This window comes from Callorhinchus milii, unplaced genomic scaffold (assembly GCF_018977255.1).
Source record: "Callorhinchus milii isolate IMCB2004 unplaced genomic scaffold, IMCB_Cmil_1.0 Scaffold7, whole genome shotgun sequence".
Taxonomy (NCBI): Eukaryota; Metazoa; Chordata; class Chondrichthyes; order Chimaeriformes; family Callorhinchidae; genus Callorhinchus; species Callorhinchus milii.
The window spans coordinates 559,556-703,734 of record NW_024704748.1 but is presented as its reverse complement, the minus strand read 5'-3'; the positions used below and the strand labels follow the sequence as shown (position 1 = coordinate 703,734).

Genomic DNA, 144,179 nt, shown 5'->3' with positions numbered 1-144,179 from the left:
TCGAACCACTGAGGACTCCTCAGTCGCGTAAATGGCATAAACAGATGTATGTGGTTCTGCATTGATTCTCAACGGGAGAGAAAAAACTTTCTGAAGCACAGTATATCAAATATATATTTGGCAATGAATTGGAAAGCCGAAATCGGATTTGGTGTTTGAACACCAAATGTTGGAACATATGAACATAGTAGATCATTCAGCCCACCCAGTCTATTAGATTTTAGGAGATTATTTAATTCCAAACCCCTTGGCCATACCCTTCATATACTTCTACTGCCAACAAATGGACTCTCTTGTAAGCATCCCTACTAATTTCGCCTCTACATATTTCCGGGCAGAGTTTGCAAATCTTCACAACGAATCTGTTTATATATCTGCATATGTACAGAAATGCTTCCTGACCTCACATTCTGAGGGTCTTAGTGGTGACTTTAAACCTCTGCCTTTAGACAGTATATATGTGTGCTCATGGGCCCGTGTGTGTGTGTTTATAATGGATCTTTCTACCAGAGGGGAACCAATCATTCAATTCCTTTCCTATTCTAAACTCCTCAATCACATCGCCCACCCTTTGTCCAGAATATTTTTTCTCGCTCCCATTGAGAATCAATACTGTCCACCCACCCCCCCACACACACAAACAAACACACATGTGTTTATCTGTCATTTTGCCGATTTCCTTCGACTTTCTGTGCCGATTTTTAAATTTTATCCGCATTCGGTTGGAATATCTCAATAGTTTCGTCCACAAAATACACTTTACAGCATATCATTTGAAGCGCTTTGGGATATCTCAATGATGTGATAAGGCGCTATATTAAATGCAAGGATTATTTCTAATTATATAGCATACATCCCGAAGAATATATTTTTGGGCGAATTGTAATTCTCTAGTGGGATGAGAAGGGAGAATGAGAGGGGGTTGAGAGAAAATAAATAGAGAGGGAAAATATTTCTGTCGAGATCTCACAGCTCAAGCATACAACAACAACAAAGTGTTTGAGGGCACTTATCGATTTCAATTTGAAATGTAAACATCACAGATAAGGAACGCGGCGTTAATAATAATAATAATCCTTGCATTTGATATAGCGCTTTTCACGTCGGGAGGACGTCCCAAAGCGCTTCACAGAACACACTGTAAAGTGAATTGACTGTATATTTGTGGGCGAACGCGGCAGCCAATTGCGCACAGCAATGTCCCACAAACAGTCGTAGATTGAAAATGACCAATTTATTATTGTTTTTTGTTTTGGAGGGATTATTATTAGGGCTCTGTGTGGAGTAAGGAAACTTGCCCAAGGTTTCGCCCTCTGCCTGGAATTGAACTCAGGTCTCTCACTTGCAAAGCGAGTGCTCTAACCACTAAGCTACTGGTCTCCGCGTTGTGTGTTTATGTGAATGTGTGTGTGTATGTATGTGGGATATATATATGTGTGTTGTATGTATAATTATATGTGTGTGAATAACTGTGTATGTGTGTGTGAATATAAGTGCGTATCTGTGTATGGATATAAGTGTATATGTGTGTGAATATGAATGTATGTGAGTAAATATAAGTGTATACGTGTGTGTATGTCGGTGAATGAGTGTGTATGCGCGCGTGTGTGTGTGTGTGAATATAAGTGTGCATGTGGGTGTTTCAACCACATTAAGTAAGTTGAAAAGGTGCGTTTCAAATAGTCAGAGGAACAGCTGCGGGGCAGGAAGCCGATTTACACACTGCACTGGGGCTCCTGCACAGAAGGGAATGACTCTGAATCTTTTTCACTGTGTCACATTCGGTTCTCTCGTGAAATTGACAGCACAGTATTGTGCAGAGAGGGTGTTCTGGAGCGGTGTGTGTGAGGGTGGTGGGCTGGGGGGTGCAGAGAGAGAGATTTCTCACTGATTTGTAGTTGTCAGTACAGTATTGCGGTCGGAATGTACAAAATCCAAACGGTAAGTTGATTTCGTGTTAGTTCAGTAACACAAAACCAGCTATATGTGTATACCCTGCTACTGATTCGAATGCAGGGGATGTGGCACATTTCATGTGAAATTAACTAACTAAATAACCAAACAACCAGAATGGTTCTCAAAACATCATGACCAAAGCAAATTCGACTCAAGACAGAAAAAAATCATCAACTTTACTGGCGTATGTTTTGGGGGTTGTGTGTGTATGAGGGGAGGGGACGCGGGGGTGTAGAGTTCTTTATCTGTGATGTATTAATAACCCACCAAGTGAGAGCCAACGATTCGTTTCAATTAAGATTCCTGCAATAACAGGAATGGCGGTGTCGGCAGATAGGATCTGACACTATCTGGTTTGAATGGAGGATCTGAACCAAGCGCCTCCAGAACGTGCTGAAAGCAAGAGATTGGGGGAGTCTTATTGATGTGTGTGTATGTGTGTGTGTGTGTGTGTGGGGGGGGGGGGGGGGGGGGGGGGATGGGGGTGAGCTCAGTTAGAAAGGCACCTACAAACCCAATGAGATAAATCGGATGGAGATAGCACAATCGCAATTTCAGTTATATATATATCTGTATGTGTGTGTATGTGCGACCCGAAATGATGAAAGGGCGACTGGAAGTAGAAATCTGTCCACTTGTGTTTACTGTAACTGTTAAAATGGGTTTTAGGGCCCCATTGCCAGTCTATTAATCCACAAAGTGCTGAACTCTCTCTCTCTCTCTCTCTGCCCTACTCCACCGCCGGGCTGACAGTAACACATTAATACTGTATTTGGAAACTCGACTGTTCGCCATGTCTTGGCGAGAGGTCGGGGACCACGGGAGCTCCACAACCGGGTCCGGTTACTCTCCTTTTCTCCCCCCCCCCCCCCCCAATCTCTCCTCTTATTGTAGAAAGCTCACTCCGCGCCTCCTACGATAAGAGTGAATATAACAAGGGCCGATACGTGACGGAATCAAAGTACAACGCAAAGTCACTCCCAAATGTGCTTTCAAGCTCCGCATCTCACTCCCGCTCACTGTCAAACACAGAATGGGGTAAATCCCTGGAAATTACTGATTGCAAGTTGGTATTTACCAGCACCAGGTCGGTCTAAGAAATTGTCGATATGATTAACATATTTCTATATATACTATATATATACATATTTGGTCAGTCGGGTGTCTGACACACGAGGAACCCCATTAAGAGTATTCACACCAAGCTGAGAATCCTATGCATCCCACCTACACATGTGATATCTCATAGAGACACGCTACATATACCACAAGAGATGTAATGTATGCCCAGAATTATTTAATGGTGTATTTATAGATAATGGGTTTGCCCAACATATTGATAATTAGGTGATTTTATCGCTATTAAAACAATACACATAGATACAGTTAATAGACTATAGATCTATCAATTTACTATAGATGTTCAACATACATGGTCAAATAACATAGATGTATATCAATATATACACACACACATATAACTATACTTATATATAGAGAGAATTCTCTCTATATAATATCTACATATATCTACATATGCGCAGCTATATATGTATATTAAATCTCTCACACTACATATACAGTATATTATATATTAACATATAACCACAGATTATATTTGGTCAGACGGGTGCGGAAACTGTGCTTAAGTGTATCCAAACCAGACTGAGTTTCACATGATGAGAATTCCAGATCTCACTGGGTCTGGAATTTATAGATATATAAATATTTACAATAGATATGGAAAATGCACATCTAGGTACTACAGTATATAACGATATATTACTTGCAAGACACACAGTCACCAACTTCCCTTGGTAGTAATTCCCGCGAAGCGCTTTGAGACGTCCTCCTGACTGCGCTGTGTCAAATGCAAGGATTATTATTATTATTATCATTATCAATATTATTATTGTGTATATAGGTAGAGTCGAATCTATTGTTTGTAGTATTACACAGTCCGCTCACTTTACAGTATACTCTGTGAAGCACTTTGAGACGTCTCAACGACGGATACGGCAGTATGTCAAATGCAATGATTATTATTATTAATTATTATTAAAACTCTGGGCAGTGTGGAAGTCTGTATCTTTCTCTAAAAGGGCGTCAGTGGGATCCTAGCAGAAGTCAGTCTCTTTAAATAAACGCGGGGTTTGTGTGGGTTTTAATGTTTTTTTTAAAAAAACTACATCATCATGTTAAACAACATGACTGAAGATGTTTAAAATGCTGAATGTTTATTCTAGCGATAATTGAGAATCCGTGGCCTTTAAATGTCTCCCCCCCCCCCCCCCTCCCTCTCTCTCCTACTGTATACACAAGAGCTTGCCTTCCTCTCCTCGCAGGCCAGTAAATCACCAAGCGGTTTTTTTTAGCTGGGAAAGCGACTGAGAGGGAATTTTCTGACCATCTTCATTCTCACGCGATACAACCAGCTCTTTGGGCGTATCAACAGTGGGTGGTGAATTTTAATTTACTGTATTATTTTTCTAAATGCCCCCCATTGTAAACACGTTTGCACGCACACACACACACACACACACAGAGAGAAATACAAACACACAAAGAAACACACGCAGACACACACACACATATGCAGAGAAACACAGACCCAGAGACATACACACAGAAACACACAGACGCACACACACTTTCCTCCTCCCCCCACTGTAAAGCTGATTGCAAGATGCAACCAAGCGACTTTTACGCTGAATTTTCCTGTATGTATGTACGTACGTATGTATGTACATATATATGTATGTACGTACGTATGTCTGTGTCTCTTGTTGCCCAGTGGCGCTGGACTGGCGCTGAACTTTCGGTTTGGTTATCAAATATAAATTATCCCTGAGAGACTGACCAGAAGCCGCTGCAAGAGCCTCATCACATCTCTGTGGATCATTTATAACCCCGTGTGTTTACAGCCGCGTACACACGCGGAAACCTCCATGTTTATACACAATACATATTGTGCTGATGCGTAGAGGAACGGGTCATTACTTCCAACCGTTTTATTTCACCTCGAAAACAATAAAAAAATATCCTTTCACAGTATTTCTATTAAACCATTTTATTAAATCTGTTATTCAATCTGTTTTTTCCGCAAACTGTGGGACAAAATACTCCCACAAAATATACAAAATATACACTTTACATTTAATTCTGTGAAGCGCTTTAATAAGACATCTCAATGGCGTGCTAAGGCACTATATCAAATGCAAGGATTATTATCATTGTTATTAAATGATAAATCTAACCTTAATGCTGAATTTCATACTGTCCTGGAATATGGAGGTTTGGGGAATTTGGATACAATTATTGCTAATTCCTGATTGCCCTAAGAAAGGTTAATCTATGTAAGTATGTATGTTATGCATGTTATGCATGTTATTTATATTATGTATGTATGTATGTACCTACATACCTATCTATCTATCTATCTATCTATCTATCTATCTATCTATCTATCTATCTATCTATCTATCTATCTATCTATGTGTGTATGTTATGTATGTATGTGTGTATGTGTGTAGTATGCATGTGTGTGTGTGTATGTATGTATGTATATATGTATGTATGTATGTGTGTGTGTGTGTGTGTGTTGGATCTATGTATGCATCCATGTATGTATCTATCTGGAGGTTATATTTGTGCTCAATCCATTGCCCACGTGATTACCGGGTAAACAATCCAAAGAATATCAGAGAGAGAATAAATATTGCAAAAAAAATGTACCGTTAATGGGTCTTTTGTTTGCTTTTCCACCGCTGGCGGTTGTTGCAGATCATCTCTTAGACTTAGAGCAATACGGTGGAGGTTTCACCCTGGTCTGGTGATATGGCGGCTTCCCTGCCTACGGCATTTGCATGTGTGCCTCCTGTACCCACTCTGTCCCTTAATAGAGGTAAAGAAAAACAAAGAGCCATTACACCTGTCGCAGAAAAAGGCGCCACTGCCAAACGCTTGGGTGCTATTGAGAGCCTAACAGAAGACAAGACAACTCGACTAATCCCCCCATCCGCTCGCCATCAACAATATCTTGTTTACATTAAAGAACACATCTCCTCCCCAATCCAACTGTTAGCACAGGCATCGCTTTCTGACTCGAATTCAGACACAAGCTGCCCATCTCCATGATGCAATGTCTCTCCCAGGCCGACCCCAACTTAATGCATCTTAACATAAACTAAAGGGAAAAGGACTTACTGACCCCCGCTCCCCCACCCTCCCCCCCACCAACCACCACCATAACAGTAACAGCGTTACAACTAAACTGGTCATAAGAATTCACACGGCGAAATAGTTTACCCAAAATGCAGGTAAGCAAAGGACAAAAAAAAAACCTCCAATAAAAAAATTGGGATATTTAAGGGAAATATTAATCTGAGATAGAAGTGGGGGGAGGGGTGGATGGTGGGGTGGGGGGGGGGGGGCGGTGGCAGACGTGGAATTTTGTTCCCATTACTTGCCCTAACTTACGCAAGCAAGGGACACCCAAAAGGTCTCATTCAAAAGTCGATAAAAGCGTTGTGACATTACAGCATTATAGTAAATTGCATTATTAGTTGATTATATTATTATTAATAATTCTTGCTATCTCGTAGCTTCCTATTATCAGGCCCCCATTATGCTCCTCGCTGCTCTCATTATATTCAGCAGAATTCTTAACGTTACAAAATGTCATTAATATTTTATTTNAAAAAACTACTTAAGAGAATTAAAATAGGTTAAAATCAAATTACAACACGATTGAGTAAAAGTATGCAAAGAGGGTATACTTTAAATAGGCCGCATAAATAAATAGATTATTGAATTTTTAAAAAATAATAATTTAAATTTTAGGGCAATTGGTGTTATGTTTGACTCGATATCTCTATGACATTTATCTAATATTGATTCTAGGCACATTGAACACATTTTTTTTGATAATACTTTAATAATAAATAGTCACATATTTAATTCTTTACATGTATCTAATATTGACCCTGGACACACTGAACACATTAATTTTAATTTAAATAGTCACATATTTAATTCTTTAGATTTGACCCAACTCTTCTTGAGTCTTTCCAGAAAAAATCGATTCTTTCAAGAGCAAATGAGATAGGTTTATGTTAACAAATAATATCTTGGGATACAGGATATGGTTTGGGTCATGACATGTCATGCGACTGCCAGGATGGTGGAAGACGAGCTGGATTGACCTGTGTCTTCTTTTGCCGAGCAGATTCTTATGTTTTTAACGCTCATTGCTGAGAGAACTGATCCGTTACAGTACTTGTTCTTCGGAACAGAGAGAGAGCGAGAGAGGAAAAATAGCACCGAACGCACCAGTTAGCACGAGCAATGTTAACACGCTCAAAAGTGCAACTCAGACCCCTTGTCGTGGTTTGGAATATGTCTAATTTATCTAAATAAATTGTATTAATCTTTCATTAAAATCCTACAGAATAATATTATTAATAATAATAATACTTTTTGCATTTGATATAGCACCTTATCACGTCTCTTGAGGCGTCTGAAAGCTCTTCACAGAATATACTGTAAAGTGATCTGACCATACTTGCGTGCCAAACCTGGCAGTTAATTGCGCACAGTCGCGTTCCACAAACTCTAGTGGATTGAGTGAGCAAATTATTATTTTTTAAAAATATATTTTTGTTTTGATCGGATTATTACCCCCGGAAAAGCAATCCACCAATCGACTAACAACCAGGTCCCTACTTACTGGTGGTAAAAGAGGTGTGAGGAGTAAGGAAACTTGCGCAAGGTTTCGCCTCTCCCGGGAATAGGGTCTCTCCCTTGCGAGACGGGCGCTCTGACCACTACACTGTGGGACTCCACCACAGACACTTTTTTTTCTGCGTATTTGGGTTTTTTTCTATTCATCTCTTTTTGTGTGTGTGATTGCGCTTTCGCGTTATCTAGTGTTAGATTAAGATCAGCAAACTTCATTCCTTTACAAAAGCCTAGAGGAGGGTGTGAATTGATTTTTTTCTTCACAAAATAAAATGATTTGCAAAATAACCTCGGGATTGTTTCATGCACAACTCGCCTGCTATTAAATTGCAACCCCTCCCCCCAACCCCCCACCACCCCCGCACACACACACATATATATATATTAAAAAAGCGATAATAAGCAACTCAACCAACTTTCGTTATTTATTTATGTCAAATCCTCGAGAAAGGGGTGACAAATTGCGCTAATTCGCCACTCTCCGAATTGTAAAGCGCACTATTTCACAAATCTATAGCTTTTCCCTGTTCCACAAAACGTATGTATTTTTTTTGAAAACTCATGGATTTTACTGTGTGACAATATGTTTTTTTTAAAAAACGTAAAGATGAGAATATTCATAATTTTCCGAGATGAGAATTAATTAGATTTCGGTTCAATCTTAATGGGTTAGACTCAAATCGTCATGTTAACAATTAATACGCCAATAAAACACACAGTCACTACACTATACCGTAAATCCCTTGAAGTGCACTGAGATGTAAAAGGCGCTGTGTCAAAATGCAAGGATTTATATAGATATTATTTATAATTTTAATGCCAATACATTTCTATGGCTCAAGCGGCATAAATCATATGAGAGACTCTCTCAAATTATTCGACGGGGTGAGGGAGGAGTATTTGTCGGCAGATAACAAATTTTATCAGAAATTCACTTAAAATGAATCAATTTAGGGTGCAATCCATTGTACAGGACATGACAGGAGAAAATAGATGCAACTTATTCGGTTGATAATATTTATTAATAATACAATAGCGTTAGGTTAACCCAGGGATCGAATTATAGGATGGATTTAGACTGAAATTGCTTATCCATGGTCAATATTTGGTAAATGTCACACAGTTAAAAATAGCAGCCAATTCCCTCGCGTTTACTAAGATAATCCCAGTTTCTTACCTTTGAAGAATCTGTCACCTTCTCCCTCAACAAAATCATTTTACATGGAAATTTGTGTGTACCATGATATATCTTTTCCCCAAACAAAATGTTTTAATTGCATTACACAAGGCCTATTATTGTCCCATTATAACGCATTATAGTCACAATAGTCTCAGCCAGAACAAGGGTAATGCAGAGAGAGGGATACACTGACAGAGGGAATCACTGCACAGACAGGGAGGACTGAACTGGGCTGTTTTTTTCGACCACGACAGAACTATTCTCTCATCTTGAAATTCTCATTTCATCTCATCTATCTCGTGTTTCCTCCCTTGCCTTATGTACTGTATTTTTTTTTTAAAAATCTCTCGGCTGCAAACATTTAGCATTATTCCAGCGTCCCTCAACATTGTGAATATTGTCCTGTGGCGGTTTCTGTTTCTCTCTCCCTCTCCCCCTCTCTCCTCAACAAAATCAGTAAATTTAACTAAGCTGTAACCACTCTCTCAACAAGAATATACATCATTTCGCTCACTGGGGCAGATAGGTCTGGATGACAATAACTACATATAGGTTTACAGCCCATTTAGTCCTTGTTGGCTCCTTTGAAAGGGCCCGAATGCACCTTTGCCCGAGTGAAAACAATCAGATTAAAATTGAGCCAGAGTAGATTCATTTCATTTAGTGAAATGCTTTGATGTAAGACAGATACTAAGCTATATATCTATCACACATTATTGCATTAAATCATATCCCCACTGTATTTAAAATATAAACTGCCTTCAAATTACTCCAGCTGAATAATTCAACACTGCTGAAATTCTAAGTGATGAAGAAATCTGAGAGGGAGGGTGATGAAAGTGATACGAGGCCCACTTGTATGGGTAATAAAACTATATTTCACCCACAAAATTAATATTTAATTAATTATGAATTATTATTACCTAACGTTAATAATTTGCATCTATTTTTCTCCTGTCATGTGTGCATCTCACCTTGTTAACTCAGCTCCCACATTGCCTTCAGCCTCTCTGATAATAATAATAACAATAATACTTGCATTTGATATAGGCGCCTTATCAGGTCGTCGAGATGTCTCAAAGCGCTTCACAGAATATCTTGCAAGGAGAAATTGACTATGTATTTTGTGAGCAAAACCATTTCTGTAAGCTGATATCATTAATGTTTATTGAAAAAAATAACAAAATATGAGTAAAGGGAATACAGAACTAATATATTTTAAAAGAGAGGTTTAGGTGGTGACAAGTATCTTTTAAACATAGGTTATGCATTTATATATTTGGATATTAATTATTGAGATATATATTATTCGATCGCCAGTACTGTGGAACTGCTTTGAAAAGAGTTTTTGGATCCTGTGTGTGTATTTTTCTCTTTTAAGTGAAATTATGAAGAGTTTCACTTCTTTCAATTTAATTTTTTTAAGAAACTATCCACAACTTCACGACAAAGTGCTGGTGAGTTAGATAAATATGGAAAAAATGAATAATAATACCAATGGTAAGGAACCTTTTCCCAAAATTTGAAGGATTCCTAAAGTAAAGAATACTTTGAAGTACACTCCATAATTTTTTTTAAACAGTTAACTCACTGGGTTTTGTTGAATTCATCTGAATTCACCCACAATATATCTCACTTGAAATATATTGAAATTTCATAGTAAGTGGTACCGAAGGACAGCATCATTCAAAATTCAGTCACTTAAATATAGGAAGCATTGGACATTTCTGATAGACTGGACTGAATCAATTCACTGGCCACAAATCCTCCCTTGTTAAGAGACTTGGTAAAGTGAAATGGGTGTGTTCCCATACAGTTCCATCCTTCTGTCTGAAACTTTGAACATTTACAGCACAGAGGAAGTCTTGTCTTCACGGGCTCCTTTGAAAGAGTGCCCAAATAATACAAATTTTCCAAAGTGAAAATGATCAGATTGAAGTTAAGCCAGAAAAGGTAAATCCCATTGAACTAAATGCTGTAATGTGTGGTGAGACACAGAGAGCTGTGTAAAACTCCCCACTGTGTTTAAAATATTAACTACAGATACATTGAGCACTACTTAAAACACTGAGTGATGAAGAAAGTCAAAAGTCCAAAAACTATCCACCTAGAATATCTCCTAAAATATTTAAAATCAGTAATTGCAAATATATTTTAGGCGACAAATGATTGTAAAACACCCGGCAGTTTATGGGATTAATAGATGTCTCAACACATTTTCAAATTCAATTATAGAATTGAATTATATACATACACACACACAGAAACGCACACACGCATACAAATCCACACATACAGATATATGTAAGCACACACATACACACGCACATGCACACACGCAGGCATTGTATTCACAGTTATAAGCCAATGGATTACAAATAGCGGTTTCATGCATGAATATAAATGTTGCAGTAAACTAATTGTGTAATATGTGCATACGTCATATGCAGCCAATGTTGCCAGGACAATAACAATTTATGCTTATACAGCATCTTTCATAGGGAGAACATCTGACGGTGCTTTACAAAATACATATGGCACCTTAGCAGGATAAAGCGAGATTCTTAGGGAAAGCTATTTCCTTGAGAATTTTAGCAATTTGCATAGAATTGCATAGCTTACAGCAGAGAAATTTGGTCTAACTAGTCCAAGCCAGTGTTTGTACAGTATATAAGCCCACATCCCTCCCAATCCTTTTTTTTAAAACCCCACTACTCCCTACCCAACAGAAGAAGCCCATTAGGTCCATCATACCTATGGCTCTCAACGAGCTCTCTGTTTAGTCCCATTCTCCTGCTCCCCACCAACACCCTTTTATAATAATAATCCTTGCATTTAATGTAGCGCCTTATCACGTTGTTGAGAAATCTCAAAGCACTTCACTAAACATACTGTAAAGTGAATTGACTATATGTTGTGGACGAAACTTATGGGTTAGGGCTGGGGTTAGGGCTTGAGATATTTATCTGACTCCTATTTAAAGCTAAAAGCTTTATTTTCCCTTTCTTGGAAGGGAGAGAATGGTTACCTTAAACCCGAGATTATATGGCAACCGAGCCATGTGGCTCCTGCCTTTTATTGAGTTTCTCTAGACAGCCTCTAGCTGCTAACTCGGGAGTCGGAGCCATCTCTATAAATCTCTTGTAAGAGGTTACAATTCAGTGGAATCCAAACGAATCGGGTTTCAGAGTAACACGATAGTAACGGGGAGGCGAATGCCACAGTGTAGACAGGACAGGAACAGTGAGACAGGAAAGAGCATCAAGCACTTAAAAAAAGGGTTGGAATAGAGAGATCTCTACTAATGTAGCGGACAGGAACTACACAGAAGAATCTTGGCGCCCACACAAACACACCTAAGTGAGATTAATGCAAGCCGGGGTGTCTTGGAAATATTTTAAAGTGTTACTGAAAGGGTGCAGTTTCAGTTACTCGCCTTTGTTTGGTATGACTTAACAGTCTCAACAATAAACAGTTTGTCTCAGGAATCTGGGTCTGGGACAACATACACCTTGAGATGAGCATTACAGGTGATACACTGGTATCTATGGCAAGGAATGGTTATTGTTGGAAAACCAATAGGCTGTAGCGTCCCCGCTAAACAGAACCAATTGAAGACTTGTCCATTTTTAGGCAAGTTTCCTTACTCAATATACTTCTGTTTACTTAGCAGCAAGTAGGAACCCAGTTTTTAGTTGATTGACAGATCGCTTTCGAGGGTGATAACAATACAATTGTTGGAGGAATTTATTATTATTGAGTGTTCAACAAAAAAAATTGTTGGTCACTCAATCCATGGCTGTTTGTGGGACACTGATGTGTGCAATTGGCTGATACGTTTCCCCCACAAAATACACAGTCAATCAACTTTACGGTATATTCTATAAGATGTCTCAAAATCATGATAAGGCACTGCATCAAATTCAAGGATTATTATTAATTATAGTTATTATTATGTTACCCACTTGGCAGTGCTAACCCGAACTCAATGCTTGAGGGTTGAACAGAGCCTAGCATTCCCCCGCTCCACTCTCGGACTCAGTAACCATCCCTATTCCCATTTCCATTCTCTCTGCCTAGCACACACCCCAACCTCGGGGAACAAGGTAGACATCTGGAAGTCACCAAGTGAGATACTTTGGCTGTGAAGGAGTATGCATATCCATTCCTGTTCCATCATACTTCAGCAAAGAAAACATTAAAAAAAACACCCTAAGAGAGATTTGACTTTTTCAGAATAATTAAAAGTACTTTTTGCATTAAACTGCAGTCTGGGTTGGGCTGGATCATGTCAGTGGCAACAGTTTGTACAGTTTCCTTATAAATGATTAAAAATAGAAACATGTATGATAATTATTGCTGTCTAACTCCTTGAAAGCTGACATTGGAGTTGCAAATGATAAGGGCAGACTCTAACATGATTTTTTTTCTCTTTCTGCTATTTACCAAGCAGTAGCAGGAACCCAGTTGTTGGTTGACTGGCAGATCGCTTTAATAATCCCTCCCAGCAAAAATGTGCTCACTCAATCCATGACTGTTTGTGGAACGCTGCTGTGTGCAATTATCTGCCGCGTCTTTACCTCTGAATGTGGCACGAAAATATATTTTACACAAGGTGTATGAATTCACAGCTAAAATCACATTGGATCACAGTAAACTGTAAAATGGGCTATAAATCTCTCACTGCCACACAGAGCAGTCCTTAGCAAACACATCAACTGCAACCGAATGAGGAAATGGATGTGTGGTAGATTTCTTCCATGTGTAGTTCATATGAAGAACGAAGCCCATTAAATGATGATCATTGATGACAATTCCAGTGTCTAAACCTAAAGAAAATAACCCTGCTCAGTGAACTGATAGAATTTTGTTTATAAATAAGAATAATCCTTCCATTTGATATAGATCCTTATTATGTCTTTGAGATGTCTCAAAGCATTTCATGGAATATACTATAAAGATAATTGACTGTACATTTTGTGGGCGAAACATGGCAGCCAATTGCGCACAGCAGTGTCCCACAAACAGTTGTGGATTGAGTGACCAAATTATTATTTTTTTGAAGGGATTATTACCACCAAAAAGCAACCACCAAATTGGCTAACAACTGGGTTCCCACTTACTGCTTGGTAAACAGAGGTAACTTGTCCAACAATTCACCCTGCCCAAGATGCGAATTATATATGCATATATAAAATTTTAAACTTCTTTTAAATCCTTTGATTCCTCAGGAGGATATCTCAAAGTACTTCACAGAATTTGTGTCAGCCTGGTTCAGTTGCTAGCATTCTCGCTTCTGAGTCACAAGGCTGTGGGTTCAAGCCCTAAGTGTTGGGTCTTTAAACTAACCTAATCTAGACTGGCAGTCCAATGGAGGGTTGGGAAGTTTGTTCTAGGTGCCATTCTTCAGAAGAGGTCCTGTCTGCCTGTTCAGTTGGATGTTAAATATCCCATGGCACTATTTAAAGAGAGAAGGGAGTTTCTTTCTCCCTGGTCCACAATCTACTGGATAAAATCGATTATTCACCTCATGGCTGTTTGTGGAACAGATATATGTCAATATATCAACGGATATTATGTCAATATCCACTTGACATATTATTAATATGGCCACTAAAGTGCTCCGAGATGCTGTGCAGCATGAAGGGTGCTATATACCCTAACCCTTAACAAGTTGTTGTTGTATCTCAGCCTTGACAGTAACAGGCATGTCTGCTTGGTGATCTCAAGGTGGGGCCCTTCTAATTTTCACCACTGGGCTCAAATATAGCGCTCCCAAGTGTTGCAAAATCCAAATTAGGCATCTCCCCTCAATTGGGCTCATATCTCTGATGCAGCAGTGAGGCCCAGGGCAGGAAGATGTGATTCTTCAGATAAACGCAACAAGTGAAAGAAGAAGGGGAGGGAGGAGGGAGAGAGCGAGGACAATTGTGTATAGACTTTGTTTGATGGAGAATAGGGCTTTAGCGTTGTAAATCACTGGTGAGATAGCGCATCAATTTCCTACATATCACATTACAAGGTGCAGACAGGGGTTTTCAAGCCTTGCAGCCCCCTGTTATCAGGCTAGTGTAGTGGAGAGATGTACTTGTTGGGATTTAAGGAGGGAGGGAGGAGAGCTGCAGAGATCTTGGGTATTTAAACTTGCAATGATGCTGACTGAACACAAGAGAGTCAACACGATAGGAAATGTTGGTGGGGAATTGGGAGCCCATAGTGTACTGGTTACCGTGCTCACCTCGCAAGCGAGAGGATCCAGGTTCGATTCCGGGGCAGGGAGAAACCTTAGGCAAGTTTCCTTATTCCACACGCCTCTGTTTGCTTAGCAGTAAGTTGGAACCCAGTTGCTAGTTCATTGGGGGATTGCTTTCCGGGGGTAATACTCCCATATAAAAAAAGGGGTCATTCACTCCATGACTGTTTGTGGGCACAATTGCCTGCTGCATTTTGCCCACAGAGTGCTGTAATACTATAATTTGGTCACTCAACCCACCTGAGATGCTGCTGTGCGCCATTTGTTCCTTGTTTGCCCACAAAATATATAGTCAATTCACTTTACAATATATTCTGTGGAGCGCTTTGAGACGTCTCGAAGACATGATAAGGCGCTATATCAAATGCAAGGATTATTATAACTAATTCTACAGCATAAATATACATTGATAAGCAATTCCTTCAGCGCTGAGGAATAACCCCATGGTATAGCTCAACAACAACAAAAACAATTTGTATTTTGAAGCGCCCTTCACGTGGGGCAGAGTCTCAGAGAGCTTTGTTCTTATTACTCTCTCCAAACCCCTTAGTACACCCAGTCCCCATGGGAAAATGACGTGCTTACATTTGTTTGGAAGGACCTTTTAAACGATTGCTTTGGTGACTGACATTTGTTTGACACAACCCTTGAACGGTGCACTGTATTCCCCGTTCAGACCCACTGTGTGCACAAAGTAAAAGTAAACACGAAAAATGCTTTATTTCAATCCACAAAGGCACGCTCTCTGCTTCACTTAGAATCATCATAGAATCATAGAATTATACAGCACAGAAGGAGGGCATTTGGCCCATTGTGCTGGCTTTTTGAAAAGAGCTTCCAATTCAATCCCACTCCCCCGCGCTCTCCCCATAGCCCTGCAAACTTGTCCTCCTGAAATAATTATCTAGTACAATGTGTACAGGTTTGCAGGCCAGTTCTGCAGCCAATATGTACACAGCAACATCCCACAAACAGAGATGAAGTGAACAACTGATTTTATTTCCAGTGGATTGTGGGCCAGGATATCTTTTCTGGATAATTAAATTACCTGATAAGCTACCCCAATTTATTTTGTGTATGTTTTTTTAAAAATACTCCCTCCACCCTCAGCTCAGGCTCCCAGTGACGCCCTCCTGATCTGAAAGGTGCTATTATAAATGTGAAAACACTGTCGTAAATCCAATCTAAATTCGGAATGATGATAATATAATAATCTTTGAATTTGGATTAACACATCAGAAGGACGTCAAAGTGCTTGAAGTGAAGTGCGTATTTTGTGGCAAATACGGCAGCACAATTGGCATAGCAATGTTCCACAATCAGCTATGAATGAATCTTTATTTTAGAGTTTGTTGGCCAGGACACTGGGAGAAACCACCGTCTCTTAGATTAGTATCATAGGATCTTTAGCATCCACCTGAAGAGGCAGATGGGATCTCGGTTTAACGTGTCATCGGAAGGACAGCACTTCCGATAATGGAACGCCCCCACCCAGCGTCACTGCTTTGAAGAGTCATCTTAGACTATGTGATTCAAAGTACTGACATGGCATTTGAACCCACATCCTTCTGACTCAGAGGCGAGTGATTTCCTCCTCTGTCCTGGCCAATGAGCCTCCCAATAAAATTAGTCTTGAAAATATGATAAAGTGATATCAAATGCAAGGATTATTATTAATATTATTTTTATTATAATTATTCACTTGATGGCTATTTGTAAAATCTTACCATGTGCACATTAGCTGAAGCATTAGTCTATGAATACAGTCACAACACTTGCCAGTAATTATCTGTGAAATTCTTTGAGATGTTTCAATGTTATCAAAAGCAAGTATTATTCTTACTATAATTTCCCAGTATTGCTTACCTCAGAATTCAGTATCCAATTCCCCACTACTATTCTTTAGCATTTAAACCAGGGAGAAAAATGGAGCGGGGCGAGTTTATTACACAAACTTAAATTGCAGGCGAACAAAGGACATTGTACTTTACTTGACTTGCAATTGATATGAAATGTAAGGAGCTCAATTCTTACCCTCCTCACACTTACAAACATACAAGAGGAAAACAAAGAGACATTCTAACAGTACATTTAAATGAAGCTAGCTTTTCAAACAACTCGAAAGACACCAACAGTGTAACAATTGGTTGTTTGACTAATAACACAGTTTATTCAGATTTAGTATTGCTCACATTACAAAGCACCGTTATGGAGTGCTCAGTGGTTAGCATACTTGCCTCGCACGCAAGAGGACCTGGGTTTGATTCCCAGGTGGGGTGAAACCTTAGGCAGGTTTCTTTACCCCACACGCCTCTCTTTACCTAGCAGTAGGAACCTGGTTGTTTGTCAATTGGTGGATTCCTTTTGGGGATAATAATCCCTCAAATAAAATGTGCTCACTCAATCAATGACACTGCTGTGTGTAACTGACTGCGTGCTTCGCTCACAAAATTAGATGTCTCAACGACATGATGAGGTGCTATATCAAATGCAAGCATTATTATTATTGTTATAAAATCTATAAGTTTAAGCTTGGGTTCGCTTCAAACACCCATTCTAGTCTTGCGCTCTCTCTCTCTCATTCCCTCCTCTCCCACCACTTCTCTAATGTGGAACATAAAACGTGCTCCTAATGCATCTTCTTTTTGTCCTCTTGGCCTTTAGCTTGTCCAAGGGTTTGTATTGTTGTTGATGGCTGAAATCAGTGAGTAGGTGGGAAATAGATCCATTAGTCCCCGGGGGGGGGGGGGGGGGGGATGATGCAACTCAGAGCAAACAGTGGCCCCTGCAAATTACGCGTGGTAATTACGGTAAACAAACAGACAAGATCAAAGATCTCTAAGTAAGTGAACCCAGGGCGACCGAACGGTTTGTCCTTCTCTAAACACACGAGTCCAGAAACAGGTTATTGTGGATTCTGTCCTGACTGTTAACTTGGTGAGTCTTTACACTTGATTTTATACCATTTTAGGAACCTGCAACTTGGGGGAAAAATATCTACATTGTTTTCCATGTCATCAGATTGTTATGTTACAATAATCACAAACATTAATTACCTGTTTAGTAGACAAATGATTAACAAGGAGAGGGGAAGGTGGTGGGTCACTGAACCAGAAGGATTTTATCATAAGGTTGAAATTTCAATGAATGGTACTTTAATGTCATAAAGTTCCTCCATCCAGGCTTAGCGTTGACCTGAAATCTAACATTAAGAACTTCAACTGCTTTGCGCAATTGGCTGCCGTGTTTCGCCCACAAAATAAACAGTCAATTCACTTTACAGTATATTCTGTGAGGCTCCATATCAAATGCAAGAATTATTATGATTATTATTAAATGCAGATTTGATATTCATTTTCAAAATTCTCCCCCTCACTCATAACGCCTGCAAAAGATTGTATATTGTATATTTCAAATAAATATATTGGTTAAATGTATAAGTACATAAGAATTTCCTGGCGAAAGAAGACAAAGGTCCATCAAATTCATCTTCCACCATCCTGGCAGTCGCTTGACATGTCATGTATATACTGTATCCCCAGATATTATTTTCTAGCAGAAACAAACAACATTTTCTGCTTCCAACGTCTCCCTCGGGAGCCTGTTCTATAAGTTTACTACTCGCTCACTGAAGTAGTGTTCCCGCAATTTGTTCTGAATCCACCCCCTTCAATCGCAGGCCTTGTCCTCTGGTTCTACTGTTCAGTACAAGATAAAACAGCTTATTTTGGTCGACATGATCTATTCCCTTCAGAATCTTAAAGACTGTAATCATATCAACCCTCAACCTTCTCGTCTCCAGCGTGAATATGCCCAGTTTATCTAATCGCCCCTCATAGTCAATCCCTCCATCCCCTCAATCATGTTAGTTGCCCTCCTCTGTATCCTCTTTATTTGCCGCAATATTCTTTTTATATTGACCAGAACTGCCCACAGTATTCCAAGTGCGGTCACACAAGTGATTTATAAACTTATAAAATTTCAATATTGCCCTTTTAATACAGCCTAGCATTTGGTTTGCTTCACACACTGCTACCGAATACTGTTGTGATAGGTTAAATTTATTATCAATCCTTTTCCTTTTCCGCAGATTATTTTCTTACCATTTAAATAATAATCCCTTCCTGGATTTTTTGTCCCCACGTGAAGCACTTTGCATTTCTTTAAAATTTAAAATTTCATCTGCCATCGATCTGCCCAATTCCAAAGAATGTTCAAGTCCCCCTGTAACCTTACATTTGTATATTGCGAGTATACAAATGCAACGATTATTATTATTATTGTTATTATTATTATGCCCACAAAATATACAGAAATATCCTGTGAAGCGCTTTGAGGCATCTCAATGACATGATAAGGCACTATATCAAATGCAAAGATTATTATTATTTTTCAATTAAATAACAAAATGAATCCAAGTAAATCTCACTGCTTTGTATTTTCACTTCTTAGAATTGAAACTCGTTTTTTTTTACATCCCGACTTTCCAGAATTCTGATTGTTAACAATTATTCTGATTATAAATAAATCTATTATAATAATTGCTCTTGAATCATATTATTCAGGGTTAGAGCTAGGGTTAATAATAATAATGCGAGGATTATTATTATTATTTAATGTCTCAATGTTTATCACAGGTATCTACTGTGAAGTCAGAGATTAGTAGTTTAGTTAGAGTTAAAAAGTATTAAAGGAGAGATATTTTTCCATGCTTTTAATTAGTAAGTGGCTAATCTATTGTGGTCTTGGAGCACTAGAGAAGAGAATGTAACCTCTGCCACGTTAACTTCTCAGCCCTGGTAAATATTTTACTCTGGTTTAATCCTGGTTCTGGTAAAAACAAATCTTACACTGGTTAATTTCTTGTCCTAGTTAATTTCTCATCCTGCTTTATTGCTCAGTTTCTGGTTAACTTCGATACTAGCGACCACTTGTTGAAAATGCCCTGATGTTAAGACATGTGTAATTTACAATGATCACTGAATGGGACTGTACAAAACAACCTGAACGCTTCCAGCAAACTTCGGTTTAAAAAAGAATCACTCCAGTGGGAAAAAAAGTGTGTNAAAAAATGAACATAGTCTGTACTTTGCATTCGGATTCAGGTGAGGAAAATCGAAAATAGAATAAATCCGAAATAAAAACCTTCGGATTGTAACAGTATCTACAGTGATGCAATCGTCTTTTTTTAAAAAATTGCTTTATTTGTTCGCAGATCCGTCAACGAAAAAGCCAAAGATACTGTAATTTCGCACAGGCAGTGTTTGCAAATACTGATTATTGAAGGGATTTGAAGATTTGTATTGCACCCTATACTTAGAAAGACAACTGAGACTAACTAACTAACTAACTAACTGATTGACTGACTAACTGAACAAATAAACAAATAACTAACTAACCAGCCAGTGAGTACAGGTGACTATTGTTCACAGGTGTTCTCTGGCACCTTATTACCATTGCTATCTGCTGAGCCCGAGACTGTCTGCGCCTATTTTAATCCAATTGTAACTAACAATGTTGTGTAATGTGTTGCTCAGTGTATTTATATGTGTATTTAACACAGTATCCCGGAGATTGGGGAAAGCAATAAATACGTCTTCATTTTACCAACAAATCCAATAAAGGTGCGCTATTGTCCGTTATCGCTAAGATAATTTGATCAATTTATATTTTTAAAATAAAACAAATCAATACGGATATTATTGTGTAGAAACTGCACCTTTAGAGAGGCTGCACAGCGAGGTTACACTTTAAATCCGAGGGTAAAAAACATCTTTGTCATTTTATTGGATTACAAAATGTAAAAATAAAATGTATCTGTCTACAATTTGGCACAGAAAGAATTTCCTACAGATAAATTCTTGCATCCAATTTTATGTAGGAAACCAATTTTTTTATATATGATACTGACAATTACAGAGGGAAATGGAAAAATATTTATTATTTCACCTTTATATATTTTTAAAAAATGTATTTTTAAAAAAATTGCTTTATTTGTTCACAGTATAAAAAAACTCAGAAGCGTGAACAAGAATGAATTGCTTGTCCTCTTATTTCATTTGCATTTTATTTTTTCCCAATTCAATCCCATTTTAAGCCGAATGCAGTCGGAATTCATTTTAACATTATTTGAAACGTCTTTTTTTAACACCTGAATGATGCGAACTGTGTGTACTTACATAGGGACCGCTATAATAATTATTGTCATTATTATTATAACAGATTATATCTGCAAGAAATGCCATGCAGATACCATACCTCAAAATCACGCAATTTTAAACACGTTTATTATTATTAGAGACGTATTATTACTACTAAAATAAAAATTTGAAGCATCTAATACTAATATTACAAAGATGTATTTATTATTAAATGATCATTTTCAATGATTTAGTAGTAATAATAAAATATGATAGCTAAATTATTAATGTATTGATTATTTGGCAATAGTAATAGTGATAATTATTATTATTTGGTAGTAATAATAATAATACGTCTCAAAAGAGCTTCACGGTATTTTACCAGAAAGTGAAAATCTATAAATATTGCACTTACAATAGCCAATATTCAGAATTATACCAATGTAGATATCTTAATATCACACCATATAAAGTAAACATGGTTTCTGGGGACAGGAAACACGCCAAACAGTTTGTTAATTAGATTAGAACAATAATCTGCGATCCCCAGAGAAACTGAGAGGGGAATAAAAACATTAACAATTATTTATTTTTTGTGATCTCAAGATAAGGGGAGAAAAAAAGTTTTTCAAAGTTATTTGGTTTAAATGTTTATAATTAGATTTGATACCAATGCAAGGTTTATCCGCGTTACTTATTGATCGCCGACTAAGAGATTATTATAGCGGGGCTGGTCAGTCAGATACAGAACATTTCTACCATTACTTTGCCATAAACATGCTTGCCATTAATATCAATAATAATAATTAATACACCATATTTCCTTTTTTAGAAAAACTATATCAATACATTTTAATTTTATTTCAATTCACCCTAGAAGTTTTAGTGTCACAGGAAATATAGGAGGAAATGAAATCAAATTAAAATGTATTAATATTTTTTTTTAAAAAGAAGATATACATTAATTATCATTATTAGTGGCACAAAGAATTCTTGTTTGTATATGTGTGACTATTGTACTTTGCCTCAGAAATAGCAGAACTGATTAATATAAAAATAAATTATAATGATACAGCAGTTTTGTACAATAATATTGCACTGCACACTTTAAATAAAATATCCCAAAGTAAACACAAGTCTTGTCATTTTATTGGTAAAATAATTGAATGAGCGGTTGAAATATTTATTGAACCGACAACTGAATATGTGTGTGTGTGTGTGTGGTGGGGGTTATAAAGATTAATTTAACACACAAATTCCACTCCTATTAGTGATTTTACTACAGATTACAGTGTGTCCTATTTGCCCATATGTTTGTGAAATGAAGCCATTACAGCCAAGGAGACAACAGCCAGTGATGGATCTCTCTCTATCTCTCCGCACATACCCCCTTTCCATTTAATATAACACAACACAACACAAGAATCTGACTCTCAAAGTCTCTGATAGATAAATGGGTTTCCTATTCCCCCCCACCCCAACCCACCCCACAACCCCTTCACAATCAGATGGATTTCTTTGTGAAGAGCAATGAGTTCAATTCCAGGCAAAGGGCGAAACCTTGGGCAAGTTTCCTTACTCCACACAGAGCCTAATAATAATCCCTCCAAAACCAAAAACAATAATAAATTGGTCATTTTCAATCCACGACTGTGGGACATTGCTGTGCGCAATTGGCTGCCGCGTTCGCCCACAAATATACAGTCAATTCACTTTACAGTATGTTCTGTGAAGCACTTTGGGACGTCCTCCCGACATGAAAAGCGCTATATCAAATGCAAGGATTATTATTATTATTAATGCCATCTGACTGAGGCACACACATAAAGCTTTTCCGTTTATGTTATTCCCAAATAAAGGGCATTTTCCTCCCTACACACACACTCACACACACTACCGGTACAGTAAGAGTTTATCAGCCCTCACGGTATAAACAAACCCTCCTTTTCCTGGTGAATGGATGGCACAGGGTTTGGGGGGTGGAGGTTGCTTACGAGTTTCAGATCATTAATAACCTTTATGTCGCCCTTAAGTCCCGGTGTTTTTGACACCACAGGAAGTTGCTGGGAGCAATATATTTCACACGCAGTTTTCTTTGCTTGTGCCCTTGCACACAAATCCCAGGATAGTATTAAAGGGGCAGTGCACCAGCCATCATCCCCTGGGATGTGCTTAATGATTGGGTTGAACCCTGGAGCTTTGTGGCTAGAGCGCTCGCCTCGCAAGCGAGCGGATCTGGGTCTGATTCCCGGGCGGGGCGAAACCTTAGGCAAGTTCCTTTCATTACCCCACACGCCTCTGGTCACCCAGTAGTAAGTCGGAACCTGGTTGTTAGTTGATTGGCGGATTGCATTTCCAGGGGTAATAATCCTTTCAAAATAAATAAATAAAAATAACTTGGTCACTCGACCTGTTTGTGGGACGCTGCTGTGCACAATTGACTGCTGCGTTTCACTCGCAAAATACACAGCCAATTCACTTTGCAGTATATTCTGTAAAGCATTTTGAGACATCTTAAGATGTGATACGGTGCTGTATCAAATGGTAGGATTAGCTCTACACTCTCCTTAGGATAGCCTGGCTCGGCGGTTATGCTCTCGTAGAAGGTTGTGGATTCAAGCCCCCATGTCGGGACTTGAAATCACATAGTCTAAAGTCGCTGCGATACATTGACTGGGGTGCGTTACATTGTCGGAGGTGTTCCAAGATGCCGCCTAGCATGAAGGGCGCTATATAAAGTTGTTGTTATTGTCCTTCAGATGAGACGTTAAACCAAGGCCCTGTCTGCCTGTTCAGGTGAATGTTAAAGATCCTGTGGCGCTATTTGAAAGAGAAGAGAGTTTCTCTCTCTCTCTCCTGGTGTCCTGGCAAACAATCCCACAAATAAAATTAGTCACTCACTCCATGGCTGTTGTGGGACATCGCTGTGACAATTGGCTGCTAGTTTCACCCACAAAACGCACAGTATCCTGTCTCGATGGTTCAGGTGAATGTTAAAAATCTCAGAAAAAAAGAGGGGAGTTTTGCCCAGTGTCTTGGCCAACAGCACCCACAGGTAAAAACAGCCATTGACTTTGTGGCTGTTTGCAAGATGTTACTGTGTGTAAATTGACTGCCACGATTGCCTACAAAATCCACAGTCATTGCACTTTACAGTAAATCCCGAGACGTCTCAATGACATGATGCTATATCAAATGCGAGGATTATTTTTATATTCAGATTCTACTGCCACGATTCTCTCAATCTTTCTCTCCTTTGACAGGTGTTTGATATCAAATACAAGGATTAGTTTTATTGATCAAACGAGCAATGTGTTGTAGAAAAATCCTGGGCGAACAGGCAAGAGGGGTCTGCCTAGCGTTAAGCTGACACTAAAGAGACACATAAAGGCAATGTATCCCTGGGGCAGTGTTAATGGTTGACCAGCCTGTCCGGCTCATCACTGAGACTTGGAGTAGACTTGTCCTCAACCCCAGACATAATAAGGTAAACAGGGTTATAGTTTTTCCACTGGACAGTGAGACAGTGACTGGAGGGCATCAATTCATTTGCGAAAATCACACAGAAAGGTTAGGAGAATTTTGGTTACAACATATGCACACATACACACACACATACATACACACACACACACATACATACACACATACATACACACACACACATACATACACACACACATAAACGCACAGGATTATTGATAAATGAAATTGTGGTTGAAGCAGAATCCATAATTACTGTATTTAAGAAAAACACAAATATTTGAAAAACAGAACATAGAATGTGTGCATAGATGTGTGTGTGTTGCAGGGGGGGGGGGAGAGAAGAACAAGGGAATGGGGTTAAAGAGTAGGAGAGTGTAACTGATTGAAGTGCTTTTTCAGAGAGACAGAAAAGATATGAAGGGCCGAATGGTATTTTTCTGTGCTGTAAACCCAACGCTCTCTCCACATTAGCATGATTTGAGATTTTGCCATTATAACCAGTTTCTCTTCTGAGCTCTAGAATCTTTCTAGTTGACCAGCCACCACAATCCACTTTGGAAATTAGGAGCAGCCTTTTTTTGTGCGTCGCAAGTTTTTATTTGCCAAAGGGTTTTTGAACAGACACAACCTCAAACCCATTAGAGTTTTTGTGAACTGCCATGTGGATATCCTTAGTTTCTTTAATATTGCATATTTTATGTGGAGGTATGCGGAGAGAGTACGCTGTATTATCGGAAGCGTTGTCTTCGGAATGAGACATTGAACCAACGTTCAAGTGGATGTTAAAGATTTACACAGCATTTTGGGGAAAGAAAAGGGAGTTTCTCATGGAGTTTCTCATTCCCAAGAACAAATTGTCCATTTACTCGGTTGCTTATGGCATCGTGTGTAAAATGGTTGCAACATTTGGTAGTACACGGGTACACAGCCACTGAAACTGACAGCGATTACTATAAAGTGCTTTGAGGTTTCCCTGTGATGTAGAGTCCTGTAGCATTGTGGTTAGCATGCTCGCCTCACAAGCGAGAGGACCCGGGTTCAATATCTGTGTGCGGCAAAACCTTAGGCAAGTTTCCTTACTCCACACACCGGTTTACCTGGCAGTAAGTAGGAAGCGGATTGTTAGTCAATTGGCAGTTTACTTTTTGTGGGTATTAATCCCTTCAAGAAAAAGATTGATCACTTCAGTCCTCGACTGTTTGTGGGACATTTCTGTGCGCAATTGGCTGCCACGTTTCGCCCACAAAATATACAGTCAATTTGCTATGCGTATATTCTGTGAAACACTTTGAGACATCTCAACGTGATAAGGTGCTATAATTAAATGTAAGGATTATTATTGTTGTATAAAATGTCTCTGTTTTTTGTTCTAAATGAACAATACCGGAATCCCCCAAAAATAGGAAGTCATTTTCACAAGATTCTTCTTTATGTGAAAATAGAGTTCTCTATTTAAGCGATAAGACCCAGAGCTTCAATGAAACCATTTTGTTTAATCAGTTGACTGGGTTTCCTCCTCTTGTCCCTTCCGGCAGATAAGTGCATGGCCTCTGTTTCCAAATGTTCTGACCCTAGACTCCTGCTGTTAAAAAATAATCTTTGCATTGATTATGGCTCCTTTCTCGGTGGGAGGTTGTCTCATGGTGCTCCAGAGCAATAAGAATAATCCATGCATTTGATATAGCGCCTTATCTCGTCATTGAGATGTCTCAAAGCGCTTCACAGAATGTACTGTAAAGTGTAGTGACTGTATTTTGTGGGCGCACAGCAGTGTCCCACAAACAGTCGGGATTGAGTGACCAAATAATTATTTTTTTGGGAAGAGATTATTACCCCCGGAAAAGTGATTCGCCAATCAACTACCAACTTATTTGGTTCCTACTTACCGCTAGATAAACAGAGGAGTGTGGAGTATGGAAACTTGCCTAAGGTTTCACACTGCCCTGGAATCAAATCCAGAGCTTCCCTACCACCAGCTAGGGACTGCAATGTGCAATGTAGGCTACATTTATCATAGAATCATAGAATCTTACAGCACAGAAGGAGGCCATTCAGCCCAACGTGCCTGTGCCAGCTTTTGAGCTAACTAGCCCATCCCACTTACCCACTCTTTCCCTATAGCCCTGCAATTGTTTTCCTTTTCACGTAAATATCTAATTCCCTTTTGAAAGCTACTATTGAATCTGTTCCCACCGCCCGTTCAGGTAGTGCAGACTATTCCAGATCATAACAACTAATCGTAACAACATTTTTTACTGTGTAAAAAAAATTCTCCTCATCTCTCCTCTGGTTCTTTTGTCAATTATCTTCCTCTGTGTCTTCTGGTTACCGACCTACCCACACAGAGGAAAAAGTTTCTCCCTGTTTACTGAAACTCTTCATAATTTTGAACAATATTGAATCTCCTTTTAACCTTCTCTGCTCTAATCCCATTTGGGGGTTTGATTACTGCCCATTGTCACATTGTGTCAGTACGAGATGACAGCACCTCTTAAACCGTTAACCTCTCTCCGTGACAAGGACCTATATTTAGTGTTCTCACAGGCCATGTGTTCCAAGGTGCCCGCTGCAGAACTCAAGGTTACACGTGTAGCAAACGTCAGTGTCAGTCCTAGTCAGCTCATTGCTAGTTTTTTAAGAATAAGGTAACAAGGCGGCACTTTCTCAAAACAAAACCCCCAAAACCGTCCACTGTTATTTTAAGATTTAGGTTAAGAAAACACAAATCTATTGGCCCAGTCTATTGACATGCTACTTCTCACTCTTGTGGCTAGAGAGATCCCTTATCTGGTGGTTGCAGCACAGAAAGGGCTTTGTGAGGCAGGTCTCAGTGGGAATCCAATCAGCGCTCCCTTGATCGACGGTGACAACACAAGCCCTATTCCCAACCCTTTTACTGAGCGATTAGGTCTGACGTGCAGCCCAATAAGACACAGTCTGAATTCCCCCCCGTCATTCCCCACCCCCGCCCCCCACTCTCACACATACATAGGAAAAAAAATTATATTCCTGGGCCCAAAGAAATGTCTCAAAATGTAAAATATTCTTAAATTTACGTTTGATTTGGAATCGCTGACTATACATTTATTTTGCGTACAGCAATGTCCCACAAGCAGCCACTGACTGATTTTTTATGGAGTCATAGAATTATACAGCACAGAAGGAGGCCATTCGACCCATCGTGCCCGTGCTGGCACTTTGAAGAAGCTATCCAAATTAATCCCACTCCCCCGTTCTCTCCCCAAAGCCTTGTTAATTTGTCCTCCCCAAGTATTTATCCACTTCTCTCTTGAAAGGTGTTATTGAATCTGCTTCCACCACCTTTTCAGTTAATGCATCCATGCATTTGAAAAAATTGTCTGGAGGATTGTGGCTCAGTTGGCTAGCACTCTCGCCTCTGAGTTAGAATCATAGAATCATAGAATCATAGACCATTACGGCACAGAAGGAGGCCATTCGGCCCAACGAGTCTGTGCGGCTCTTTGACAGAGCAACTGACTTTTATTAACCCCACTCACCAGCTTTCTCCCCATAACCCTGCAAACCCGTCTTCTCCAGATACCTATCCAGTTCTCTCTTAAAAGCTGTTATCGAATCGGACTTCACTGTCCTTTCGGGCGGATCATTCCAAATTTCAACAACTCGCTGAGTGAAAAAATTTCTTCTAACCTCCCCTCTGCTTCTTTTGGTAGATATCTTAAGACTGTGACCGCGGGTCACAGACACACCTACCAGCGGAAACCGCTTTCCCCTATCTCGCCTGTCGAAAACTTTCATGATCTTGAAGACCTCTATCAGGTCCCCGCGTAACCTTCTCTGCTCTAATGGGAAAAGTCCTAACTTCTCCAGCCTGTCCTCATAGCTAAGGTTCCCCATTCCTGGTATCATTCTCGTGAATCTCCTCTGCACCCTTTCCAGTGCCTTAATATCCTTCCTGAGGTAAGGTGCCCAGAACTGGACGCAGTACTCCAGCTGAGGCCTAACCAGTGTTTTGTACAGATTAAGCATAACTTCCCTACTCTTATACTCTATGCCCTACTAATGAAGCTCAGTACACCAAATGCCCTTTTTACTGCCCTATCTACCTGCTCTGCCACCTTCAATGAATCGCTTACTTGAACACCCAGATCTCTCTGTAAGTTCACCCCTTTAAGATTGAGCTCCCAAGCCTATATTGCCTCCTATCATTTTTCCTACCTAAATGTATCACCTCACACTTATCTACATTGAAATCCATCTGCCACATGTCAGCCCATTCCACCATTCTGTGTATGTCTGCCTGCAGTCCGTCACAATCTTCGTCACTATTTATTACGCTAAGTAATTTGGTATCATCTGCAAACTTGGAAATAGTGCTCCCTATGCCCAAGTCCAGATCATTAATATATATTAGAAAGAGCAGTGGTCCCAATACCGATCCCTGGGGGACACCGCTGCACACCTCCTTCCATTGCGAGAAACACCCATTAACCCCACCCTCTGCATTCTGTCACTCAGTCAGTTCCTAATCCAAACGGCTACTGTCCCCTTAATACCGTGGGCCTCCAGTTTTTTTATTAACCTCTTATGCGGTACTGTGTCAAAAGCCTTTTTAAAATCCATGTAAATAATGTCCACCGCATTTCCCTCATCAACCCTCGCAGTCACCTCTTCAAAAAATTCTATTAGATTTGTTAGGCAAGATTTGCCTTTAACAAATCCATGTTGGGGGTCTCTAATTACCTCGTGTTCCTCTAAGTAGAGATTTATTTTGTCCCGGATTACGGTCTCCAGTAGCTTTCCTATTACCGAAGTTAGGCTGACTGGCCTGTAATTTCCGGGCGTCTTTCTGACCCTTTCTGTAGAGAGGGGTAACATTAGCCACTCTCCAGTTTCTTGGCACCACTCCTGAGTCCAATGACGATTGAAATATAATGGCCAAAGCCTCCGCTATTTGAACCCGTATCTCCCACAGCAACCTTGGGTGAAACCCATCTGGTCCTGGGGACTTATCAATTTTGAGCCCAGTCAATCTTTTCAGAACTTCCTCTCTGTCTATAGTAATCTGATCTATGTCCTCTACCCTCTCATCCAATACTGTGGCATTTGGGGCATCCGTTTCCGTTGTGAAGACAGATGCAAAGTACTCGTTCAGTACATCAGCCATCCCTCTGCCTCCACAACAAGATTGCCGTCATTGTCTTTGATTGGCCCCACCCTACCTTTAACTAACCTTTTTTCCTTTATGTGCTTATAAAATATTTTAGGATTCCCCTTTATGTTACCCGCTAACCTCTTCTCATGCAATCTTTTAGCCTGTCTTATCGTTCTTTTAAGATCACTCCTGCATTCTCTATAATGCGCTTTGCTATCCTCAGTGTCGCATCCGCCAATTGTCGTACGCCATCTTCTTCTTTTTCATCCTAGATAGAATATCCCTGGTCATCCAAACAGGCTTGGTTCTCGCACATTTCCCTTTTGTGGGAATATATTTATTTAGACCCTGAGCTATCGTATCTTTGAAGATTTCCCATTGCTCATGAGTCGTTTTATCTGCCATTCTTACTTGCCAATCCACCAACTCCAGGTCCCTCTTTAGCCCATCAAAATTAGCTCTTTTCCAGTCACCCTTGACTGTACTTTGTCCTTGTTCATGAGTAATCTAAATTTAATAATTTAATAATATTATGCTCACTGTTACCTAGATGCTCCCCTACCGAAACTTGTTCAATCTGACCTACTTCATTCCCTAGGGTTCCTGTGGGTTCAAGCCACACGTCAAGTTTGTTTGTTGCTGAACTCACTAGTCTCAGCTAACACTCCAATTTAGTGTGCGTGTTTGTGTGTGTGTCTGTGGAGCATTGTCGGAGGTGATGTCTCCAGTGGTCTCCTGTGGTAATGTACCACAATCACAGCGGCTGAGTCAGGAAGGGGTTAAAGGGGCTCCCGGCGAGGCGAGATGGACAGCGACTGAGCGAGAGAAACCAGGCCTGGTCTGAGCATCTCCAGAAACCCGCCAGAGAGCTGCAGAGAAACCCATTAACCCTTTCAGGAATGGTGCGGACAGAAAGATATTTCTGTTTTCGCATCCACCCCCTACCTCACAGCATCCTTCCCCACCCAATCCCCCAACCCCACCCAATACCACTAGAATCTGGGACAGAACTACCCTGCCTTCTAGCTCATTGTTTTCAGATGCATTAACGCTCACCCCCAGTTCGGCCACAAAATATACACAGTCACTCTACTTTACAGTATATTCTGTGAAGCACTTTGAAACGTTTCATCAATGTGATAAAGCGCTGCATCAAATGCAAGGATTATTATTATATTTCCCCTCTTTGTGGTGGTTTTGCAGATCGCAAGGGGAAACCAGGCTATTTATGGGTCACAAATCAGGGATCTGCAGTATCTTAATGAGGATGGAAACTGTTAACTCAAGTCTTTGGGAATCATCTTGATAAAACACATCAAAAAATCCTTTTGTGGCTCGAATAACCAAGGCAGTGGGTAACTTCTAAAACTCAGGTCAAAGCACAAAATGGAATTTAGTGTAGAATTTGGTACAAACAAATTCTATCTTGTTTTTTATGAGGGGAGGGGAGGGGAGGGGTGAGTTGAGATATGAAATGCTATTTTATTTTATTTTATTTTTCAGGCCAGAGACAAACAGCAGAGAAATCAGGGGGAAAAATACGAATTAAGCATAAATAAAATATAAGATGAAATCCATGCATTCAGCAAAGCATAATAAAAGCATTATTTTAACAAATGAGTTGGGTTTTTACCTCTCTGACACCAAATTAAAATTCACTCCCTAATTCGGCCATTGTGTCATTTTTTTCATAAATGTAATAGATTGGCTTTCTCACACATACACATTCCCTCTTCCCCTCCAATGCCCTATTTCCACTTACCACTAGTTGGGATATTCAGGGTCTCTGGCCAAACAAGGGCCATCCTTCTCTTTCTCTTTCTCTCTCTCCCTCTCTCTCCCTCCTTTTCCCCTTGACATTGTGTCAGGCAAGGCTGTGCATTAGAATGCGAGGCAGGATAAGGTGTCAAGGCTTGATGAATGGGGAGGAGAAACTAGTCATAAACTGTGGGGTTTTGTTGGTCGTTGACCGGCTGTTCTGTTTACAAGAAGGAAGGAGCTGTTTCCGGAAGCTAACGAAAGCCAGGCATGGGGGGATATAGATCACACTTGTGTGGGAGCTGAACGCAGAGACTTGGGTCAAGGTACATTTTTCCCAAAGTCCATTTGTATTGTGTCCACTGGCGTGACACTGAGAGGGTGCCCTGCCATTATTTTAAACCGGAAAGTTTACAAAGAGAAGATATCCTTCTCAACCTTTTGCTATCACTCCAGATCTACAGTGAGATTGCAAGTCCCCTTTTTCTGTTAAAAGAATCGTCACGTGATGTGATTTAAATGGATTTCATTTTTACACGCAAGCTACTAAAATAAAATCAGTAGACGAAACCTTATGCAAGTTTCCTTGCTCCACACATCCCTCTGTTTACCCAGCAGTAAATAGGAACCCGGTTGTTAGTTGATTGGTGGATCACTTTGAAGGGATAATAATCCCTTCAAAATTTTTTTTAAATTTTCCACGAATGTTTGTGGGACACTGTTGTGCGTAATTGGCTGCCAAGTTTCGCCCACAATATACACTGTCAATTCACTGTACACTGTACATATTCTGTGAGGTGCTTTGAGACGTCTCAACTATGTGAGAAGGGGCTTTATCCACACTCCCATCCACATCACTCCCACCCTCGCTCGCCTCCACTGGCTCCCCATCCCCCAGAGGATCGAATTCAAGATCCTCATCCTCACCTACAAGGCCATTCACGGCCTCGCTCCCTCCTACCTCTCTGACCTACTATCCCCCTACCTACCTGCCCGTACCCTCCGTTCCTCTGGCTCCGGTCTGCTCCACATCCCCCGCCCCAACCGCCCTACCATCGATGGCCGGGCCTTCAGCCTCTCAGCCCCGAGGCTCTGGAACTCTATCCCCCAGTGCCTTCGCTTTGCCTCCTCCCTCTCCTCCTTTCAAGGCCGGTCTCAAGACCTTTCTCTTTGACTGTGCCTTCAGCTCCCCTCTCGACTCTCTACCCCCTCCTTGCTCCCTCCCATCCCTCCCCTCACCCTGACCATTTCTCCCCTGCTCGGGTCCTGACCCAACTGTACAGCGCCTTGGGACGTCCTCCCGACGTGAAAGGCGCTCAATAAATGGAATCTTGTTGTTGTTATTGTTGTTTATCAAATGTAAGGATTATTATAATTATAATAATTTTCTTTCTTTCTCTTTCTGCACCTTCTCCCTCCACATTTTCCTCCATCTCTCTCACAGGCACATTGGTGTATTCCTGTCCTGAGGTTCCAACTTGCTCTCTGCCCAAGTGGCTGTTATCCACATGTTGAGCGTGGGCTGACTGGGAGTGAGCAGCATTGTTGGAGGTGTATGAGATGGTAAAACATGTCCCTGTCTGTGCCTGTTCAGGTGAACGTTAAACATCCCGCAGCGCTGCTCAAAGAGAGAAGGGAATTTCTCTCTCCTGGTGTCCTAGTCGACAATCCCCCAGATAAAATTGATCATTCACTTCAAGGCTGTTTGTGGCTTGTTGCTGCATACAAATCAGCTACTGTGTTTACTTTCAAATACACAGTCACTAAAGTTCACAATAAAACATATGAAGCACTTTGAGTAGTCTTGACAAAATGATAAGGTGCTGTAAATATGCAAAGATTATTATCAGACATTTTATATATAACAGCTGCTTGGGTAAGGTATCAGATGAAGCCAGTGGTACTCTACCTGAGTACATTTGGTATCACATCTATGATGTGAAAATGTCTTAAAAGCACTTCAAATAGTTGTTACGTGTAGCCAAATACAGCAGACAATTTGTCAGGAGACAGGAGTCTTAGCAGGAATTAAGTGGACAAGTCATGAATTCAGGGAGTTGAATGAGACGATGGAAAGAACTTCTATGGGATTGAGGACGTATCCTGATATCCTGAAGAATGATTGACTGTGATGGAGCAGAGTTGACTGGGGGTAAATCATAAAGAATTGGATATATGAACATGCAGAGAGAGGAAAAGCATTAGAGGGTATGGGGGAAGAACAGGGAATTGGGAGTTGCATAGACAGGTTCTTGAAGGAGCAAATAATGGGTCAAACGGCCTTCCATTGTATCGTACATTCCTGTGGTTCTAAAATCCCCAACACACACTGAACACGTCAACAACAACAGAATAATCTGGAGGACTGTCAGCCAGGAAACCAGGGAGAAGCTCATGTTTCTTGTCCGTTAATTACACCGGATCTTTACCGGCAGCCTGAATGGGCACAGAAGGGGATCTGGATTTAACATTATTATAATAATATTAATAATCCTTGCATTTGATATAGCGCCTTATCACGACTTTGAGACTTCTCAAAGCGCTTCACAGAATATAGTGTAAAGTGAATTGACTGTATATTTTGTGGGTGAAACCCATCAGCCAATTGCACACAGCAGTGTCTGTCCCACAAACCGTCGTGGATTGAAGTGACCAATTTATTATTGTTTTTTGGGTAGGAATTATTACCCGTGGAAAAGGGATCCGCTAATTAACTAACAACCAGGTTCCTACTTACTGCTTGGTAAACAGGCGTGTGGAGTAAGGAAAGTTGCCCAACATTTCCTCCTGCTGGGATTGAACCCAGGTCTCTCGCTTGCGAGGCGAGTGCTCTAACCACTGAGCTCCATTTGAATATTGGTTCAAAAAACAGCACTTGTGACAATGCAATGCTTCCCCCACCACCCTCCATTCCCATTACTGCTCTGAACTATGAGCACGAGTCCTGACATGGGGCTTGAACCTACAACTCTCTGAATTTAACAGCATTTAACAACCAAGCTGAGCTGATATCAATGAAAACCTTTAGGAGAGGAGGAGGAGATAGAAGCCCTGGAGAAAACTTGGCGAAAAAAAGCAACAAATTGCATTTGTGTAGCACTGTTCACCATGGGAGGATGATCCAAGGCGCTGGACAGTAGGGATTTGGACCCAAGCTTGGGGTTGAGATCAGTAGGGGTGGAGGGCAAGGAGGGTAGGGATAAGAGGGTGACTGAAGTCATCCCTCGAAGAGGCGAGTCTTCAGACGTGCCTTGAAGGAGGCAAGGGAGAGGGTGTGGCGAAGGAACTGTGGAATAGTGTTCCAAAGGGTGGGGCAGAGAGGTTCAAGGCTCTCTATTGCTATCTGCTCAGTGCCCCATGTCCCGTGCCATTTCTGATATCTGGGGCTCAGTCACTTGCCCTCTCGCCTCGGGGTCAGGAGATTTGGGTTCAAGCGTCTCGGGCTGACTTGAGCAGCATTGTCAGAGGTGTCGGTTAAGAGATTAAACCGAGGTTCCAACTGCGCCTGTTCAGGCAGACGTTAAAGATCCTGTAAGGCTGTTGGATAAGAGAAGTGTCCTGGTCAACAATCCCCCAGATAAACCATTAACTATAGAAATATATAGCACAGAAAAAGGCCACTGTGACCATTGTGTCTGTCCTGGCTCCTTTAAAGACCAATTTTTTCAATCCCATTTACCTGCCCTTTCCCCCATACTCCTGTAGCTGTCTCCTTTTAAGGTATTTCTCAGTATTTTAACATTATGTCCATTCTGACCCTCTTGTCCAGCGCCTTAGGACATCCTCCCAATGTAAAAGGCGTTATATGAATGCAATCTGTTGCCATTGTTGTTGTTATGATCGTATGTAGTGCTTTGCTGTAAGCGAAATAGCTGTTGGCATTTACATACCAACCTGTCCGCTCCCTCCGCTCAGTATACTCTGCTCCATATCCCCCGCTCTGCCCGCCTCACTATCGCTGGTCAGACCTTCAGCTTCGCTGCCCCCATCTTCTGGAACTCCATCCCTCAGTCTTTCCACCTCACTTCTGCCTGTGTCTCCTTCAAGACCTGTCCCAAGACCCTCCTGTTCGACCGCGCCTTCCACCCATACCCTCCGCCCCCTCCACCCTTCCGGATCCCAACCCTCAGTGCATTGGGGACACCATCCCGACGTGAAAGGCACTGTGTAAATGTAATGTGTTGTTAAAATGCATCCCCCCCGTATGGTGACTATCAACAAAAATGATAACAACTTGCATTCAAATAATTCCCCTCATGTAAGGGATTGACTCAGAGCGCTTAACTCACCAGCTTTGACCCTGAAGACAAATCCCCAAAGTTATCGCCATGAACACCTTGAGACGATGTAACTGTGAGAGCGCTGGCTGCAGAGCTGCCGCTCACACTCACTACAGAGACACGAGGAACATTCCCAGGCAGGAGACCTTGGGAATGCCACACAGCAGAGTGTGATGAATGAGCCCAGAGCACAGACTGAAGCCTGCCCAAGGACGTCCTGAAGGCACACCAGTTGTTCAATGTGCTCGCTCGCACTGGAACATCCCGAGCTCCAGATTTACACCCGATAACAGTGGAGGTCTCGCTTCCTGTGTGCCAAGAGCCTCTGTCAATGTACGGAAACCCGGACCCCCCCAGATACCGCTACAACGGCAGCAACACATCCTTTTTTTCTTAAAAATTAAAAAAAAACTTTTTGATATTTGCAAAGCTCAGTGAAGGGCACGTGATGACGGCAGAGGCTGCACTGCTCTCTGCTTCATCTCACAGCTGGTTTGTCTTTAGAGCCAAAGCTGGTGACACCAGATAATGGATGCCTGAATACTGTAGGACACTGGCTGACCTTTTCTCTTGCAAGCTATTTGTGGGTTTCTCTTTCCAAACAAACGAGGAGTCCTGTAGCTCAGTGGTTAGAGCACTCGCTTTGCAAGTGAGAGACCTGAGTTCAATCCCAGGCAGAGGGCGAAACCTTGGGCAAGTTTCCTTACTCCACACGCCTAATAATAATCCCTCCAAAAAAAAAACCAAAAACAATAATTAAATTGGTCATTTTCAATCTACGACTGTTTGTGGGACATTGCTGTGCGCAATTGGCTGCCGCGTTCGCCCACAAATATACAGTCAATTCACTTTACAGTGTGTTCTGTGAAGCGCTTTGGGACGTCCTCCTGACGTGAAAAGCGCTATATCAAATGCAAGGATTATTATTATTATTAAAGGGGAATATCGCCCGCAATTTCCCAACAATGCTGTGTTGACCAGGGCATTTACAATATCGCTGTAATAATAATCCTTGCGTTTGATACAGCGCCTTTCACGTCAGGAGGACGTCTCAAAGGGATTTATAGAATATGCTGTAGGGTGACTGACTGTATTTTGTAGGCAAATGTGGCAGCCAATTTGCGTACAGTGTCATCCCGCAAACAGTCACAAAGTTAATGAATGAGTTTATCTGGGGATTGTTGGCTGGAACACCAGGGGACAGAAACTCCATTCTCTTTTCCATTGCCTTGTGAGATCTTTAACGTCCACCTACAGCCACAGATAATGGGAGTTTGTTTATTGGAAAATTCTCCAAATTCTGTGAGATGTTAAATTTTAAGAAAACTGACCTCACCCTTACGACCACTGTCTTCAAATGACGAGGGGATGAGTTTCAGACCCGAGCCATTTCTGGTGTGAATTTTAGATTGCTCTCTCCCCAGCCTTATCTACTTCCTCTGCTTCAAACATCTAACCACTTGCTTGACCATTATCTTATCTCACTCCACAGCCTTTCTGTTCCGCCGCTATCCTGCTTCTTGATTTAGCCAAGCCATGTTGACTCATTGCGTCTTCTTTTCAACCCCACACAATGTCCTCCAACCTGCTTTCCGCACGCCCAGCACTCCAGTCCTCACCAAGCTCTCTCCATTAGCTCCCTGACAAGCCCCACATCCGTACCTGGAACTCATATAGTACAAACTTATAGTCCAACGTACTGCTGGGGGTGTGCTGAATTTTAGGATGAAACGTTAAATCAAGGTCCTGTCTGCCTGTTCAGGCAGATGTTAAAGATCTTATGGCACTATTCAAAAAAGAAGGGGGAAGGCAGAAGGTTTGAGTGAGAGAGTTCCATAGTTGTGAGGCATAGTGGCTGAAAGCCGATGTGGAGCGGAGGGGATGAGTGACATGCAGGAGGTTGGAGCCAGCCAAGCATAGGTGGTGGGCGGTGGAGTGGGGAGTAAGCAGGTCGGAGAGATTGGGAGGTGCCAGGAATTTACAAACCAACTAACTCCACAAACGGTGTGTCGGAGCTGGCTGGCTGGTCTGAAAGGGCTTTTTGCGGTTACTATTAACACCTTAAAGGAAAATATCATAAAATTTGACAGATGATACTCATTAATGTTTTTAATTTGAAGTTTTTTTCACCTGAAGCCAAATAGCAGGTTAACCATCTTAAAAAAAAGACTTTGTTTTTTTTGGCAAGGAAAGGGAGCTTTTGCTCCAGGCAAGCGTTTTATGGAGGAGGGAGGGGTAATATCCACAGTGTTTGTCAGGTTGTACGAATTCCTTACAGCTCTCATGAGAAATCAAACCCTTTTTACACCTTACTAATGCTCATCTTGTTAACTCTTAAAGTGAAAGTCCCTGCACTCATCAGTGCAAGTCTCTTTGTTCAGACACGTGAGGAGTAAATTTGAACCCTGCTCTCGCTTGTAATGGCTGTATTACAAGTTCAATGATGGCTTGACTGCAAATCAAGACGGGACATTTTCAAAACTACATCACTGCAACAGTGACAGCGGAGATACTTAGGAGAGCTCGGTCATTTACATTTAGACAGTGCCTTTCACATCAGGAGGTTGTCTCAAAGTGCTTCCTGACGATTGGGAGATGAGCTGAAGGTGGGAGTGGATGGGGGGGAGTAAGGTACTGACTGACTGTATTTGGAGGCGAACGTAATAGCCAATTTGCGCACAGCAATGTTCCACAAACAGCCAATGAAGCAAGTGACCAATTTTTTTGTCTCGGGACATTGTCGGCCTGGGCGGGACACCGCAAGAGAAACTCCCTTCTTGTTTTGATTCTTTCACGTTCACCTGAACGGGCACTGACGAGACCTCGGTTTAACATCTCGACCAAAGGACGACAGCTCACAGAATGCAATCCTCCCCCAGCGTGGTCTTGGGTCCTGGACTACACTAATAATATTCTGTGAAGCGCTTTGAGACGTCTCGAAGATGTGATAAGACACTATATCAAATGCAAGGATTATTATTATTATTAATATTATTATTAATGTCCGAACCCACACTCCTCTAACTAAAAGACAAATTTGAACCCCCTCCTCCTTTCAGCTAACTTTACAGTGGCTCTGCATTGTCATAACAACAACAACAACTTATACCTCGTCCTTCACTTGGGGCAGAGTCTTGAATCACTTGACAGTGATGGAGCCTGATGCCAAGCTGGGTAAGCACGGTCACACAGAGTGGTATTAGGACAGAGGATTTGAAGAGACGAGCCTTGTGAGAGGCGCAGAGCTGCATCTCTCCCCAGTTTCCCTCCAAGTGTGATCCAGTTTGGAGACTGGGAGACTTGGACAATGTCCTACAAGCCTTGCAAATCTGCCATCTAGTGGAGGCACAATGAACAAGCAAAGGAAAGCAAAAGATGTCTGTCTGAAGCTTACTTACTTACCAGTCGCTGAGGTTAGTGCAGGATAAACCCATCCACAGCCTGGAACAATCTGTGCGATTAACACGTTTCTAGCTCTTTAACTTGAAGAGTGAAATAAACAAATCTTTTTTTTTACCTCTTTCATTCAAAGAAGGAAGAAACTTCATGTATCTCTTTCTCGTTCTGTGTGACTAACTAACAAGCTGTGAGTAGCTTAGTCAGAGCTCAGTCAGTCAGGCTCAATGGGCTGAATGGCCTCCTATTTCTATGACTCAAGATATGTGTAGTCAAGATGTTTCAAGGAACCAACAACATTACCCCCTTGTGGCCAAGTCACAGCAGTGCCTCTCCTGTGATAAGTCTCAAGCTGGGCATCCATCCTAGTGCGCTGAAATTCCACCTCGTCCCAGTCTGCGAGACCATTTTGTCTTAATATTTAAGATTGTGTAGTATTGTAGAAAATGTTCCAATGTTGTCTGAATTTGGAAGCCAAATACTTTTTAGGAAATCTGGCTTCTGAATTAAAACCTGTAACTCAGTGGTTGGAGCACTCGCCTCGCAAGCGAGAGAGGATCCAGATTCGATTCCTGGGCAGGGTGAAACCTTAGGAAAGTTTACTTAATCCACATGCCTCTGTTTACCCATCAGTAACTAGGAACCTATTTGTTAGTCGAATGGCGGATTGCTTTCTGGGGGTAATAATTCCTTCAAAAAAAAAAAATTTGGTCTCTCGATTCATGACTGTTTGTGGGACGCTGCTGTGCGCAATTGACTGCCGCATTTCACCAACAAAATACACAGTTAATTCACTTTACAATATATTCTATGAAGCGCTTTGAGACATCTCAACGAAGTGATGAGATGCTATATCAAATGCAAGGATTGTTATTATAAAAACTAGACTTAAGAATTTAAGTTCAATTAGAATATTGTGTATATTTCATTCAGTATAGAGGCCAATGCATATCCCCCCTCCCCGTGAAATGTTTCATGGGGTAGAATTTCAGGCCAGGTTCGAGACGAGTGTTTGATTTGTGGATTTAATCCCCCTGTACCTCTCTCTGTTGTCAGGTAGCTGAAAGGTAAGTGAATGCTCGGGGGGGCTAAATAATTGCTACACAGCTGTGAATTCCCCACCGTTGACCTCACTGCTCACGTTGAGTTGAGTTCTACGGCTGATGTAAAGTGGGGTGAGCTTTGTAATCGATGGATTATACTTTTAATCTTGTTTTGGAAAAGAAAACTCCAGTGCCAATTCTCACAATGCTCCGAAATTTGCAATGATTATGACAACCCAAAGGTCATTTCATGCAAAACCAAATGAAACAAGACAGAAATCCTTTCACCGCCCGTCAAACTTACAGCTGCCGCTGAACTATTTATAACAACCCCCAGCTAGGGCCTCCAGTTGGCTCCTTGAATCGTTTTGAGATGTCATTCCAATCTGAAAAGCTCTAAGGATGGATGAGATCAAATGGGTCAAAGGATCTTCTTCATCCAAACTAATCTTTTGACATAAAAATAAAATTATTGTATTCCTAATAATCTGAAAAATCCTTGCATTTGATGCAGGGCTTTATCACACTGTCAAAACATCTCAAAACACCTCACAGAATTTTACGTGTGGTGACTGTGTATTTTGTGAGCAGCTGATCTGCGCACAGCCATGACGTGAGAGACCTGTTCCATGACCGTTTGTGGGACGCTGCTGTGCACATCTGGCTGCCGCATCTCACCACAAAATCCACAGTCAATCCATTTTATAGTATATCCTGTGAAACATTTTGAGATAAATAATAATACTAATAATAACCCTTGCATTTGATATCGCTTATCATGTCTTCTAGAGGTCTCAAAGCGCTTCACAGAATATACTGTAAAGTGAATTGAATATACTGTAAAATAAAGAGTATATTTTGTGGGCAAAACACGATAGCCAATTGCCAAATTATTTTTATTTATTTTGAAGGAATTATTATCCCAGGAAAAGCGATCCGCCAATCAACTAACAATCAGATTTCCACGTACTGCTCGGTAAACAGAAGTGTGTGCAGTAAGGAAACTTGCCCAGCGTTTCAAACGCCCTGCCGGGAATCGAACCCAGACCCTCTCGTTTGTGAGGTGAGCATGCTAACCACTGAGCTACAGGACTCTCCGTCTGAATGATTAACAAGTCATTGTATCAAATGGGAAGATTATTATTATTTACTACTATTTCTCTCAAAAGGTGGTTAATGCATGTTTTGCCCAGGAAGATAGTAGTTCCTAATTTTCAATAGGGAGCTTGAACTTACCTATTCTCGGCTGCTGCTCTTGTGCAGAGCTGGGGGAGTGTTGCATTGTCAGGGGTGTCATCCTTCAGATGAAACATTAAACCAAGTTTTTACATTTGTCAAAGATCAATGCCGGTTCAGGTGGATATTGAATATCCCGTGGCATTATTCAAAAAGAGAAGGGAGTTTCTCTCACTCTCCCAGTCCCCTGGTCAGCAATCCCCCAAATGAAATGAATCATTCACTTCATGGCTGTTTGTGGTACGTTGCTGTGCGCAAATTGGCTGCCGCATTCGTCTGCAAAATACACAGTCACTACATTTTAGAGTAACATCCCGTGATGCTTGTTTTAGGGGCATGATAAGGCACTGTATCAAATGCTAGGATTATTATTATTATATTGCATCTCTCAGATGGGTTTGAATACTGTTAAACATGGTGATGGGTTTCCTCATGTGCCAGACACTCGGCTGGCCAAAAAAGAATGTTTGCAGCTTTGACCTCCCCATCCTTGAACCATGAGAAAAGTCGGCTGTACAACTCATGAGCGATGAAGTATTTTTTGATAAATTTTCCGTATTTTTCCTGCGAAATCACAGACGTGACATGCAGAAAATAACATTGCGACGTATCTCCAAGACAGGGAACATCTGTTGAATAGAACAGAAACTAGTTAAGAACTCGGTGACCCAGAACTGTGTCCTTCTTGACTGGCGAAGAGTTGGAAGAAGAAGGTAAAATATAATACAAAATTACATTTGTCTGGCGCCCTTCACATCGGGAGGACCTCCAGTGAGGTATTAAACTGCAGTCAGATGAAAAGATAAGTGAAGATCTTCCCTGTGAACAGCCAGCCAGACTCACAAGACAAGAGTCCAGCTGTCACATTTGGAAAGAATATAACTGGAGTCCCTGGGAAAAGGGGAGGGTTTGGATCTACCCTGACTATAGGCAGCACAGAGTGGAGCAATGAAGTTCAGTTATAAAGGGCAATTTCAAGGCAGGCACCAGGAAGTATTTCTTTACAAAGTGGGTAATTTCAATAATAAATAATAATAATAATCCTTGTGTTATCACAAAGTTGAAACATCTCAAAGTCCTTCACAGAATATATTGTAAAGTGTGTATTTTGTGGGTGAAATGTGGCAGCGAATTGCGCACAGCAGAGTCCCAGAAACGCTGTGGATTGAGTGACCAATTTTTTTTGGGGGGGAAGGATTATTACTCCGAGAAAGCGATCTGCCAATCAAATAACAACCAGGTTTCTACTTACGGCTAGGTAAACAGAGAAGTATGGAGTAAGGAAATTGGCCTAAGATTTTGCCCTAGCTGGTAATCAAACCCAAGTCCTCTCGCTTGCGAGTACTCTTAACCAATACTCTACAGTGCTAATTTGCCCACAAAACACATGGTCACTCCGCTTTACACTATGGAGCACTTTGGGACATCCTCCTGATGTGAAAGGACTGATATCAAATATAAGGATTAATATCATTATTTTTACTGTTATTATGATTATTAATGCTGAACTATAAGAACAGGCGTTGCCAGGAATGTTGGTCGAGGCCAGAAAGCTGAGATTGATTCAGAAAAGAGCTGGATGCTGTACTAGGAGGACAGTGAGGAGATGGGAGGGGAGGCGGTGGGGGGGTTGCTGATGGGCAAGGTGTTCCTTACATTTGATGAGATCAAATAGATTGACAATCTTTCATCTGAACCTCCTTTGTGATCTTTATCTGAACCTCTTTTGTGAAATAAAAAGAACATAAATGAAGCCCCCATGGCTATGTTCCTCCTTGCCCACCCCACCCCTCCCCAATGCTTCTGACAACAGCAACAACTGACACTATACAGCACCCTTCATGTAGGCTAACATCTTGGAGTGCTTTACAAAGATGGGGTTAGATACTGAGCAAGGGAGAGGGGAAGAGGGGGATGGCCATAGGTGTGGCCAAAGTGGTAAAGGCTTTTAAGGCAGGATAGAGATGATGGGGTAGAGAGAAGGTTTCAGAACAACAAGAAAATTACATTTGTATAGCGCCTTTCACATTGGGAGGATGTCCCAAGATACTGGATATTCAGTGATTCAGGCCCAAGCTGGGGTCGGGAGGGTGGAGGGCAGGGGTGATGGAGGGTGACAGTTGAAGAGGAGGATCTTGAAATGGGTCTTAAAGGAGGCAAGGGAGGGGTTGAGGTGGAAGGACTGTGGGAAGCAGTTCCAGAGGGTGGGGGCAGAGTTGCAGAAGGCTTGCCCGCCAATGGTGGGACAGGCAAAGCAGGGTACATGAAGCAGGCCGGAGCCCGCTGAGCAGAGGGAGCGAGCAGGATGGTAGGGGGTTAGGAGGTCGCAGAGGTAGGGGGGAGAGAGGCCATGGAGGGTTTGAAGGTGAGGACCAAGATCTTGAACTGTATCCTCTGTGTGATGGGAAGCCAGTTAAATCGGGCGAGGACGGGGCTGATAGGGTCAAGGAGCCTGGTGCAGGAGAGGACACGGGCTGCAGAGTTAGTTCTGGATGATCTGCAGCCTGTGGAGGGTGGGGGGGGGGGGTGCGACAAGCAGGGAGTGTCCATAGTCGAGCCTCAATGTAATGAGAGCGTGTGTGGGGGTTTCGGTGGCCTGTCGTGTGAGACAGTGGCGGAACCGGGCGATGTTGCGGAGGTGGGGAAGGCAGAGCGGGTCATGGCGCAGATGTGGGTAGTTGAGGGTCAAACATAAATAATATCAAGATTCTGGAAGTTTAGGAGTGTAGTATTTGAAGGTTCGGACCTCGAATGGTGAGGCGAAGAGGGCGGGGGATGCACAGCAAATCCCTCTGCCCCTCGGATGAAGACGTTGAAATCCTGTTGACAATCCCATTCCCACACGGTTTTGGAAAAGGAGAGGGGAGTTTCTCCCGGTGTCCTGCTCATCAACATCAAACCTCCAGAGAAATCAACCATCTCCTCAGGGCTCTGAGTGCACAGTTTGCTTCGAAAAACAGACAGTACATTTGTTAGTACTGTCATTAATGTAAAGTGCAGTGAGATGCTGCTCCGAGATAAGATGCTATAAAGATGCAAATTCTCTCTTCTTCCTCCTCAAACGTGTCTGACTTCTTCCTCAAACACAGATTTATTGAGCAAAAATGTACATGGAGTCTGGCTGGCTTGTAGCTGTCACCTTCTTTTCAATCTCCCAGCTCCCAGCTCAGCAGCGTCAATCATTGTTATGATAATAATATTAAAATTCCTGGGTGAGGCAAACCTTAGCCAAGTTTCCTTATTCCACACGCCTCTGTTACCTAGCAGTAAGTAGGAAACCGTTTTTTGATCGATTGGCAGATCGCTTTCTGGGATAATAATCCCTCTAAAAAAAATAAAAATGTAGTCACTTAATCCATGACTGGGACACTGCGGTGCGCAATTGGCTGCCATGTGTTGCCCAGTCAATCCACTTCATAGTATATTCTGTATAGTGCTTTGAGACATCTCGATAATGTAATAAGGCGCTGTATCAAATGCAAGGATTATTAATAATAATATTAATTGCCTTTGTGTTTGGTGTTTGTTGGCTTTTTCAGCACTCTGCCCTGTACCTTGCTGAGACCAACCAGGATCTTCCAGTTCTGACAGAGCTGACAAGTTGAGTGATACCAGTGAACAGAAGCCAGTGTGAGGTACAGACGACAAGCCATTCAGTCCACATGGCTAGCCTTCAGCTCGCTCTGTGGCTTCTTTGACCTTTATATATAGAATATTCTCAGCAATTTCAGGAGAAATATAGAGATCAAAGCAATATCGCTGAGCCCTGGTGGTGTGGTCACTAGTATCAAAGACACTTTGAATGTTGGAGAGTTCGGGTGGGAGACACAGCATTAATTACAAAGGAAAGAATTAATGTCAGCCTGGCTCAGTCAGTACCTCTCAGTGGTAGAGGTAATTGGGGGTGGGGGCTGTGTGTGTGTATGTGTGTGACCATACTATCCCCTGTCTCGCTACAACCACAACAACAACTTGCATTTATATAGTGACCTACAGGCAGAGTAGCGTCCGGAACGCTTGACAGTGGCGGAGCCTGACCCCGAGCCAGGGGGAGAGGGAGAGGGAGGTGATCGTAAGCGCGAAAAAAAAGGAAGGTCTTTAGGTGGGAGGCAACCTCGTGAGAGGCAGTGTGGAGAGCAACAGGAAGGCAATGCCATTAATGCCTTCCCTCACCTCCGTAACAACGCCTGATTCTGCCACTACCTCACCCCTCAGGCTGCTGAAACTCTTGTTCATGCCTTCATCACCTCCAGGCTCGACTATAACGCCCTGCGGGTCGGCCTTCCCAACTCCTCCCTCCACAGGCTGCAGATAATCCAGAACTCTGCAGACCGTGTCGTCTCCTGCACCAAACTCCGTGACCCCATCTCCCCCACTCTCACCTGACTCCACTGGCTCCCTATCCTTCAAAGGATCCAGTTCAAGATCCTGGTCCTCACATACAAAGCCTCGCCCCACCCTACCTCTGCGACTTCCTAACCCCCTACCAACCCGTCCGCTCCCTCCGCTCAGCCGGCTCTGACCTTCTCCACATCCCCCAACCCATCCACCCCACCATTGGCAGGAGAGCCTCAACCTCTGGATTCCATATCCCAATCAGTCCGCCTCTCCCCCTCATTAGCCTTCTTCAAGTCCTGCCTCAAGACCCTCCTCTTCGTCCATGCCATCGGCCACCCCCTTTCCTTCCCTTCCCCCTCCTTGACCCCAGCTTGGGTCTGAAATGCTGTCACTATCCAGCGCCTTGGGACGTCCTCCCGATGTGAAAGGCGCTGTACACATGTAATCTTGTTGTTGTTGTTGTAATGATCAATTCTGGAAGAGTGCTGCGCTGTCAGTAGTGCCATGTGTTTCAATACAAAATTACATTTGTATGGCGCCTTTCACGCCGAGTGGACATTTCAGATGAGGCATTAAATTGAAGTGTCACCCCACTCCCGCACCCACCCCCCCCCGGGCCTGATCAGGTTGTTGTTAAACGACATTAATAGAAATAATGGGTTATTAATACTGACTGCACCATTAATGTCACTGAATGTCACACAGTTACCACTCAGTAGACTCTGCTGCCACCTTGTGCTGAAGAGGTGTATTGTTCTGCTAAAGTGACTGTTTTCTTCATCACCAGGTGTAACTCGCAATTGCAGAGATAACTGGGGATCGGTCATGTACAACGTTTTTTTTTGGTCTTGTGTATTGCTCTGTTCCCATCAGGTATGGGAGCGCATGAGTTGGTTTTGTTGGAGGTGCCGTTCTTCGGTTGAGGCGTTAAACTGAGGTCGTGTCTGCCTGTACACGTGGATGTTAAAGATCCCGCCACACTATTCGTAAAGGGAAGAAAGTTTCCCCCGGTGTCCTGGCCAACAATAAGAACAACAACAAATTACATTTGTGTACCGCCTTTCATGTCAGGAGGACGTCCCAAGAGCTGGACAGTCAGGGGTTTGGATCTGAGCTGGGGGTTGGGATCAGGAGAGATGGAGGGCAGGGGTAGTTGGCCTGAGATGTCTTTCCAACGTGAAGGATTCTATACAAGCATAATTTGTTGTTGTAGGAAAGTGACTGAAGGCCCGGTCCAAATCCTCCAAGTAAAATCAATCACTCGCTCCATTGCTGTTAGTGGGACATTACTGTGCACAAATTGGCTGCTGTGTATATCAAATTAAATACACAACATGCAAATGGCTCCTTGCGCTATATCAAATGCAAGGATTATTATTTATATTCATTCAGGGAGTTGGCAGTCTGCTCTGTGTGGTGAACTCAATAATAATAATCCTTGCATTTGATTTTCAAGTCTTCGAGAATCTCGAAGTGCTTCACAGAATCAAGTGAACTGACTGTGGGCGAAACTGGGCAGCGTACCGCTCTGACCCACAAACAGCCGTGGATCGAAGTGACCAATTTTATTGTTTTTTTTTGAGGGATTATTATCAGGGCCGAGCGTGGAGTAATTTGCTGAAGGTTTCGCCCTGACCTGCCGGGGAATCGAACCCAGGTCTCTCGCTTGTGAGGCGAGCGCTCTAGCCACTGAGCTACAGGACTCCTTACAGGACATCACCAGGATGTCACCGGATGATTTTTGTCCAACTCTCTCTCTCTCTCTCTCGCATTACCACCAGTTTGTTCCCATTGCTGCTGAGCGCACAGATGGAACAGTGTGTAACAGGGGATGATGTGTATGACATGTGTACGTATCACATCCTTTTTGGCAGATCCAGAAGAATAATATAATCATTATACTCATAATACAACTAAACTTCAGGAATAGATTTCAGTTGTTTTCTTATTGGTTTTCATTTAAATGAATGAATGAATGAATGAGTGAGTGAGTGAATGAATGAATGAATGAATGAACGGGATGTCGGCAACGCGGCGACCAGGACAGCGTGGGGGCGGGGCCTACGGTTACCGTGGCGACCGTCCGCCCCTCCCCCCTTTCCTGGCCTCCAATTGGAAGACACGAGGGGCGGGAGGGGGCGGGGCAAGGAGTGGGGGGAGAAAACGCAACCGCACTGCGTTGCCTCGCGAGATCCCGACCTCCTCGGGCTCAGGCGCCCAATCGCGCGAGAGGAGGATTGCGTGATCGGGCGGTGAGTGGTGGAGACGGGTGTCAGTCAGCTGTACGTCACAATGCGGCGGGCGTCGCTGGCGTCACGTTAGGCTGCGCGCGAAGTGAAGGTCACTGTCACTGGAGCTCGAGCGCACACCGAGAGACAGAGAGCGGCGCCTCATCGCACCTCACCGTCTGCCGCCGTCCGCGCGACCCCCCGCGATCCCCCGCCATGGCTTCGCTCTTCGCCGACGTCCCGATGGCTGCCCCCGTGGTCGTGTTCAAACTGTCGGCCGACTTCCGTGAGGACCCGCACCCTGACAAGGTCAACCTGGGCATCGGAGGTAAGAGCCCCCGCCAGGCCCCCGCCCGGCCCCCGCCCGGCCCCCCGGCCCCCGCCAGGCCCCCGGCCCCCGCCAGGCCCCCCGGCCCCCGCCCGGCCCCCCGGCCCCCGCCAGGCCCCCCGGCCCCCGCCAGGCCCCCCCGGCCCCCGCCAGGCCCCCCGGCCCCCGCCAGGCCCCCCGGCCCCCGCCAGGCCCCCGCCAGGCCCCCCGGCCCCCGCCAGGCCCCCGCCAGGCCCCCCGCCAGGCCCCCGCCAGGCCCCCGCCAGGCCCCCCGGCCCCCGCCAGGCCCCCCCGCCAGGCCCCCCGGCCCCCGCCAGGCCCCCCGCCAGGCCCCCCCCGCCAGGCCCCCCGCCAGGCCCCCGCCAGGCCCCCCGGCCCCCGCCCGGCCCCCCGGCCCCCGCCCGGCCCCCGCCAGGCCCCCCGCCAGGCCCCCCGGCCCCCGCCAGGCCCCCCGCCCGGCCCCCCGGCCCCCGCCAGGCCCCCCGCCCGGCCCCCGCCAGGCCCCCCGCCCAGGCCCCCGGCCCCCGCCAGGCCCCCGCCCCCGGCCCCCGCCAGGCCCCCCGCCAGGCCCCCCGGCCCCCGCCAGGCCCCCCGGCCCCCGCCAGGTTACCAGCCCGGGTCTGTGTTGGGGGCTATTGACTGACTGTATTGCTGACAGTTATTGATTGACAACTGTATTGATATGGATCATTATTGATTTTATTATTATTTTTATTTATTTGTTACTATTGCTCTATTATTTATTGCTATTGTCTCTTGTTAAAAATTATTAAAAAGCCTGAAAATAATTCCTCAAAACAATAATAAATTGGTCACTTCAATCCACGACGGTTTGTGGGACAGACACTGCTGTGTGCAATTGGCTGATGGGTTTCACCCACAAAATGTACAGTCAATTCACTTTACACTATATTCTGTGAAGCGCTTTGAGAAGTCTCAAAGTCGTGATAAGGCGCTATATCAAATGCAAGGATTATTAATATTATTATAATAATGTTAAATCCAGATCCCCTTCTGTGCCCATTCAGGCTGCCGGTAAAGATCCGGTGTAATTAACGGACAAGAAACATGAGCTTCTCCCTGGTTTCCTGGCTGACAGTCCTCCAGATTATTCTGTTGTTGTTGACATGTTCAGTGTGTGTTGGGGATTTTAGAACCACAGGAATGTACGACACAATGGAAGGCCGTTTGACCCATTATTTGCTCCTTCAAGAACCTGTCTATGCAACTCCCAATTCCCTGCTCTTCCCCCATACCCTCTAATGCTCTTCCTCTCTCTGCATTTCAGGCAGGTTTCCTTATTCCACACGCCGCTGTTTTCCTCGCAGTAAGCTTTTCTGGGGGTATTAATCCCTTTAAAAAATAATAATAATTTGGTCACTCAATTCATGACTGTTTATGGGACACTGCTGTGTGCAATTGGCTGGCGCGTTTTGCCCACAAAGTATACAGTCAATCCATTTTACAGTAACAAAATACCAAATACTGCAGATGCTGGAATCTGAAACAAAAAGAGAGAGCTGGGAAGACTCAGCAGGTCAGGCAGCATCTATGGAGAAAGGAAAGTGAGTCAACGCTACGGGTCCACGACCCTTCGTTAGAACTCAGAACTGAGCCTGCAAAACTCAGCGTGTGCCGCTGCCCTGAGGGCAAGGAATACGTTCTTGGAGTGTTCTGTCTATACTATCTCATTGATAATCTGTAGCTAAACCTTGTTATGTTCAGCTATTGAAATCATTTGTTCTTGGAGTGCACATCTATTACTATCTCATTGATAATCTGTAGCTAAACCTTGTTATGTTCAACTATTGATGATCATGTGATCTTGGATTGCACTGTCTATATCCCCTTGATGTGTTGCTGAATGAGTTGAGCTTGACATGGGGGTTTAATCTGTAGCTAAACCTTGTTATGTTCAGCTATTGAAGATCATTTGTTCTTGGAGTACACATCTATACTATCTCATTGATAATCTGTAGCTAAACCTTGTTATGCTCAGCTATCGATGAGCAACAGCTGTTCTTGATCATGTTATCCCTCAGCTATGTGAGATTGCGATCGGAGTAAACGATTAACGGTGCCGTGTATATAAGTATACACTTATTCAGCGTTTTTCATGTGATTTATTTCAGAATGTAGAGCACCTCCAGCTCTTAACCTACAGTACAAGGAATCACAATGGAAACCCACCACTGTGCTTAAGAGTATGCAAACCAGATAGAGTTCCACGTTAAACACTTAACATTGAAATTTCCCCGTGGGTCTCTCTCTCTCTCCATAGGGACACACCCAATGCCACCAATTCTGGAGACAATTAGGCGCAAGGTTTGTGGATCCCATAGTGTGGGTTGGAGTTTAACCAGCTAAAAATGCAGCCGAAAGAAACCCTGTCACCTCTCCAACTCCACTATTTAAAAGATCAGCTCATTTAGAACTCTGCCGCTCACATCCTGACCCCAACCAAACTCCGTTCCCACATCTCACCAGTTCTGGCCCAGGCTCCACTGGCTCCCCATCACCGAACAGATTGACTTCAAGCTCCTCACTCCTGTGTTCAAATCCCTTCACTCTCTGGCACCTCCCGACCGCTCCAACCTCCTCACTTCCCAATCCACCACTAGGCGCCTCCACTCAACTGGCACTGGCCTCCTGCTCGTCCTTTGCAGCCTCTGCCACACCATTGAAAGTCGCGCTTTCCTCTATTGCGCCCCAAAGCTCTGGAAGACTCTCCCTCTCTACCCCTTTTCAAGTCCTGCCTGAAAGCCTTCTTCTTCGCCCGTGCTTCTGGCTACCTCTCCCCCCTCAGCCTTGGAGTCAGGCTCCGCCACTGTTAAGCGCTCTGAGAAGCTACCCTGCGTGGAGGGCGCTATATAAGTGCACGTTGTTGTTGTTAAAAGCGCAGAGCTTGCCATTGACAGCACTGTCTGGGCGTGACCAGGTAGCCTGCAATAGTGTCATGTGGTTAATTTGATTTGTGCTTATGGCTGCCAGTCTTTGTTAAATCAACTCTGATCATGAGGTGTGTGCCATTATATAATCAAGCACGATGCCATCTTGTCTACTCAAAGCTCTAATTTTTTCAGCAGAAATATCAATGTGCTTTTTACTCCCCAATTGTTAAAGCTAAGTGGCTTGGGATCTCTCTCTGTTTCAGTGCTGACCCATCTTAAATGTGAGACTGGCTGTTTGTGGGACTTTGCTGAGCGCGAACTGGCCTCGTACAAAAAGAGTCACCGCACCTTTATAGAAAACTTGTTAAGATGTTCTCAGCATTACTTGGATTATAATAAATTCAAGGATTACTGTTAGTACAGTACAGCAGAAGCTTGGGTTTTACAAGCCACTTTACATTCTGCTGTTAACATTGTATAACACGCCAGGTTATAACGGGCATGTCTGCACCAAACTTGCTCCAGATAGCAGTAATGCTGGTTTTCTCTGTTCTATAAATGGATGATTTAGGATCTTTGTATTAGTGCTAATGTTTGCTAATTTGCTAATAGTGCTAGTTTGCTAATTATACCTTGATACAAATTAAGGTGTGGATGCACGATTCTGAACATTAATCCCCTCGTGACCTATCATATATAAAGGACACCGATCAGTGAGAAGAACCAACACAGCTGTCTAAGGTTGCAGCGTAACCCGTAACATTTAAGATTTACTCTTGATTGATGATCCTTTGGTTCCACAGTAAGTGTAAGATCCAAATTTAGTGCGAGACAAATTGAATGATCAGCCTTGACTTACTCCTGATATTCCAAATCGTGTTTAAGACACAATGCTGCTCTTTCGATTAAGATTTATTCTCATGTTAGTGCAGAAACCTGACCCTTTTTTTGAACCGCTTATTCTGAAGGAGCAGTTGGGCACTGAGCCTAACCTCAGAAACTTATTGCCTGATCCTGTGGAGTCCTATAGCTCAGTGGTTAGAGCACTCGTCTCGCAAACGAGAGGACCCTGGGTTTGATTCCCGGGTAGGGGGAAAGCTTAGGAAAGTTTCCTTACTCCATAGTTCTCCATTTACCTTGCAGTCAGTAGGAACCCTGTCATTAGTCAATTGGCGGATCGCTTTCCAGGGGTAATAATCCCCTGGAAAAAGCTTGGTCACTCAATCCACAACATTTTTGGGACACTGCTGCCACATTTCACCTACAAAATACACAGTATATCCTGTAAAGCGCATTGAGACTTCTGAATGACGTGATAAGACCTTATATCAAAATGCAAGGATTTTTATTATCCTGTGGTTTTTATCCTGTGGTGCTGCCCTCTAGTGGTCATCCCAGGCAAATGCAGGTTCTCTAAAATGTAGTTCATCGTCCAGTCCCTGCCCTGAGAGCTTTGGCAAGTTCCTTTCTACCTCACGTCTCCGATCAGAAGCTCAACACCTTGTTCTGCAAAACAGATGCTTTAATGCTGAAATGTCAGGCAGGGTTCCTAACTCCACATGCCTCTATATCAAATGCAAAGATTATTATTTATTATTACTATGATAACGGTGCACTAAAATACCCCAAATTTCACTTTGATTTAATCGTTCTGCCTTGTTTTAACACCCCCTTTCTTTCTTTTTCCCCTCCCCCAGTAAAGTTTGGTCAGATTTTGATCTGATGTTTTTGCAGTTGCTTTCCACTTGTTAATCTGAAACCCACACGAGCTTTGACCCTTTAAATGCCAAAGACCTCCAAACATGCAGAATTTTCTTTGATGTGCTGCATGACTTATACCCTATTTTGTAAGTGCGTACTGTGCTGGCCAGACCTGCTCCAACTGGATTGGAACCTCAGATATTGCTCAAGGTTAGTTTATTGCAAAAGGTCCCTCCCACTTAACTTATTTGCAGTCCAGTATTGGAGCGAGACATACAGTGATATCAATGTGGTTTTAGCTGGTTAAACTCAAGCAATACTCTCAACGCATACTCTGGGGTCTCAAGCCTTGCCTCTTGCCAACTTGTACTTAACACTCTCCGAAATTGGGTATTAGGGTGTGTCCTTCTCGGCCCGAGGGGGCGTGTGGGTGAAGAGGGCGCGCATTCCATTTGCTCTAGCTGTTTCTATATGTATATACATGAAACTCTGGTTTGCATACTATTCAAACAGGGTGTCTGCAAGTGTCAGACACTCAGCTGATAGAAAAAAAAACAGCTGAGTGCACAGCATTGTGAAGTGCAGAATGTCTACTCAATGTCACGGTGGTTACATAATGCTGAGTACACTCCTGTGCAATCCGATCTGTTTCAATCCTAAAATATCATAACTGGTTTTGACTTTGATTCTGAAATGGCAAATCAATAATAATTACAACAAAGTGTTTAATTTTTTTTCAAGTAATGAATTGTATGAAAATATATTTTTCTTTTAATTAAAAGTTAGTGTCTCATTAGTTTTCTATGAGGTTGTTGCGTGTTGGCCTCTGGTAGCCCCACCTAAGGTTCCATTAATATTTTAACAACAATAATCATTTATCTCTGAATTTGATATAGTGCCTTATCAAGTCGTCCATATCAATGCGCTTCTCGGGATATACTGTAAAGTATGTTGACTGTGTATTTTGTGGGTGAACCATGGCAGCCAATCTTTGCACACACAGTGTCCCCCAAACAGCCACAAAGTAAGTGACCAGTGATATTTGGGGGGATTGTCGGTCATAACACTAAGGAGCGAGAAACTCCCTTCTCTTTTTGATTAGCTCCACGGGGTCTTTAATGTCCACCCGGATAGGCAGGCGGGACCTCGGGTTAACGTCTCATCCGGAGAACGGCACCTCCAACAATGCAGCAAACTCCAGCACTGCATTGAAGCATCAGCTTAGGTTCCAATTCCCAATATGCAGCTTGCCCACAACCTGCTGATTCAGAGGACATATAACAGATGGCATATAGTTTGACCTTTGTTCTGTTCCTCTAATGAATTTCTGATCTCTTGCCTTGTCCTCGCTCCTTCCACCCTCCTCCCTATTTACAGCTTATCGCACTGATGAAGGTCAGCCCTGGGTCTTGCCGGTTGTGAGGAAGGTGGAAGCGCAGATTTCCAATGACCTCACCCTGAATCACGAGTACCTGCCAATCCTTGGACTCCCAGACTTCACTCAGGCTGCCTCTGCCATCGTGCTGAGTAAGGACAGTGCTGCTATAGCAGACAACAGGGTAAGTGTCCAGGAACAACCCTCTGTGACGGTTTCCAGTTTGGTTTCTGATCCAGGTGGGTCTGCAGTATTCTAGGGCAGCCCAGCCTGGCTCATCAGCAGCACTTAGAAGGACAGATCAATCACTGAAGGCTCAGCTCTTGTTAAGCCAAAGCCCTAACAGGTGAGGTGGTCCTAGCTGGACAAGCAGCAGGAAAGCTTGCCAGACAGTGCTCGCAATGGCAAGTTATGTGGTTTTAGCTGGTTAGACTCCAGCATTTACTCCAACGCACACTGTGGGGACCCCAAGCCTTGGTTCTTGCTAACCTGCACCTAATACTCTCCGTAATTAGTTAAGCAGGATCTGCCCCTCCAGGCAGAGAGAGCATTCCATTCCAACAATCTATCTCTGGGATTTCCATGTGGAGATGGGATGTATCGAAAATCTAAGCACAGTGATGGGCTTCCACATGAGTCAGACACCCGGCTGATCAGGGTCGGGGGATGGTTGGGGGGGAGCATGAAACCTATCTCTCAACTGTTGCTCCAAGTTTGCCACGTGCAGACTTGTTCTTTGGACAAAGCAACAGTTTCAAGCCCAGACAGACACGCATTCAATGTGTTTTTTTGTTGGAGTGGTAGAGATTAACTGTAGTTTTGCTAGAGATATGCATGTTTTGATTTGCTTGCACGCTGCAGCTGTGGGAGTGAGTGATAGTCTCTGTGTCTCACTGTGACAGGTGGGCGGTGTGCAGTGTTTGGGAGGCACGGGGGCCCTTCGCATCGGTGCTGAGTTCCTGCGACGATGGTACAACGGCAACAACAACAAGGCCACGCCAGTCTATGTCTCTTCACCAACCTGGGGTACGTCTGCATCTGTCAACTTATGACCAGTTGCAGATGAACTTGAGGGACTATTTAACTATAAACTCTTGTGTGCGTAGCTTCATCCGTGTGGGTGGCTTTTATTAGTTTGTACGTACAACCACTTCAGCACACTGAACCATTAACATTTGAACACCAGTATTTTAATTTTTTTTAAATCATTAAAAAAAATCAATTGTGTTTGACAGGGAACCACAATGGGGTGTTTGGTGGTGCAGGCTTCACTGATATCCGCTCGTACAAATACTGGGACAAGTGCACTCGTGGGCTGCATATGAAAGGAATGCTGAAGGATATGGAGGTTTCCTTTGTTCTTCTATAATAATAATAATAATCCTTGCATTTGATATAGCCCGTTATCATGTCTTTGAGATGTTTCAAAGCGCTTCACAAAATATATTGTAAAGTGAGTGACTGTAATTTGCGGGCGAAACTCGGCGGCCAATTGTGCACAAGAGTATCCCCTAAACAGCCGCAGATTGAGGGATTATTACCCCTGGAAAGTGATCTCCCCATCGAATACCTACCGTTTTCCTACTTACTAACTTAGGAGTAGAGGCATGTGCGTGGAGTAAGCAAACTTGCCTAAGATTTCGCCCTGCCGGGAATTGAACTCGGGTCCTCTTGCTTGCGAGGCGAGTGTGCTAACCACGACGGGAGCTACCTACATCTCATGGATTGTCTTGGGTCGGAAACTCACTGGATCTAACTATTGTTTCTCCCCCAGGATGCCCCAGAGTTCTCGATCTTTGTGTTGCACGCCTGTGCCCATAACCCCACTGGGACAGACCCGACACACGAGCAGTGGATGGAAATTGCTAAGGTCATGAAGGTAACAATAATCCTTGCATTTGATGCAGTGCCTTATCATATCTTTGAAGTGTCTCAAAGCGCTTCACAGAATATACTGTAAAGTGAATTAACTGTATTTTGTGGGTGATATGTGCTGTAAGAACCGAATTTTAAAGTAAAAAATGCGATGGAAATAAAACTCACTGAAATAAGGATAGATTTCATGTCCCTTTATTAAAGGGAGGTGCGTGTACAGAGGAAATTACAAGTGTCCTATTTTGTAATTAATCAATTATTAACAAATCCTTTTGGCTGACCTTTTGGAAGTCAGGTTCTTGAACTTCAGTTTGTTGAAACCAGCTTTAAAATTGGGTTGGAATTTTACACTGCAGCAAAACTACCACAATCCTCACTTTGTTTCCAATCGATTTCACTTTGTGTGGTGTTTCGGGATGGCTAGTGTACAGGAAAAGCACTGTGAAAGTTATTTTCCAGGATGGATTTTAGTAAGTGAAATGTTTCTGACAATCGATAGGAACATAGGAATAGAAATAAGCTATTCAGCCCCTCGAGTCTATTCCGTCATTCTATTGGATCATGGCTGATCTGTAACTCAACTCCAATTGCTCTCCTTTGCCCCATATCCCTTGATACCCTGACCTAACAAAATGACCTTGGGAATTTGAGTCCCACACTTTGTTTCCAGTCTGTTATGTCAGTCACAGCTCAAACTACAGTCTGCTTAAAACTCGAGGCAGTGCCTCACGAGCGGCATCAAAGACCTGCTTACTCACTATCTTTTGTGCCCTGATAAACACATCACGTGGAGTGTGGTGTCGTTGGGTGATACCATTGGAGCTAAAACTATTTCTCGCTGTGTTAATCACATTTTTTTTAAAAAAATACTAAAATTTTCAACTAACCTCCTTCTCCATCTTGCAGAAAAGGCACCTCTTCCCCTTTTTTGATATAGCCTACCAGGGGTTTGCCTCAGGCGACCTGGACAAGGATGCATGGGCTGTCCGCTATTTTGTGGACCAAGGTTTTGAGTTCTTCTGTGCCCAGTCATTTTCCAAGAACTTCGGCCTTTACAGTGAGTCAAAGCGTCCGTCTTGCCTATCAACCCATGGAGCGCTCGCTGAAGTTGAAGGTGTTGCCGAGGGAGTAGTCATAATAATAATAATGTTTGCATTTTGATAGTCGTTGGGACGTCTTGAAGCGCTTCCCAGAATGTTTTGTAAAATGAATTGACTATATATTTAGTAGGGGAAATGCAGTAGCCAATTGCGCGCAGCAGTGCTATTACAAGGGGTTGAAAAAGTAAACCAAGAACGTTGCTTTCAGACCCAGAGGCGAGAGTGCTTCTGACACACTAACATAGTTCAGCACAGTCAGGCTTCACTGCAGATCAACTCCCCTCAAATAATTTGAGGATTTTGTACCCCCAGAAAGCGATCCCTCGATCGACTAACAACTGAGTTGCTATTTACTGCCAGGTAAACAGAGACGTATGGAGTAAAGAAACTCGTCTAAGGTTTCGCCCTGCCCGGGAATCGAACTCAGGATCTCTCACTTTCCGAAGTGAGTGCTCTAACCATTGAGCTACAGAACTCCACAAAAAAAGGAGGAAAGGAATATTCAAGGGTTTGGGAGCAAGCAGTGGAGTGGGATTAGAGCAATGCGGAGAAGTCACAAACTTGTTTTGTTGCTTCTATGAACCTGAAGCCCTTTCCTGCGAGCTAGTTTATACATCACAGTGCTGGGAAGTGTTAACGTGAGCATCAATAGCCTGCAGCGTAGAGCAACAACCTGCTTTGCTGCAACAACGACCTGTTGCGGTTTAGAACCAAAACTGTTCCAATTGTACTGGTGAGGCAACTGTTCCCTCATGTCTTAAGGCCTTGTGCTTTTGATTAGGCTGATGTTTCACTGGAATGACTTAATTTATTTTCTCTCTCTCTCTCTCTCTCTCTCTCTCTATCTCTCTCCCCCTCCCACCCCCTGCCCCATCTTCCAGATGAAAGAGTGGGGAACCTGACAATTGTGAGCAAGGACCACGACAACGTCATGAAGGTCCGCTCCCAAATGGAGGTCATCATCCGCACAATCTGGTCAAACCCCCCGACTCAGGGGGCTCGGATCGTGGCCAAGACTCTCAATGACCCCCAGCTCTTTGCTGAATGGTAAGTGAGACTGTTCAGTCCCTCTGTGCTACCCATAGCCATCTCCGTTTGCCCAGCAGTGAGTAAAACTGGTTGTTAGTCGATTGACGGATTGCTTTTCCGGGGGCAATAATCCATTCAAAAAATACTAATAAATTGGTCATTTCAATCCAAGATTGTATGTGGGACACTGCTGTGCGCAATTGACTGCTACGTTTTGTCCACAAATCCAGTCAATTCCCTTTACAGTATATTCTGTGAAGCGCTTTGAGACGTCTCAACAATGTGATGAGCTATATCAAATAGGATTATTGTTATTATAATAAATGTTCAAACCACAGGAAGGAGAACGTGAAGACTATGGCTGACCGAGTGCTGCTGATGAGAGACGAGCTGAGGAAGAGACTGGAGAAGCTGGGGACACCAGGGACCTGGAATCACATCACCGAGCAGATTGGCATGTTCAGCTTCACAGGACTTAATGGTATGTACACCGACCAACCAACTGTGTGTACTGACCTCACCTCACTTCACCGTCAGAGGGAAGACCTTCAGAAGGTACACACCACTAGTTAGCTGTTTCCGCCGTTAGGGAGGCCATAACCAGGGGACTGAATGCAAGCGACGAGGGGATCAAAAAGAGAAATTAGGAGGAGCTACTTGATGCAGAGCGTAGTGAGATTGTGGAACCCGCTGCCTGAAGCGGTGGTTAAATCAGATAGAATAGATGCATTCAAGAGGAAGCTACACCTTCACGTGAGGGAGAGGGGAATAGAAGGGTGTGGGAGTGAGTAAGGAACGGGTGATGGCTTGTGTGATCCCGTGCTGTACAGTCGGTAGAAGCCCATCTTTGTTGAGTGTTGGATGAAAAGGCTCCAGTCTAAAGCTATAACTCCTGGTTAGAGCTCATTTGCAGTGAATCTTCAGTACTATGGAGGAGGGAGAATTGAGTTGAGTGGCCTTCCCTGTTTGTGTTGAGGTTGGAGTTCTGGGGTGGGTAGTTCCTATTACCTGCCCTGTGGCCACTGGTGATCAGGTTCCAATGTGAGCAGGTGGCCTTGACAGCAACAACAACTTCTATAGCACCCTTCACGTGGGGTAGCGTCCCGGAACGCTTCACAATGGCGGAGTCTCACCCTGAGCCCGGGGGAGAAAGAAGTGGGAGGTGACTCTAAGCACGATCAGAAAGGAAGATTTTTTTTAGGCAGGATTTGAAAGTGGGAGGGATTGCAATAATCATCCAGCTCAATAGTATTATTATTATTAATAATGGGCGAGTGAGTATTAGGGTAATTTTCACAAATATGCTTGAATTTGTGGAGTTTCCTTGCGAGCACTTGTATCTCGGTCGAGCGAAACCTCAGGCAAATTATCCTTACTCCATATGCCTGTTTTCCCGAGCTGTAATTAGGATTTTGGTTATTAGTTGATTGGCAAATCGCTTTCCAGAGGTAATAATCCCTTCAAAAAAAAGTTGGTCACTCCATCATGACTGTTTGTGGGACACTGCTGTGCGCAATTGACTGCCGTGCTTCCTCCACAAAATATACAGTCAATTCAATTTACAGTGAAGCGTCTCAACAACGTGAAAAGGCACTATATCAAATACAACAATTATTACTATTAATTCAGCCCCTGGACATCTGGTGGACGTTAAAGATCCTGCTTGCCACACTGTTGGGAACAGGAGAGGGAGTTTCGCCTGGTGTCCTGGCCGACAATCCTCCAAATAGTCTGTTTACTCTGCTGGCTATGGGACGTTATCATGGAAAAGAGGCAGAGTGTGGTTACAAAACAGTCACTATTCTCGCTGGTAATTACCTGTGAAGCTCTTGGAGATGTTGCAGAGCTCTGCTCCCTGATTGAAATGCAAGGATTCTTGTAGCATTATAAAGTGAGGATGATTCGGGATAGCAAATCAGTTGCTTCTCTCTGTGTTTCTCTCTCTCCACACACCTGGCAAATGGCTTTGAAATGCTGCAGCGTTTATTGCCAGCAGCTGGGCTGTTTGCACAGACCATCACGAAAAGCGCCCGAGGTCAGCTCTGTTTATTGTCAGTTTAATTCTGCTGAAAGCACTGGGCAGCCATTGAAGAGTTCCTATAAAGACCCTCAGTAACATTTGCTGCCAAAGCATCTGTCTCGCAGGAGTCTTTGTATGATTGAGCGATGCCAAAGATATTTGTGCATAAGTATCATCCAACCATTGTTGTTATGAGGGGCTTTGGAGTCCCCAAGCCTTGGCTCTTGCCAACCTGCGCCTAATACTTTCTGGAATTAGGTAAACAGGATGCATCCCTCCAGGGAGAGAGAGAGAGAGAGCGCATTCCATTCCAACAATCTATCTCTGGGATTTCCATGTGCAGGAGGGATGCATGAAAATCTCAGCTTGGTTTGGAGACTCTGGTGATGGGTTTCTGCATGTGTCAGACACCTGCTGTCCAAGTAAAAACAGTGCACTTTACACTGGAAAACGCTTAACATAGCACAGTTTGACACTGAACTGGGAAGAAAGGTGAGGTGATCATAGGAACAGTCACAGAGGAAAGTCTTTAGGTGTGTTCTGCAGATGGGGAAGGAGGTGCAAGACGGAGGGATCGAGGCAGAGAGGTACAGGGGTTTGGGACATAGCGGTTGAAAGCATTCCTGTGCTACTGTTTCTTCCTATTCCTCTCTTGCCAAGTATCTGTTTTGTGTTTAAACACCCCCAAATGGCTGTTCTGTGTCCATGGCTTTGTGGGGCAATGTTTAATCATTCGTTTGGAATGACTGACCCATTCCTTTTTTTATTCTTACACAAGGGGAGGTGGGGGGTCTCTTCAGAGCTGAACTGGTTCCAACAAATGACGTGTTTAGCTTTTTTATATGTATATTGTGGTCAAACAGCTCTTTGCTCCATCAATAGATGTTAATCAATAAAGCAGCTGTGTTTTTGTCTCTGGCTTTGTTTATCATCCACATAGCTCAAGTCACTGCACTTTACAGTATATCCTGTGCGTGCTATACCAAATGATGTAAGGATTATCATGGAATTTAACCAGTTTTTGGAAAATCTTCGCCTTAGCCTCTTCTTAGTCTCGCCCGCCCCCCCCCCCCCCCCCCCACCAGACCATTGTGTCCTAAGGCTGATAATGGCCCACAATGCAGACTGATAATAATAATGGTTGCATTTGATATAGCGCCTCATCATCGAGACATCTCAAAGCGTTTCACAGGTTATACTGTAAAATGAATTGACAAATTGATTTTGTGGATGAAATGTGACAGCCTGTTACGACAGCAGTGTCTCACAAAGATTCAAAACCAATCTCATCAGCTCCACTATTTCACTCAATAATCCAGTCCAACTGGTTGCTTTACTCTTTGATTGCAATGAAGGGCACAGGAGCGCATGGCAGGAGTGCAGTAACACAGTGGAGGACCGCAGCACAGGAATGCAGCACAGGAGCACAGCAAGAGCGCAGTGCAGGAATGCAGCGTGAGAAAAGCACAGGACAGGAGCGCAGTGCATGAGAAAATTGCAGGAGCACAGCATAGGAACGCAGCGCAGCAGTGCATGGAATGAATGAGGCGCAGAAGGGCAGCGCAGGGGCGATTTGCCATCAATAAACTCGGCTTGATGCATTTTCATAGTTTATATATTGTATGGAATGTGATTCAAAAGTCAGGTGTATTCCACGTGGCAGGTTGGCTGCTGTGTCTCCGCGATTGACCTCATCCGCAAGTTGCATGGGGTTTATTGCAGTGTTTGTTAATTCGCTTTTTGCTTAGTTGAAGCCTTTAATGCAAACCAACTGCCCTAATTCAGCTCTTTGTTCTGAACATCTTTGGGCCCGGCAGTATTTAACTGGTAATGTTAGCCAGCTGTCCCGCCAGTCTGCTTGTTTTGAATTGAGCAGAAAAGCAAAGCCTTAAGAACTTTCTTTTTAAAATAAAAATTTGGTTTGAGTTGGGGGAGGTGGGGAGAGAGACTTAAGCAATGTACCTTTTTGTTCAAATGGGAACCAGACGGTTTGGCTAAGCGCCAAATCAGTGTCTTACGCAATCCCACGGTTTGTGTTGTGCTTGACTGGTGTCTGTTTCTCTCTATCCAAAAATAGTCTTTGCATTCGATATTTCGCCAGCGTAGAACGCTGCTGCGCACAATTGGCTGCCGCGTTTCAGCCACAAAATACAGTCAATTCACTTTACAGTGTGTTCTGTGAAGCGCTTTGGGACGTCCTCCCGACGTAAAAAGCGCTATATCAAATGCAAGGATTATTATTATTCTGTGAAGCGCTTTGAGACGTCTCGAACACATGATAAGGCGCAATATCAAATGCAAGGATTCTTATCATTCTCTCAAAGAGGGTCACAGCATTTAGTAGGCAAAATATATTTGTATGTTTGTACTTACACACACTTTCTGTGTATATCTTTCTCAGAAGTATCTGAACATACATTGAAAGTTCATTTGAGGTCGTTCACCTGCTCGCAGTATTGTACAGTGTAACCCGGATCAAACATTATATTCAAAGGCAAAAATGTTTTAACAAAAACTAATTAATGTGAAATCTAGAGAGATCAAACGTGCCCTTCCCTTCTGGGGAATCTCACTACGAGCCCAAGCTTCCCACCAACTTGGAATTCTGTAGCTCAGTGATTAGAGCACTTACCTCACAAGCAAGAGACCTGGGTTTGATTCCCGGCAGGGCGAAACGTTGGGCAAGTTTCCATGCTCCACACACCTCTGCTTACCTAGCAGTAAGTAGGAACCCGGTCATTGGTCGATTGGTGGAGCATTTTTCCCAGCATAATAATTTGTTTAACAACCCAAAAAATTATAAATTAGGTCACTTAATCCAGTGTTTCAGGGACACTGCTGAGTACAATTGGCTGCCCCACAAAATATACAGTCAATTCACTTTACAGTATCTTCTGTGAAGTGCTTTGAGACATCTTGAAGACGTAATAAGGCGCTGTATCAAAAGCAAGGATTATTGTTTATTACTATAGCACCCAGTTACTGTTGTCCTCTCCAATCCATTGTTGCTGGTCCCTTCAGCTGTGTTCAAGGTGCTTTTCACCAGGAGATGGTGCTGTTGACAAGGGTTTTATAATACTAACCCTTGCATTTCATATCACACTTAATCACATTAAACTTTACAATTAAATAATTAAATAATTGCTGTCAAGTTTAGTAACTTTTTTGTAGTTAAACGGGGCCATCAATTTGCACTCAACAAGGTCCCCTGTAAAGATCGGTTGGTATCATTATTATATTGAGGCCCCACTTCAGGACTTTGATCACAGAGTCAAAGGCTGACACTCCAATATAGCATTAGGGAGAAAGAACTGCATTGTCAAAGGTCTAACTTTTTCTGGGGGGAAGATGGAAGATTTCCCCCCTCTCTTTTTTCCCCCCACAAAAAACTTGCCTAAGTTTGAAAAGCAGTGGCCAATATTGTCACAGTATGGCTTGGCAACGCTTTGAGTAATAATAATTTGATACATGCCTTATCATCATTAAGATGTCTCAAAGTGCTTCACAGAATATATTTGTAACGTGTATTTTGTGGGAAGCACTTGGCAACCAATTGTGCACATCAATGTCTTACAAAGAGTCGTGGTTTGAGTGACCACATTTTTTTTGGAGGAATTATTACACTTGCCAATTCACTAACCATCCAGACATTCATCAAATCTAGGCTCAACTACGCCTATTCACTGCTTTTCAACCTTCTCAACTCTTCCCTCTGAAAGCTGCAGATCATCCAGAACTTTGCAGTCCATGTCCTCTCCCACACCAGGCTCCTTGACCCCATCACTCCCACCCTCGTCCGGCTCCACTGGCTCCCCATCCCCCAGAGGATAGAATTCAGAATCCTCATCCTCAACTTCAAGGTCATCCACGGCCTTACCCCTCCTACCTCTGTGACCTGCTGACCCCATATCAACCTGTCCACTCCCTCCGCTCAGCAGGCTAAGCCTGCTCTACGTCCCCGCCCGGCCCACCCCACCATAGGCAGCCGGGCCTTCAGCCTCTCTGCCCCCATCCTTTGGAACTCCATCTCACATTCCCTTTGACTCGGCCCCCCCTTTGCCTCCGTCACTGCAAGATCCTCCTTTTTGACCGTGACTTCAGCCTCCTACCCTCCCTGATCCCAACCCCCTCCAGCTTGGGTCCAAATCCCTGTCCATCAGCACCTCCTGACGTGAAAGGCGCAATGTAAATATAATTTTCAATTGTAACAACTGGGTTCCTATTTATTGCTATGTAAACAGAGGAATAAGGAAACTTGCCTAAGGTTTTGGCCTGCCCGGGAATGGAACCCAGGTCCTCTCGCTTGCGAGGTGAGCGCGCTGACCACTACACCAGCGGACTCCACAAGGAGTCACAAAGTCAGGCAATCTGACCCTCTCTCTGTCTTGCCTTCACAGAGGCGCAGGTGGAATACATGATCAAGACGAAGCACATCTACCTCATGGCCAACGGCCGCATCAACATGTGTGGCCTGACCACCAAGACCCTGGACTACGTGGCAACATCAATCCACGAGGCCGTCACCTCCATCAAGTGAGACATGCGGGAGACTCGCTCGCTGGGAGCACTCGCTGTCTGTGCATCGTTTTTTGTGTGATTCGTGTTCCCTTTGTCTTTACCCCACCACCTCCCCAGCAAACTTTCCTCACGTGACCAGTTCAGTTGGTCACCCCTCCCACAAAATCTAATGGGAATTTAGCACACGTCAGTAGGACTGTCCAATTCCTTAATCTCTAGACTTATTTTAACCACCTTTTAATATCTCTCTCTCTATTTCTCTCTCTCGCTCCTTCAATTTACAGAGCACTTTAATAACAGAGTACAGTTCTTAATATAAGCAAAATTGGGCTAATTAATTAATTACATTTCCTCAAGAAATAGGGTTGACTGCTGCACCCCCGTATAATTGGCCTGGGGGAAGGGAAGACACTTACACTGCAGAAATAGGCACATTAAAAGAAAATATATATCTGTATATAACTCTTTAACGTGTTGCTGGGATTTGCAAGAAAGTCGCATTGTCAAGAGTTCAGTTCAAAATGTAACGTTACTGTCTGCCCCGCAGAGCGCACTGTAAATACCTCACTACAGACCCTCAGGGTACAGATTGACAGATGGCTACACTGTTAGTAAGTGGTTAACACTATGCGTCTTGTTTCCAATCTCTAATAATTTGAGGCTGGTCAAGCGACCGAGGGGATTGTGGTTCAGCTGCTCGCTTCAGAATGATCCGAAAGTGCACATCATTACGTGCAAGCCATGGCAGTGACACTATCCTGACAGCAGGTCCTCCTCGCTCAGCTCCCTCAATGTGTGTTTTATCACAGCGTGTTGCATGTGGGGAGGGGTATTCACATTCAGAGAGGGGATGTGTGTATGTGTGTGAGGTGTGGGCGAGGAGGGGAGTTAGCGTACTGATGGGGGATGTATTTGTGTGTAGGGGAGGGTTGCTTGCAAATGGGGGAGGTTTGTGGAGGAGGGTTGGCATTTGCATAGGGCTGTGTGTGTGTGTGTGTGTGTGTGGTGGGGAGCTGTGGGGTGTGGAGGAGCGGTTTAGCATGGAGATGGGGGAATGTTGTGCAGATTTCGGTCCCAACTCTGCCACATAAGGTTTCACAGACAAACCCACGTGAAGAGAGACGTGAATTTTGGCAGCCTGTCTCTGCCCGGCGTACAGGGAGCATCTGCCTGGGTGAACAACATCACGAGCTGGCACTGCAAATTAAATGGTTGAAATTTTTATCCCTGAAATTGGCCCGTTCACCTGGCACGCGTTGGCTGAGGAATGCAGACCATATGTTGCCTCACTGCCAGGAAAGCTTTCTGGTATTTCATCATTTTTATCTAATAATAAATGTAATGTGCAGTATAAAACTAAATGCATTGTGAAGACTTCTAAAGTATGATTAATACGCTCTTTAAGTGAAGCGACCTGTTAACTTCTGAGGTGCCAGGTCGCAGTGTGTGTTTCCCATCAGAGATTCTCTCTCTCACACCTGCTTTCACAGATATCTGTGAATACTTGTCCCAGTCAGAGGGAGTGTACAGTGTATAGTATACAGGAATATACTCTTGTCCTGACAGTCTTACCCGGATGGGTGGTGGGGTGATGTGGGATGGGGGGAAGGAAAAGAATCCAGCTTCAATCAAAAGCACACGACGCATCACTGTCTCAGAGAGAATAGCAAAAAAAATTAATAGCTGAAGCTTGAAACTAAAATAATTATTTTAAGTTTAGAACTTGGGGTTGTGGGGAGCCACCTCTGTCTGTCTGTCTGTCTGTCCTAAGCTGAGTTTTTAAAAAAAATTGTTATAAAATATTGTAACGCCGCAGTATTGCACTGTTTAGTTTGACTCCCCGTTGACTGGCTGAGAGAATCCTTTCACCTACTTGAGTCTCTCTAAGATTTTAATTTTTAATCTTAGTTTTAATCTTGTTCATAATTGAGTTTTGGTTAGAGCGGTGATGGTGTCTCGGAGAGAGTGGGGGTGGGGTGAGGGATGTGTTTGGGGTGGCAGGAAAGGAAGGAGAGAGGAAGGTGCGTTTGTGTTATTACCATTGTGGTCCTCAGTCAGAATAGAGTTGTTTCTGTTAGGCCAGTGGTGCTTGTGGTTTATCAGTCAGACTGTGTGTGTGTATGTGTGTGGTGTGGGGAGGCAGGAAAGGAAGGAGAGGTGTGTGAGTTTGTGCGCATTAATGAGCTGCTTTCACCTCCTCTACCTTACATTGTGCCCAGTGCTGATGTCCCATCTTGGTGAGAGAAGGGAGCAGCAGTTTTCCTTCTGCCTCGGAACTTAAACTGAGTGCGTTTGTATCTAATAATAAATGGAACGTGCAGTAAAAAAATAAATGCATTGTGAAGATTTCTGAAGTCTGATTAATACGCTCTTTAAGTGAGGCGATTTACTTAACTGAGACTCTTACCCAAAGTATCTCTGAGTTAGCCATTAAACTGACTACGGGTCCTTTGGAATCGACATCTCTCTCTTTCTCTCGCTTTACCCTACCTGTCCCCCCCCTCTTCACACGCGCACACAGCATTGCAGTTCAAATTAAGATGCTGGAGGTGGGATAAGCTTGAACTCGTTCCTCTTCGCTCCCCCAGCAACCCCAACCCCCCACTTCTGCTTCCTGTCTCTTCCCCTGCGCTCCCTATGTGAGCTGCTGTACTGTATGGTTGTAAGGCTCCAACACATCCCCAAAAGTGTTTGTGATTCCCTTTAAACATTGTTTCTCCACCTCCCCCCTCCTACTGTATTTAATGGTGGAGAGGAAGGTGTGTGGGGGGGGCGGTCGCTTCTGTCTCAGTAATCTGCGACTCTCTTGTAACTTCCAATGTCCAGGATATTTGACTCAGTTGCAGCAGTTGATGCCCAGGTGTCTGACTACCAAATCTCTCTTCGAATGTACCTTGTGTAGTAAAATAGTACTGTATCGTGATTCTGTATTAGTGCTTACATATGCTCTCACTCAGAGCTGAAATATATTCTAAAGAATCAGAGAATCATTAATATGGGGAGGGGATGTGCGAGTATGGATGACTGGCTTATTCATCCAGTTTAAAAATATATATATACAATTATAACTGCCAAACATTCTGTCCAAATATTATAATACATCAAAATAAAGATTTTAAAGAGTGTGTGCTTCCATTTGTATAAGTTGTATAAAGACTGCGTTGCTCTAACTAATAATATAATAATAATCCTTGCATTTGATATAGCACTTTTCACGTCGGGAGGACATGCGCTTCACAGACCACACTGTAAAGTGAATTGACTGTATATTTGCGGGCAAACGCGGCAGCCAATTGCGCACAACAGTGTCCCTGCCTGGAATTGAACTCAGGTTTCTCGCTTGCAAAGCGAGTGCTCTAACCACTGAGCTACAGGACTCCACTGTCCTCGTCTCTGGCCCCATCCTTTGGAACTCTACCCCACAATCCTTTGCCTTGCTCCCTCTCTTGCCTCTTTCAAGGGACAACTTGAAGATCCTCCTTTTCAACCGTGCCTTCAGCCGCCCTCCTAACCCCTCTGCCCAACCTCATCCCAACCCTGCCCCCACCTCATGATCCCTGACTGTTCAGTCCCCTGGGACGTCCTCCCGACGTGTTGTTGTCCTGTTTGCCTACAAATGCACAGTCACTGCACTACTGAAAACTCAAACACTAGGAGACATTTTGAAGTTATAGGTATTGTGCCAAATACAGGGGTGATCAGCTTTCCTGCACTGGCAGACAGGACCTCGACTTATCCTCCAGAAATCAGTTTGATGAGGAACAAAACCGACAAGTGATTGTTCCCATGAACTATTACAACAACAACATTACATTTATCTTGTGCCTTTCATGTCAGAAGGAAGTTCCAAGGAGCTGGACAGTTAAGGGTCTGCACCCGAGCTGGGGATTGGAATCAAGGGAGTTGGAGGATGGGGTGGGGGGTGGGGGGGGGGGTTGAAAGCACATTTGAAGAGGAAAGTGTTGACAGGCCAGATTGGAGGAAAATTTTAAATTGGGAACTACAACAACAACAAGATTACATTTGTATAGCGACTTTCACGTCGGGAGGAGGATTGCAGTTTGGTGCCTGACTGAGGACTTGGGGAAGTTAAGGGTTGGGTTGGGTGTTTTGGTCACTTCTTCTTTAGTGAGAAGCCAATTTTCAATCCAGCTCCTAAAATTTCCTCTTTGATTTAAACAAAAACTTCACATCCATGAGGTTCCTACCAGTTTGCTTTCTCAACCTCTCCCAGTAAATTGGTGATAAATATTCCTTCCTTATATTCTATCCTCTCATTCTATAAAAATTGTGCACAATAAAACAACCAAGATTTTCTTTCCATCAATGTCCAGACACAATCACAATTCCACGATCCTAATCATTTAATTTAGATTTTAATCATAGCGGTGTACAGTCCATATTGATACCATTCCTCAGCACAAAGCTTGCTCACTTCTAATAATAATAATCCTTGCATTTAGTATAGTACCTTATCACATCATTAAGACATCTCAAAACACTTAACACAATACTATATATTGTAAAGTCGATTGTGTTTTGTGGGAAAAACGTGGCAGCTAATTGCACACAGCAGAATCCCACAAACAGTCGTGGATTGAGTGACCGCATTTTTTGGGGGAGGGATTATTACCCCCGGAAATCTATCCGCCAATCGACTGACAGCCGGGTTCCTACTTACTGCTGGGTAAACAGGTGTTTTCGTGAGCTCCTGGTGAGTGTGTCCTGACGTTGAGTTGCGCTACAGAGCAATCCTCGATTTTTCACAGTGTCTCCAAATTCCTGATTTGGATCTGCAATGTTTCTAGATTTCATTGGCCAACACGAACCTGACAAACGTGCTTACACACTGCGCTCAGGGGCTCAGGGTGGTGTTCCCCCTTCTCGTTTCTCAAGCCATCTGGACAGAAGTTCAATTCCAGGCAGAGGGCGAAACCTTGGGCAAGTTTCCTTACTCCACACAGAGCCTAATAATAATCCCTCCAAAACCAAAAACAATAATAAAAATTGGTCATTTCAATCTACGACTGTTTGTGGGACATTGCTGTGCGCAATTGGCTGCCGCGTTCGCCCACAAATATACAGTCAATTCACTTTACAGTGTGTTCTATGAAGCGCTTTGGAACGTCCTCCCGACGTGAAAAGCGTTATATCAAATGCAAGGATTATTATTATTATAACATGTCTTGTAGGCTTTTGCCGAGTCCACTCTCTGTTGTACTGTGGTCTGGTTCTGGTGCACATGTGGTATCCTGTGTTTAGCACATCTGCAACAATTCCTCTCAACCCATCACTCAAAAGACCCATTTGATCTTTTAGCACACCATCTATTTTTTTCACGGCTTACTTGGCTCAGTCAGTAGCAATCTCGCCTCTCGATCAGATGGTCGACAAATGATTTGCCAGTGCAGCCTGATGCTCCGCCGTACTGGGGGAAGCAGTATATTATCGGAGGTGCCATCTTTCCAATGAGACCTTAATAATAATAATAATTCTTGCATTTGATACAGCGCCTTAATTGTGTTATTGAGATGTCTCAAAGCGCTTCACAGGATACACTGTAGAGTGGAGTGACTGGGTATTTTGTGGGCGAAATGTGTCAGCACAATGTCGCGACAGCACATACGCCAGTGTCCCACAAACAGCCATGGAGGAGCGCCATTCACGTCGGGAGGACGTGCCAAAGCACTGAAAAATGTGGTGAGGTGTTCCCAGGTGTTCAGCCGCTATAAGAAATGCAGGTTTCTTCACCAGTCTCGTTTTCAACAACAATTTCACATTTGTACAGTGCCTTTCAAGTCAGGAGGATGTCTCAAATCATTTCGAAGAGCCGGTTAGGAGCCAGTGGTTGGGGGGGGGAATGTCACCAAAGATGGGGAGTCAGGGGGTGAGGCAGAGGGACTCTAGGATGGAGTTCCAGACAGCAGGGGCAGAAAGGCTTGAAAGCTCCCACACCAATAATAATAATAATCATTGCCAATGGTGGGTGGGCACATGTCACAGCTTAGCCCCATTATCCTTTTCAAGATTTATTTCAATTCTTTATTTCACCAGCTCTCTCTCACACCTTCTGTTTTATTTCTCCACCATTCCCTCTGCTCCTACGGGTGTGACAGATACGCTCAGGTAGGGTTTAATGGGCAGTATTTCTGCATCTCATTGTTCTGTGCACGTTTGTCCATACACACAGCGCTACATTGGCGGATTACCCAGATTTATCCTTTTTCCCTGAATTGCAATAATTCATTGCTAAATGGGTTGAAAACATTGCAGAATGTCTGTCTGCTTTCAAGGCCAGCTGTTTTTTTTCATATCTTTGGTTTCTCAGTTCACGCCTCATTTAAACAGAGACTGGTATTAAAACGAGTGAATGTAGAACTATGGAAATTTACAACAGGGATGAAAGCCATTCGGCTCAACCTCTCTCTGCTGGCTCTCCTTTCAGGCCCATTTACTTGGCCTTTTCCCTCTCCATAATCCTGTAGTTTTAGCTGGTTAGACTCCAGCAGTTAACCTAACACACACTCTGGGGTCCCCAAGCTTTGGCTCCTGCCAACCTGCGTCTAATACTTTCCGGAATTAGGTAAACAGGATAGGACGTATCCCTCCATAGAGAGAGAGAGAGAGAGCACATTCCATTCCAACGATCTATCTCCTGGATTTCCATGTGAGGTGGGATGAATGGAAATCTCATCTTGGTTTGGAGGCTCTTAAGCAACGGTGATGGGTTTCTGCTTGTGCTAGACACCCGGCTGGGCAAAAAAAAAGAGAATACGAATTTATAAGCTCTTTCCTCACCTGGTTTCTTTGCCTCTCTGAAGCAACTTACAAATGATTAGTCTATTAAAGCAAGGGCATTTGGTGTAACCAATTTCACAGCCCAACAAAGCTGAGAAGGTTGGGACACCTGTTAGGGCTTTGGCTTTCAGGGTTAATATCAACTGAGTGGGAAGAGTGCTTGTCCCTCAGTGACCACGTCTCTCTGAGTCCTGCTGATGAGCCAGGCTGGGCTGTGCTGTCATCAACAGGGAGTGCCCTGTAATACTACGGATCTGCCTGGCTCAGAAACCGGGCTAGAGACCATCACAGAGGGTTGATTCGATTCCGACATTCCATCACCAAACTTGTCAACCAGCTCAGCTCCCAGGAGACCCCACCTCCCTCCCCACTCCACGAGGAGCATCATTAATTGGTCATATGATCAAGCAAGTTTCGAGCTAGCAATCTCCAGCCGTGTGCAGGTCATCTGTCCCATGTCTATTCCCACAACAACAAAAGGTGCATTTATATAGCACCCTTCATGCAGGGCAGCGTCTCAGCACTTAAACATAGGCTGAGCTGGGAGCAGGGAGGGAGGAGGAAATTGTAAGCATGGTCGAAGAGGAAGATCTTCGGTTGTGATTTGAAAGATGGGAAGGAAGGGGCAAGGCGGAGGGATAGGGGGAGAGAGTTCCAAAGCTTTGGGGCATTGTGGCTGAAAGTGTGGCCGCCAATTGTGGAGCAGAGGGGATGAAGGACAAGCAGGAAACCATTCCTATGGAGGAAAGAGCCTGAAAGGTTGGATGAGATGAACCAATTCCTAAGTCTTGATTGGCATGTCCAGCGCCCAACTGAGCCTTTGGTCTCAGCATGGAATCTGCAGTGAACGTTCCCCAAGCAGCATTCCTGTCAGCTTGTGCTCAATATCAATCTGCAGTTGTGATCACGGCAGCTCTTCCCCAGTTTGGGGTCTTGCCTCCCCTGACTTCGCTGTCGAGCTCCCCCCTTTTTTCGTCTACCTCAACACCATCCTGAATTCCTGCGTAAAACGGTCCCAGAAAGTCCACTGTTTCCAATTATGGGAGGAAATGACTACCAACACAGTGAGCAATTATTTCAGACAGGATTGCACCCTTGGTCAATCCACCCAACACATCCAATTTCCCTCAAGGTTCCTTCATTGATTTCTCAATCTAATTTCTAACCCTGAATATTTTTCACTAATCAAACCTGTGCTTCGTACTAAACAAATAATAATTATTAATAATAAAGTTTGCATTTGATACAGCACTTTTCACATCATGAGGACCTCTCAAAGCTCGTTACAGGATTCACTGTAGAGTCTAGCGGCTGTGTATTTTGTAGGCAGCCAATTTGCACATAGTAACGACCCGCAAACACCGTGAAGTGATTGACCATTTTATTTGTGGGATTGTCAGCCAGGACACCAGGAGAGAGAAACTCCCTTCCCTTTTTGAAAAGTGCCATAGGATCATTAACATCCACCTGAACAATCAGATTGGTTTAATGTCTCATATGAAGAACAGCACTTCCGACAACGAAACTCCAAATGTTACTCCCCTGTACAAAAAAGGGGCAGAAGGATAAACCCGGGAACCACAGGCCAGTCAGCATAACGTCAATAGTGGGGAAACTCTGGAGACTCTAATCCGGGACAAAATAAATTTTCACTTAGAAAAATATGGGTTAATAAAGGAAAGCCAACACGGGTTTGTAAGCAAAATAGAAGCCCACAGTGTTAGAGGGTCAGTGGCAGCAGATACAGAACTGTCTGGGGACAGAGAGAGTGATGGTGAACGGTTGTTTTTCTGACTGGAGGGAAGTTGCAGTGGTGTCCCCCAGGGATCGGTATTGGGACCACTGCTGTTTGTGATCTATATAAATGTCCTGGACTTGGGTACAGGGAGGACAATCTCCAAGTTTGCAGATGATACTAAACTGGGAAAACTAGCAAACAGTGAGGAGGATAGTAGCAGATCTCAAGGGGACATAGACAGACCGGTAACACGGGCAGACACGGGGCAGATGAAGTTTAATGTGGAGAAATACGAAGTGATGCATTTTGGAAGGAAGAATGAGGAGAGGCAATAAAAGCTGATGGTACAATCTTAAAGGGGGTGAAGGGACAGAGAGACCTGGGGGTCAGATAGTAAATCTTTGAAGGTGGCCGGACAGGCAGATACAGCTGTTAAAAAAGCCTACGGGATACTATTTTTTATAAATAAGGGCATAGAGTACAACAGTCAGGAAGTTCTGATGAACCTTTATATAAAACACTGGTTAGGCCTCAGCGAGAGACTGTGTTCAGTTCTGGGCCCCACACTTTAGGAAGGATGTTAAGGCATTGAAGTGGGTGCAAAGGAGATTGACCAGAATGGTACCAGGAATGAGGGGCTTCAGTTATCAGGAGAGGCTCGAGAAGCTCGGATATTCTCCTTGGAGCAGAGAAGGTTAAGAGGAGACTTAATAGAAGTTTTCAAAATGATGAGGGGATTCAATAGGGTGAACAGGAGAAACTATTCCCACTGGCGGGAGGGTCGGTAACCCGAGGACACCAAGTTAAAATACTTGTTAAAAGAAACGGAGGGAAGGTGAGGAGAAATGTTTTCACACAGGGAGTTGTTGGGATCTGGAATGCATTGCCTGAAAGGCTGGGGGAAGCCGATTCCATAACAACTTTTAAGAGAGAAGTAGATAATTATTTGGGGAGGACAAGTTTGCAGAGGTATGGGGAGAGAGCGCGGGAGTGGGGTTGATCAGGGCTATGGGGAGAGCGCGGGGGAGTGGGGTTGATCAGGGCTATGGGGAGAGCGCGGGGGAGTGGGGTTAATCAGGGCTATGGGGAGAGCGCGGGGGAATGGGGTTGATTTGGAAGCTCTTTTCAAAGAGCCGGCACAGACACCATGGGCCGAATGGCCTCTTTCTATGCTCTATAATTCTATGAACTCACCCCCAGTGCTGCATTGGCTATTAAGTGAGTGTCCTGTGACTCAAGCTAAAACAATGCACCATTACCAAGCCAAATAAAAGACTCATTTAGCCATACTTTGAGTTTTGGTGCAATCTTATTTTATTTAATAGTATTAAATGTTGGCTGAATAACGAAAACACAGATTTGACCCACATAGACGTGTTTCCTATTCTCCACTTGTGCATATCACGTCTTCAAGTCTTCATCTTAAAAGCAGGAAACACATCATCTGCAATTGTGCAATACGTTCAAAGGATAAAACAGGCTGTGAAATCTTTCTCTCTCTCTGTATATATATATATTTCTTTCTTTAAAAACACCATTCAAAATTGTCAAGTCTATTACAGTACAAATATAATGCCTTTTTCTGCATTTGTTAGTGATTTGTCTCTAGAGCAGAGGGAATAATAGCCATTAATCAGTGTAAATGGCTTCTTACGACATGTAAAACCAGCAATGGCTCAATCAGCTAGAATATAGGTGGAATGAATTTTGTGACGTGATGTGCTAATTAACACATTGCATTGCACGCAAGGCATGAGAATGTTGGTTGACAGGTTGCTGGAGGGACCTTGCTTTAACATCTCATCTGAAAGGCACTGTCACCTCTGATAATGCAGCCCTGCATTACAGCATCAGCCTGGACTGTGAGCTCAAAGTCTCAACATGGGGCTTGAACCCACAGCCTTCTGACTCACAGGCGAGAGTGCTACCGACTGAACCAGGTTGACACACTTTGAATAAGGGAAATATTTGATGCGTTGGGCAAGGGGGACTGAATGGATTACTCTTTCAGACCCAGAATAGGCCCGATGGGCTGAATGGCCACATTCTGTGCTGTAAAGGTGTCGGTTGGGGGGACAAGTCCGCCTCTGCCTCTAGCACCTGGGAAAGGCGGTTTATTAATTATCAGTGTTGATTAGCACAAAGTGTGTTAAATTAGCACATCGCACGACCGGACTCCACACCAGGTAATGGGTCCACATCAGAACATGGCCAAATAAGGGGCATCCACTGTCTCCCTCTGCTGGCTGAGCATAGACCTGCACCCCAAAACTGCAGCCACAGTTTAACCTTCAGACTACGGCCTTAAAACTTATGATTGTCACCCAGTTTTGAAAATTCCCGATTCAGGGTTAATTGGCAAAAAGTTTTAATAAAGAACCGGCTTCAAAACAAAGATTAAGCTAAAGAGTTTTTAAAAATGTATATCATTATCTCCTCGGAGAGTTGTCTGAAATAATAATAACCCTGGTATTTGATCTACCACCAGATTGCATCATTGAGACATCTTAAAGCGCTTCACAGAATATATTGTGAAGTGGATTGACTGTATTTTGTGGGCGAAACGCAGCAGCCAATTGCACACAGCAGCGTCCCACAAACAGTCATGGATTGGGTGACCACATTTTGTTTTAGTGTGGGGAGGGATTATTACCCCCTGAAAGTAATCTGCCAATCGAGTAACAACCGGGTTCCTACTTACTGCTGGGTAAACAGTGGTGTGTGGAGTAAGGAAATTTGGCTAAGGTTTTGCCCCGCCCGGGAATTGAACCTGGGCTCTCTGGTTTGTAAGTCGGTGCTCACTCTAAGTCGAGTGAGCTACAGGACTTCTCGAAGGACTTCAGGCCTTCATTGGAGCAGCAAACACCAAGATTTATACAATGGGTCAAATGGCCTCCTTTGGGTTCTAAATTTCTATGGTCCTAAAATCGTAAAGAGACAGAGACGCTGAGGCAAAAGCTTTGGGGTGTCTGATGGGCAGCCGAAGGCTGTTGTTTTACATTTCGTTTCTTCACATTTGTTCATTTAACGCGCGAATACAAGGGAACGAGGAGGGGCAAACACACGTGGACTTTTACAGCAACAACAGCGACATCTCACATTAAACACAAATCAGAGGACAACTAGCGCTGGTGTAAAAAAGGAACTGAACTCCAGCGTTCTTCATTATGGCTATGAGTTGCCCTGTCTCTCTCTCTCTCTCTTCATTCACTCACTCACTCACTTATTGCTATCAATATGTCCCTTGCAATAACTCAGATCCACTCAGCTATAACAAGCAACGCTTTGGGAATCTCCAGGAGAGATCTAAGGGCAGAGCTATGCCATGTGGCGCTATCTTCTTCTCAGTTTACATCGATTTTGACAAGGAGACCAGCCTTGGAGGGCATCGATTCACAAGATCAACACGTGGAAATGAATGGAGTTTATCTGTGACAAGAGGCTGGGCAGATTTTGGGGTTACATCCCTCAGAGGTGAGGAAGTTAAGGGTTGATGTGATTCATGTCTTTAAACTAATGAAGGGGATGGAATGGATGAGTTAGACTCTTCCCTCTGGAAGGGTCACAACAAAAGACGTGATGATAAACAGAGTTTACAACAACAGCAGCAAATTACAGTTGTGTAGCGCCTTTCACGTTAGGAGGACGTCCCTTAAATGGAAAGGGGAGGTGAGGGCAGGGGGGCGCGAAACTTCACAATAAAGGCTCAACCATGCTGTTACTGTTCCTGATCTTCTCTCCCTCCCTCCACCACCAACAAGGGCTTGACAGCGGAGCCTGACACAGAGCCAAGGAGGAGGAAGGAGGTGACTGTGAGCATGGTCAAAGAGGAAGGTCTTCTGATCTGCTTTAGTCTTCAAGCTGCTTGTCATCGAAGGGGATTGTCTCTCACACAAACACACCTACACCCCCACAGACACACGATACACCCCCCCACCACAGACACCTACCACTCACAGACACACCTACCCCCCACACAGACACCTACCCCCACACAGACAAACCTACCCCCCACAGTCACACCTATCCCCCCACAGTCACACCTATCCCCCCACAGACACACCTACCCCCCACACAGACACCTACACCCCCGCACAGACAAACCTACCCCCCAGTCACACCTATCCCTCCACACAGACACACCTACCCCCCACACAGACACCTACCCCCCCACACAGACAAACCTACCCCCCACAGTCACACCTACCCCCCACAGACACACCTACCCCCCAGTCACACCTATCCCCCACAGTCACACCTATCCCCCACAGACACACCTACCCCACACAGACACCTACCCCCCCACACAGACACACCTACCCCCCAGTACACCTATCCCCCACAGTCACACCTATCCCCCAGACACACCTACCCCCCCACAGACACACCTATCCCCCACAGACGCACCTACCCCCCCACAGACACACCTACCCCCCCCCACAGACACACCTACACCCCCATAGACACCTACCCACCCCACACACTTACTCCACCCTCTCACACACACACCTACCCCCCAACCCTCCACACACACACACCTATCCCCCCAACACCCACACACCGATTTCATTTGCTTCGGGTCAAATCTGAAAGTCTTCAAAAAATAGAATTCTTTTCGGGGACGACAGAAACGTCGACAGAAACGCCAGCCCCGCGCCCTCACCCCTCAGGGGCTGGTGGGGGTTTTATGTGGGGTTGGGGGGGTGGTGGTCTGGGGTGGGGTGGGAGGAGAAGAGAAGAACCTGAGATAATGACACACAATAGACGGAGGTTGGAAAGGAGGTAAAAGAACGTGACAATCAAGTACAAATCTATTCTCTAACAGTTAATATTTCAGGTGAATTATTACAAGCTCTTTGGATCATATGTCCTCATGCTGCCCAGCACAGCGCTGCTAAACTATGCGGGGGAGGGATGAGGGGGGGGAGGGGGTCAAAGTCACTCAGGTACAGGGAACAGGCACATCCTCAACATGCTCACATTAATATTAATCCTTGCATTTGATACAGCAGCTTATCACATCTTTGAGACTTCTCAAAGAGCTTCACAGGATATACTGTAAAGTGAACTGACTGTGTACGTTGTGGGCGAAAAGCGGCAGCCAATCATTCACAGCCGCGACTCTCAAACAGCTGTGGATTGAATGACCAAATTATTATTTAAAAATATATATTTTTTGGAGGGATTTAATACTCTCAGAAAGCGATCTGTCAATCTACTAACAACCAGATTCCTACTTACTGCGAGGTAAACAGTGGCGTGTGGAGTAAGGAAACTTACTAACATTTCGCTCTGCCGGGAATCGAACCCAAGTCTCTCGCTTGCGAGGCGAGCGCTCTAACCACTGAGCTACAGGACTCCACAATCCAAAGTCAAATGATGTTTCTCTATTGAAGCTGCGAACATCTCGTGTGGTCATGACGTGGGATGTGACACTTCAGGGAAGATCACACCCCTTGGTCTTTATTTTATTTACAAGGTCTTTCTTATGGGAGTGGGGGAGAGTGTGGGGATGGCGGGGGGGGGGGGGGAGAGTGTGGGGGGCAGGGAAACTGTGGGGGGGCGAGTGTTGAGGGAATGTGGAGGGGGAGGTTATTTGTTCCCTAAGTGGGAGTTTGAGTGTTGCCATGTCTAACCTGATGGTTTCAAATCGAAACCCGTACAACATCATCTGTATTAAACCCCAGCTACAGCCTTGCTTTTCTTTGTCTTGATTACAAAGTAGCTCGATCACAGCAATGCTTTCCACGTTGATGGGGTTTGCTTGTTTTGACCAGTTGGGCACCCGGTACATGTGGAAATCCATCGCCGTGTTTAGGAGCATCCAAAGCGGGCTGAGAGAGCTCCACGGAGGCAGGCCTGCAGGTGACAGTGTTATCCAGAGTGATGGTCTTTTTTTGCCTGAAACCTCACGCCGTTCATCTGTATTTTAAGCGTCTTTTCTGTTGATGACGGCTTTGGGGTTGAACTTTACGTAGACCCTGTATGTATCAAAAAGCAACAGCTTTCCACTGGAAAAGGTCCTTTGGATAAAGACACTAAATTCCTGTTCTTATAGTTCAGAGTGAAACTTAAGGATTTGCTGGCGAAAGGAGACCAAGGTCCATCCAGTTCACCTTCCACCATCCTGGCAGTCGCTTGATGTGTCCTGTCCCAGTCAAAATAATTCCCACGGCACAATCTCAGAATGGAGCAGGGAGTTTCTCCTGGTGTCCTGGCCAGTGTAGCGCTCTCCCTCACCATCTCCCCCGTTGGTTGCTGACCTGACGTTTTGCTGGTACAGATTGGCTGCTCTGTCACCTCTGCCCACACATCAGAGGTCATCAATACAACCCAAAGACCCGCTGGTGCCTTTGGGTCTTGTGGCCCACCCTGCAACCATCTTCTTGGATTGAAACGGGCACCAGGTCTCTGCCATGTCTCTTCCTCCCAAATCAAACCCGACCCAACAACATCGCTTGGGGAAATAAACTGAAAGCAGCTTCGGAAAACCCTATAAAATTGCTATAAATGAATCTGCTTCTAATGGAAGTGGCTGAGGTGGTGGTGATCATAATAAATATTTCTTGCTTTTGATATAGCCTTATCACATTGTTGCAATATCTGAAAACGCTTCTCAGAATATATTGTAAAGTGGAGTGACTGTGTATTTTGTGGGCGAAACACAACAGCTAATTACGCACAGCAGCGTCCCACAAACTTATGGTTGAGTGACCTATATTTTTTTGAGATTATTACCCCAGGAAAGAGATCCACCAATCGACTAACACGCAGGTTCCTACTTACTGCTGGGTAAACAGAGGCATGTGGAGTAAAGAAACTTGCCTAAGGTTTCTTCCCGGCCGGGAATCGAACCCAGGTCCTCTCGCTTGCGAGGCGAGTGCTCTAACCACTGAGCTATGGGACTCCTAAATTGTAAGTTGGCACTGTCTTGTGGAAAATTCTTAAATTCAATTAATTTGGAAGATATTTTTCTGTAGTTCCCATCAGGAAAAAAATCAGACCAAACTAAAGAATCTGTCTAAACAGTGGGGGTGATGGGACTAACGGAGAAAAATAATTTTTTCTATGAGAAAAATTTATTATAATAAACTGAATTTTAGTTTGTTAAACATCCACGTCTTACTGAGATGTTGCCAATTCCAAAAATCACACTCAATTTCACCCCCTTAATAAAATGGAAATCTTAAAACTGTTACTAGAAGAAAACTCCCCATTTTCTTAAAGTATTTTGTGATTGGGTGGGAGGGGGAGCTGCTTTCACTTTATTTCATGTGTGTGTGTCTCAAGGTCTCTACGCGTGTGTACATCTGTGTGCGTGTGCATGTATGTGCACATACACCTCTGCGTTTGTGTGTATATGTATATGTGTGCGAGTCTACATGTATCTGTGTCCGTGTGTCTGTCTGTAGCCATGTGTGCGTGTGTGCATCTATGTTCCTGTATCTGTATGTATTTACCTATATTTGTGTATGTGTGTGTACGTACCTGTACCTGTGCATATGTGTATGTATATGTTCCTGTCCTTGTGTGCATATGTACCTGTATCTATGTGCGTGTGTGCGTGTATGGGCCTTTACCTGTGTGTACATGTATATGAGCCTGTATTTGCCTGTGTGTATATGTGTTGTGTGTGTATGAGCTGGTATCTGCTTGTGTGTGTATGTATACGAGCTTATATTTGCCTGTGTGTGGGTGTATGTGCGTGTATGAGTTGGAATCTGCGTGTTACCTGTGTGTGTGTCGGTATCTGCTTGTGTGTGTTGTGTCGGTATCTGTCTTTGTGTGTGTTGTATCGGTGTATGTGTGTGAGCCAGTATCTGCCTCTGTGTGTGTGTGTGTATATGAGCCGGTATTTGCTTGTGTGTATGTTATGTGTATATGAGCTGGAATCTGGCTGTGTGTGTGTGTGTGTGTAGATGAGCCTGTATCTTCCTGATGTGTGTGTGTGTGTGTATATATGAGCCAGCACTTGCCTGTGTATTTATGTGTGTATATATGAACCTGTATTTGCCTGTGTGTGTGTGTGTGTAAATGAACCTGTATTTGCCTGTGTGTATTTGCCCAGCGCCTTGGGACGTCCTCCCGACGTGAAAGGCGCTCTATAAATGGAATCTTGTTGTTGTTGTTGTGTGTGTGTATATATGAGCCGGCACTTGCCTGTGTATTTGTGTGTGTATGTATGAACTTGTATTTGCCTGTGTGTGTGTGTGTGTGTGTGTAAATGAACCTGTATTTGCCTGTGTGTGTGTGTGTAAATGAACCTGTATTTGCCTGTGTGTGTGTGTGTGAGAAGCACATTCTATGCTCTGTCATGCGTAGGAAGAAGTTGGGGTTAGTTGTCGCTGGGGGAGAGTGAACCTGTTGCTCGTTCCGTGTCTCAGAGCTTCAGTTGTGAGAAAGCAAAGTTCTCCTCCGGGCTCTTCTCACTGTCCCTGGACAATGTCCTTCTCTTACCACCTGAAACAGATCAAGAAAAACAGCTGACAAAATAATAATAATGCTTGCATTTGATACAGCGCCTTATCACCCCTGAGAAATTGCAAAGCGCTTCACAGAATATACTGTGTAGTGTAGTGTAGTGACTGTATATTTTGTGGTCAAAACCCGGCAGCCAATTGCGCACAGCAGTGTCCACAAACAGTCATGAATTGAGTGAGATCATTTCTTTTGAAGGGATCAGGCGATCTATTTGGGAATAGTCTCCCCTCCCCCAATCTAGTCCCTCCCACTCCCCAATGTAGCCCCTTCCCCTCCCCAGTCTTCCCTCCAACCCTATCCACACCTCTGTGCCTTGGCACAGGCACCAGCCTCACCTCTGCCAGGAGCTGTGGCCGGTGAAAAGACCACACGGTGTAGTTTAAACCGTGACTTCCTTCCCTTCTCCCCTCACTCCCGCAACCTCCCCTCCTCCCCACCCCCCAATGCATACACTGACTCTCAAGACCCGTGGCTTGGGGGTGGATCTTGAATTGGAATTTTCAGGGGAAGGGGTGGGAGAGAGTGGGCCAGAGAACTGTTGTGTCACAGACGATTCCCACCCACTGCCCCCCCCACCCCATCCCACCCCGAGTGTGACTCCCTTCCCTTTGTGTAACGCCCCTCCCACCACCACCCAGAGACACTGACTGATTTTGCGCAGCAGTTTTCTGCCCAGGGTGTCCTCGGAGCTGCTGCTGAGAGTCCTGCTGGTCCTCCAGCCTGGGCTGTTTGGATCGTGGTCGATACTTAAGCTGCCGTTTTCACCGTCTAAAATAAAGAGAAGCTCAAATAAACAGGAGGATTGAGATTCAGGGACAGGAACTGCCTCCGGACATTATTTTACACAGATAGATTGTTGGAATGGACTGTGCTCTCTCTCTCTCTTCTTGGAGGGACGCATCCTGTTTACCTAATTCCAGAAAGTATTGGCGCAGTTGGCAAGAGCCAAGGCTTGGGGGGAGCCCAGAGTGTGTGTTGGGGTAACTGCTGGAGTCTAACCAGCTAAACCCACACAGCTTTCCATTGATATCACTGTCTGTTAAGCTTTCCCGCTGCTTGTCCAGCTAGGACCACCCTACCCGTTAGTTAGGGCTTTGGCTTGCAACAACAACTTGCACTTAAACAGCACCCTTCAAGTCAGGCCCCACGCAGGGTAGCGTCTCAGAGCGCTTAATAGTGGGTGGAGCCTGACTTCAAGCCGGTGGGAGGAGGGAGGCAGCCGTAAAGGACAAGGTGAACAGGAATGTTTCCAGGTGGGACCTCAAAGAGGGGAGCGAGGGGCAAGGCGGAGGGATTGAAGGAGAGTGTTCCAGAGTTTTGGGGCGTAGTGGCTGAAAGCACAACCTCCGATGGTGGGGGGAGGATTGCAACTGCGCCTCCAAGTACACAAATTGATGGATGATGGGCACTCAACAGCGCTCAGTGCAGAGGGCCACTCAACAGAGACAGGAGACCGCCAGCAAAGGGCAAAAATGTGACGACCTGTGTAAAGCTGGAATGTGGAGTCCTGTAGCTCAGTGGTTAGAGCACTCGGTTTGCAAGTGAGAGACCCGAGTTCAATTCCAGGCAGAGGGCGAAACCTTGGGCAAGTTTCCTTACTCCACACAGAGCCTAATAATAATCCCTCCAAAACCAAAAACAATAATAAATTGGTCATTTTCAATCTACGACTGTTTGTGGCACATTGCTGTGCGCAATTGGCTGCCGCGTTCGCCCACAAATATACAGTCAATTCACTTTACAGTATATTCTGTGAAGCGCTTTGGGACGTCCTCCCGACATGAAAAGCGCTATATCAAATGCAAGGATCATCAGTAAGTAGGAAGCCAGTCAATTGGTGGATCACTTTTCCGGGGATAATATTCCCTCAAAAAAAAACAATAATGTGGTCACTCCATCCACGGCTGCTTGTGGGACATTGCTGTGCACAATTGGCTGCCGCGTTTCACCCACAAATATACAGTCAATTCACTTTACAGTATATTCTGTGAAGCGCTTTGAGATGTCTTGAAGATGTGATAAGGCGCCATATCAAATGCAAGGATTATTATTATTATTGTCTGGAGGATGTCTGGAATGTGTAATTCTCTACCACACAAACCACAGCTGAAGCAGAGGCACAAACAGAGCTTAACTCAGTTGGCAGCACTCTTGACTCAGAGTCAGAAGGTCGTACGTTTAAACTCCAGGTCAGGACTTGGAACCCATTTAGTCTAAGCTGATAGTCCAAGGCAGTGCTGGGTGTGGGACGTATGGTCGGAGGCGCCATCCTTCCCGTCTGCCTGTGGAGGTGGATGTTAAAGATCCCATGGCTTGAAAAGAGAAGGGAGTTTCTCTCTCCTGGTGATCTGACCAACAACCCTCCAAATAAAATTGGTCACTCACTGCATGGCTGTTTGTGGGACATCAATGTGCACAGATTGGCTACCATGTTTCCCCCACAAAATACAGTCATATCACTTTATAGTATATCCTGCACTTTGAGACAGTGTGACGACATGATACAGTACCATATGAAATGTAAGGATTATTATTAATGAATTGTTGCCAGTGTACATACTCCACATGAGCCTCCCCTCCGCTCCTCTCTCATGTACATTCCAGTGTGGTGCTGGGGTTGTGCTGCAATGCTGCAAAGGAGTCGTCAATTGGATGAACTCTTAAATTGAGGACCAGGTGGATGTTAAAGATCTTGCGGCGTTATTCAAAAAGGGAAGGGAGTTTCTCTCTCCCTCCTGGTGTCCTGGCCAACATTCCCCCAAATCAAATTGGTCACTCACATCACTGTTGTTTATGGGGACATTTCTGTGAGAATATTGGCTGCCATGTTCACCTGTAAAACGCACTTTACAGTGGATTCAGTGAAGCAATGTGATGTTGCTTAACTTTATTCTGTGCTGCAATATTCATTGTGTGAACCTGACTTCCGAGATAGGAAAGGGTTCCAATTATCAGCGTCGACATGCATTTAAACGTTTAAATACAAGTAAAATTCACTTACTTGTTTTTTTTCCACATTCGGCCGCCTCTGTACAATTCATTTCCACTGTTCCCAGAAATACGGAATCGGTGGGGCTTTTCAGTCCATCTGACCTGCTGCCTGCAAGTGAGACAGAAAGCTGCGCAGCTCAAAAACAGACAATTATTATTTTGCTCTTTAGAACGCCCGCCAGCCTGGCTCAATCGCTAGCAATCTCGCTTCCAAGTCAGAAAGTTCTAATAATAATCCTTGCGTTTGATATCGCGCCTTATCACGTCATTGAGACATCTCAAAGCGCTTCCAGAATATATTGTAAAGACTGTGCATTTTGTGGGCAAAACACTACCAATCGCACACAGCAGTGTCCCTCAAACAGTCATGCATTTTTCCTGGGAGGGATTATTACCCCTGGAAAGCAATCAGCCAATCAATTAACAACCGGCTTCCTACTTACTGGTAGGTAAACAGGGACTTAATGCTCATCCTGGAATCGAACCTTGCGAGGCTAACCACTATGCTACAGGACTCCACAGGTTGTGCATTGAAGCCCCACTCTGAGCCTTTGAATTGACAATCTAGACTGACCACCGTTGCAGTGCTGGGGGACTCTGGATTTGGGATGTACTGTCTTTTTGATGAGACGTGAAGCTGAGATCTCAGCTGCCCTTTCAGGCGGAAGTTAAAGAGACCAGGGCACTATTTGAAAGGATAAGGCTGTTTCTCCTGGTATCCTGGCTGACAAAGCCCCAAATAAAATTGGTCATTCGCTTCATGGCTGTTAATGGGACACTGCTGTGTGCAAATTGGCTGCTGCGTTTGCTTAGAAAATATAATGCAGGGACAATGTCCTCTGCCTCAGTCTAAAATCATGAGTTCAAAGATCCTGAACTGGGGCTTAAATTCACAATCTACAACCTTCTAACCCAGATGCAAAAGAGCTACCCAACTGAGCCAGGTTGACATATGTACGTCAGATCTTACCTGTATGTTACCTTGTGAAACTAAGTTGAAATTCTGCACACACAGAACAAGCCCCTGTATTTAATGGCCACAGTAAGGGTATGAATGTGTCTTGTGCCTCAAGTTTGTTTCAAGACATACTTACAGTACAGTATGTGTGAGGTGATGTTCTCATTTCTAGATCCCTCCAGCAGAGGGAAGAATCGTTCACTCCTGTCAGCTTTATATTGAAAATTCTCGAAGATGAATATTTGCATGGTCATTACGGTTATAAACGCACGACAAAAAATGCTTTACATTTATATAGCGCCTTTCATGTTGGGAGGACACCTCAAAGTGCTTCACACGATCGACTGAGAGTCTGACCTGGGGTTGAGAAACTATGAAGGGGAGAGGGAGAAGGTGGCTGGAAGTACGGTCGGAGAGGGAGATTTTAAAACAAGCTTTAAAGGTGGGGAGGGAGTGGGCGAGGCAGAGAGACTCTGGAATGGAGTAACAGAGAGCTGGGATAGAGTGGCTGAAAGCTCGCTGTGGGATGGAGTGGGTGGGGATGTGAAGCGGGGTATATAGGGTCACAGTTGGTCAGAGTAAAGGTGGGTTGAAACGTTCAGTTTATATAAAAAAAAGGATTGGTTTTATGCTTTCTCCCTCTCTAGATCCTTACTGCTTTGACCGTACCTTCGGTCACTCTCTACGATGTGCACCCTCCCTCCCCTCCACCCTCCTAATCCCAACACCCAGCTTGGGGGAAAGCCCTTGACCTTCCAGCGCTTTGGGATGACCTCCCGACATGAAAGACTCTGTGTCGATGTAATTTGTTCTTATTTTTGTTGCTGCTTCAGGCATATTTCTTTTAATAAGTGCTCAGTGCGTTGAGTCTTTCGCTGGTTACATGCCACCCAGGAGTGATAGTGGTACTGGAAGCTGTTACCACAAAGTCCGGCCAGCATGCAGAGGTCTGGCTTGGAGGAGAGCGTGCAGAAAAGGCTTCTGGCTTCTACACGGCAACAGCGCTTGGTGATTCCTCCTCCAGAGAGCTGGCCAAATGTCAAGTTGCAAAACTACATCTAAACACACGCTTGCTATTTTCAAATGCTGTTGATTGAGTATGGAAATAGAAAATGTGTCATCTTGCATTGCAATGGGAAATCAATCTGGGCCTATTCACACACTACTCCACTCCTATGGCCACCCTCTCCCCTCAACTGGCACAAGCCTGCTGTGTCATTGCCCCCAAATCCTCTGCACCATCAATCGATCTCCATCCCATGCTCCTAATCGCTCGAGCTCCCTGCCTCAATCCCTCTGCCTCGCCCCTCTTTCTATCCATCTTTAACAACAACTTATATTTATATCATGCTGGAAGGACGTCCCAAGACATATGGGGTGAAGGGTTGGGGGTTGGCCAAAGGCATGGTCAAAGAGAAAGTTCTTGAGACGTGATCCCATCTCCCCCATTCTCGCCCAACTCCATTGGCTCCCTCTCCTTCAGAGGTTCCAGTTCAAGATCCCGGTCCTCACCTACAAAGCCCTCCATGGCCTCGCCCAACCCTACCTCTGTGACCTCCAAATTCCCTACCAACCCGCTCGCTCCCTCCGCTCAGCCGGCTCTGGCCTGTCCCCACGTCCCCTGCTCCACCTGCCCCACCATTGGCGGGAGAGCCTTCAGCCACTCTGCCCCCAATCTCTGGAACTCCATCCCCCAATCACTCCGCCTCGACCCTCCTTAGCCTCCTTCAAGTCCCACCTCAAGACCCTCCTCTTCCACCATGCCATCGGCTACCCCCCTTTCCCTCCCCTCCCTTCTCCTACTCGGGTTTGAAATGCTGTACTCTGTCCAGCACCTTGGGACGGAGGCGAGGGGACAATTAACATAGAATCATACAATTATACAGCATAGAAAGCTATTCGGTCCATCGTCTCTTTGAAAAGAGCTTCCAAATCAATGCCACTCCCCCGCTCTCTCCCCATAGCCCGGCAAACTTCTCCACCCCAATAATGATCTACTTCTCTTAAAAGTTGTTATCGAATTGGCTTCCACCAGACTTTCATGTATTCCAGATCCCAACAGAAGTGTCAAACCTTGAACAGACTTACAACAAAGTGCATTTCAATTCACATTATTTTGCTGACAACTGAAATTCGAATAATTCAATTCTCACTCACGGTTAAATAAGTTTTAATCAAAAAGGCATTCAACAAAAAAACTTATTCAGCACTCAGCTGGTTTAAGAAGCTCACAATGTCAGAGACAGAAGATACGGAGTCTTCGATTTGAATATCGCCTCATTGCAGGACTTGTCAAATGGATTTTCAGTACAGACAGAGAACACTATCTGTCAATCGTCTAACAACCAGGTTCCTACTTACTGTCAGGTAAACAGAGGCGTGTGGAGTAAGGAAACTTGCCTAAGGTTTTGCCCTGCCCAGGAATCGAACCCTGGTCCTCTCGCTTATGAAGTGAGCGCGCTAACTACTATTCTCATTGGTAGTATAATAATTGTCCTTGCATTTGATATAGTGCCTTATCATGCCTTCGAGGCGTCTTAAAGCGCTTCACAGAATATACTGTAAAGTGAATTGACTGTATATTTTGTGGGCGAAAAGCGGCAGCCAATTGCGCACAGCAGCGTCCCACAGTTGTGGATTGAGTGACCAATTTTTTTTAAGGAATTATTAGCCATAAAAAAGCGATCCGCCAACCAACTAACAACCAGGTTCCAATGTTTCGCCCTGAAAGGAATAATCCAAGTCTCTCGCGTACGAGGCAAGCGTGATAATCACACTACAGGACTCGCATCAGCAGTGAGAGCATCAGGCACTGGTCAACATTCCAAAACATTCCTGCCACACCATTGAACAGAGTTAATAGACTCAGAAGTAGGGGGCTGTCTTTGTTAGAAACGGGAAGTTTTGCAGAGCATTAGCGAGAGATTATTCCCACTGCTTGGTAAATTGAGAACAGGGAGGAGGAAGAGGAGAGGTGAGAACTCACTCCTGGATTTTCATTGGAAAAGTTAGGAGGTTTGTTTTGTTGCACAGAACCTGGAATGCTTGGTCAGAAGCGCTGAACAGAGTCCAACATCAGAATGTTTAACAGGTATAAAAAAACACAGTAGAGGGATAGCAAGGAATTGAAATCAGAGTGAATTGCTCCAATGGGAACTGGCACCAGAATGGCCTCCATCTGTGCTGTACCTCCTACAATTCTAGAATGTCTCTTAGACAGGAGTTTAAAATGGCCGGAAGGTACACTGGGGATGGAATAGGATTGCAGTTGTAGAGGGTTTGTAGTGCACACTAAAAAGGTCATTAAAATAAAGTCAGTGCAACAAAAAACACACAGGAATTGCTGTTGAAATATTGGCAGTGGGCGCCAGAGCGAACAGAATCACATACAGGAGATGTGCGCCAAGGTAGACAACTCGTGATGATGGCTCTTGTAAAGTGCAAATCATGCAATTAATTAAGTATTCAATCCGAACCACAACAAGTTAACAAACATCCCAAAACAAAACTGTGGAACGACAGGAATCTTGACAAATGGCTTCACTCAGTCACACTGTGTGAGCAGCAAGTGAGCAGTTGAAGGCTTAGGAATCGCTCTGTTTTACACAGAATACAATTCCTGTAGTGCAGATAAATAGTATCACACGGTCTACTTTAAATATTGAATAGCAGAGATGACATTAGACGAGGTTTCAAGACCTTCCTCTTTGATCATGCCTTCGGCCACCCTCCCACCCACCCCCGTCTCCATCCTGCTTCATTCTAAACCCTGGCTCAGGTGCAAACCCTTCACTGTGAGGTGCATTGGTCAGTGTAAAAGGTACTATATAAATGTAATTTTGTTGTTGTTGACCTTACCCAGAACATAACTAATTATGGCAAGGAATTTGCTGTTGAAACCTCTGGAACACTCTCCCTCAATCCCTCCACTTTGCACCCCTTTCTTTCATCTACAAAATATATAGTCGATTCACTTGACAGTGTATCCTGCGAAGCACTTTGAGAATCTCAACGACATGATAAGGCGCTGTATCAAATGCGAAGATTATTATTATTATCGTCAGATCGCAAATGAAGACCTTCCCCTTTGACTGTGCTTACTGTCACCCCCCCACCCCCCCGGCTGGGTGTCGTGCTCTGCCACTGTCAAGTGCTCTGGGAGGCTACTTTGCATGAGGGGTGCTATATAAATGCAGGTTGTTGTTTTGTCTGCTTGAGTTGGCGGGGTCTGCTTGCCTGAAATCTATGGTATGACTGAACAGAGTAACTCAGTGTGTTTCAAAAAGGCTGGGTGACATTCACTGTGCTTTGAACAAAACACAAAGTGCAGAATTTTAGACAACTTCCAACATTTACAGAATCGGTCCCTTTTGTTCCCCTACAGCTGCACTCACTCCAATTAAACAAATACTTTTTTTTTAAAAAAAGAAAGAACTTTCACATTCTTTATAAAGTTCAGTGCTGATGCAGAAATCTGCATTCCTGTTCTTATTATTATTTTATGTACTTTGTCTGCCTCCCTCCCTCCTTCGAGCACTTGATTTGGCTGTAAACAGTGCTGAATAAATATGACAAACACAAATGAGCAAATAAAAAATAAAAACAACGCTTGCACACATTGGATCTAAATTGACAAAATTAAATAGAATTTTACAAAATAACGGTACAAAATAACACAACACACAAGCAATGGTTCTCTGCAACACAGCATTCCGAGGTCGTCAGTCTTCGGGGTTTAAGAGCTGTTTGAGACTGTTGTAAACGTATGCAACTGGAGTCAGTGCAGGGCTCGAGATACATACAGCAAAATGGTGGAACGAAAGATGAAATAACCAAGGTTCTGATTGTGCTCATGGCCGTGAGGTTTAATGGCGAGGAGGAAATGCAGCAGCAGCCATTAACCGACAAAGCATGGAAACGATGATAGCTTTGGTCCAGTAATTCAGGACGGTTAGATGATCCCAATTTGACTTTTTTTTCAAAAACCCCAATAAAAGCTGGAACGTTTGTGCTGGCGGGAGTCTGAAGATGCTGTTACACCCGAGCTTGGCTGTGGGTGTCCCCTCCAGCTATACCTTGCCCTGGGCAGAGTGATTACTGAGTGACTTACGAATCACAGGGAGTTTTTCGATCAGCAGGCTGGTGGATTCTGTTGGCATGTTGCTCAGGTCTCTGCTGCTTGATGAGGGTATCTGATTGTCAGGGTCGGGAGTCTGGGGAGAGTTGTCCATCCGCGAGGCTGACAAGGCGTTTGTGTACTGTGCCCTGGTGATCTGAGCAAAGACAGAGAGAGGCGGAGTTTTACAACAAACTACATCAATCTAATAAGCGATCCCATATCGTGCCCATAACACGGATTCAGGTTAAAGATTTAAATGTAGTGACTGTATTTTGTAGGCAGCCAATTTGCACATGGCAATTCCCACAAACAGTCATGAAGTGAGTGAACAATTTTATCTGAACGATTGTCGGGCAGGACACTGGGAGAAATTTCCTCAGCTTCGCTTATGGAGGCTGTAGTGTCGTGGCTAGAGCACTCGGCTCAAAAGCGAGACAACCCAGGTTTGATTCCCAGGAAAGGCGAACCCTTAGGCAACTTTCCTTACTTCACAAGCTTCTAGGTACCTAGCAGTAAGTAGGAACCCAGTTGTTAGTCGATTGACAGATCAGTTTCCTGGGGTAATAATCCTTCCACCACCCCACCCCGCACAAAAAAAATTGGTCACTCAATCCACGTCTGTTTGTGCGCAATTGGCTGCAGGGTTTCGTCGAATAAATATACAGTCAATTCAATTTACAATATATTCCGTGAAGCTCTTTGGGACACATCAACGATATATAAAGCGCTATATCAAATGCAAGGATTATTATTATTGTTTTCCAACAGTGACACGGGATCTTCAACATCACTTGAGCAGACAAATAGGACCCAACATGTCTCCCGAAGAAATGGCACCTCTGACAATGCAGAGCTCCTGCTGTACTGGAGTGTAAGTGTGGACTAGAGCACTGAGCTACGCTGTGACTAAGTATGCTACCAACTGAGCCAAGCTGTCACGTTTCACTTGCTGATATCCCTTTAGGGCACTGAAACCTTTGATAAAATCTTCCCTGAATTTTTCCAGGCATCTGTGAATTGGTATCACCAATAACTTTAACTTATGCTATCAAAAAAGGATATTTTGTTATTCACATGAAATTGCCATTGGTTTTGGTTATCAACAACGTTTACAATTTGTTGATAAATCGGAGGGGAAGAAAACATTAACCAAGTTAAAATACTTTGTCAACAAGTCTTGAGTTGATTCAAGAATAAACCTGAAATTAGAAAACATAACTAACGTCTGCCCAAAATAAAATGTCTCTGGGATTTGAAGACAAAATATAAACACAAGACCAAGGTTTGTTGAGACAGATTTAATGAGCAGTTTACAAAAGGCTAAATCACGACCAAACCACAATTTCCTACATTTAATTCAGTACATAACCTGCGATTGAGTTCCACGGCTTTTGCTATGGAAAGGGAATTAGACAAATGTCTGGAAAAGAACAAGTAATAAAAGAGTAAAATGGGAAGAGTGGGGCTAAACAAAAAGCTTTTAGTCAGCCCTCCTATAGAAAATCATAGAATCCTACAGCACAGAAGGAGGTCATTTGGCCCATCGTGCCTGTGACAGCTCTTGAAAAGAGCTTCTAATTCATCTCACTCCCCGCTCTTACTCCATAGCCTTGCAATTTTTTTCCTTTTCAAGTACCTATCCAATTCTCTTTTGAAAGCTACTATCGAATCTGCTTCCACCAGACTTTCAGGCCGTGCATTCCAGACTGTAACAACTTGCTGCATAAAAAAATTCTCATCTCTCCTCTGGTTCCTTTGACGGTTATCTCGAATCTGTGCTGAAACATTCCATGGTTCTAAGTCAATGACTTTGTTTTTTTGGGGCTAGTGAACAAGTCACGGCAAATAGCAGCTTACAATAATATGAACAGCAGTTACTGAACCACAAACTGGCAAACTCTGCCATTGCTATTTATTTATAACTGAAGAACAGTGTAGCTTTTTGTCAAGATACCTGATGTTCCAATGGGCGACCTCAACTGAGAATTGGCATGCGTTTGGCTGTGTGTGGGGGGGGTGGGGGGAGGCACGACAGATATGAAGGGACACTATTTGTAAATGAGATCGACTAGAAAGATGAAATGGAGGGGTTCTGATCATAAACCTGCTTTGCTTTGTTCCCAAAAGAACTTCCACAAGTTTAGTGTGGAAACTCAAGGCTGCCAGTTGTACAGATAAAGTGACTGAGAAAATATTTGCAACTTGAACGATCGCCGCAGCACTCTGTACAGACCCAAAGCAAAATGTTGGCAAGGCTGTAGCCTTAATAATGTAGAGGCATCAAGCACACAACACTTTTTTTTGTTTTTAACAGTCTACACGAACTGTCTTTAAGTCAGTTAAGTCAGTTAAGGCTTAAAGTCTTTAATGAATAGACCGACCGCTATGTACTGTAGGAGAAAGGGATTGTACCTTTACAAACTGGAGATCGGTTAATAACCGCACAGAGTAGTCTGGAAGGTAGATGTAATTGATGTTTAGCTGGTTAGAGCTGCCGCCATAGTCTGTTCGATATAGCGAGTCTGACCGCTGTATTCCACTGCTGTGAGACGGTGATCTGTTCACTAAGAAACGCACAAAAATAGAATAGAATTAAGGAAAACCGATGTTGGTCTGTCTTATTGTTCTACGTTATATTATGTCCAGGCCACAACAGCAAAAAGAAAGTGATTTTTATTTAATAGCTTGTTGCTATAATGAACCGCCTCAAAGCACTTCACAAGCAATTACTGTCAAGGGCATCCATGGCAGCCATTGCCTAACAGGACAAACCCACAGGCAGCCATGAGGTGAATGGTTAATTTATCTGGAGGATTGTTGCTCAGGACACTGGAAGAGAGAAGCTCCCTTCACTTTTCAAATAGCGGTGTGGAATCTTTATTGTCCACCTGAAATGTCAGACAGGATCTGTTTGATCACAACCCCGCTTCCCCAGGACTGTTCTACGGTACAGAATTTTTTGGCATTTGGTTTATAACATGGCCTCTGAGATAATGGGCCCAGGTTATCATATTATAATGGCCATGTGTGCATTAACAACAACAATTAGTGCCCCTCACGCTGGGCAGCTCTTTATACAGCCTATGTAACATTTACTTAAAGGTCAAATTCATTTTATTCTGGGAAGCGCATCAAGATATTAGTTTATGGGAAAGGTGCCATATCAATGTAAGTTGTCACATTATAATAATAATAATCCTTGCATTTGACATAGCGCTTTTCACGTCTTCTAGACGTCTCAAAGAGCTTTACAGAATATACTGTAAAGTGAATTGACTGTACATTTTGTGGGCAAAACACGGCAGCCAATTGCATACAGCAGCGTCCCACAAACAGTCATGGGTTGATTAACCAAATTATTGTTTTTTTTCTTGAAGGATTATTATCAGGCGTGTGGAGTAAGGAAACTTGCCCAATGTTTCGCACTGCCAGAAATCGAACCCAGGTCTCTCACTTGTGAGGCGAGCGCTCTAACCACTGAGCTACAGGCTGCTTACAGGACATTAGCAGGATGTCAGCGGATGATTTTTGTCCAACTCTCTCTCTCTCTCGCATTAACACCAGTTTGTTCCCATTGCTGCTGAGCGCACAGATGGAACAGTGTGTTACAGCGCCCTCTATTGATCAGTGACACCGACAGTTACAATCACCACAAACGTCAAAGCCACGCAATGGGTCTCCAGAAAAAGTGAATTTTCTTGCAATAAATCTTGATTAAAAGAACTGGCTTTGACATGTTAAGAAGACTGCTTCGCTCATATCCAGCCTAACTGTGACCAAGTGTTCAGTCAATTCTCAGTACGTGTAACTTTCCCAAAACTAATTCTCTGAAAGCCAAGATCAATTCAATGAATTGTTTTGCAACCACAATAACCTTCAAACCACCCAGGAGACTGAGTGTTTCCTTTGATTTTAATCCAGAACGTTCACTTGTGGGGACAGTGATCATATCCATAGAACCATAGAAATGTTTAAAATAATAATTAATAAAATAATAATTGTTGCTATCACGTTGTTGAGACATCTCAAAGCGCTTTACAGGGTATAATGTAAAGTGAAGTGAATATATACTTTGTGGGGGAAACACAATTGCGCACGGCGGCATCCCACAAACAGTTGTGGATTAAGTGACCAAATTATTTTTTTTTCACTTACAGCACAGAAGGCAGCCATTCAGACCATCATGTGCTCGTCATCTTTTCAAGATGAACAATCTTTTCAATCCAATTTACCTGCCCTTTTTCCATCCCACTGAAGTTCACATCCCAGACTGATGGCTCTTCTCTAGGACAGTTTTGGTGATCACTAAGATTTTGAGTTTTGGAGCTTTCTCAATACAGTCTTGGTGAGTAAAGGGTGAGGAGGACTAGGTGGTCAGTGACAGACTACTAGTGCTGAAAGTTTGGGAATTAAGATTCATTGCTTATAATAATAATAATCCTTGGATTTGATATAGTGTCTCACAATGACTTTGAGATGTCCCAAAGCGCTTCATAGGATTTACTATAAAGTGGATTTTGTGGGCGAAAAGCGGTAGCCAATTGCGCAGGGCAGCATCCCATAAACAGTCATGAACTGAGTGACCAAATAATTTATTTTATTAATTTTTTGAAGGGATTATTAACCCAGTAAGCGATCTACCCATCAACTAACAACTGGGGTCCTATTTGCTGCTAGGTAAATACGTGTGGAGTAAAGTAACTTGCCTAAGATTTTTCCCTTCCCGGGAATCGAACCCAAGTCCTCTCACTTACGAGACGAGTACTCTATTCAATAACCTAAGGACTCTACAAGACAATTGAGAGCTCAGTGGCTAAAATCCTTAGCATTGGAACAACCGAAGCATCTCTCTTTTGTAGCTGTTTCTTATAAGCTTGCTCATCTGTGTCTCTCTTTTTTTCCCCCCTCGTTTTAAAATATCTATATTTATTTACATAATATATTTATATATTCACACACACAAACACACACAACTTTACAAAGACTCGTACCGCACTCTCTTTGGTAGGCAAAATTTTGCAGAGTGGCTTTTCTGGGGCAAGTTTAGAATGAGGTTTATCCTGACTCATCCATCTCTCGACTTGCCTCATCTTGTTCGCCAACTCACCAATTGTATTTCTGAGCTGAGAGAATTATAAAGTATTTTGAACCAATCTTGAACAAAGTCACCAACCGCTCTAGTGCTGGCTACATTCAGAAGCAAACCCTGTGAACAGTAAAAAATCTCTTTTGTGCCCATACGACAAAAACAAAAAGGGATGTGCAGTAACCCTTGGTGGGCAATCTTCACCAATATGCGCTCCTGAATTACTGTAGCTCTAATTAAGTTATCTTGCCACCTACCACAAATTACATTTGTATAGCGTCTTTTACATCAGGAGGCAAAATACAGCCTCTACATACAGATGTCCACATGCAGACAAATGCCCACTCGAAATTGTAAGTAAGCCAAACCTTCTGTGAGTAGTTGGTAACTGTAATCTTAATGCACAAGGATGTGAATCAGTGCAAAGAAAGTATATACAACTTCACTGAGGCTTGCACTCTGACTAAAGAAAGAGATGGGACAGGGCGAAGGGCAGATGGCAAACATTGCTCAGTGTTGTTAGATTATGGCTTATATATATTGTTATATAGATTTGTAATCTTGTTTGTTGTTATATATATAACACCAGGCCTTTCACGTTGGGAGGACTTCCCAAAGCGCTGGACAATTAGGGATTAGGACTTGAGCTGGGAGTTAGGATCAGGAGATCAGGAGGGCTGAGAGGGGAGACTGAAGAGGAAGGTCTTTGGACTGGATTTGAAGGACATAACTGGGCCGGGGGGGGGGGGGGGGGGGAAGAGGTAAGGGACTGTGAGATGGAATTGCAAAGGGTGGGGGCAGAAAGGCTGAAGGCCTGACCGTCAATGATATACTTTAAAAAATCAAGAAAGTTTTACCTGAAGGAAGTACAGCTGTAAGTGCCGGGACTCCATAGTATGTGAATGCTCCATTTTCAAATTTCAAGGCTTCTTTACTGATTTCCACTTCTACTTTTCCCTGCACAAAGGAAAACCAAATGATTTATTTACAAAAACTTGATCAAGATCCAGGACAAACACATCAACTCTCCCATTTGTTTCTCCGACTCCCACCCTCAAACTGTGTTCGTGCCTGGCAACCTGCAACCAGGACTCTCCTGAAATTACTCCAATTGCGAGGAGATGGGATAATAGGATTGACTTGCCTTAAGATTTCTATTTGGTCTCTTATGGGATGCACTTTTACTTTGATTGACATCTCCCATAATAGCTCAGCCTAGTGTGCAAGTACGAGGGTTTGTGCGCGTGTATGTGTGGGGTGTGGGGGGAGAGGGTGCACAGACGGAATGACTCAGTGGCGGATCGCTTTCTGGGTGTAATAATGCTCTCCCCATCCCCCCAAAAATTAGTCACTCAATCCACGACTGTGGGACACTGCTGTGCTTAATTGGCTGCAGTGTTTCACCCACAGTCAATCCGTTTATGGTATACTCTGTGAAGCACTTTGAGACTTCTCCAAGGCATAATATCAAATTCAAGGATCATTATTATTATCTGCATTCAAATATTCCACACATCTCAAACGTATACCAGGAGGAGAGGGAAGGCATTCAGCTCAGGACAACATATACCTGTAAGATAAGCACAAAGTAGTCAATAGGCTTGTTCCATTGGTACAGATACTGGCTGTTGGACGTCTTATTTTTCTCATCATACTTTAACTCCTGGATGACACTGGGGTGTTTCAGTAGTCTCAGCAGTATCTTTTCTGATATGTAGGTGCTTTTAAAGGGCTCCACCTCTAAACAAAGGGGAAGAAAGCAGTTCAGCTCCTTTGTGCAGACTAATCCATACAGAGTTATATACTATCAGCATCTCCATTATCGTAGCATGCGACTATGGAGTATGAACTATGGACCATGGTTTTCGGCCATCAATGTTTGTAACTGGTCTGCAGCATGTCTTTCACATGTGACAATAGCATGCGGAGACACAGGCCTCAGTAGTTTCCTTCCCCTCCTCCATTCATGTAGAAGTGTACATTTGCAGCATTTCCAAACTGAATTTTTTGTATTAACTGTAACTTCACCTTTGGGACATTTGTGGTTAGTGAAATGTGAATGGGCAGATTTTGAACCAGTGAGTGATATAAAGTGAGTCAGTCCTTGGTTAATGAGACACCCGAAGGACGGCACCTCCGACAATGCAGTGCTCCCCGACACTCTACTGGGATTGGCAACCTAGACTAGGAGCTCAGAATCTCAACGCAGATATTAAACCCATCAGCTTCTATCCTAGGAGTTAAGTGCATTGCCAACAGAGCCAAACCTACACATGGAGAACACATCACACCACACACTGTACCTGTTGCTAAAAAGCGGTGAGTTGCTAGTAACAGTTGAGGTGAAACTTTGATCTTCAGTTCACTATCTGAGAGTTTGAACAACGAGAAGTCTTGCGGCTTTCGATCTCTGTGAGCTATCTTCTTTGTCCTGTTGTCTGCTGCAATCATAATTATTGGATTTGAATCAATAAAATGGATTCTCAACATAACCACAAGCCACTCCAGCCTATCATTCCTTTTGCGTGGGTTTGGCTATTGAGGCTCGTTCGTTGCATGAGAAGTTGCTTCAATGGTGCAGAGAGGATCATGTTGTTACCCAGCAAGTGGTCTACATCAGGGGGGCTCCAACTTTTTGGCAGCTGAGGGACATCTGCGGGCCACACAGGTAATACTTTATCCTGATTGGCATAGCCTGACCCCCCCCATGACCGTCTCCTGCGTGGCTTGGAGCCTGCGTGTCACCTGTATTTGCTCGGTGGACAATGAAGTAGGGAATGGTACATGATCCTGATGAAATCATCCCCGGGTAGGATGCGGCCCACGGGCCACCAGTTGGACCACCCTGGCCTAATTCACAATTGGCAATCTCCCCAATCAGGCCCGTGATCTGGCAACCACCTAGTTCAGAGTACAATGGTGCCCCAATAGAATCACTGCCACTAAAACTGAAGGCATAATTACAGGAGTAATGAACTTTCTCAAGTGGAAGAACAAGGGATCTCATCAGCTTGTTAGCAAATCCAGTCCGCTCTTCCTCCGCTGCCTTCCTCTCTTATTGTGACTCTCCCTCCCACTTTGCTGGTTGATCTAGATGCAAGGTGCAACCTTTCGGCTGCCAGATGTCCTACTTGAGAAACGTTCGCGGGCCACAATATTTTTGTGTTTCCCTTCCAGAAACATGACATAACATTTCCGGGTTATGGAGGGAACGGGTGGGCCAGATGTAATTGGTGGGGTGGGGAGCAGATGAAATCGGCCAGTTGGATGACCCTGGTAAAGTTGATTAACCATAAGTGTATTCAGTTCCACCTTTTGGAACTGATTTTCTTGTATTTAAATTAAGAGTTTTGTTTTCAGTGAATTATCGGCTAAGGAAGTGGATTTGAAAAAGAAGTTCTGTTACCAAAGGTTGAGTTCATTTTAGAATGAGCTTTCATTCTTAATCACAGGAAAATAAGCAAAGGGCCAGATCAAACGTGAAGGAACATTAGAGTGCAGAAACAAGTTTTCTCTATACAAACACAGAAACATCAATCACAGCAGATACAAAACTCTACAGCCCAGAAAGAGGATAGTGGTAGGGATTTTTGTGGGGTGGGAAGAGGGCCTTACTTGAGGTTTATAGTACAGATAAGATAGGGTGGAAATTTTACTTGAAATAAAATTTTCATTCAAAAATAACAAGAAAGTGTTTGCAACTGAACAATATTGCAACTTTTTAAGGTCAATTCAGCAGAAAGGATGTCCATTCGCGGAGGTAGAGAAGGAAATGGTTTAGGGAGAGATTCCTGATCATTCACTGATGGTTTTCAGTCAATGACTGGAAATAACAGACTGCATCTTGAGGGCATCTGACTAAACTATAACAACTTGCAATTTTACAGTGCTCATCACATAGGAGAACATCTCCCAGTGCTGAGAAGGGAGAAGTAAAGCTGTTGACTAAAGGCACGGTCCAAGAGATAGGTTTTTAGACGACTTTGAAGACAGGGAAGGAGAAAAAAAGGCTAAGAGATTTTGGAAGAGAGTTCCAGAGAGCAGGGGCATGGCAGGAGAATGTGAATGGAGTTAAGGTAACACAGCAGCTGAGGATCAGCTTCAATGCACTGAATGCTCTTTCCTCACCGTCATGTTCTTATATTGTATACAAAGGAGTGTGTGAGCAGTCTGCAGGACGACGGACAGAGGAGTCACAGCCATCTGCTTCCACGGGAGAAAATCTTCCTTAGGACTTGATTGTAAGTCACTCCGGAGAAGAGGAGGTGGGCCACAAGGAATGAAGAGGGACCTGAAGAGGGTACGGAAGTGGAAGATGATAGATTACAAAAGATCTCTTGGTTTGATTTAATGTATTCTGACATGTCCCACCAGAGAAACATCTGAGCTCCTGAAAATAAAATCAATTCTACACCAGGATTGTCTAGGAATCAGTAGGAAAGCAGAGAAAGTTGCAGACCCAAAGATGATATACAGCATTATCTAGGTAAGTTGTTCGGTCAGGTCAAACACACAGTTCTAATCATCTGGTCTGCAATAAATCAGGTTAGCGTGGATTACATAAACAATAAGGTAGATGGTTTATTTACAAGTTGAGCTGACGCCCTGCAAGGCAATCAATCTCCCCAATTGTATAATACCCAAGAGCTCTCTTGATGTGCTTCCAAACATCTCTTTCTTGGTCAGCCGGATGTTTGACACATGCAGAAACCCATCATAATGCTAAAGGGTATTCAAACCGGAGGTCCAGGAATGCCAGCTATACATGGAAATTCCCGTGTCTGGAATCTCTCTATGGGGGCGGGCGTGGACACATACTTTGGCAAGAGTCAAGGCTTAGGGATCCTAGTGTGTGTGTGTGTGTGTGTTAGGTACTGCTGGAGTTGAATCAGCTAAAACCACATAATGGACACCAGTTCAACTCCAAGGAGAGCCCCCCCACCCGAATCATTGGAGGTTTGCCCCCTTTGGAATTGGTAGAATCTTTACAAGTGGCTACAGAAAGGTTTAATTACACTGATAGAAACTTCAATCACAAAGGCTAACTTCATGGCATTATAACAAGCGAATACAATATAAACACAAGGAAGTTCTGCTACAGTTGTGCAGAGCACTGGTCAGAATTTGTTTGAAAAATTCTGTTTAGATTTGGACCAACGACATTAGGAAATCTTCTCTGTCTATCTTTAAATCCAGTCTTAAAACCTACTTCTTCGACCGTGCCTACGGTCATAATCCCTCTGCCTGGCAATCCAGTCATTGTTAAGCACTCGGAGAAGTTATCATACACAAAGGGCACTATATAAATGCAAGTTGTTGTTAGAAGAGGTTGCACTGGCGTTAACAGGATTACTAGCTGGGGTGAAAGGGGTTTTGCTGTGGTGAAAGGTTGTGTAAATTTAGGTTTTAAACTCCTAGAACAGAGGAAAGGTGCAAAATACTTTGTGCTTTGATACGTTGAAAACCAAACACATTCAACCTATTCAGGAACTTGGTCAAATGAGTGGACTCACATATTGTGGATTATATTTCAAACTCCCTTCTCGGACTTCTCTTCTGAATAGGATCAAATGCAAAACAAAGAGGCTTTTCTGGCTTAACCCAAGTGAGGAATAAGCTGAACTATACTTTGCACGTCATTAATACTCACTTCCATTTCGTTTGCACGATCACACACGATTTGCTCGTGAAAGGTGGGAGGAGAAAATTTACATCTGGTGGTAAAAGCGTGGTGCTCCCTATCGAAGGATTCCCATGAGGATACATGACTGGACAGAAGAGGAGAGGGGGGAGGAGGGAGGGGAGAGGGGGGAGTGAGGGAGGGAGAGGGGAGGAAGGGAGCGAGAGGGGAGAAGGGAGCGAGGGGGGGGGAGAGGGAGCGAGGGGGGGGAGAGGGAGTGAAAGGGGGGGAAGGAAGCGAAGGGTGGGAGGGAGCGAGAGGAGGGGGGAGGAAGTGAGAGGAGGGGGGAGGGAGCGAGAGGAGGGGGAAGAGCAAGGGGAGATCAATGGAATCCTAAGCACATTCAGGCAGGCAGAAACATTCATCATAAAATAAACAAAAGCAGCTCACAAGGTGCACGACACAGGCTGCAGCAAGAATTTAACTGCAAATTACTGAACAGTTTGAAAAACTCAGGCATCTCATAAGGTTACTGTCTAACAGTCCCACTGAAGGTGGAATGCTTATCTATTATTAATTAAAATCATGCCATTAACACATCCATCCTTGGCAGTTATCCACAAGGCCAATTTATTACAGTGAAAACTCAGGAGCCCTCGAGTCTCTTGGCTGTTTAATTATGCAATACATACTGTAAAAGTCTGTTTCATCCAGGATCTCAGATTTTATAATTTCTTCAATTATATCTTCCAGGGTGATGATCCCCAATACCTCATAGAAGGGATCACCCTCGCCCTCATTGTTGACTCTCTGTACTATTGCCAGGTGAGATTTACCTGCACAGAAACAAGCACAAGACATCAGGCTCCATCACTATGTGGATAAAACATATTGGGGGGGGGGGGGGGAAGAGAGGAAACAATCCATTTGCAGTTTGCCTGTGGTGGGCTGAAACACCGGCTTTCGCCAACAAGAAATGAGGAATTATTCCTTCCCCAACATCCCCCCCATCGGCAAAGACAAATAACTTATTTGACAGTTCTCTGGTTGTATTTCTTCCAGAAAGGTAGTATTGCAGGCAATACAGGGCTCCCCCAGTCCTGAATCCAAGTGCTAACCTAGACTATAAGATCCACGTGGAGCTTCAATTCATAACCTATTGACCTGAGGTGATAGAGCGACAGACTGACACCTGAATTTGCTAAGTAATTAGTAAAAGAAGGCATCATCAAATGAGACAAATGGGTCTTAAACAGATGTGGTGTCATTTCCTGTCTGTAATGCTTATGTTTAGCAATTTCCTTTCCTCCGTCTTTTCAATGCCACGCGCCTTCTCCTTGAAATCACTTCACAACATTTAAATGAGAGCTGATGGTTCTCAGACCAACTTCCTTTCATGGGGATCCCGCTGTCAAGCAGTGCTTTATTTAACCACAAAGTCAAAGGTTTCACGGTTGATGAAGTTTCTTAACTGCAGTTTCTCTGGGCATTGCCACTTCCCCAAGAATGACGTGATTGCTGTACTTTGCTGTTCTCTGTCGGCATCATCAGGCTCTTTGGAACAAATGGAACTGACTGTTTTGTAAGCAAACGCCAGTGCGTTTGTTAACCAGAATGACTTCATCTTCATGATTCATGTGTGTGTATTTGTATGTGTGTGGGTGGGTGCATGCGTATGTAGACCCTCCACCACTGTTAAGCGCTCTGAGATGCTATCCGTGTGAGGAGTGCGATACAAGTATAAATTACGTGAACACATGGGGTGGGGGGGTGGGAAGAGAGGGGAACAAAGAGGGAGGAGAAAAGGGGAAAGAATCTACAATTCAAATTATTTCTCTCCTTCCAAATGGGTTGGATCGGTATTCTGGAAGGATGGGATCAAAACAAAGGATGGGCCTTCTTTATCCATGCTTCTCTCTTGTGATCTTGTGCCAGTATATTTGAATTATTATGAGCGCTAAAACTACAGTGATTTAATGGGCATATCTTCCCTAACCAAGACCATTGCAAACTGAAAATTGCATTCAGTTATTTTGGCTTAAGAAATAAGTAGGTTCTAGCTTCTGAATTGCCAATAATGTTTGGCCTGGACTATCATCTGTCTTCTCAATTCCAAGGGGATATGATGAACACTTTACTGCACCACCACAATATATTTGCAGTCTCAAGGGGAACTGCAAGATACCACTCAATGCGAACAGTAGTGAAAAGCGAAAAAAAAATTCTCTTTGCACAGAAAGTGGTTGGAATGTGGAATTCTCTGCCACTAAGTTGAAGCAGAGTCAAATCTTCTATTAATGAGGAATTAGATGGATGATTGAAGGGAAGCAATATTAAAGGGTATGCGAGTAGGAGTACAAGATTAGATAACGGTAATAATACTTGCATTTGATATGGCTCCTTTTCACATTGTTGATAAAGCACTTCACAAGATATGATAATAATCCTTGTATTTGATACAGCGCCTTATCATGTCTTTGAGACTTCTCAAAGCGTTTCACAGAATATACTGTAAATTGTATTGACTGTATATTTTGTGGGCAAAACGCGGCAGTCAATTAGGCACAGCGGTGACCCACAAACAGTCGTGGACTGAATGACCAAACTACTATTATTATTTTTTTGATGGGATTACTACCTCGGAAAAGTGATCTGTTAATCAACTAACGACCGGATTCCTAATTACTGCTAGGTTTCCAGAGCCGTGTGGAGTAAGGAAACTTGCCTAAGGTTCACCCTGCCAGGAATCGAACCCAGATCCTCTCGCTTGCGAGGCGATTGCTCTAACAGGACTCCACAATTATTATTATTGACTGTGTGGATGGGGGAGGGCAGGTATTGGAGAGTGAGATGATTACAAACCAAGGCGTCTTTTCTTGTAACTGGGATAAACTTGGCCACCATGTACCCCTGAGCAGCCTGTGCATGGTCCTGCCTGCACTGAGCTAAGGCAGGGGTCCTTTATGTACAGGCTGCCGGGGAGGAACATGTGCGGAAACACTGCTTCAGTTAGCGAGCAGTAAAGGCATCGAACAGTCCCTACGGAGATTGACTGTGTATTTTGTGGGAGAAACACGGCAGCCAATTATGCACAGCAGTGTTCCTCAAACAGTCAGAGATTCAGTGACCCAATTTTTTTTTTGCGGGGCACAATATTACCCCTGGATTTTCTGCCAATTCACTAATAACCAGGTTCCTATTTACTGCTAGGCAAACAGAGGCAGGAAACTAGCCCAAGGTTTTGCCCGGCCACGAATCGAAACCGAGTCTTCTCGCTTGCGAGTCGAGCGCTCTAACCATAATGCTACGGGACTTGGCAACTCATTTGGAAAAAAAAACATCAGTGCAGATGCGATGGGCTGAATGGTTTGTTACTGTGCTGTAATGTTCTATGACTATGAGTGAAGTACAGCAATCTGGCTGGATAAGGTCAGTTGGAAAGTTCGTAGAAGAAAAGGACCCCTCCACCCACATTATTCATCTGATTTGAGACAGATACATCAATCATGGACCTTTTACATTTCCTTTGAGGCTGGTGTCAAACCAATAACATTTTCCCACCACATCTTCCAAAAGGAAGGGTGGAATCCAATAAGTTTCAATATCAACAACTGGAAAACATCCGACAAGAAAATAAAAGGGAAAAACATTATGGTGAGCACAAGCGAAGTGTTTAAAGTGTTATTTGTGTTTCACGGATTAGGGTTCATATTAAAGTAAGAACAGGAAGCCGATATCCAAGTACAGTCAACTCCTGATAACTCGACACCCTGGTTTAACTTGTCACTTAACTAATCATAGAGCTGTCAATATCCTGGCTGCATTTAGTTATGTATTAATGCATATGGGTAACTCACTACTCTGGGTATCTCATCACTGATCCCTTTTCCCTTGGAGTGATGAGTTTACTGGACACAGATTACTGCAATTAGTATTGTTTTTACAGAGCGACTTGAAATTGTGCAGAACGGGTTGGGTTTAAAGGCCACATGACGCATAGAATATATGCAGAGTCTATCTGACCCGTGGAGGAGACTGAAATACTGTTATTACTCATTCTCTGCCGTGGACCTACTCCAGATGCAAAAACCCTGGATCAGAGCATAATACTCAACAGACCCTTGTAAGCTGTGCGAGGTGCATTGTGAGAAGTTGAAGCACCAATACTATGTCGACCTCAAACAGAATTTGGATCGTAAACAAACATCTGGAGGTTCAACACGCACTGTGCTTGACCTAGTATTAAATACGGAGTATTCAAGCACGCAGGAAAGAGACAGACATTCACCAGATGTTCTGTTAATACCAAGACAATTAGCCGATGATTAAAATCACAGTTTAAGATGGATTACATCACACAATCTTCAAAATCCTACATTTTCACACCCTAATATCTGGTATATCAGCACCATATCTTTGCATTGTAATTTGATTGTGTCAGATGCTTTGCAGTAATCTAAACTCAATCCATTCTGTATACCAGATTAATGGCTCATCCACATATTAGTGGATCTATATAAATTGATTGTCTTTTCTCCATATCCTTTAATAATACTTCCTAAATATCTTGCTCCCAGTATCTATCCATCCATCCACCTATTTCCAATTTAAACACCCCATACCTGAGGTGAGGCAGGGAAATGAAATAAACAGACTCTATGAATCAGTGTAACTACTATATCAGTTCAGCAGCCCCCTCTCTGAATACATCAGATTGGGAACTGAGTGGGGTTGGGGACTAGAAATCCTTGCACTTGACCTACAAGTGAGAAGAAACAGCACACCCAGGCTTGAAAACAACAACTTCGGCAAGACAGGAGGGATAACCTACAATTTACTTTATTCAAGAGAGGATTGTAAGCATTTATACGTGGTAGGTTTCTTGCGGTGTAAGTGCTGGAAACAATTTCATCACCAATACGAAATTACTGAATACACTTCCTTTAAAAATAAGATACATTTGCTCCTTATTTCCATCTTTACAGTCAGCAATGGATCTGAAACATTATTTTGAACAATGCGTGGAGGTATAGCTTCACTGTAAATCAAACAATTTAATCAATTGCTCTCATGTGTTGCAGGTATTTCTATAGAAAAATAATTGTTATTCAGTCAAAACATAATATCTTCGCAGGAAAATAAAGCATGCTTCCATTCTCTCAAAAATGCAAAACTAAATGGGACAGAAAATTTTGTGATGCAATTCATCAAAAAACTACAACTGCTCAACATCTTTGATTGATTTAAATGAACGACATCGAACTTTCAAATCTAACATTGTATTATTCATCACTTGCAATCCCTCACTTTCGCAATGGACCAAATGGATTGTGTTGTAAGCATCCTACAGTCACAGCGGTAAGCCTTTAACACAGCACATCTGCACTGTATTATTAACACTGCAAACTTTAGATGGAAATATTTTTTGGATTTTTCTTCTCTCATAAGGGACAGGGCAAATGTACAATGATTTGGTAGAGTCCTGAGGCGTAATATCTTCCTTTTTAAACTCAATCTTATAATTGGCAAAGAGAGATTAATAATGAAAAGTTATTTTAGGGCAGGTGTCGGAATCACTTCCACTAAAGAATCAGCAGGCTACCCAGATGAATCCCAGCTTTCCCGCTGGGCCAGCCTTCGAGCTGTAATCACATCTGCTTGGAAAAAATGTGAAGAACTTTTTTTTAAAAAAAGTGAAGGGAGAAGGAAAGATTTTGCATTTTTACATTTACTACCATGAAACACAGCGACTTCTTTTGTGTTCACTTATTTTGTAAACTCGGCAACCATTTTGCAAGGTCCCGTAAACAGCAATGAGGTGAACGACTAATTTATACATAGTGTAACTGGCCCGAAGAAAGAAAATCCCTTCTCTTTTCGAATAGAGCCATGGGGCTTTAATAGAGCTGTAACAGGCACAAACAGCACAACAGTTTAAGGTCACATCCAAGGTCGGTACCTCTAACAATGGAGCACTGCTTCAATAAATAAAATGACAGTAACCGTAGCTGATACCAGTCAAAGTTCTGCACACATATTGAGCTTTCCTCAACTTCAGCTGAGAGTTATTCAGAGGGGGAATCCTACTTAAACTGCTTTATTATGTAGTGTAAAAGAGAATTGGTGTTAATTCATAGAATCATAGGATGGTACAGCACAGAAGGAGGCCATTTGGCCTATCATGTCTGTGCCGGCTCTTTGAAAGAGCTATTCAAATCAATCCCACTCCCCCGCTCTCTTCCCATAGCCCTGCAAACTTGTCCTCCCCAAATGTCTATCTACTTCTCTCTTGAAAGTTGTTATCGAATCGGCTTCCATCACCCTTTCAGGCAATGCATTCCAGATCCAAACAAATTGGCCGGTACTTCCAATAAAATCTTAGTGATGGTACAAGCCGTTTGTCTGAAACTCAATACAACAGCTTGCATTTACATAGCGCACTTCACACGGGGTAGCGTCTTGAAGTGTTTATAAATAGAAAACTTCTGAAGCAAAAGTAAATGTAAATAACGTATGAAATGAAAGCTTAGAATACCTGACCAACCTCAAGACATTTTTTCCCTGGCATTCCAAATTACTGTACAATACATAGTCTTGCACATGTGTTACAGGCATGAAGCCAGTGGAAGGGTGCAGATGAGATCAAACAGCAAAAGGAACCCACCTTTAATTCACTTTGAGGTTTTAATTACCACTTTCAAATCTTTAGCTGACTTTGATTTTAAAATAGTTTTTCTTGCCATTGTAGGTATCATGTTTTTCAAATCTGATTGAAGACGAAAATACACAAGGCACGGTAGCGGTGAAAGGTATTGTCCACTTACGATGCAGGATTTGCAGATATATTGCCTTACTATTACACGGCAGCTTATTGCACTAAATTGTATAGGAAAACTTGCTATCTTGTATATATTATGTCAAGATTAATGGATACCTGGAAGTGATTACAAGAATCTAATCTAACCGCTGAATTCACATCACAATTATGAGCCCTTAAGATTTCTCTTTGTACATTTTGATGTTATCTAAACCTCTCAATTATATTACAAGCTTAAAAAATCCCTATATGGTAGTTTTTGTCTGTCATAATATACTAGATTTTACAAGGAACCTATTTATTCTGGAATCCTCCTGCATGGATATTCAGCAAAACTGTGAATTGATGGCAGCAATTAATTTTTTTTTCGAAAAGCACCATTCACCTTATCACAACAAAACAACTCAAAACACTTTACAAGTAATTACTGTCAGGTGTAGTGAGGTTGAAGGCAAACTACATTTACACTCACAGGTTTAAGAAGTGGAACATCATTAGCGAGATCTCTCAAGGGACGACTTGTGACTGAAGGGCAAGAAACCACATGCTCAGTTCATGTTAAAGCCAAGCAATTAATGCAGGTGCATTTTACTATACTGTCTACATGTTACATCCCTGTCCAAATCTTATCCCCATCTAGGATCTGATGCAATGTACAGTATTTCAAAATACAAAGGTTTCAATTTTGACAGAATTTCTGCTTAGGTCAGGCAGAGTGTAAGAGGAGAAAAAAAAGTATTTTTATAATGCCTAGAGCAATTAAATATCTGGAAAATGTCAGTGTTAAAAGGCGAACTAGCTTACCGATACATTTTACTAGTATGGACAGTCATACCATTTTGTATTCACTATTAAACCTCCAGAGATGATGAACGTTTGCACAATGAGAGTAGCTTTTCAGAACAAACTTACACATGGTTGTCAGTTGCTCCGCACTGCGAGACCAAAGTTATTCTGAAGCTTTACGTACACAGACGTTAATAATATGTCTGGAATAATGTCCATAAGCAGGGTTTAAGCATGGTTGTCCTGCTCACTGGCATAAACAATTTTAAGGAATGACAAATGCACAATCTTCAGTGCATTCTGTCACACACTGCAGCTATCAGTGGAGACCCTGATCGTAATAATCGTACGTTTTAAGCTCTCGATCTCCACTAGATGAACACAAGCCTGCCATGCCTTCCCAGTCACTATGCTTTTATCCTCTGACAACAACAAGATTACATTTGTATAGCGCCTTTCACTTCGGGAGGACGTTCAGCACCTTGGGACGTTCCCTCAACGTGAAAGGTGCTATACAAATGTAATTTGTTGTTATTGTCTCACCCTCTATCACCTCTCTCTATTTTAAAATCCCTCTTCAAATCTAACCATGTAAGAGTCTGTAACTCAGTGGTTAGAGCACTTGCCTCGCAAGCGAGAGACCTGGGTTTGATTCCTGGCAGGGCAAAACCTTGGACAAGTTTCCTTACTCAACACACCCAATAATAATCCCTCAAGAAAAAAACCCAATAAATAATTTGGTCACTCAATCCATGATTGTTTGTAGGACACTGCTGTGCGCAATTGATTGCCGCATTTCGCCCACAAAATATAGTCAATTCACTTTGCAGTATATTCTGTAAAGTGCTTTGAGAAGTGCTAGAAGACATGAAAAGCACTATATCAAATGCAATGGTTATTATTATTATGCCTTTACAGCCACCTCCTTCCAATCTCAGTTTTCCACACCATTTCTGCAACACTCCAAGATCGTATTCTACATAGACAGTGCTATATAAATGCAAGCTGTTGTTGTTGATGCAGCTGAGAAATGAGTCTATCTTGGGAACTTATACATTTTTTTCTAAGAAAAAGCCAGCGCACTTTGTTGAAATAAATCCATTGCATTGTCAGTGTCAGACAAAGCAGCTGGAAAATGTTTGGAGTCTTAAACGATCCGATAGAGCCATATGTGCTAAATCAATCCATATTTTGTGTTGTGTGGAATCAATTCATGGAAAGTGACCAGTAATTGGGTCCCCCTCGAGGCTTGCTATCGGCTACAGATAGGAATGTTCTTGTACCTTTATAACTGATACACCTGCTCAAAAGATGGTAGGTCCCACTGGACTCCTTATAACATTCACATGTGGAGAGAATGGGAAGGGCAGTGGTTAGGGAAGCAGTGCGTTTAATCAGGTTAAGAGGTTCCGGCTGGGGTTTAAACATGTATTGTTTGCAATCATTATTTTTGTGGGCAATACTTTATGCAGACAATTTTGCATTAAGAGTTTGGCTGCAGAGGGGATGCCAGAATGAGATGAGATATCCCAGTTTGAATCTAATAGAATGGGGAGGGGAAGGGAAGAGACGAGACTATAAGCACCTGGGGTGAGTGAGAAGAGGACCAGCTGCACATTACAATCCTTGCATTTAATGCACCTAAAATGTCAGTGCTTTGCTAAATGTTACTGTCAGGTGTAGTGACTGGGCTTCAGAGAACGCAGCAGCCATTTTGTGCACTACGAGCTCCCACAAAAAGACAACCTTCCATGTTGCCCAACAACAACAAATTATATTTGTATAGCACCTTTCATTTCGGAGGATGTTCCAAGATGCTGGACAGTCAGTGATTTGGACCCGAGCTGGGGGTTGGAATGAGGAGAGGTGGAGGGCAGGGAGGGTAAGGGGTAGTGGGTGACCGAAGGCGTGATCGAAGAGAAGGCACATTAATGTGGACTCACCCTTCTTGAACTCTTCCAACATGGCGTCCAACTTAGTGTCGTTGAAGACGCAGTGCAGAGGGTGATTGTAAAATGTCGTTACTGTTTTCAAATGCATGTCATCATCCGGGTCCACAAAGGCCAGATCTTTCACAAATAGTATGTCCACGATGTTGGACTGCTCGTTCTTGTAAACAGGGATCCTGGTGTAGCCACTTTGCATGATCATGGACATGGTGTTGAAGTCCAGAATTGCATCGGCGCTCAACATAAAGCAATCTTTCAGAGGCGTCATCACGTCTTCCACCGTCTTGGTCCTGAGCTCGAGAGCTCCCTCGATCATATTGAGCTCCTCTTTGACCAGGTCGTTGTAAGGGTCAGTCACTCTCAGCATCTCCAGCAGCTTCTCCCTGGTGTAGAAGGTGCTGATCTCCTGTTGCAAGACCATATCTAGGACTTTGCTGATGGGGTAGGAAGCTGGGAAGGTGACAGCCATGAAAAACTTGGTTAACCAGATGGTCTTGGCGGCTATGGCCAGCCCGTGCCTGGAGCATACAGCTTGGGGAACGATTTCCCCAATGAACAAGACACACAAGGTACAGACCACAATAGTCAACCAAGTGCTGTAGAAGATCTTGCAGAGCCAGACGGCCAAGGAAGAGTTGAGGAGGACATTGCCTAGCAAGAGAGTGCACAGCAGGTAGTTCCCGTGCTCTCTGACCCCCTGGATACGAAGGGAATACTTCTTCTCCAACTGAGTTCCGCTGTTCTGGATGACCCTGAGCTCCACTGGATCCAAAGCCAGAAGGCTGAGATTCAGGCCTCGGACCACGGCTGACATGCAGAGGAAGAGGATGATGACCAGGATGTGAAGCCAGAGCGGGCTAACCTTTTGCTGCTCCACCACCACCAGGAGGAAGTCCTCAGTCTTAAAATGGACCCAACCCTTGGCAGCACCCGGGCCTCCCACCTTGGCGCACAACGAGTAATACTTGATCCTAGAATAACAGAATGTTAAGCTCAGAAACGTTTGGCGCATCAAGTCTGCGCTGGTGTTTCATTGACCTGCCTGCTCCCTCCGCTCAGCAGGCTATGGCCGCTCCACATCCCACCATTGGCGGTCGGGCTTTAAGCACCCAACCTTTGAAATTCCAACCCAGAGTCCCTTTGCCTCGCCCCTTCTCTTGCCTCCTTCATGTTTCAAAACCCTCCTCTTTTGACTATTCCTTCGGTCATTCTGCTACCCCCACTTTTCCTGCCCTCCCCTCCATCCTTCCTGATCACAACCCCCAACTTGAGTCCAAACCTGTGACTGTCCAGCGCCTCGGGACGTCTTCCTAACGTGAAAGGCGCTTTGTCAGTGTAATTTGTTATTTTGTTCTCTTCCGCTCTCCTGCCTTCCCTGTGTCGCCCTCCCACCCACTGCACTGGGGGGGGGGGGGGGGGGTGAGGAGGGTGTGGAAGCGGGAGAAGCACAAATTTGCAGTCTTCCGACCAGGAGACCTTGAGCAACAGACTACATAGGCATCAGTCCCCTTTTGATCCCAATTCTCAGCTCGGGTGCAACTCAACTGTCCAGCACCTTGGGGACATGCTGCTAACGTGAAAGGTGCAATTTGTTTGATTGTTTGTTTATTCCCCTAACGCTCAATGTTACCAGATTGGTTGGGTTTACGCTAATCTCAATCCAGCATAATTTGTGCGGCGGAGTTCCCTGGCATAGTGTGCTCGCCTCACAAGCGAGAGTATCTGCAGTGTGAAAAATTTCCTTACAAATTTCCTTACTCCAGACTGTTTGTGGGACGCTGCTGTGCGCAACCGGCTGCCACGTTTTGCCCACCCGATACACAGTCAATTCACCTTACAGTATATCCTGCGAAGCGCTTTGAGACGTCTCAACGAGGTGATAAGGCGCTGTATCAAATGCGAGGATTATTATTATTATCTGTGACCATCAGAGTTTGTGATATCATTACAGCGCTTCTCTGTGTGACATCACAACGTGCAACTCTTAACAGCTCTGCGGAGGCCAGTGACACCCGAACACCCAGTCACTCCGCTTTACAGGGGGTCCTGCGGAGCTCTTTGAGACGTCTCAAAGATGCGTTAAGGCTCCGTATCGAACGCAAGGATTATTATTATAATTATTACTACTACTACTGAGCAGTCAGCAGGAACCTGGTTGTTAGTGGATTGGCGGATCGCTTTTCCGGGGTTAACAATCCCTTCAAAAACAAAATAACGATAATTTGGTCACTTGAACCCAGGACTGTTGGTGGGGACGCTGCCGAGCGCGATTGGCTGCTGCGTTTTGCTCACAAAACACGCAGTCACTACACTTCACAGTGTGTCCCGTGAAGCGCTTTGAGACGTCTCGAGGACGGGATCAGGCGCCGGGTCCGGGATTACTGTTCTTGTTATTGTTATTGTTATTGCAATTAGCGACACCTCTCGTTCTTCCTCAGGGCCTTGGCCTCCAGCTCCACCACGGCCGAGCGGTGGCCCCTGTCCGGGAAGGAGTAGCCCAACACGTTGATGTCGGGGCTGCGGGTGGTCTGGTGCAGACAGGCCTGGTGCTGGTGCTGGGGCTGCCCGGGGCCTCGCACCTCAGTGAAGGCCAACCAGGGGGCCCCGTGAGCCTCGCCCCCCGGCCCGCGGCCCCCCGCCCCGGGCAGGCCGGTCCCGTACACCCGCAGCTTGAAGCGCGAGCCCTCGGCCACCTTCAGCAGCCCGTCCTCCACCGACAGCCCGCCCAGCGCCGTGCTCTCGGGCCGGATCGCGGCCACCGTCAGCGCCCCCGCCGCCCGCAGCTGCCCCGAGGCGCTGAGCAGGAGGAGAGGCAGGAGAGGCAGAGGCCAGGGCCAGGCCTGGGGGGAGGGTAGGGCCGCCCCCGAGCTGAGGAGCGGTCGGGGCCGACAGCAGGTAACGCGTCTCAGCCCCGCCGCCGCCGCCGCCATGTTGCCGCCCGGCCGCTGCCTCACGTGATCTGGGCCGGATTGGGCGGGTTTCCCCGCCCAATTGGGCGGTTTGATGTACAATCTGACCAATTTCACGAGCAATTGGGCGGTTTCATGCCAATGGGGCGGGTTTAACCCCCAATTGGGCGGTTTTATGCCAATGGGGCGGGTTTAACCCCCAATTGGGCGGTTTTATGCCAATGGGGCGGGTTTAACCCCCAATTGGGATGGATTCAAACCCAATTCGGCGGCTTTTGCTGTTTTACATGTGAAAACACTGCTTCCAGCGGGTGTCCTAATTGTTTCAACAAAAAAATTATTAGTTAAATCTGCAAAACATTAACCCCCCCCACCCCACCCCCCCCTTTGAAGAAGACGTTTTCTTAATAATAATTTTAAACCCTAAAGTCTCACGACATCTAAACAATAATAATAATCTTCTCGCTTCCGCTCGGTTGCCTGTGGGGCAGATACCCCAAGGATCCATCATTGGCCCTTTCTTTTCCTTATCTGTATGCTCCCTTTCGTTGATGTCATCCGCAGAGACGGGGTTAACCCCCACATGTACGCGGATGACACTCAGTTCTACTTTTCCATTTCCAGCTGTGACCCCAGTCCTGTGTTGTTCTGTCAGCTTGTCTGTCGGACATCAAGAACTTGTGAGCGCAAATTTCCTGCAGTTAAATGTCAACAAGACGGAAGCCGTCTCTTTACTCTTTACTCCCGATTACTCCAATCCTGGCCAAACTCCACTGGCTCCTGTCACAGAGCGGATCCACTTCAGGATCCTCACTCTAGTGTTTAAATCCTTCCATTCCTTGCCCCCCCCCTCACCATCTCTCTGACCTCCTCTCTCCCCACAGCAATACCCGCTGCGTCCGCTCTACTGGGTGCGGCCTCCTCGTGTCTCCTGAATCCTCCGCTCCACCAACAGCGGCCGTGGCTTCAGCCCCTACACCCCGAAACTTTGGAACTCTCTCCCTCAACCCCTTCATCTCGCCCCCTCCTTCACTATCCTCAGCACCTGAAGACCTTCTTCGACCGCACCTACGGTCACCTCCCCCTCCCCCTGGCTCGGCCTCAGGCTCCCCCATTGTTAAGCGCTCTGAGACGCCACCCAGCATGGAGGGCGCTACAAAAACGCAAGTTGTTGTTGTCTGAAGGGGTTTCACAGAATATACTGTAAAGTGGAGTAACTGTGTGTTTTGTGGGCAAAATACGGCAGCCATTTGTGCCCAGGAGTGACCCTCCCACTGGTGGTAGAAACCAAGATCAGTGGCTGTGTTGGGGGCACGATGGGGAGGTATTCTGGGGGGATGCGATTGGATCGGTCAAAGGGCCTTTTTCATCCAGACTGATCGTGTAATTTCGACGCTAAATGCAGTGACAAGCGTAGTTTTTATTTTTAGCTTGTAACTAGCTGCTCCAGCAAAACTTGAATGAAAATAGCCTGTCACACCATGTCGACAACGCACAATATAAAAAGAAAGGAAATACACTTCATATAAAGAAACATTGACATTTTGGCCACAATCCACCAGGTGTCGGTTTCGTGTTGCAACAAAGCAAAGGTGAAAGGAAGTGCTGAAATCTTTTTGTCATGCCAATATTATATAATTATAATAATAATCCTTGCATTTGATATAGTGCTTTTCATGTCTTCTCGACGTCTCAAAGCGCTTCACAGAATATACTGTAAAGTGAATTGACTGTATATTTGTGGGCGAAATATGGCAGCCAATTGCGCATAGCAGCGTCCCACAAACGGTCGTGGATTGAAATTACCAATTTATTATTGTTTTTTTTCTTGAGGGATTATTATCAGGCATGTGGAGTAAGGAAACTTGCCCAAGGTTTTGCCCTACCAGAAATCAAACCCAGGTCTCTTGCTTCCAAGCCCAGTGCTCAAACTATTGAGCTACAGGACTCCACAATAATACAGGACACCATAATTATAATAATAATATAATAATAATCCTTGCATTTGATATAGCACCTTGTCATATCTTCACGACGTCTCAAAGCACTTGAAGAATATACTACAAAGTGAATTCACTATATATTTTATGGGCGAAACACGGCAGCCAATTGTGCACAACAGTGTCCTACAAACAGTTGTGGATTGAATGACCATTTTTTTTTGAGGGATTATTATCCCTTGGAAAGTTATCCGCCAATCGACTAACAACCGGGTTCTTACTTACTGGTGAACAGAAGTTTAAGGTTTCATCCCGCCTGGGAATCAAACCCGTGTCTTCTCACTTGTCAGGTGAGCTAACCACCACCCTAAAGAACTCTGACATAATATGGTGCTAAAACTTAAAGGAATGTGCCCTGTTGGGCTCCTATCACCATTACCAGCAACAAAAATAAAAAGACAATAGGGACAAGAGGGCACAGGTTCAATTTGAAGGGAACTAGACAAATACCTACAATGGAGATATCCACAGAGGTGTGGAGGGAAGGGCAGGTAAATGGGACTGAAAGATTACTCTTGAGATAGTCAGCACAGACATGATAAGCCGAATGGCCTTCTTCTGTGCTGTAAATTTCTATGATTCCAAATAGATCACTGGAGAGGTTTGGATGAATAAGACCATTTTGCCTATTTGATCTCATGCTTCCAGAACCCCAGGCTGCTGTCTTCTCATTACAATAATAAAAAAAGTGGTCACTGAATCCATGACTGTTTGTGGGACGCTGCTGTGCACAATTGGCTTCCGCGTTTCGCCCACAAAATATACAATCAATGCACTTTACAGTATATTCTGTGAAGTACTTTGAGATGTCGCAGTGACATGATGAGGCGCTGTATCAAATTCAAGGATTATTATTATTATGGGAAAGGGTAGTGACTGTGATGTTTTGTAGGCAAACAGGATTGTGAGTTCACAGTCCAAACTGTCGGGCTCGACTGAGCTGAAATGTCAGCGCGAGGCTTGTACCCCAACCTTTTGACCCAGAGATGGGAGTGTCACCTGGATCTGGCGTCAATCAAGGCAGTGGCAATCAATCACAAGTCAGAGACGATACAGACGAGTCGGTGAAAGCGGAGGGCAACATTGCCATCATGCCCTCAAGTCGATTCTGTGATTAATTAAAACAAAAATCCATTTTCCTGAATTCCGCACAAGTGATTTCCATTAATCCAGGGGAGAGCAGATGGCTGTCAGTAACTGCAGAAATTTTCAAAGCTAGCCATTATTTTCAAAGGTAGCAACTATTTTCAAGGGTACATTTATTAAGCATCTCCTCGGAACTGGAGGAGACAAGTTTAAGTATAGCGTCTTTTGAGCTTCTGACAACTGCTACCATTAATAACAGAAGGTATTTGTGAACGCTGACTGTACAGAAAACGGGGAGGGGGGAAACGAAAGGGAGGGTTTCGGAGCATTCAAGCAAACAGTTCAATTTGTATTTCATAATAATCATTAGGCTTTTTTCCCCAATTAATGTAATTGAGACGCACAACCAAGGTTTTGGCTAGGAGCACCTAATGAGAGGGAGAGAGAGAGATAACCTGGGTTTAGACATAAAGTTTTAGCATCTCAAAGGGTTCAGGATTTGGCAAATTCTTAAATATATTCTTGAAATGAAGCTGTTACCAAATTCCGCCCCTGTTGAATTGCAAAGGCAATAGCGGTAAATCCAGACCCACGTGGGATTTCCCTCCTCCCTTCCCCCCCACCCCATCTCCTTACCGCCCAAATCGGTTTGACTATAGAATATTGTTTCAGTGATAGCTGAATAAATAATCCTTGCATTCATTAAAGTGCCTCATCACCTTGTTGAGACATCTTGAAACGCTACATAGTATTTTACTGTAAAGTGTTATGTCTGCGCAGTTATGGACGAATGTGGCAGATAATAATAATAATCCTTGCATTTGATAAAGCACCTTACCACGTCGTTGAAACATCTCAAAGCACTTCACAGAATATGTAAAGGGAATTACCATATATTTTGTGGGCAAAACATGGCAGCCAGTTGCACACAGCAGTATCTCACAAACAGTCGTGAACTGAGTGACCAAATTATTATTATTATTATTATATTTAAGGGATTATTACCCCAGGAAAGCGATCCATCAATTGACTAACATCTAAGTTCCTATTTATTGCTAGGTAAACAGAGGCATGTGGAGTAAAGAAACTTGCCTAAGTTTCACCCCACCCGAGAATCAAACCCAGGTCCTCTCATTGTGAGGCGAATGCTCTAACCAATTTCGCTACAGGACTCCATACAGCCATGGAGTTAGTAACCAGATGTTAAGTGTCTAAATTGACTGCCGTGTTATGCCCATAAAATAACAGTCAATTCAAGCGCTTTGAGATGTCTCGAAGACCTAATGCAAGGATTATTATTATTAATAATATGAGTCACGTCCTCAGAGACGGGCCAAGTAAAAAACACAACAACTTGTACTTATAGAGCAGGATAACTTCTCGGAGCTTGTAACTACAAGAGACGTAATTCCAATGGGGAAATTAATGGAAAGCTCTGGCTTTCCCTTGCACTGTTTTGATCCTCAATCACATAGAGTGTTTGCCCATGTGCACACACACAGAGAGGACTGCACCACTCAATGCGTGAAGTGTAGGACAGCACAGTACAGAGCACATCAATGGACATCCACCTCCTTAACTTAACCTTTTCATCTCCTTAACCTTTTCATCTCCTTAACAAGAGTCCTATAGTATAATTGGTTAGAGCACTCACCTCGCAAGCGAGAGGAGCTGAGTTTGATTCGCGTCAGGGCAAAACCTTAGTCAAGTTTCCTTACAACACACGCTTCTGCTTACCTAGCCGTAATTAGGAACCTGGTGTGTTAGTCAATTGGTAGATCACTTTCCAGGGGTAATAATCTCTCCACTTAATAAATAAATCAAAATAATTTGATCATTCAACCCTCGACTGTTTGTGGGATACTGCTGTGCGCAATTGCCTGCCACATTTCACCTACAAAATATGAGGTCAATTCACTTTACTGTATATTCTGTGAATATACTCGACATGCTGAGACGTTATATCAAATGCAAGAATTATTATTATTTATTAACTTTCCTTTCAATGACCGTCCCCATCACACAGCATGGCCCAATCATCAGATATATATATATAGAGAGAGAGAGAGACTGCAATCTCATCAATTCAGAGTTAGATTTAACCCCACAGCTCAGATGTGAGATCACTAACTCACTGAGGTACTTAGGTAAAGGCGAACATCTTTTGCTGAGAATGAACCCATGTGGGATAGGGGAAGGTGGGTGGAAAAATAGGACTAATTGGCTGATTATTATGGCAACACATCTAGTATGCACCTTGTGTAATAAGGTGTCACTGGCTCATTCGGTAGCACTCTTGCTTCTATGTCAGAAGGCTGCGGGTTCAAGCCCCACGTCAGGACTTTAAACCCAAGTTCTAGGCTGAGGTGTTGAGGCTGTGCTATGTTGTCGGAGGTGCCGTCCTTTGGATGAGACATTAAACGAAGGTCCAGTCTGTGCCTTTTCAGGTAAACGTTAAAGATATCATGACGCTATTTGAAAAGAAAAGGGAGTCTCTTCTGATGTCCTGGCCGACAATCCCAGATAATTTGCTCAGTCATCTCCTTGCTGATTTTGGGACTTGTTGTACGCAAATTGGCTGCTGTGTTCGTCTGCACTTTACACATTGAGATGTTTTGATGTGATGAGGCACTATATAATACACAAGGACATTATTAAGATAAAACTGTACTATATGCCAAGATTAAATGAAATTTCAGCTTTCTGAGGAACAGTGAGTGAAAGTGAAGCTAAACCACCGGGCGGCGCTGTGGAAATCTTTTCAACTGGAGGTGATCGATAATACAGAATTTCCGTAGAAATCTCAGCTTGGTTTGGATACACTTAAACACGGTGATGGGTTTCCACATGGGTCAGACACCCCCGCCTAGGCAAAAAAAAGGATAGCAAAGTCAACATACACAGTCAACCCAATAACACAGCACTCACCCAAATAATAATAATAATAATTCTCTTTCAATTTAATATAGCCTGATTGTGAAATCACTGAGACGTCTCAAACAAGCTGTAAAGCACAGAAGGGAGTTTCTCCTGGTGTCCTGGCTGAAAATCCTCCAGATAATTTGCTGATTCTCCTCCTGGCTGATTGTTGGAATATGCTGTATGCAAATTAGATGCCTAGTTTACTGTAAAGTGTAGTGACTGTGTATTTGTAGTCAAAATAGCAGCATAGACCTCAAAACACAGGACTGGAGTCAACCCAATAGCCCAGGACAACAACAACAATTTGCATTTATATCATGCCCCTCGCGAAGGCTGGGGTCGCAGAACGCTTGAAAGCTACACATTACACAGGACAGTCCCAGATAACACAGCACAGACACAAAAACACAAGACAGGCTCAAACCTACAGGCCAAGACTAAACGACAGACCTAAATAAACAAATAAATTGACCTGGCAAAGCAGCATTTCCCCCTTTCAAATTCAGCCTTCCAAAACATTCGAACTTTCCAGTCAATTTCAAAGCAAGCACTTCCTGTTTATTTCACACTGTATTGCCCGAGATCTTGGAAAGAGCACAAATGTTTCAACCACAAATATCAAGTCAATTCAGTTAACAGTTTACAGTATATTCTGTGATACGCTTTGAGATGTCTCACACACGTGATAAGCCGCCCTATCAAAAGCAAGCATTATTATTAAAGCTGCCTTGGTTGTTTGTTCATGCAGGGATTCAATTAAATAGCCAATTTCTATTTAAAAACAACACTATGCACTGAAACTCCCTCCTTCAATCCCTCTGCCTCGCCCCCTTTTTCAAGACCCACCTGAAACCTTCCTCTTCTACCGTGCTTACGGCCACCTTCCCCACTCACCCCACCCCAGCTCGGAGTCAGGCTCCACCATTGTTAAGCGCTCTGAGATGCTACCCTGCGTGGAAGGCGCTATATAAGTGCATGTTGTTGTTGTTGTTAAACTAGAATTTCACATTGGAGAAAGAGGGCAATCAGCCTGGGGGATCACTGCATTGTTTGAAGGTTGCGCTTTAGATGAGATGTTAAACCGACTTCCTGTCTGCCAGCTGGACATTAAAGATCCCACTTCACTTTTCAAAAGAAAGAGAAGGGAGTTTTATCCCGGTGTCCTGGCCAACATTGCCCCATCCCACCCCCCCCACCTCAAAAGAAATTGGGCATTCATTTAATGCCTATTTGTGCACAAATTGTCTGCCACATTTGCCCCTACAAAATACACAGTCACCATATTTTACAATAAATCCTGTGAAGCTCTTTCCTCTAGATGTAAGGATTATATTGTCTTATTCCCTTTTAAAAGCTGTCATTTCTTCTCCTTTCACCATTCAACCACAACAACAACTTGCATTTGTAGAGCGCCCTTTACACAGGGCAGTGTCTTGGAGTGTTTAACAGTGGTCTGAAAAGCATTCTTGCCTATTCAAGTCGACATTAACAATCCCATGACATTATTCTAAAACCGTGTCCTGATAACCTGACCAACAATCCCCCTAGGGAAAATTAGTCACGCAATGCAATACAAATTTACATTTATTGAGTGCCGTTCATCTTCAGGAGGATAGCCCGAGGCACTTATTCCCTTCAAGGAACATTACTGTGTGCAAAGTAGCTGTTACATTTGCCTAAAAAATGCACACTCTCTTCAATACTGTGAAGCTCTTTGAGACATTTCTATCAAATACAACGATTATTTTTCTTGCTTCAAAATTTAAGGTGGCACAGAAAATGGAAAATTTTTCAAGATTGGAAGCTGGGTTATTTTTAAGAACAGGAAAAAATGACTTCCAAAATGAAATTTAACCGAATTAAATGCTTAAATTTTAAGACAAAAATTTCCAGTCTTTTGGTCTTTCCAATTGCTTGAACGAATGGGCAGAGTGTAAAAAAAATTAAAATAAAATAATAATTTGATCACTTAATCCACAACTGTTTGTGGGACACCGCTGTACGCAATTGGCTTCCGCATTTTGTTTATAAAATACAGTCAATTCGCTTCACAGTGGAGTCCTGTAGCTCGGTGGTTAGAGCACTCGCCTTGCAAGCGTGGATTCCCAGCAGGGTGAGTTGGGCAAGTTTCCTTACTCCACACGCCTCTGTTTTCCTAGCAGTAAGTAGGAACCTGGTTATTAGTTGATTGGTAGATTGCTTTCGGGGGTAATAATTCCTTCAAAAAAAAATAATAAATTGGGTCACTCAATCTAAGGCTGTTTGTGGGACGCTGCTGTGTGCAATTGGCTGCCTCATTTTGCCCAACAAAATTTACTTTACAGTATGTTCTGTGAAGTGCTTTGAGACCTCTCAAAGTTGTGATAAGGCGTTATATCAAATGCAAGGGTTGTTATATTGTCATTATATATTATTATATATTATTTCTGTGTACAAGTGGAACATGTACACATTAGCGTGGGGTTTGGATGTGTAGTTATTGCACAGTTTAGTTGTTCTGGTTAATTAGCAGAAGAATATCAATGCTCTGGTTAAGGGTAAAGTGGCGAGTCAGGCGGATTGCGGTGACAGTCTCATCTGGAGGTGGGCACGTTGCCTTTAAATAGCAATCTCGGTTTTGCCGACAAAAAGTGCCATTCCCTCGAGGTGATTTCAGACTAAAATAGAAGCGGCGTCTGAGGGCAGAGGTTTATCTTAAGAGAGAAAGGGAGAGAGGGAGGGAGGGGGGAGGGAGGCGTGTGGGAACCCTTGCCCCTGGCGTGGGTTACTGGAAAGGCTGGAATATAAAAAAGGGGCGTGAATGGGAATTTGCAAACACAGCATCAAAACATTGTAAACCACACACACACACACACAGAGAGAGAGGGAGAGAGAGAGAAATAAACTGACTGGACTCTCAAGCTGCAGTGTGAGCCGTGGATTAATCCCCTCCCCTCCCCTCTCCTGCAGTGTCCAGGCCATCACTGCCCCGGGATGTTGCTGATTGCCTTCAGTCTCACCGCCCGCACCAGTCTGGTCCTCAGGATCTCAGCCGCCTATTTGCTGGCCATGTCCCTGTCGGCTGCTGCTTCTCACGCCGGGGGTCGCCAGTCCGGGTCTGTGGGCTCCAGTCAGGGAAGGAGCCAAGTCAAGGAGCCAAGGACCCTCATCCTCCTGGATGTCAACACCAAACACTCCTTCAAGACGGTCAACGAGAACTTTCTGTCCATCCAACTGGACCCTGCGGTCATACACGATGGCTGGATCGATTTCCTAAGGTGAGAGAGAAAACATACCCCCCCTCCCCCTCCCCCACCCCCTCAACATCTTAATACTTTCGGATTAGAGTAAGTGTCTGTGTGTTGATGTGTGAATAACGTTTGACGGTGAAGTTGAAGTGTGTGTTTCTCTTTCTCTCTTTGTCGATTTCAAAGCGAAATCGACTCTGAAATGAGATTTGACCCTCAATTCCTTCTTTGTAAAGACTTTATAAGGAGACGCGTTAAAGCTTTACACACACACACACACATATATATATTATTTATATATGGCAATGGGGTTTTGATTCTTTTTCTTTTTTTTGTTAACGAAAACAAATGCTATTTTGTGGTTATTCGCTGGAAAATACACGGCTTTTACCATTATAAAGGGACCCCCTCCTCTCTCCCCCCCAAATCTTCCTCTATTTATGATTTTTTCCCCTCAATTCGTTTGGTCTTCATAATCCAACACTTTCGCAAACGTAAACGGCAGCACAATTCAATAATACGTTATTATAAATAATCGTCATTAAATAATATTATTATTAATAATAATCTCGCAAAACCAGTTTGTCGAGAGTTTCAGAGGGGTTATATTTTGTTAAAGGAAAAATTATACCTTGGAAATATAAGACTGTCTGAAGGAGAGTGTTTATAAAAATTATAATTATAAAAAAAGTTTATGAGACAAGTTAATTTTATTCCAAAACTTTGTCTCAACTTTGTCTCAATCTGTTTTCAGATTGCAATAGTTTCTTTCTTTTTTGTTGCTTAAAAGCATTGTCCCCCAAACTCAAGCGATGGCTGTAAAACCTGTAATGGTATATTTAAGACTGTAAACATATCCTCCCTTCGTATTTTTTGGGTGGGGGTGGGGGCGATTGTGTAAACATATGGAGTCCGAAACAACAGTGTTAAAATTTCTAGCGATCAAATACTTTTGCGAGTTCCAAGCACTTGAGACGTGTGTAAACTGTTAAAGATATATATATGTAATGAAATGAACAAAGGCAGTTCTTAAAATGCTCCAAAGTGTCGCTAGAATTCTTTATACAAGTCCGGCTTATTTTTTTTTAGCGACTTTCCGAGTTAATATCGAGTCGTCGTCCCCCACTCCGTCTCCTACTCTCTCTCTCTCTCTCTCCTTTTCTCTCCCTCTGTGGTCGATTGAGTATTTCCCCCCTATTTGAATCGCACCTCGACTTGTTGTGCTCTATTACCTTTGACCATCAGAAAAGTTCAGGGCTGGGACCGCGGTTTAATTAAGATACTCAGTCACTCGTGTCTTTTTCACCCTCTCTCTCTCTCCGTTACATCCCATAAATCACTTAGTCCCTCTCTGAAAAGCGAAGGCTGTTTAAATTGCGGAATATCGGTCCGCAATGCTATTTTTTCTCTCTCCCACTTTACTAACGACACTTTAAAAAATAAATCGCAAGTTGCCACTCTATCGTCCGGGTTTTTATATATATATGTTGTATTATATATTATATTGACGTACAGATGTAATTTTGTATTGTATTAAATATATAGAAATCAACAAACGCACCAAAAATGTGTTCAATTTGTTTTGTTTTTTGTGTGGGGAGAGTTAATTGAATTATTTTTAATTGATAAAAAAATTCCCCTCTCATATGAAATATAGAAATATTTTACATTTTGTCAGATTCATTATTATTCTTATTATTATCATTATTGTATTTTCTCTCCTGGCAGTGAGGCGGGTTTTAAACAAACTGCTAAACATTATTTAAATCAGTTTCAGTTTACTCTGTGTGTGTATGTGTTTGTGTTTGTGTATATGTATGTGTCTGTGTATGTATGTGTCTGTGGGTGTATGTATGTGTCTGTGTGTGTATGTCTGTGCGTGTATATGTCTGTGTGTGTCTGTGTGTATGTATGTGCGTGTCTGTGTATGTATGTGTGTGTCTGTGTGTATGTATGTGCGTGTCTGTGTGTATGTATGTGTGTGTCTGTGTGTGTGTATGTGTGTGTGTGTGTGTCTGTATGTATGTATGTATGTATGTGTGTGTGTGTGTGTCTATGTGCATGTGTGTGTCGGTGTGTATGTGGTGTGTATGTATGTGTGTCTGTGTGTGTGTGTACATGTGTGTGCATGTGTTTCCTTCCTTCCCCCATTTCAGCTCCAAGCGGCTTGTAACCCTCGCCAGAGGGCTTTCTCCGGCTTTCCTGCGTTTCGGTGGAAAAAGGACAGATTTCCTCCAATTCCAGAACCATCGACATTCCCAGAAAAAACGGGGCCGACCCGGACCGGACTATTACCTCAAAAACTACGAAGATGGTACATGAGGCGCCTGTGTCAGTCTGAGCCCCGCGCCCCCCCCCCCCCCCCCCCCCTCTGCACAAGGCTTTAGTTACCCCCCGCGGGTGGTTTACACCGTGTAACTTACACACAGAATAGTGGGAACGATGTGCATATTATACCCTCAATTCTGCTATGTCTCCACCCGATTGTATCTCTATCAAACATGTCCACACCGTCCGAATGGCTTCAATCCTTTTCTATCTATGTATCTATGATTATATAGATAGATAGATATTTAACTCATTCAGACATACAAGTAAAGTTAGCTCTATATACCGCATAATCTAAACTGTATACATAATTACCATTTATATGTGGCTGTCAATATCTGAGCGTTGTATTCATAGAAAGTGCGTGAAACCAACACTTTTTACATATAAACAATGTGTGAAACTAATAATATTTAGCGTGAAACTGATATAATCATAATATTAATAATAATACTTCCAATTGATATAGTTCCTTATCGCGTCTTCACAATATATTTGTTATACATTGCGGGGAAAAAAATAATAAATAATTATATTAGGTATGAAACTGAAACATGTTTACGTATGTACAATGTGTGCAAAACTGACACTTAATTGTATACACAGTGGTGTGAAACTAACACCCTTACATTTATGTGAGTAACAATTATATATAGTGTGACTCTAACCCATACTTACATATAGATTGTGTGGAACTAACTAATCATTATATTAGTGTGAAACTGACACGTGTTTACACACTCAATATATCAACACACAAATGTATCTAATGTGAAACCAATAGATATTTACAGATATCCCTAACCCTAAGTGTGACACTAACAAATAATTGTTTAAATGTGAAACTCGCCCATATGTAAATCGTTGAAATACATACATTTAATAATAATTTAGTGTATGTGTCAAACTAACCGACACTCACACACACAGACACACACGTGCCCTGTTGAGCGCCCACATAATTGATTAGATGTTGAGTCTGTGTGAGTGTGTATGTGGGTGTGAGAGGGATCTGGAAATCATCCACATAAAGGTCGGACGTGAGATTCTGCATTATTCAACCTTTTTGTTGTTCGTTAGCCTCGCAATTAAGTGCAAAGTTTAGAAAAATCGCAACCCAGACATTGATACTTGTAATGTGTTGTGGTGGGGGGGGGGGGGGGATGCTATTTTAAAACCCCTTGCATGTTCATACACTCTTATCTATGTGTCTATCCTTCCTCTGTACTCGTCCCCACCTCCCCTCCACTCGAGCAAGGACTGTATTATGTTTATATTTGCTGTATATAAAATAGCTCAATCTGATTTTATGGCAATCCGCACACAGATATTGTGAGGAGCGCCATTGCCCTGGACAAGCAGAAAGGTTGCAAAATCGCCCAACATCCGGATATAATGCTTGAACTGCAGCGAGAAAAAGCGTCTCAGATGCAAGTCTCTCTCCTGAAAGAGCAGTTATCCAACTCCTACAGCAACATCACAGTAACAGGTAGGAAGGACATGGGGAGGGGGGGAGGGAGAGAGAGGGGGGAGGGAGAGAGAGAGGAGAGATGCTCTGGGAAGGAGAGGAAAGGAACCAGGGAAACGGCAAGATTGCACTTACAAATCTGTCTGAAGTAGAGACTGATGTCCCACAGAGAGTACACACACACAGAGACACACACAGAGACACACATACAGACACTCACACACACAGAGAGACACACACACAGACACACATACAGGCACTCACACACACACACAGAGACACACACAGAGCACATACAGACACACACACAGACACACAGACACAGACACAGACACACAGACAGGCCGCCCTTCTGTCCCCATTCACTGCAAACATCCCCAACTTAGTCACAACAACAACTACAACAACTTGCACTCACACCGCGGCCTCCCCGCCGGGTGGCGTCTCTGAGACGCACAGACATTGTAACAGTCGGTTTGTAAAACAAAACATAATAGAATTACAATGAGGGGATTTTAACAGGTTTTTGTTTTTTTTAAAAAAAAACACTCGGAATCGGGAGAGGAATTACGAATTCAACGAAAATCATTTGAAAATCTGGAGTCGGATTTCAGTGTCAAATGGTTTGTGTGTCTGTGTGTGTGTGTGTGTGTGTGGGCTTATCCCTGTGTATGTTTGTCTGTCTCAGTGTCTCTCTGTGTGTCTCTGTGTGTCTGTCTGTGTGTGTGTCTGTCTGTGTATCTGTCTCTGTGTGTGTGTTTGTGTGTATCTGTCTCTCTGTGTGTATCTGTATCCGTGTGTGTGTGTGTGTGTCTGTGTGCGTCTGTCTGTCTGTGTGTCTGTGTGTCTCTGTGTCGCTGTGTGTCTGAGCGCAAGATAGAGACCGGGCCGAGAGCGAATAGAAAGCGAATAGAAATGATTTCAGTGTGAACGCTTACTTACACTTTGAACCACAGCCACATACATGGACTTGTCTGTATCCCGATGGCAATGGAACAATGGCAGTGTAACGCAGGGCTGTTCCTGTTGGTGTGTGTTAGTGGAGTCATCGGCAGATCCGAAACCCTCTCATACTTATCAGTCTCACATCTCCAGGACACATTTGTTTCATTATGGAACAAACCAGTCTTTATTCAAAGGCCGATTCCCGCTGAGCATTTATCCTGGGGGAGACTTGGGTGTCATTTATTTATATATATATACAATATATATATGTCTATATATATATTTCTCTCTATATATATAGAGAGAGAATTCTTGTCTTTAACAACAAATTTTAGTTTGCCCAAATCAATCTAAACCTTATACATCCGCTGGATGTGACATAAACCTAAATATTGGCGAGTCTTTTGGGATCTCATTGCTCGAATGGTAAACCTATGTCATTTTTTTTAAACACCCCCCACCCCTTCTCACAAACTGTGTGTATTTATGCGTGTGTGTGTTTGTCTGTGTCTGTGTGTGTGTGTATTTATGCTTGTGTGAGTTTGTCTGTATGCATTTATGCCTGTACAAACATATACTGTATATAAAATTATATCTACATGAATATTGAGATCTTGCAAAACTTAACATATGTGAAATTCCCTTACACATTCCTTCTCCAAGATTTGCTGGAATCTTAATCACCTTTCTTTTTCTCTTCCATTTGCAAACTGTTTTCACACCAACAGTGGGGGAACCACAATTTAGTGTAGGCGAAGGGAAGAGAAAATTATATTATAATAATAATTGTTGCATTTGATACAGGGCTTTATCATGTCTTTGAGACTTCTCAAAGCTCTTCACAGAAGTGAAGTGACAGCACAGACACGATAGGCTGAATGGTCTCCTGCTGTGCTGTATAATCTATGAATTGACTGTTTTTTTGTGGGCAAAATGCAGCAGCCAATTGTGCACAGCAGTGCCACAAACAGTGTGACCAAACTATTATTTTTCATTTTTTTAATTTTGCATTTAGCATAGCATCTGATAAGATATTCGGAAGTGGCTTTTTTGGGGGTTGTTTCTGAAAGAGGGGCAGTTATCTGCCTGGGGTGATTTTAGCACACGCCCTGGACTGATTTGCAACGCTCACTTATCGCCTCTTAAATCAACACCATTAGTGCTGCCAATCTACTGAACCACATCCAGTGGTTATAGCAAAGCTCTCTGCAAGGAGCTGCAGTTGATTAAATGAGCTACAGGGCAACTTCCAATAAGAGCTTTGGGTAGGACTGACCCAATAACCGCACCAGGCCTTGAAGGGGCAGACCAGTCACTGGGGGCAAGAAATCCTTTGTCACAGCTCCTGTCAACCCTCCAAGCCAAATGGGTGCAATTGGCTGTCGCATTTCGCCCACAAAATATGGTCTTTACAATTTACAGTATATTCTACATAAGAACCTAAGAACATAAGAATTAGGAGCAGGAGTCGGCCATTCGCCCCTCGAGCTGTCCCGCCATTCGATAAGATCATGGCTGATCTTCAGACCTAACTCTAATTACCTGCCCTATCCCCATATGCCCTAATCCCTCTATTTTTNAAAAAATCTATCAGTCTCAGCCTTGAAGATGTTCAAGGACTGAGCACCTACAGCCTTCTGGGGGAGTGAATTCCATAAATTCACTGCCCTCTGAGTGAAGAAATGTTTCCTCAACTCTGTTCTAAAAGGCTGACCCTTAATCTTAACACTGTGACCCCTGGTTATAGATTCTCCTTTTAGGGGAAACAGACCCTCAGCGACTACTTTATCAGCCCTTTAAGAATCTTATATGTTTCAATAAGATCTCCCCTAATTCTTCTGTACTCTAGAGAATACAGCCCTAGTTTATTCAGCCTATCCTCATAGGTCAGTCCCCTCATCCCAGGAACTAACCGAGTGAATCTACGCTGCACCCCCTCGAGGACAAGTATGTCCTTTTTTAAATAAGGAGATCAAAACTGCGTTCTCACCAAAGCCCTACACAGCTGCAGCGAGACTTCCCTACTCTTGTACTCTAAACCTTTTGCAATGAACGCTAACATGCCGTTCGCCCTCTTAGTTGCTGCTGCACCTGCAAACTAACTTTTTGAGGCTGGTGTACAAGGACACCCAAATCTCTCAGAACACTAACACTATCTAATCTCTCCCCCTCTAGAAAATAATCTGTTTTTCGATTTTTTCTACCTAGGTGAATAACTTCACACTTCCCCACATTAAATTCCATCTGCCACCTACTCGCCCACTCCCCGAGCCTATCTATATCCCGTTGCAATCTTTCTGCATCATCCTCAGAGCTTACTGTCCCACCGAGTTTAGTGTCATCCGCAAATTTAGATACGTTACATTCAATGTCCTCGTCTGGATCATTGATGTAAATTGTAAATAGCTGAGGCCCAAGCTCTGATCCTTGTGGCACTCCACTCGTCACATCCTGCCAATTTGAGAATGATCCGTTTATGACTCTCTGTTTTCTACCCGTTATCCACTCTTCAATCCATGCTAATCCATGCTCCCCTGGGTCTTAACGTTGTGCAATAGCCTTTTGTGTGGCACTTTGTCAAATGTCTTTTTAAAATCTAAATATACTACATCTACTGGTTCCCCCCTATCTAACCTGCTAGATACATCTTCAAAAAACTCTAAAAGATTAGTGAAGCATGACTTCCCTTTTGTAAAGCCATGTTGACTGCCTAATCGTGTTATGGTCTTCCAGGAATCCCATAACGACATCCTTAATTAAGGACTCAAGAATTTTCAGTCCCACTGATGTCAGACTACCTGGTCTATAGTTCCCCATCTTCTCTCTCCCACCCTTCTTAAATAGTGGTGTTACGTTTGCAATCTTCCAATCAATGGGAACCGTTCCAGAATCCAGAGAATTTTGGAAGATCAAAGACAAGCCATCCACTACCTCAGTAGCCACCTCTTTTAAAACCCTAGGATGTAGGCCATCAGGTCCAAGAGATTTATCACTTTTAAGACCTGATAATTTACCTAAAACCATTTCTTTACTAATATTAATCACCCCAAGTTGCTCACTATCATTTTCTTCTTGGTTCCCCTCTTCCTCTTTATATATATATTTATAAAAGCTCTTGCAGTCAGTCTTTATGTTCTTCGCTTCGTGAAGCGCTTTGAGACAAGTGAACCACTTTATATCAAATGCAATGCTTATTATTATTAAAGTAACCCCAGCAATACTATGTTACTAAGCTAGGAAAAGTAATAAATAGTGAGGAGGATAGTATCAGACGGCAAATGGACATAAACAGACTGGTAAAGTGGGCAGGCATGTGGCAGAGAAATACGGAAGAGGAAGAATGAGGAAGAATGAGGAGAGGCAATATAAGCTGATGGGACAATCTTAAAGGGTGAAGGGACAGAGAGACCTGGGGGTCATATAGTAAATCTTTGAAGGTGGCCGGACAGGCAGATAAAGCTGTTAAAAAAGCCTACGGGATACGAGGCTTTATAAATAGGGGCATAGAGTACAACAGTCAGGAAGTTCTGATGAACCTTTATATAAAACACTGGTTAGGCCTCAGCGAGAGACTGTGTTCAGTTCTGGGCCCCACACTTTAGGAAGGATGTCAAGACATTGGAGAGGGAGCAAAGGAGATTGACCAGAATGGTACCAGGAATGAGGGGCTTCAGTTATCAGGAGAGGTTAGAGAAGCTCGGATTATTCTCCTTGGAGCAGAGAAGATTAAAAGGAGACTTAATAGAAGTTTTCAAAATGATGAGGGGATTCAATAGGGTGAACAAGGAGAAACTATTCCCACTGGCGGGAGGGTCAGTAACCCGAGGACACCAAGTTAAAATACTTGTTAAATAAAACAGAGGGGAGGTGAGGAGAAATGTTTTCACGCAGCGAGTTGTTGGGATCTGGAAAGCATTGCCTGAAAGGCTGGGGGAAACCGAAACTAGACCTTCACATGAGGGAGAGGGAACAGAAGGGTATGGGAGGGAGTAACGAGCGAAGGGAGACTCATGTGGAGTATAAACACTGTCACGGACTGGTTGCGTGCTGTATACTCTTTGTAAATCTTTGTTATGTGATCTTTAATGGCCAGACAGGACCTCATTTGAACGTCTCATCATAAGGACGGCACCGACAACACAGTACATTTTTTCTTGCTCATTCTTTGCAACATTGGTGCTCATTGCTCTATAACCATTTCCCAAACCCACAAAACACTTTAACAAGTGCCAGAGATCAATGGTTGTAAAAGGTACGATGCTTAATCAGCCCAGGTGTCAGCCTGGCTCACTTGCTTATACTCTTCCTGAGTCAGAAGGTTATACTTACAAGTTCCACATAAGAATTTTGTGCTCACAATCTAGGCTGACGTTAAAGATCCCGCGGCACTATTCAAAAAGAGAAGGGAGTTTTTCTCCCTGGTATCCTGGCTAACAATCCCCCAGAATTGATCATTCAAGTCATGGCTGTTTGTAGGACATTGTGCGCAAATTGGTGGCCGTGTTTTGCCCACAAAAAGCACAGTCACTATACCTTACATTAAATCTTGTGAAGAACTTTGAGATGTTTGTACAATGTGATAATGTGATAAGGTGCTACATTAAATGCGAGGATGATAATGATTGTTATTTTTATTAGTTTTGGGAACTCACTGTAGAAAGACTATCCAGGCATAGAGAGGATGCAAAAGATCCAAATTTTTTTAAAAAGTAATAATTTGGTCACTCAATCTACGACTCTTTGTGGGACATTGCTGTGGGCAATTGGCTGCCGGGTTTCACCCACAAATATATAATCAATTCACTTTACAGTATATTTTGTGAAGCGCTTTGAGACATCCTGAAGATGTGATAAGGAGTTATATCAAATGCAAGGAATATGCAATATCAAATCAAATTGTTATTATCAATCAAATGCCTCATGCTTGGGGCTCAGTAGCCAGTTCTCAAGCGATGATTGCTGGCATTTACTACAGACAATAACTATTTAAAACATAAACAGACAGAGCTCCCAGTGACCAAAAAAAAGGAACAATTATAAATAATCCCTTGTAGTAGTCTAATTTTTCAAAGGATCCGCTGATATGGAGATCTCTGTGTTTGTCAAACAATTCTGTTGATTAAAGTAAAATAAATTCCAATTTGTCTTCAATCGAAAGTCAAATATCTATAGGTCAAAGAAGAGACTATGAGAAAAAATGTTCTCTGGGTACGTGACAGAATATGTCAAGGGATTGTACAATTTTACAGCACAGAAACAGGCCTTTTGTCCCATCAAGTCTGCACTGTTTTTCTTCACCATATGAACATCACAATCTAATCACGCTCCTCAGGGCATGAAATTCCACCTAGCTTTGACCTAGAATCAGAAATTTACAACCCAGACAAAGTCTATGCAGGCCATTGTGTCTGTGTAGGCTCCTTTTAGAGCAATCCTTTCAGTCCCATTTTGCAACTATTTCCCACATACCCTTATAGCTGGCTCCTTTTATCTAGTTCTGGAGTCTTGTAGCATCGTGGTTAGAGCACTCGCTTCGTAAGCGAGATGACCCAAGTTCGATCCCCATGTGGGGCGAAACCATAGGAAAATGTCCTTACTCCACACACCTCTGTTAGCAATAAGTAGAAACGCAGTTGCCAAGCAGTCTGGGACACTACCCTATGTAAGGTGCGCTATATAAGTGTAAGTTGTTGTTGCAGTCAATTGACAAGGTAATAATCCCTTACAAAAAGGGATTATTTTTTTCACTCAATCCCAGACTGTTTGTGGATGACGCTGTGCACAATTGACTACCGCGTTTCGCCCACAAAATATTCAGTCAATTCACTTTATAGTATATTCTGTGAGCGCTTTGAAGCGTCTCAATGATATGATAAGGCGCTATGACATGCAAGAGCTATTATTATTGTTTTTTAGCATCAAAGCAATATTTTACCGACTATCTCAAATAGTTACTTTTTATCTTAAAGCTCAAGATGGTTCAAAATTTAGTCACTTTTTTTTGAGTGCAGAAAGTCAGCTTTCAAATTGAGACTGAATAGGAGGTTTCCACAATTCTGGGGATTTGAATTTTAAGGCAAAATAATCTTATGGTTACTACTGACAACAATAAAAATAGGAACTCTCACATTTGATACAGCGCCTTCCACGTCAGGAGGATGCCTCAAAGTACTTTGTGGGATTAAGTGTAAAGTGCAGTCCAGTAGCATAGTGGTTAGAACGCTCACCTCACAAGTGAAAGGACCTATGTTTGATTTCAGGGTGGTGCAAGTTTCCTTGCTCCCCACGCCTCTGTTTACCTAGCAGTAAGTAGGAACCCATTAGTCAATTAGCTTTCTGTGGGTAATAATCCCTTAAAAAAATTTTTAAAAATCAATCCATGACTGTTTGTGGGACACTGCCGTGTGCAATTGGTTGTCGCGTTTCGATCACAAAATACATAGTCAATCCGCTTTACGATATATTCCATGAAGTGCTTTGGGATGTCTCAATGATGTGAAAAGACGCTATAACAAGCATTATTATTAAGTGTAGTGACTGTATTTTGCAGCCGAATGGACTGGGAGGAATGTCGTACCATTGATCAGCGACATCTCCCCCGCCCCCAGCCCCCTCCTCCGTCCTTTGACATCTTCAAACATCTTAACATCTTTCTAATTTGCTTTTCAGAGAATTGATGGGCTCTGCTTCACCTATGGTTTTGTGGCAGAGAGCTCCACATTCCAACCTCACTCTGTGTAAAGGCATTTTATAGTTTTCAACATTTCCATCATTAAATCGCAGATTGTACGATGCACTTTGGAACCTCCATTGAAGTCCATTTGCAGTAATCCTATTTATTTTGAACACAGATGTATGGAAGTACTCAGCTAAAAGAGTTTTCCAACATTGCTTTGATGCTAATATTAATAATAATCCTTGCATTTGTTATAGCACCTTATCACGTGGTTGAGACATCTCAAAGCACTTGACAAAATATAATAATAATAATTCTTGTATTTGATACAGCATCTTATCACATCTTTGAGATGTCTTAAAGCGCTTCACAGAATATACCGGAAAGTGTAGTGACTGTGAGCCAGATGTGACATTTTGTGAGCCAAATGCAGCAGCCAATTGCCTACAGCTGTATCCCACAAACACAGTGAATTGAGTGGCCAATTTATTCTTATATCTTTTGGAGGGATTATTACCCCTGGAAATCGATCCACCAATCTATTAACAACCAGGTTCCTACTTACTGCTAGGTAAACAGTTTCGTGTGAGTAGAGTAAGGAAACTTGCCTAAGGTTTCGCCCTGTCCGGGAATTGACTCGGGCCCTCCCGTTTGCGAGCCGAGTGCTCTAACCACTACGCTACGGGACTCCTTTGTGGAGTTTAGAAGGTAGATTCCCAGCCAAGCTCACTGAGTTCCATTTTTAATTACTAACATACAATTAATGACTCAAAATGCTTAGGTGGAAAACCCTGAACTTTGCCCACTGCTGCATTCGACCAATTAATGTTACAATGAACAGATGCAAGAATGCTCCCCAGCTCCAAGTACACAGTCCTTCCTACATGTCAGAATTCACTTTGACCCATTAAAGCTGAGGTCTCAGCTATGCCTGATTGGGTGGACATTAAATAACCGATTCGGTGAGATAAGGGTGTCTGTCCTTGTGTCCTGGCCAACAAACCTCCAAATAAAAATAGTCATTCCTTCTTTTTGCCCAGCCGGGTGTCTGACATATGTGGAAACCCATCACTGTGCTTAAGAGTCTCCAAACCAAACTGAGATTTTTATTCATCACACCAACACGTGGAAAGTCCAGAGAGAGATTGTTGGAATGGAATGCACTCACTCTCTCTCTCTCCCTAGAGGGATACATCCTGCTTATCTAATTCCAGAAGTTATTAAGCCCAGGTTGGTAAGAGCCAAGGCTTGGGGTCCCCAGAGTGTGCATTGGGGTAACTGTTGGAGACTAACTGGCTAAAATGGCATTGCTTGCCATTGACAGCAATACCTGGCAAGCTTTCCCACTGCTTGTCCAGCAAGTACAATACAATGCAAAATGATATTTGTAAAACGTCTTTCACGTCAGGAGGATGGCCCAAGATGCTGGACAGTCAGGGATTTGGACTCAAGCTGGGGGTTGAGATCAGGGAGGGTGGAGGGCAGGGCGGGCAGGGGTAGGAAAGTGACCAAAGGCGCTATCAAAGAGGAGGGTGTTGAGACGGACCTTGAAGGAGTCAAGGGAGGGAGTGAAGCGAAGGGACTGTGGGATGGAGTTCCAAAGCATGGGGGCAGAGAGGCTGAAGTTCTGCCCACTGATGGTAGGGCGGACCAGGCAGAGGATGTGGAACAGACCAGAGCCCACTGAGTGGAGGGAGCAGACAGACGTATATGGAGTTAGCAGGTCTCCATAAGCTGAATCCCATTGTCCCTTGCCAATGGGGGTCAGTAGTAGACTAGATCAGGCCAGTTGCAGTAATGCTAAACTCCCTGATGATGTGGCAGCTTTGGGAAGGAACTCTCTTGCACTGACACAGCAGCTGCAGGGACACACAAGACGCCCTGAACAGCAAGACATACTCTCCTCACATCCCGGATTTCGCCAACGTCATAAATTGGAACAATCCCCCTCTCTCTTTGCTCTGAAACCACATCCAAAATGAAATCGCCATTCTAGCAACTATCTCCGTTTGCTTTTCCAACTCATCCAAACAGATTTTTTTCTTCATTTTGGGAGGAAACCGCACCCCCACCTTCATTTTCTCCCCCCTTTCCTCCTACCCCCCCAGCACACGCACACACACCACCATCACCCTACTCTTCCAGTAACCAGGGCAAAGGGTTAAGGGAATGAAAGCCACATGTCTTGACAAAGCTTGTTTTTCCCATGTGCCATAATTTTCTTTCAACAGTGTAATAAAATCGCATGTTGCAATCAAACAATATACTTAAAAATTGCACAGAAGGGAATCATTATGTTTCCAATAAATCTATTGGCTTGTCGGGGGTGGAGAGGGAGGGATGAGGGTGGGGCGATGGTCGTGGGTTGGGGGTGGGGGGCAATTGGGTGTCATTCAGGTGATGTCAGAGAGATAACTCACCCCTGGTTGGTTCAGATTCAGCCTCGCTTGTGGGGGAGGGAGGGAGAGACAGGAGTGAGATGTTTCCACCATACATCCATCATTCTCCTTGCTTACGTCCCTGTAAGTCTCCTCCAAGCAGTTGATAAAATGAAGTACTGAGGATCATTTCACTGCAAGTCAAGTTACACAATGCATCGGAAATGATCCCTGTAGTTGGTTGAATCAGGCTGTTGAGTCTAACCTTCATCCACGTCGCTCTTGAACCTCCCCCATCCCCGCCCCCCCACTGGCAGAAGAATCAGTCAGTATTGTGGAGTCCTGTAGCGTATTGGTTAGAGCATTCGTCTCACAAGCGAGAAGACCTGTGTTTGATTCCCAGGCGGGGCGAAACCTGTGTTTGTGTATATATCAGTTTGATTCCTGGATAGGGCGAAACGTTGGGCAAGTTTCCTTGCTCCACATTACTGCTAGGTAAACAGAGTTTCCTTACTCCTAATTACTGCTAGGTAAACTCTGTTTACCTAGCAGTAATTAGGAGCTCAGTTGTTAGTCGATTGGCGGTTGCTTTATGGGGGTAATAATCCCTTGAAAAATGAATAAAAAAGAATAATAAATTGGTCACTGTTTGTGGGACACTGCTGTGAGCAATTCGTTGCAGCATTGCGCTCACAAAATATACAGTCAATCCACTTTAAATATATTCTGTGAAGCAACGATAAGGTGCTGTATCAAATGTAAGGAGTATTATTATTAATTACATTGACGAGATGCGGAGCTATTGAAAATAAAATTTCTCTGTTTCTTGGCCTATTCACACTGTTTTCTCAGTGATTTGACTCGAGCAAGAAGCCATAAAATACAATATAGAAGAGTCCACAATTTGGCAAATTGTTGAATTCAGTCTTAACTTTGAAACCGTTTGTTTCTAAACCTCACTTGCAGAAACACAGCTTCAACATTTATTTGCCAAATTCTGGGTGCTCGGCGTCTTTCATCTCCAGAGGACATTTCAAAACGCTCCACAGGATTTATAGTCACTGTGTATAGTCACTGTGTTTTGTAGGCAAATGCAGCAGCCAATTTGTGCACAGAGAAGTCCCATAAACAGCGATAAAGTGAGTGAGCAATTTTATCTGGGAGATTGTTGGCCAGGACACCAGGAGAGAGAGAAATGCCCTTCCCTTTTCGAAAGGTGTCATGGGATCTTTACCGTCCACCTGAACAGGCAGACGGGGATCCAGCCAGTAAATGTTGCATATATAAAGTAAACCTGGACTTGGGAGAAATTTCTACCTCAATTTTTGACTTAAAATTTAAGATAGCACAAAACTGCGGAGAATTCCTTAAGCAATTCTTGATTTTAGTGAATGGAGTTCTTTAAAGTATTCCAGGGCATTGCTGATGACAGCACAGCTGATGACAGCACAGCTGATGACATAGCGTGGCTCATCGGCAGGACCTGGAACCAGTCTCGCCTCTGATTCAGAAGGTTGTTGGCGGCAGGGAATCCTCCCACTCAGCTCCTGTTAACCTTGCAAGCAAAAGCTCTAACGGGGTGGGTGGTCCTAGCTGGACAAGCTGCAGGAAAGCTTGCCAGACAGTTATATCAATGGAAAGCTATGAGGTTTAGCTGGTCAAACCAACACATTCAGCGGTCAAGACTTCGGCTCTTGCCAGCCTGCGCCTAATACTTTCCGGAATTAGGTAAGTGGGACGCTTCCCTCTGCCAAGAGAGAGTATGCCTCTGCCTGGACGAGGGACAACTTTCTTCAGCTCAACGTGTGCAAAACTGAGGCCCTCCTGATTGGCTCGCGTCAGCGCCTCCGCACCTCAGGCGCTGACAGCATCAGCATCCAAGGCCGCACTCTCCACCTCTCAAAGCCATCAGGAACCTCAGGGTTCTGTTCGACCCTGAGCTGTCCTTTCTCCCTCATATCCGCGCCACAACTGGCACCGCCTTCCACCACCTCCGGAACATCGCCAGACTACGGCACTACCTCACCCCTCACACGGCTGAAACTCTGGTCCACGCCTTTGTCACCTCAAGGCTGGACTATGGGAACTCTCTCCTCGTCGGCCTTCCCGGCCCTCCCTCCACACTGCAGGTCATTCAGAACTCTGCAGCTTGTGTACTGTCCCGCACCAGACACCGCGACCACATCACTCCCACCCTCGCCCTCGCTCGTCTCCACTGGCTCCCCATCCCCCAGAGGATCGAATTCAAGATCCTCATCCTCGCCTACAAGGCCATTCACGGCCTCGCTCCCTCCTACCTCTCTGACCTACTATCCCCCTACTCACCTGCCCGTACCCTCCGTTCCTCTGGCTCCGGTCTGCTCCACATCCCCCGCCCCAACCGCCCTACCATCGGTGGCCTTCAGCCTCTCAGCCCCGAGGCTCTGGAACTCCATCCCCCAGTGCCTTCGCCGCTTCCTCCCTCCTCCTTCAAGGCCGGTCTCAAGACCTTTCTCTTCGACTGTGCCTTCAGCTCCCCTCTCGACTCTCTACCCCCTCCTCACTCCCTCCCTTCCCTCCCTTCACTCTGACCATATCCCCCCTCCTCGCTCCCTCCCTTCTCTCCTCTTACCCTGACCATTTCCCCCCTGCCCGGGTCCCGACCCAACTGTCCAGCACCTTGGGACGTCCTCCCGACGTGAAAGGCGCTCTATAAATGAAATCTTGTTGTTGTTGTATGCAGTCTTCCCCAGACATGGGGAAGTTTCCTTGTTTAGATGCTATACGTATGGGGAATTCTCAGTCTGGTTTGGATACTCCTAAGCAAGGTGGTGGGTTTCCAAGCGTTCAGCCACTTGGTTGATCAAAAAAGTAAAGTGAGAAGTTTTCGGTTGTTAAAAGTCCAGGTGTGCTGGTAATGCCACGAGGCAAGAATATAGTGGTGTTTGGTGAATGACAGCACTGAGGAGGATATCAGGAAGGAATGTGGGGAGATAAAGCATCTCTCGATTGAATAACATTGTCAAAGTGTATCCTTCACTGCCTCCCAGTCCCCCCCCACCCAATATAACTTTGAATTGGTCACATTTTGGGGGAAGAAATCATACAGGAACACAAATCCCAAAACCAGAAGACTAATATGAATACATCACTACTATATAATGTTACTAAACACTATCTTTGCATTTGATACAGTGAAGTCACATCAAAACACCACCACCCACTTCAATGTGCAGTTGCTGTCAAGTGTATATTGTAGGCAAGAACAGCAGCCAATTTGCGCACAGCAAGGTCCTGATAATGACGTGATTGCCAATGTAGATGGAAGATTGGTGGTCAGGACACCAGGAGAAAATACCTCCTATAGTATCATGGGATCTTTGACGGCAACCTGAACGGGCACAGGTGGATCTCGGTTTACATCTCATCCGATGGATGTCCCCCTTGACCACACAGTGCTCAGCCGAGTACTACGCTGGCGTGTCAGCCCAGACTGGGAGCTCAAAGTTCTGACTTGAGACCACATCTTTCTGACCCAGACTCAAGAACGCTATTGATTGAGACAGTATTATGCGTTAAGTCACTTCCTCTCCTTAAGAAAGGTCAAGTATAGAGTAAAAAACAAAATCCTTTCAGTTATTAGGAAGTTTGGTTAATGAAGCGAAGTGATTAAAGACTCCCAGAATATTACAGCATAGAAATATAGATATTGTCAGCCTAGCTCTGTTGGAAGCACTCTTAATAATAATAATAATCCTTGCATTGATATAGTGCCTTATCACATTGTTAAGACATCTCAAAACACTTCACAGGATATACTGTAAAGTGGATAGATTGTGTATTTTGTACACGAAACGCAGCAGCCAGTTTGCACACAGCAATGTCCTACAAACAGCTACGGAGTGAGTGACTAATTTTATTTGGGGGATTATTGACTAAGACAGTGGGAAACAGAAACTCCCTTCTCTTTTTGATGAGCGCCATGGATCCTTTAGCATCCACCTGAACATGCAAGCAGGATATCTCGGTTTGACGTCTCATCCAAAGGTCGGCATCTCCGACAATTCAAACACCCCCCCACAACCAGCACTGCATTGGAATGTCAACTTGAACTTGATTCCAATCCTGATGTGAGGCTTGGACTCAGAGGTGAGAGCCAGGCTTCCTTGCATGTGGTGTAATCTCTATGATAAAACAAGAGCTTCAGTCTTGACGGCTCCTTCCTCGGATGACCTTTGCTGCCTGCTTTCTCTCCCTCTCCCTGTCTCTCTCCCTGCGTTTGCTGGCCAGCGAAGGTGTGTTTTGCTTCAGTCCCACAAGTTAAAGTGAAACCGGTCTTTGTAACGGGCTCTGTCGAAAGGATAACCTGGGGAGTCTTTAAAAAATACCAGATGCAAAGACATCTGTGTGCAATCACTTGCAGTCAGGCGATATTCACAGAGCAAAGAGAAAGAGAGAGAGAGAGAGAGAGAGGAGCTAACCTGGGATGCTGTGTATGTATCTATGCCAAATACTGACCACTGACCCATTGATAAAGCTGCTGTTTAAAATTGGTGGGGACTCTTATTAAACTGAGGCTCATCTGACAAAACACCTACCACAGTGAACTCTCATTGCATTTCCGTGCCCCACCACCCCACCTCCTCTCACCCTCCCTCCACAAGCACCCAAAATCTATGCCTGAGCAAATTGTTAACAGCAGTTAACAGCCTGTTTGAGTGATACTAGATTTTCCACTCTTTGGAAGAAATTAAAGAGTTATGTGACATATGCTAAGCACAAGCTTCAGATGAAATCAAAGCACAGGTATCAGTGCCATCAATAATACTCCATGAAGCTAAGCTCTTTTATCTTTCTATTAGGAGAAATCACATCTTTTTTTAATATCTCCGCAGCCTGACTGAGGCTCAGCTCCAGTTCTGATGCTGATGCGAGGGACAAAGAACAGATTAAAAGCTCTTTATTTGAGGCAATGTCTGACACGGAGCCGGGAGAGATCGAACCAAAGGTCGGAATTGATAATAATAATAATAATAATCTTTGCATTTGATGTAGCGTTTTTCACGTCTTCTAGATGTCTCAAAGTGCTTAAGGCATCAATCAAAGTGTCACTTTGGATCTGACAGCTACAGGGAATTTCACCTTAGCTTAGCCTGCGATAACTTGTTTTTTTTGACTCCCAATTTCAGATCCCACAGCATTGTGAGGAGCCTCCTTGATCGAGTGTTTAATGTTGGAGCTGTGGTTCTTACACAGAGACCAGCATCGGAAATTAATAATAATAATCCTTGCATTTGATAAAACGGCTTATCACATTATCAGGATGTCTCAAAGTGCTTTCACGAAATATCTTGTAAAGTGGATCCGCCAATCGACTAACAACCGGGTCCTTATTTACTACTAGGCAAACAGGCCTGTGGAGTAAGGAAAGTTGCCTAAGGTTTTGCCGTCTGGAAATCAAATCCGGGTCCTCTTGCTTGCAAGACGAGTGGTCTAACCCCATTACACCACAGTGTTGAGTTATCAATTTATTGTACGTGAAATTTAAAAAAAGACAAAGTACAAAATGTAAATCGCCCCAAAACCCCTTACTAAACACTTACTCAAGACCCATCATGTAAGGGCAAAGCTTGCTGCTGTGATGGGGAGGTAGGGCATGTGTTCTGGAAGGATGAGATCAATAGGTCCGTAAGTCTTTCTTCATCCAAGCGTCTCGTAATGTTGAGTTTAACTTGGATTTTTATAGCACCTTATGATGTCTCAAAACACTTCACTACTGTCATGTGTAATTAAATGCCTGTTCAAGAATCTGTTATCAAAAAGCGAAGGGAGTTTATCATTCTCTCAGGATCCTGGATGACAATCCCCTAGATAAACAATCGGAAACTCATTTTGTGACTGTTTGTGGGGGGCACACGTTACCTGCCGTGTTCAGCCTGAAATACACTGCCACTACACATAACAGAAAAACCCTGTGAAGACTTTCGATGTGATAAGGAGCAGTATTTATGCAATGCAAGATTTTAAATAAAATTGTATAACTCAGAACTTTTACCTGTGTAAGTCGGCAGCCAATTGTCCCACAAACTGCCGTGAAGTGAATGACCCATTGTATCTGAGAGATTGTTAGCCAGGACATTGGGAGCGAGAACAACTCCCTTCTCTTTTCAAGTTGTGCCACGGGATCTTTAACATCCACCTGAAATTGTTAAATTCGAGTCTGAAGTCAATTTTCTGTTAACTCTTAAAAGAAAGTACAGCCAGATGGGACTCAGTTTAATGCCTCCTTCGAAGGATGGCGCCACCGACAATGTAACCAACCCCAGAAATGCATCGGAGTGTCAGCCTAAAGTGTCAGTTAAAGCCATGACGTGGGGGTGTGAACTCACGGGCGAGAGTTCTACAGACGAGCCAGGTTGCCACTGGACATAATGGCAAAATATCTCAAAAGTGCTTGGTCTATGTTATTCCAAGTCCCGATTTGAAGACTTGAACCCACATCCTCCTGACTCGGAGGCAAGAGTGTTTCCACTAACCATCCATCTCAGGCTCCCAGTTCATTTCTGTTCAACTCTTTAAGAAGTTGTCCGAGGTGAAAGGGGGTTGTGTATAAGTGTAATTTATTATAAAGGCTGCACATCAATTGCAAGGTTTGTTATTATTCGAGGTGAAGAGGAGAAGGAGGTTTATGAAGGGAACTCCTCTGAGGTTCAGAGCCCCTCAGTTAGCAGGTCAGGCAGCGGGATTTCAAAGGGCAGTTCGGATCCCTGTGGGTTTTCTCTGAACTCCCAGAAAGGATGTAATTTACACTGATCTGACTTGTATATGGCTGCAATAATAAGACAGGGATACAGCTGTTTCCCAGGGTACAACATAGTCTCTAAACTCTGACTGCTCCATCATCGCCACTGTAT

The 144,179-nt window shown here is 43.7% G+C and overlaps 3 protein-coding genes across 5 annotated transcripts; 2 read left to right on the top strand and 1 right to left on the bottom strand.

The window, feature by feature from the left end:
* The first annotated feature begins 48,300 nt into the window (after window positions 1-48,300).
* got1 (glutamic-oxaloacetic transaminase 1, soluble) lies at window positions 48,301-68,129 on the top strand. The gene is made up of 9 exons (XM_042336748.1): window positions 48,301-48,495; window positions 54,465-54,646; window positions 55,365-55,488; window positions 55,698-55,810; window positions 56,237-56,341; window positions 57,244-57,394; window positions 58,319-58,484; window positions 58,805-58,947; window positions 64,884-68,129. The coding sequence occupies exons 1-9, from the start codon at window positions 48,384-48,386 to the stop codon at window positions 65,021-65,023; spliced, it is 1,236 nt and encodes a 411-aa protein (XP_042192682.1). The 5' UTR covers window positions 48,301-48,383; the 3' UTR covers window positions 65,024-68,129.
* Window positions 68,130-81,788: 13,659 nt separating this feature from the next.
* On the bottom strand, window positions 81,789-112,734 carry LOC103188919 (metal transporter CNNM2). 3 transcript variants are annotated; one of them, XM_007909098.2, is made up of 10 exons: window positions 111,342-112,734; window positions 102,488-102,631; window positions 98,479-98,616; window positions 97,746-97,915; window positions 97,033-97,132; window positions 93,502-93,653; window positions 91,081-91,243; window positions 85,023-85,121; window positions 82,670-82,789; window positions 81,789-82,000 (listed from the first exon to the last, which is right to left on the bottom strand). In XM_007909098.2, exons 1-10 carry the CDS (start codon window positions 112,357-112,359, stop codon window positions 81,921-81,923), a joined length of 2,184 nt encoding a protein of 727 aa, XP_007907289.2. In that variant the 5' UTR covers window positions 112,360-112,734; the 3' UTR covers window positions 81,789-81,920. The 3 variants fall into 3 exon arrangements, with proteins under 3 accessions (XP_007907289.2, XP_007907290.2, XP_007907291.2); XM_007909099.2 differs by lacking the exon at window positions 82,670-82,789; XM_007909100.2 differs by lacking the exon at window positions 102,488-102,631.
* A 10,269-nt stretch (window positions 112,735-123,003) lies between these two features.
* Window positions 123,004-128,912, top strand: LOC121849468 (inactive heparanase-2-like). Its single transcript, XM_042336787.1, has 4 exons — window positions 123,004-123,521; window positions 125,648-125,805; window positions 127,147-127,308; window positions 128,896-128,912. The coding sequence occupies exons 1-4, from the start codon at window positions 123,238-123,240 to the stop codon at window positions 128,910-128,912; spliced, it is 621 nt and encodes a 206-aa protein (XP_042192721.1). The 5' UTR covers window positions 123,004-123,237.
* Window positions 128,913-144,179: the final 15,267 nt, after the last annotated feature.

What these genes read in the sequence shown, in the direction of transcription:
- LOC121849468 (XM_042336787.1), top strand. Translation starts at nt 123,238, where the DNA reads ATGTTGCTGATTGCCTTCAGTCTCACCGCCCGCACCAGTCTGGTCCTC. An exon ending in GGCTGGATCGATTTCCTAAG is followed by an intron (nt 123,522 to 125,647) that starts GTGAGAGAGAAA and finishes CCCCCATTTCAG; the next exon opens with CTCCAAGCGGCTTGTAACCC. An exon ending in CCTCAAAAACTACGAAGATG is followed by an intron (nt 125,806 to 127,146) that starts GTACATGAGGCG and finishes ATCCGCACACAG; the next exon opens with ATATTGTGAGGAGCGCCATT.
- LOC103188919 (XM_007909098.2), bottom strand. Translation starts at nt 112,359, where the DNA reads ATGCGCCAAACGTTTCTGAGCTTAACATTCTGTTATTCTAGGATCAAG. An exon ending in ACTTTGTGCTTATCTTACAG is followed by an intron (nt 97,133 to 97,745) that starts GTATATGTTGTC and finishes TCCTTTGTGCAG; the next exon opens with GGAAAAGTAGAAGTGGAAAT. An exon ending in CGAAAAACTCCCTGTGATTC is followed by an intron (nt 85,122 to 91,080) that starts GTAAGTCACTCA and finishes TCTCACTTGCAG; the next exon opens with GCAGCAGGTCAGATGGACTG.
- got1 (XM_042336748.1), top strand. Translation starts at nt 48,384, where the DNA reads ATGGCTTCGCTCTTCGCCGACGTCCCGATGGCTGCCCCCGTGGTCGTG. An exon ending in GGTCAACCTGGGCATCGGAG is followed by an intron (nt 48,496 to 54,464) that starts GTAAGAGCCCCC and finishes CCCTATTTACAG; the next exon opens with CTTATCGCACTGATGAAGGT. An exon ending in CCCCAGCTCTTTGCTGAATG is followed by an intron (nt 58,485 to 58,804) that starts GTAAGTGAGACT and finishes TTCAAACCACAG; the next exon opens with GAAGGAGAACGTGAAGACTA.